The sequence below is a fragment of the Dipodomys merriami genome, unplaced genomic scaffold (genome assembly GCF_024711535.1).
Source record: "Dipodomys merriami isolate MVZ:Mamm:240054 unplaced genomic scaffold, mDipMer1.0.p SCAF_572, whole genome shotgun sequence".
Lineage (NCBI taxonomy): Eukaryota > Metazoa > Chordata > Mammalia > Rodentia > Heteromyidae > Dipodomys > Dipodomys merriami.
Genome location: NW_027206149.1, coordinates 155,689 through 299,867, shown reverse-complemented (window position 1 = coordinate 299,867; position 144,179 = coordinate 155,689). Strand labels below are relative to the sequence as shown.

At 38.4% G+C, this 144,179-nt stretch overlaps 1 protein-coding gene and 1 non-coding gene across 2 annotated transcripts; both read right to left on the bottom strand.

Annotated features, from left to right (window-relative positions):
• Nucleotides 1-39,501: 39,501 nt before the first annotated feature.
• Nucleotides 39,502-39,608, bottom strand: LOC138812965 (U6 spliceosomal RNA). The gene has a single exon (XR_011367668.1). It is a non-coding gene; the product is annotated as a U6 spliceosomal RNA (small nuclear RNA).
• Nucleotides 39,609-80,179: 40,571 nt separating this feature from the next.
• LOC138812963 (zinc finger protein 280D-like) lies at nt 80,180-116,356 on the bottom strand. Its single transcript, XM_070001217.1, is given in 8 exon segments — nt 80,180-81,152; nt 81,154-81,370; nt 81,373-81,495; nt 81,498-81,832; nt 111,180-111,472; nt 112,373-112,473; nt 114,051-114,338; nt 116,143-116,356. Coding segments are annotated over 8 exon segments (2,505 nt in total). The 3' UTR covers nt 80,180-80,218.
• Nucleotides 116,357-144,179: the final 27,823 nt, after the last annotated feature.

The window sequence follows — 144,179 nt, the reverse complement described above, 5'->3', positions numbered from 1 at the left end:
CCTCAGTGCTTCAAAACACTGATAGTTCAGTAAAACTAGGTTCTGTAGTGTAAAAATGTTGTCATTCTCAAACCAATGATAACCTACATTTTATCTCCCTAACGTATATTCATTTTCAAATAAACTATTTAAAATCAAATTTGCCAAAATAACCTTGACATGTAGATGATAGTGACTTTACAAGGTTTTCAAGTGTAGGGAGCAAGTTACAATAGAGTTGATTTACCTACCCAGCACTAATACCAAACAAGTTAAACCATTCATTAAAGTGTAGAAATAGGACCCCTCACCATTTGTGTTGTTTAGTAGGTGCCTTCCAGAAATGTGTTAAATAGATCAGCCTCCCATATTTCAAACACAAATATTAGCTAACAAAGTAAATTTCATCAAATAAGAAGGTACATTTTAAAAAGTCACTAATAGCTGCCTTATCATGTGTTGGTTTATGTTTTTCCTATCTGTCTAACATAGTAAGAAATATGATTTTAAGTCTTGAATATGGGTACTGATGAGAGATGTGATAAACAAAATCTGTCTTCTATTTCTGTCATATTCCTCTAAGAAGTAAATTTTAGTTTTCTTCTTTTTCCAAAACTTATAGGTAGTAGAAAAAATTATCCTATGTAAAATAAAATAATCACACTATTTATAAAAACTGGTAGTTAGGAATAAATTCTAAGCCTTTTTTAAACTTCCTTATTGATTAAAGATTAATCTTCCAAATGAATGAGAATAAAATCATGTCTAAGTGCTTAACATCTCCAGTCTTGCAAATTGTTATTGCAGATGAATGAATTATGGAAATATAAGCTGACAACAGGTCAAGTGTATGTGGGAGTGAAACTCCATGGAATGCATATAAACCTTTCAAAGTATTAACAGGCAGTTTAACAGAATGACTATCAGGAAATTGAAAGCAGAGAGGAACAATAGTCAAGAAATAGAACGAATGAAAAATAGAACAAGGGGCAAGTACAGCTAGAATACTCAATGTACATATGTAATAAAGGAAGTGCTAAATCTGAACTCAATCTTGGAGAAAGGGTTGGTTGAGGTTGATAGAAGGAGTGACTCTGATCCAGGAGCATTGGACAATTAGATGGACATATTTAATTGTAACACACTTGCACAACCTTTTGAAACTCACTTAAAAACAACAATAAAAACACACAAAAATCACAACCAAACAGCAATCTCTAGAGAGTATGAATATGACCTCTCAAAATTTTAAGCAGTTAATGAAGGGCGGTCTTTGGAAAAGCAAAGAAAGCTGTTCAAAGAGGGAAGCTTGGGGTAGGGGAGAATTTTGAACAGATTTAAAAAGATTGTCTAAGGTTATAAATCACCTATAGCTACTGCAAATATTTTCTTCTGCGAGTGCTCTTTGTCTGAACTGGATACTCCAGTCCTGAGGCACACTTGATAGCTTGTGAAGAAAGAATGGAAGAAGCAAGATCAAGAACCTATTACTCCACTGGAGAGAAAATAGTCCTCTATGTTTCCTCTCAATCTCTTCACTACTCCATTTTCATACTTTTAATAACGTCATGTGATTTTGAATTTTCTTTCCTTCTTTGTTCTCACAAAGTAATTGTTCAAAATAATTCATTAAATATTATTTGCCATTATTTTCTATCATGCTGTTCACTTGTTCAAGCGAGTCCATTAAACTTCCCCTTTTCATTTGGTTGCCACGAAAACCCAACAGCTATGTTAATGAGGATCAACACTACTGCAAAACTTTGTCTCCAAAAATCCAGTCGAAGAACCTATAATCACAACTATTTGGCTATAATTTTTTTTCATTTTTCTTTTACCTTGAAATTTTCTTGTGTCTAAAGTGCCCACAAAAATAAGTACTCAACCACTTTTTGGTTCAATCACTTCTAACCTCAATGATATATTTTGCTAAAAAGATATTTAGAGGAAACATAAGAATACTCCACTATTATCATCTCTCTTAAGACTTTTATCTTCTCTCTTAAGACTCTCCTTAGATACCATATCAGGAACAGTGAAGTTATTCTTTGCAAAATTATTAAAATAGATTATTTTCCTCTTGGTCTTGTATTTGCTCAACATGATATATGGAGAAGAATAGAGTTAAATCACCGATTCCTTGGATGACATTGTCTGTTACAAAGGACAATACTTCTATGTCCTACTTCTATGTCCTCCTCTTAGCTCTTGCTTGATTTCCAATTAATCACAACTTCTTGGCTTCAAGTCTAGTGAAGCTGAAGGACTATAAGACGTCCCCCACTGCTACATCTTCATGGTTTCTCTTTGAAAACTCTTTTACTTGGAGGTGGAATTTATTGTCATGTCTTCATTCAATTTGTTCTTCATTATACTGAGCCAAATAGGCTCTGTAAAATCTCTTTAGGTATCAAAAACATTAAGACAATCTATATCAAAAAGTTTTGGTCCCCTCCATTGCTGAAACCAAAATGCTTAGCTAGGGTTTCTAATAACGTGTTTTCTTACCTTTTCAATTTGCTCAATTCTTTTCTGATCCCCAAACTTTCTGGCTTATGTAAAAAAAGAAGTCTTCACTATCTCATGTTAATAAGGATATTATATTTTTTAAGCTACTATGAAATGTGAAATCACTGGTTTGAAGTATCCAATCAGATTTTTTTCTGTGTTTCAGTGCTTCACATGCAAAGACATTGTGGAAAGTATTAAAACAGAAAAGTGTAAACTCAATACGTTGTTTCATTGTGAAGGGCGCTTTCTCCCTAAATATTTTGACTCAAATTATCTTTTTAAGGGAATTACTGTTTAGTAATTAAAGGTCAATTCACAAATTATGATGTCTTATTTTTTAAAAAAAAAAGCTTTGAATTTAAATTCAATTACAACCTTGTTTCACGCAGTAAGAGTATATTTCCTGGGTAAGGACAATTCTCATGGGAACCTACAGGATTTACAGCAAGGTTTGTGAGGTTTGTTTGTTTACTGTGAAAATGAGCCAGCTTACCCACATTGCTCCTTCTCAGCTAAGTCTCCATGAATTTCTTTGCATGAAAGCCTATTTTCTCAGGCAATTTTAAATTTTCTTAATAGGCTAAGTTAAAATTTTGAACAATTAACATTTACCTGTCATAATTTTAAAACTCTTTTGAAATTCCTTTATCAGAATCGCGAATTTACCAATCCTAATTCCACCTTTACCATCAAAAACAGTTAACATGTTGTTTTCATGATATAATACCCATGAAAGTATTATTTTCCAGTGACTTTGTTATGCTTATATATGAACATGATGCTGAGCAAAATGAACTCTAAGATATGGAAAGAGATATTTATTTGCAGTTGTTTTTAATGTACTATGTGATTTCTATTTTCCTTGGGTTTTTCCCCTATGGTTTATCTCCTACTGTGTTTGATTTTGGTACCCTGTGTATTGTGTATACATTTACCTTAATTAGGGAAGGGAAGAGGAACAACAAAATGGCGAGATAAAGGAGAAAAGGAAAACCAATGCAATAGCAATACTCAGAAGACAATATGTTGGAAATGTACATTACAACTTGTGAGGGGTATTGGGGTGAAGTAAAACTGTGAGAAAAATGAGAGAGGAGATAATAAGTTTGAAAAGTTATGTATTCACTGACTTACAATTGCTAAACCACTGCACATCACTTTCACATTAAAATTAAATTAAAAAAAACAGCATGAAATAAAATTTCACTGTATTGGTATAGTAAATATTGTTCTTTATGTATTAACTTTTAAAAAATCAGTACTATTTGGCATCTAATTTGAATGAATTATCCCTTCTTTATGGGAGGGCCACCAACTTGAATGTTATCCAACTAGACAATTTTTTCACAATATACTTGCCAATATTTTCAAAAAAGAATTAACTAGTACTTTCTCATATTAAAACCGAAAACCGTTTAATTCTATGGAAACCCATAACTTTTAAAAGTAAATAAGTTTTTAAGAGGAAAGAATATGTATGTTCTTCAAAATTCCTATGACTAATAATTACTCACTTTAAAATTCTGAACATTCCATACCTGAGAGATTCAAAATAGTACCTGTTTCCATGTCATGTAATTCTGCAATAGATGCATTTTCCAATGGGGTGTTACAGATTGAGAAGTGAACAGAAAAATAGCCACATTCTGGTATAGGATAAAACTGTAAAGCGTCGGTTATAATTAATTCTTCAAGAGTAAGCAATTGTTTATCAGATTAAGCTATTATTTCTATGACCATCAATCCCATAATTTATGCCATAAAGTCATCCTAGACCAACAGTTTTCAACTTGTATGGTGCACCTCAAAATTCCCTTAATTCACATCACAAATATCTTATCTCTATTGGGAAAAATACTACACCTCTGCTAATGTGATGCCCTCCGTGTTCTGGACAGAACACCACAATAAACTGGGTTGCAACATTTTTCCTCACCTGGTATTCTTGCAAATATTATTTATATTTATATTTTTTAAGTACCATAGATATTCAGCATGCTAAGATCGGAAGATTAAAGTTCAAAGCCCATGAGGCAGGAAGGTTCCCTAGACTCTTATCTCCAATAAACTTCTCAGTAAAAGCCAGACACAAGTGGTACTGAGGTTGAAGTGTTAGGGCACAAGCCTTGAGCTTAACAGGCTCAGAGACAGTGTCCAGGTCCAGAGTTCAAGCCCCATGACAAAGCAATAAAACAAAAACAAAAATAAAAACAAACCCCAAACCTAGCATTTTTCTCACTGTATACAGAGGCACGTAATTAAGGAAATTGCTTCTTGTGTTACATACAGGTAGAAGAAAGAAGATGTCACACAATTATTCTCTTCATACCATGTTATATTAAAGTCTCAAAAAATTGCTTTTTCTAAATTTATAAATTAGTATCATCAATTTGTTGGCAACTCGGTCTACATTATTCATATTATCATTTTCTACATGAGCAGTTAGAATTATCTATTAACTGAGTTCTAATTATAACTCTCTTGAAACAATATGCTAGGCAAATAGAATGCAAGAAACATTTATAAATTTGTCAATTAAACCCTCTACCTAAAAAAAATGTAGTATCCTATAGAATATGAAATTACAAACGAAACCAAAGTATTTTTTGAAGTCTTAACTCTAATTTAGCAAGAGCTATAAAGACCTACATTAGATGAACTTTGCTATTCCTCCAGGCTTAAGCTTTTGTAATCCTTCATCCTTTCCTTGGAACCTAACAGAATGATGATTACTTACTTTTCAAATTTTGGATGGGAATCATGAACCATTTTGCATCTATGAATGTTCTGTAATGAAGAGAGTATTTAAAACACAACTGAGGGTTATATACCAGTTGCATTTCAATAGAAAACTTGGCTTTTCAAACCATAATGAAGAAATTAGCCCAAACTTCCAACAGTGCATTCCTATCTTGTTTGGTTTGTTTTATTAAGACAAAATTATACTACCTGCTTCAGGGAAGGTATCAGTAATAATTACAGTCTCTAATCTCCTGTCAGTCTGAGTGCTCGAATTAAAGGCTTGTATCACATTGCCCCACCATAGTTTCTTTCTTTATTTACTTATTTGTTTGTTTGTTTATTTTTGGGTCCGGTAATGGGGCCTGAACTCTGGGCCTGGGTGCTGTCCCTTAGCTCTTCAGCTCAAAGCTAGCGCTCTACCACTTAAGCCACAAAGCCACTTCCAGCTTTTTTCTTTTTGCTTATGTGGTGCTGAGGAATCAAACCCAGGGCTACATGAATGCAAGCCAAGCTCTCTACCACTGAGCCACATTCCCAGCCCCTTCTTGGTTTATTTAATCTAGATACAGATTAGCAATTCTGAACTTCTCCAGTGATATTACCCACTGGACTTCTCAGACTGTTCATGTACTATTTTCAAAGATGTTCTAACATTTGACACAGGGTATGAACATTTCCAATGCATCTGCCGGGTCTCTGATTCATTCCTCCATAGATCCAATCCCTTTAATATTGATTACTTGACTCTCTTAATATCTCTGGTCTTTACCTATGTAATATTCTCAAACTTTTTTGAAGAAAGTTCATTTGAGGATTTTCTCATTTTAAAAATTATTACTTGATTCTAGTTTTATTCAGGAAATCTTTTCTATTGTTTTCTAACTTTTCTACATATTCTGAGAGTTGCTTCAGAGGCACATATGGGCCTCTGTGTGTATTTGTATGTTTACATGTATGTTTGCAAAAGCCTCAAGCTCTTATTCATCATTCTTGCTCATGACTGTTATTCAATCACCTAAGCCATTCTTCCAATCCAGCTTTTGGCTGGTTAATTATAGATAGTGTCTCAAACACTGTTCTGCCCAGGCTGGATGCAAACTGAACTTCCAAGACTCCTTTACATTCTTAGGTTTCATTTATCTAGTAGAATCAACTTTTAAACTACAAACATTTTTTTAGTGTAAAGTCTAAGCTGTAGTCCAGATTGTTAACTCAAGATTTCATATAAAGATAGATGAATATACAAATTACATATGCTGAGTGTACACTGTTAGAAATGTGATCCTAAGCTGGGTGGTGTTGAGATCTGAGGATTGGAGTTCAAAGCCAGCCCCGGTAGGAAAGTCACGGAGACTCTTTTCTCCAATTTACTGCAAGAAAACTGGAAACGGCAATGTGGCTCAAGTGGTAAAGCATTAGCCTTGAGCTGAATAGCAGAGGGACAGTGCCCAGGCCCAGAGTTCAAGTGCCAAGACCACCACCATCAAAAATATATAAGTAAAGGAAAGAAAAAAATGTGATCTTATCCACCAGTTCATGGCTAGTATAATGTTGCTCCTAAAATCTCTCCACCAACCATTATATATTGTGCCATTTCAAGTCCTCTGTGGTGTATATTGGAGTATTCTGAAGAGTTCTTGTACCAGGGTCTGGTGTTTAATCATCATTATAGAGTGGCTTTGTAATGCCACCTCCTGGGCTATTCTGTAGGCCAGGGTACTGCCTTTACTCACAGCATCTTTAGGTTTTTGATGTCTAGGGCAATGAACAATGGCTAACTTAGGCAGCCAAAGAGCAGTAATTAAAGCCAAGATTCCATCTTTATTTTTGATGGTTTTTCCTTCAGATGTCAGTAATCATCTTTTTTTGTAAATAGCTCTGTGTACGTGAGCCGTTGCAAATGCATATGGACTGTCAGTGTACACAGTTAGCCTTTTGTCCTTTCCCAGTGTTAGAGCTTGGGTCAGGGCTATTAACTTGACTCTCTGTGTTGATATGGCTACTGGTAGAGGTTCAGCCCAGACCACATCAGTCTCAGTCACTACTGCCACTCCCGCATAATTCTCCCTGATGAATAAAGCTGCTTTCATCTGTAAACCACACGAGTTCAGCATCCAGCAATGGCTGGACCCTTAAGTCCTCTTGGATGTTATGGACTTATGCCAGGATTTCTGATCAGTTATGTAGTGGCATGTTTAGATCCTGATCTGGTAGGATGGAGAGCCGAGGGAGCCTGGAAATTGATTCTGAGAGGGTTGAGTAGCATTCCTTGGTAATGGGTTAGTTGGGTATTGCTGAGTCACCGATCTGGTGGTTGCTTTAACACACCCTCAATAGTGTGGGGGGTGGTCACATACAGTTCTTGTCCCATGGTTAATTTATCTGTGTATTTTACCATCAGGGCAGTAGCCGCTGTCATTCTCAGACATGGTGTCCATCCTACTGTTGCTGAGTCTAATTTCTTTAACAAGTAGGCTACTGGTTTTCTTCACGGGCCCAAATATTGGGTTAGGACTCCTTTTGCTATTCCATTATGTTCATCCACATATAAATAAAAGGATTTACTGGCATTAGGGAGTTCCAACACTGGGGCTTATAATAAGGCACTTTTTATCTGTTCAAAGGCTCATTCAGCTTCCTCTGTCCATTGAAACAGTTGCTTCTCCTCTTAAGAGGTTTAGCCAGCTCTGCAAACCCTTGGATTCACAGATGGCAAAAGGTGGCAGAACCCAAAAACACCCTTACTTGGTGCTGTGACCGTGGTGTTGGAATTTTGGACAGTTTATTTTCTGTCTTTGGTGAGACATCGCTGCCCCCATTTCAATAAATAGCCCAGGTAAGTTACCTCTGATTTGCAGGTTTGTGCTTTCTTGACCCATGCTCATTAACCAAGCTTTCCCAATATCTGGGGTAAATCTTCTGTTCCGTGGATGCATTCTCTTTCAGTTGCACCAGCAGTTAATAAGTCACCCACATATTGCAACAATGTCAGACCAGGGTGGCTTCCCCTAAACTCACCCAAGTCCTCATGCAAAGCTTTGTCAAAGAGTGTTGGTGAGTTTTTGAATCCTTGAATGAGTCTTGTCCAGATCCATTGACACCTCCTTTGACATCTGTCCGCTCAAAGGCAAAGGGAACTTGATTTTTGGGCACCAAGGGTAGGCTGAAACAGGCATCTTTCAAATCTAATACAATGTACCACTGCCTATATTGATGCAGGGTGTTCAGGAGAGTGTAGGTGTTCGGTATGGTTGGGTGATTGTCCATTACCATTTTATGGGCTCCCCTGAAGTCCTGTAATGGCTTACATTAATTAGATTTGGGCTTGCAGACTGGTAGCAGGGGAGTGTTCCACTCTGACTGGCAGGGTCGCAATACACCCAGGTCTAGCAGACGCCTAATGTGGGGTGTAATTCCCCATGTGCCTCCATGGACATAAGGTACTGTCAAACTCTAACTGGGTCCACCCGTGATTTTACTTTGATGAAGAGGGCTGGTATATGTTTCGCTAGTCCCACTCCACCAGTCTCTGCCCAAGCTTCTGGATACCTTTCCAGCCAATAGGTGATTTCTTGGTCAGGAGTCTAGGGTGGTTGGAGCAACCGGTCCTCATCTTCCAGGCCCTGAGTCAATACTTGTATTGGTCTTCCTTGAGCATCCTCCACCTGGGGACCTTCTGGATATAAGTGAATCTGTGCCCTGGCCTTGGTTAACAAGTCTCTTCCCAATAAGGGATAAGGGCTTTCTGGAATAACGAAGAATGAGTGGGACACTCATCCCATCCCCAGGTCCACTGTTCTTTCGGTGGTCCATGAGTATTGTTTAATTCCCATTACTTCTTGCACCCAAGAGGATTTTTGTTGTTATTTGGGTTTTTTAACTGTATTTTTTTGTCTTTTCTTTTTGGTACTGGGGATCGAACCCAGGACGTTGTACTTGCTAGGCAAGCGCTTTGCCACTGAGCTACATCCTAGCCCAACACCCAAGAGATTTTATCTGAGACTTTTCCTTAGGGCTTTATTAAAGCAGAGTACTGGATCCCAGTATCCACTAGAAATTTTACTGGAGTCTCATCCACTCTCAGTGCTACCCTGGGTTCAGGGAGGGGAATTGAACCTTGACATCTTTATTCATTATTAGCAGTACTGTTAGCCATTAGTGTCGAGGTTCTATGGGGCTGCCACTGCTTTGTTTAGTTTCCCTTTCTTAGCACATTCTTTGACCTAATGCAATATTTCTTGGCAGTAAGTGCACTAATGTATGTGTAGACCTCGACTATTTAGGCATCGTAGGGTTTCTTTCCCTGTAAGACCATGTATACTTTAGCCAAATTGTTATGTTTGCAGGCTACTTCCCTGAGATCCGCCATTAGAGTCTGGGGATAGACCCTTAATCTCCCCCTACGTTCTGCCGTGTTGTAGTCCCAACCATCATTTCGAGGCCTGGTTAATGGAAAAGATGCATTGGTGAAATCAGGTTTAGCAGTAGGCTACCCGTTATCCCCCAGAACCAGTTTCCTAGCCTCAGTTTGAATCCTTTCTCTTTCTTCCGTGTGGAACAAGACCCGAAGTAACTGCTGGCAATCATCCCTGGTCAGCTGGCACATGAACATTACACTATCTAGGAGATAAATCAAATCCTTGGGGTTATCTGAAAAATTTGCATTTTGTGTTTTCCTTTTCCTATTATATATGTCACTGGTGGAAAGGGCCAACACTGAAGTCGGGGGTCTCTGGTTTTTTTCTGGTGGCCCAATTTCTCTGAACAGCAACAACATGGTGGTGTCAGGGAGTCTCAGGCTGGCAGCCCTCTGAATGCTACCACGAGTTCTTCCTGCTGGCCCTTCCAAGTTGCTGCTGGCTCCTTGCTCCTCATCTCTTGATGCCTCCCCTTCCTCCATGAGGGGTGGAGGAGGCAGCAGTGAAGTGTATGGGAGGAGATCAGAGTCTAATGAGAGAAGATCTTCACTTTTTTCCTGTAAAATTGTATATAAGGAGGCTGAGGGGGTAGTTGACACAACCTTTTCTAATGCTAAAATGTTGTTTTTAGCGACAGAAAAGGGTGGAAAGGGCAACAGACACTTTGGAGGTTCCTGCACCAAATTCTGCCATACTAAAATATAGGAAATCTGATTAGGGTGTCCTGCACTTCCTGGGAGAAAAGCCCTACATTTAACCTCCCAAATGGTGTTTAGATTAAAAGTTGTTTGGGGGCAGGCATCCAACCTCAAAAGTAGGCCACTCTGACTTGCACAAAGTAATTTTTCTTTTTTAACTTTAACACCTAAATTGTTAGCTCCTTCCTTAACGTCTTTAAAAGTATCTGTCAGAAAGGTAAGAGGTGTACTTTGGTTCTGACTCATTTCAGCGTATATCAATCCACACACAAGACAAGAAAAAAGGAGGAAGGCAATTACAAATATCACAAAATTAAACAACTGGTGCTTTTGGGGATTTAGGATAAAACCACAACTCAGAGTGTCTCAAGGAGAAAAGTGTGGATTCGCTGGCCTGTTTAAGATCCCAAAGAGATAGATGGAGACACTTGGTGAAGTTTCAGCAGTGTCATCGGGTAAAAGACTACTCGACTCTAGCTTTGCTTCAAGTGGGCCAACTTTCTAAGCCAAATTTCACCCTTCGAGGGAGAAGACAAGAGAGTCTGAAAGAGAAAGTAATTATTGTTGGACAAGAAAATGAACAAAGAATAACAATTTTACATGGAGGCAAACAGGGTTTCCAGGCATCTGTGTCAGGATGAATATGAAAGAGGAAATGTTCAATGAAAGCCACAATACAGACAGACACATAGATTTTAAGAGAAGACACATTAACTGTATGCGGGTGATAGACTGGGTGGTAGACTGTCAGACAGAAAGTGCCGGACTAAAGACAGGAAACATTCCAAATGTCCGCACTACTGGACAGTCTACCCTGTAAACTATCAAGCAGACAGTTCAGGACTACAGATGGGCCCAAATGTCCGCACTAGTGAATAGTTTCCCTTCTCCGGGCATCTGGAGGACCTCTCCCACTGGTCCCGTTGGCTGCCTTATAGCACGTCCACAAGGTTTTCTTGCCAACTCCAAGACGCAACCTGAAAACTACACAAATATCACAGTTACAAAACTTACCGGCTGTTCTTTGCTACTCCCTAATCAGGTGTCTGGGTGAGCTTATGAGGGAGATCCCAGATGAGCCCCTCTTTGTTGTACCTGGACTCGAGACCCCCTGAAGACCACCAGAGACAACGACTAATGCAAATAACAAAGGAGTCATTTATTTGCAAGATCGAGGTTGATCCTCCACGCACTCAGTAACCGGTGATGCTAAGAAGCCCCGAGCATAAAATAAGCACAGTTTTTTTTTTTATAGTATTGAACAAACAACTTTAAGGAAGTTTTACATGAGAAATTACAGGATTGGTTAACATTTTAAGCAAACTATGCTATACATATGTGATTGGCTAATATTATTATGGATGTGATATTGATGAGAATTGTCTGGCCACTGGGTCACCTTGTCCTGCATGGCCACCCAGTGTTTGGTCAATGCATCTGGAGAAAATTCCTGTGGCTTTCCCAAGGATCATTTATGTCTCAGTTGTCCAGGAATTGTTTTTCTTTTTGTGTCATTTCTTGGTCAAACCCATGGTTCTTTTAATAATTCATACCTCACAAGATGGTTGTTAGCCTGTAATGGAGTTACTTAGGCCTTCATTGTACCTCTTTAAGCCTTAGGCTCTTCACATTTCATATTATTACTGTCTCTTCATACAAGCCTGGAATCACTATTTCAAAGTACCACAAATATAAAAACAAAAATAATCTGATACAATCATCACAAATCATAAATTATGTGAAAAAATCCACAATATAAATAAATAAACCTGAGGAAGAGGAAAAACAATGACAGAATAACAACAGAAAATTACCCTAGCTCTCTCTAATGAAACAGATATTGAGAGTCCTAGAAGATACTCCAATTCTAGAGGTTCACACCAAGTGAGCTATAATTATATATAGATATAAAATTCAGAGGAAGATTTTATACTGTCTTCACAAGGAAACAGAAATCTATGAAAAGTTACCCAGCCAGGCAGGTGACTGCTGTGACTGTGTTGGCCAACATATTCAAAAGCACAACTAAAGTTTGGAAACAAAGGGCCACATGGGAAATAAATCATGAACAGGGACAGTCACATCTAAACACAGACTCAATTCACCTTACCACTGGACAGTCCGAACTGTCCTTGTAACCACAAGTATTAACATGACAACATCTCACCACAACTGATCTCTTCTCCTACGCTTAATGGTCTAGACAAAAACCTAAATCCAGAAAAAGAAATCACAACAGAAGATCAAATCCACACCTGGCAAAAGATGGATTATTTATAAAAGTTATAGAGTCAGAATAAATACAGATTTCTTAGCTGATATGGTAAAAAGGAGAGCCTGGCATGATGTATGACAAACATTAAAGGCAAACAACTACCAACCGTGAATACGGTCCCAAGCCAAACTATCCTTTATATTAAAAGGATATATAAAAATATTTCATGACAAAAAAAGTTGAAACAATGTATCTCCACCAAATCAGCAGGATAGAAGTTAGTCAAATATATCCTACATAGAAAAGATCAAGAAGAACAGGAACTGGTTATATAGAATGCTCCCCACCAGAGAACAAGGTAAATATATTAAGAGTAGATGAGGCACAGCTCCTAACAACAGGTGCATAACACAGCAGGACTTATCAAATATTTCAAAGTCTTAACTCTCAATATCATTGAACTTAAATTTCCAAATAGAAGACATAGATTAGATACTAGTATCAAAAAACAAGATGCATCCATCTAGTATCTACAAGAGACACATTTTATTGACAAAAACAAACACATACTCAAACTGAAAGGCTGGAAGGAAAAATTTCAAGCAAATGGACACCATAAACAGTCCACAGTAGAATTACTAACATAAGATAAAATAGAATTCAAATTAAAAATAGGAGGAAGAGACATTATATATTGATAAAAGCAACTCTCCATTAGGAGGATATAAAAAAGTCTAAACATCAATGCCCTGAATCCTGGAGCACCCCCACTTCATCAACCAAATACTACTTAACCTAAAAACACATCTCAACACATCATTGTTATCCTTGGATAGGTCATCCAGGAAAAACTAAACCAAGAAACTGCAGGCCTAAATAACTACATTGACCGCCTAGCCCTAACAGACATCTACAGAATATACATCAATAGAAACATTCTTCTCAGCAGCTCTTGGAAGAGTCTTTAAAATAGAACATATCTTATGTTACATAGAAATTCTATCCAAAATGAAAGAAAAATAAATTGACTTGCCAAATCATGACAGACCACAACAGAATAAACTTAGAATTAAACAGCTAAAGCAAAAAAAAAAAAATTCTCAAACACATGAAGACTGAACAACACATTACTGAATGACCAGTGGGGCACTGAATACATTATAATGAAAATCTGAAAGTTTCAGAAATTTAACAAATTGAACACACAAAATAACAATTCCTCTGGGACACAGTAAATGCAGTACACAGAGGAAAATGTATACCTATGAGTGCCTACATCAAGCAATTGGGGAAATCTCAAGTCTGTATTTTAATTATATACCTCAAACTTCTTGAAAACAGGAACAAGCCCAAACCCAAAGCAGTAGACAGAAACAAAAAAAGAAGTAAATCAAAGTTGCGCACAGGTGGCGGCTCACGCCTGTAATCCTAGCTATTCAGGAAGTTGAGATATGAGGATGGAGGGTCAAATCCAGCCCTGGCAGGAAATTCCCTGAGACTCTTATCTCCAATAAAACAATAGAAACCCGGAAGTGGCACTGTGGCTCAAATGGTAACGCTTTCGTCTTGAGGTGAAGAGCACAGGGACAGTGCCCAAGACCAGAGTTCAAGCCCTACGACCTACCAAAAAAATTAAATCAGAAATACCTAAATAAAGACAAAATAAAACATAAAAAGATCAACAAAACTGAGTTGGTTCTTTCAATAAATTAACAGAATTGACCTACCCGTACCCAATCCGACTAAGAAGAGAATTTATATAGATAGAAAGATAAATAGAAAGCCCACAGATTGGGAGAAGATCGTTACATGCTCTGCAACAGACAATGGCCTCATATCTCAAATATATTTAGAGCCCCAAAAGTTAACCCCCCAAAAAAACAAATAATCAAAAACCAACAACCTTCTTAATAAGTGGGCTAAAGATTGAAAGAGAGACCTCTCTGAAGAAGAAATATGAATGGCCAATAGACACATGAAGAAATATGCATCATTTCTGGCCATAGAAATGCAAATCAAAGCAACATTGAGATTCCACCTCACCCCAGTTAGAATGACCATTATGAAGAAAATTAATAATAACAGATGCTGGGCTGGTGGGGATGTGGACAAAAAGGAACATTACTAAACTATTGGTGGAAATGTAAACTTGCACAAATATTCCATAAAGAAGTGTACAGGTTTCTCAGAAGAGCTCCCCTATGACCCAGCCATCCCACTCCTGGGCATTTACCCAAATGACCACAAACAAAGCCACACTAACGCTACTATCAAAACTATGTCCAATGTAGCATTATTTACCATAACTAAGATATGAAACCAAAACAGATGTCCCTCAGTAGATGAATCGGTCAAAAAAATGTCATATACATTCACAACAAAATTCTATGGTTCCTTTAGAAAGAATGACCTTGCCCCATTTGTAAGGAAAATTAAAGACTTGGAAAACATAATAAGTCAAAAGAGCCAGACCCAAAAACTCATAGGGTACATGTTTTCACTCATTTGGAAAAACTAGAATATACCTAGGATATTCTTAGAAAAGAGCACAATAGCTCAATAGCTATATGCATATCACCATAGAAAATTATGCTTATTGAAATGAGCTCCAAGAAATGGATACAAGATAATTGTATAGTGAACTGTTTTTGTTATTTCTATTTACGTTTTCCACTTTGGTTTATTCCCTGTAGTCACTGTTTTTGATTTCCATACCCTTTGTCTTATACCTAAGTTAATCTGATTTGGGGAACGAAGGGAAATCACAGAAATGGTGGGACAAAGATTAACCAAAGAAACAGTGAGATACACTAGACGCTATGTTAGAAATGAACTTTATAACTTTGTGGGGATGGGATATCAAGGTTGGGGGTAATGTACTCATTACTTATTTTAATGATACCCCCCCCCGTATAACACCTTCATAATAAAAAAAAACCCTGAAAATACAATAAGAGAACTCACCCAAATAGAGAAATTAGAGAAAAAATTAGACATAACAACATAAATAAGCAAAATTGAGAATGCTATAAGAAAGTACTTTGAAAACCGTATGCCAGTCACCTGGAGCATTCTAGAGAAATTTATGGTTTCCTATACTCGAACTGAACCAGGAAGTAATACATAAGAAATAATGAAAATAAAATGTCAATAAACAATTTCCCATACCAGAAAAATCTAGGACTCAATGGATTTACCATGAAATTAAGGCCTGCAAAGAGCTTGCAATACTCAGATCTAACTCTTCAATGGAATACAAAGGGAAATGAAATTATCAAACCCATTCTATGAAGCTAGAATTAGACTCTTCCCCAAATCAGATAGGGACTCATCAAAGAAAGAGAACTATGAACTGAGCTTTTGGTATGCATTGATACAGAAATTCTCAATAAAATTCTCACCAACCAATTTCAGCAACTAACAAAAAAAATCGTATACTATAATCAAACAGTATTCATTCTAGGATCCAATTGGATCCAATATACTTGTCAATAAACATAACATAAACCATCAGCAGAAGCAGAGACAAGAATCACATTATCATATATACATAGATGTAAAAATAGCTTTTAACAAACTCCAATACCCCTTTATGATGAAAGGTCTGAGAAGCTAGGAATGCATGGAACATTCCTCAATATAATACAGAGTATGTATATGACAAAGAAATAATAAACATGTACCAAATGGTGGAAGCATGAAGACATTAAAATCAGGAATGATAAAAGGATGTCCACTCTCTCTACTAATGTTCAATATAGTAGTGAAGTTCCTAGCAAGAGCAATAGGCAAGAGAAAAACATAATGGGGATCCAAATATGGAAGAAGGAAAAGTATCCCTTTTTACAGATGAAATGGTCCTGTATTTAAAGGAACCTATAGCTTGCTCCCTCAAGTTAGTAAAGGTGATGCTAACCTTCAGCAACGTAGCAGGGTATAAAACCCACAAGAATCAGTAGTTGTTCTGTGTTACCAACAATGGGAATATCCAGGCTGGAATCAAAAAAACAACATCATATATATTATTTCAAAATCAAATCAAAACTAAACAGAACAAAACAACAATGAAACTAGGAATTAATTTAGCTAAAAATGTGAAGGACCTCTACTGTAAAAAAGTTAAAACTCTAAAATGGGTAATTGAAGGAGATTCAAGGACATGGAAAGTCTTTCAATTCTCCTGGTTGGAAGAATTAACATTGTGAAAACTGCAATATTACCCCCAAACAATTGACAATGCAATACCCAGCAAAATTCCTACAATATTCTTCAATGCAGTAGGGAAAGCAATCCAAATTTAATATGAAATTACAAAATTACAGATGAAACACAAGGTTTAGAAATGAACTCATGGGCCTATAGTCATTTTACACACACACACAGACACACACAGACACACACACACACACACACACACACACACACACACACACACACAATGGAATTCTATTCACCCATCAGAAGGGATGACTTTTCACTAGTCTTAAGTAAAATGAAAGGCTTGGGGAAATTATACTAAGAGAAAGGAATGCACATTCAGAGCAATATAGGTTTCATGGATTCATTCATTTATGGTAGCTAGAAGGTGCCTATAAATCTACAATATCAAGACAGATTCTACCTTGTCCCAGTTAGGAGGGCCATTATCAAGAAAATTGACAATAGCAAATGCTGAGGTGGATGTAGCCAAATGGGAACTCTATTACACTGTTAGTAGGAAATTGAACTTGTTCAACCAGTCTGGAATGCAGTATGAACTTTCCTCAAAAGACTAAACATAGATCTCCCTATTACCCAGTAATTCCATTCAGGGGCAGTATTCCAAAAAATAACAAAGAAGTTCACATGAAAACTACCAGCATAACCATGTTCAAGGCCCAGACCCAGAGTTCAATACTGGAAAAAAGTTACATTGCTGGTATTTGTTTCCCCAAATATGAATCTTTTGACATAAGATTCCAAATCATTCTATTTGTAACAGCTACAATAGGATTTAAATGTAGTTGGTGATAAAATGGCTTCTTTATTGAATGTTAGGAAAAGCTGTAAGCAGTCCAAGAAATGGGAGATTATTTTGTTGTTGTTTTTGGTTGAGGGGCTTGATGTCTGGGCTTGGGCACTGGCCCTGAGCTCTTCAACTCAAGGTAAGGGCTCTATATCTTGAGCCACAGGGCCTGTTCTGGTTTTCTGGTGGTTAATTGGAGATAAGAGGCTCAGGGGCTTTCCTGCCCAGGCTGGCTTTGAACGGCAGTCCTCAGATCTCAGCTTCCTGAGTAGCTAGGATTACAACTATGAGCCTCTGGTTGCAGGCTAAAAATGGGGGGGTTTTATAAAAGAAAATCCACCTCTTCACCTGTGTCTAAATATCAGATATCACTATTAGGACACGGCACCCTCAACTCATTTCATCAGACATTTTAAATTTTCTCTTTTCCTTCATGTGGGAACACTGCAGTCAATATCAATTCAGCTGTGGGACTGGATCAATTGTATGTTAACTGCTAGCATGAAAATCAAGAACTTTTACATCAAAACAAATAAAACCCTCATTTGGAATAATTGTTTTCTCTTTTTATTACAAAGCTGTGTTTGATTACTTCCTAATGTGATATTGGACCTCCTAACAGAATGATGACATTTTCTTTCTCTTCAGCAATTGGCCTTCTCCCACATGTGGTCAAATATTTAAGAATTTAAAGATTTCCATTGATAATTCATTAAGCTGATCTCTAAGAAAATGTGTATTTCTGGAATTGGTCTTATGTCTTGTTCTTACATGCACAAGTGTTCTATGATTTATTTGTTCTACAAGGAATTCTATTATCCAATCTTTGTGTGATCAATTTTAGTCTCTCTGACCAGTCTTTCTGACCCTCTCTCGGGAATCTCATTTCAGTCTGCCTCATAAAAAATATATTAATTATTAGCTAAATGACTCTCAGCTTCTGTTTTTTGCCTGACTTCATGTAGGCTGTGATAGCAGCCCTGACTGGCTGTACTTACTGGAGTTTTCTGTTTGTTTGTGTGTTTTTTAGAGATCTAGGATTACTATTTAAGGTAGTAAATTCTCTGGGCCCGAGTGATCCCCGGGCCTAGAGTCAATGGCTTTTTTCCTAAAGATACAAAAACAGCTGACTAAATTCCTGTTTTAATTGTCTCAAAATGAGGCAATCTGGATCCTTGCAAAGCCATCAATGAGCCTCTGTTACCACTTACAGAAATGTTCTATCAAGATGGCTTTTCAAGGTTGACTGTGAAAAAGGTTCATTTCCAAGTGACCACCATAAAACAGATCACATCACTGGGAACAGACTTTTCTATGGAAGGTTGGCCTTTCTTCCTTGTTTTACGATAGATAAAAACATAATATTCTGCAGTTTTGGCCATCCTGGAGCACGTTTTCCCAAGAATATTCTGTAGTGTAAAAGAGGACCAATTATCAAAATAAAGGTGAAAATACTTGTCTACTACAGACTGATTTATCTGGCTTATATCTATTGTTATTTTCATTACTTCAAACACATGGATAATTTATATTGCAATTAGACAAGTGGCAAAAGATTAATGGAATAAACATTTATTTTACTTTCATATATCCAATATAATACACTTAACCCCTTATGGAATATTAATTCCAAGAGTAGAAACAACGTCAGGAATATAAAATGAACCTCAAGTTGTGTAATCTGGCACATATACACCATCATCTACTCAGAAATTCAGTCTCTCTATAAATACGTATTTGGTACAAAATAATAAAAATTTAACTAATGAATATGACTTTTAAGAATCATCTGAAATGCTACTCATGTATCTAATTGCATATTACTGTGTAGATGTCACCTAGAAAGGAATTTAACATGCATGAAGAAATTAAATTTCCACAATTTAAGCTAGATGATAGGAGTCATACCCTCATGTACTATGTGGTGTGTTACCACAGCGCTGAACCCTTCCACCTAATACCAAGAGTCATGTGCAATAATTTATTATTTGATGTCAAGATGAGAGCTAAGTGTAGAATACACTTTGAATTATTCCATTAATTCACATCAATTAAACAGTAATCATATATTATTTTTAAAATTCTAATTCTTGTCAATTTTACAATTCATGAAATGTATTATTAAAATTAGTTTCAATTTCTTCTTTTCTAAATTTTAAATTATATATTAAATTTAAATTTAATTTATATATTAAATTTAAATTATATGTTAAATATTTAATATTAAGAAATTAGGCATAAGTAACCTGTTATTAAAATGATCTACTATTAAACAGTGATTTGAATTATAGATCTAACAAATTGTGATGTAAAAAACATTTATTTTGGGTCTGGTTGTGGGGCCTGAACTCTGTGAATGGGCGCTGTCCCTCAGCTCTTCAGTTCAATGCTAGTGCTCTACCACTTGAGCCACAGCGCCACTTCTGGCTTTTTTCTTTCTGCTTATGTGGTGCAGAGGAATCAAACCCAGAGCCTCATGCATGCAAGGCAAGCGCTCTTCACTGAGCCACCTTCCCAACCCTGATGTAAAAAACTTTTAATAGAATTGTAGGTAATAATTTTTAAACTTACTAGCCTGTTATTTGTTTTCTAATTGTGTCATTTCTTATTCTTGGTCCAAGTCATCTCTTCACCTAAGTTGTTTAGTTTTCTATTTTATCTCTATTTGTTTGCTGATTGTGCATTTTGTTTTCCCTTTGTAGTGACTGACATGAGGCTGAAAATCTGTATGTTAGTTTATTACTTCCTATGTTAAAGTCAAACTACTGCTCCCAACAGCTTTTCTACTCTTCTTTGTATACTATTGTATTTCCCCCACTCCCATCTCCTGTATTGCTGCTCTCAAGTATTTTATTTCATTTTGTATTTACATTTTATTGTCAAGGTAATGTACAGAGGGGTTATACTTACATAAGTAAGGTAATGAATTCATTTCTTTTATAACTTTTTAACTTTCCCCCATTTTTCTCCCTCGTCCCTCCCAACATCCCCCCCAAGATTACTTCCAACATATTGTCTCGTGATTTTCACTTTTGCATAGGTTCCCCCTTTGTCCTTTGTCTCACCATTTTGTTTTTTTCTCTTACCCTTCCCTAGTTCCCTAGATGTGATAACCTGGGTATCAAAATCAAATACAGTGACTAGAGGGGATAAACCATATGTGGGGAAAACACAAAAGGATGAAAAGTACATAGTACATTAAGAACAACAACAATAAAAATGTGTCTTGGAGTTCATTTCACTTGGAATCACCTTTTATGGTCATATGTTCATAGCTATTGAGTAATTCTGCTCATCTACTAAGATTATCCGTAATGTGCACAATAATGCTCCCCTATTATTCAGTAAACCCACTTCTGGGCATTTAACCATGTGACCACAAACAAGGCCACACTGAAGCTACCAGCACAATTATGTTTTTTACAGTATTATTTACCATAGCTAAGGTATGGAATTAAGCCAGATGCCCCTCAGTAGATGAATAGATATAGAAAATGTGACACAGACACACAGACATACACACATACACATACATGGAATACTATGCTTCCGTCAGAAACAATGATACCACCTCATCCGTGAGAAAATGAAAGATCTTGAAAAAACATCATACTAAGTGAAGTAAGCCAGACTTAAAGGAACATAGGTCTCCAGGTTTTCCCTATTTGTAATAATTAGGTTACATCAAGGAAAATCTCATGTATTTTAATTTGAAATTTTGTTCTATGTTGAACATACAACATTATTACTATATTGTTTGTTATTCTTTCTTTTTTTGAGGAGGGCTAATATTTATTTAACCATTAAAATGAAGTTTGTAGCCACTGTATAAGGTTTAATATAATGTATCTTCTTAATAATTTTTATTGTAAAAATACCGTATGGAGGACTTAAAATTACATGGCAAGGTAATGAGTACATTTCTTATCAAACGTTGTTGCCTCCAACTTTGTTTCCCCTAACCATCAATTCCTATCCCTCCCCCAACTCTTGTGCAAAGGTTGTAAAGTTCGATTTTAGACTTAAAGTCCTGTACATCTCATTGTTGCAATGAGTCCACCTATTTAAACAATTTGTTGTTTTTTTTTTGCTTCACTTCCACAAATTATACCTACATCAAATACAGTGAAAACAGGGGTTATACCATGGGGGAGGGACACACAAAGCAACAAAGAAATAACTTATAAATATGTTAGAAACGATAGCAAGAAAGAAAATATAGAGTCCTTATCTTGAGGTTCATTTCACCTAAAATCAACTTATCTGACGGTTATTTCTTGTCTCAGACATATACTAGTTATTGTACATAAGGGAAGCCATGGGACGTATGTTTCTTTGCACCTGGCTTACTTCACTTAATATAATTTTTCCAAGTCTTTCCATTTCCTGACAAATGGGGCAAAAGTCAGATATACTTAAAGAATTATGTTCAGCTTATCCATTACTGAAGGAAGAACAACTAAAAGAGCAATCCCCATTAGGAAGAAGAACTCCTATTTACTTATCTTCATTCCTTTGTAAGGCCAGTGTTGCCCCCTGTATCCTCATGTTGTACATTACAACTTTATACTTGATCATCAAGTATATCTACTGTCTTCTACATTGTGACATAAATTCCCCAGAAATTCCACTTCGCTTTACTTTTTAAAAAAATTCTCTCTAGTGAAGTTGTTCTCCCAATCTGAGGGCTTTCTATTGATCTTGCTAGCTATGTCCTTTGCCATGCAGAAGCTCTGCAATTTCATGCAATCCCATTTGTCCAACGTTTCTTTGATTTGTTGTGTTTCTGTGTCTCTATTAAGAAAATCTGGTCTAGTCCAAGGAGACCCAAGGTTTCTCCTATTCCATCTTGTAATGTTTTTAGAGTGTCGGCTTTGACTCAGAGGTCTTTGAAGCATTTGGAGTTGATTCTGGTGTAGAGTGATATCTAAGGAACTAGCTTTAATTTTCTACAAGTAGTTAACCAATTTTGCCAGCACCATTTTCTGAAGAGGCTGTCTTTCTTCCATTCTATGTTTTTCAGCTCCTTTATTGATGACTAGACATACAATGGAGAAGTGTCTCATATCTAAAATATACCTGGAACTCAAAAAATTAAATCCCTCAAAAACAAATCTTCAAAGAAACAATGCCCAATAAGTAAGTGGGCTAAAGACTTGAAAAGAAACTTCTCTGAAGAGGAAAGAAGCAGGGCCAATAGACAAAGAAAGATATGCTCAATCTCCCTAGCCATAAAAGAAATGCAAATCAAAACAACAATGACATACCACGTCATCCCAGTTTGAATGGCTATAATGAAGAACTCTAATAACAACAGATGCTGGAAGGGATGTGGACAGAAGGGAACATTACTGCATTGGGAGTGTAAACTTGCTCAACCACTTTGGAAAGCAGTATGGAGGTTCCTCCAAAGACTCAACAAAGAGCTCCCCTATCACCCAGGAATACGATTTTTGGGTATCTACCTAAATGATCACAAACAAGACGACACTAAAGCTACCAGTACGACTATGTTTATTGCAGCATTATTTACCATAGCTAAGATGCCCCACAAGTGATGAATGGATCAAGTAAATGTGGTATATATACACAATAGAATTCTATGCCTCCCTCAGAAAGAATGACATTGCCCCATTTGTTAGGAGTTGGAAAGACTTGGAAAAAATTATATTAAGTGAAGTAAGCCAGGCCCAAAGAAATATAGGTCCCATGGTTTCCTTTATTTGCAATAACTAGTATATGTCTGAGTCAAGCAGAAAAGGTCAGATAAATTGATGTTAGGGAAATGAACCCTAAGATATGTATTCAAATGTTTATTTCTTTCATGCAATTGTATCTAAAGTATTTATAAGATTTTTTTGTTGCTTTATGTGTCCCTTCCCCATGGTATAATCCCCGCTTTCATGGTATTTGATGTTGGTATAATTTGTGGGTGGTAAGGGAAAAAACAAATCATTTAAATACGGTTACAGGTGGACCCATGGCAACAGTGAGATGTAAAAGTCGTTATTTTGAAAATGAACTTTACAACTTTGGGGGAGGAGGAGGATTGGGTGAGGGGGAGGATGGGAAGGAATGGGAATGGGAAACAAAGATGGAAGCTACAATGCTTGATAAGAATGAAAGGGTTAAAATAACTCCATTTTGAGGCAGTGACCATTTGTTTCTTGTTTATCTCAGCTAGCAGAGCAACACGTGGTGGTAATCCAAACACCTGGTTGTTTGCCTTCATAAGCTCTGCAAATCTTTAGCTCAGGGCTCTCATCCTAGGCTCCACTGTGTGAGAGTGTAGGATGAGGCCCGAGCTGCAGCCCGTCTAAATAAAACCTTGCTTTTGCATTTCGGAACATCTAACTCTAGTTGGTCTTCTTTGTGGGGGTCCTGCAAAATGGTTACTACATGTTAGTGAGGGCTCATCCAGGATACCTCAAGAGACCCACGAGACCTCAGACTCCGAAGGTAAAACCGTGCTGTCAAATTGTCTTGTCCTGTCGTTCCTCTCTTTATCTGTTTTATTTTCATTTTTGTTTGTGAGGACGGCCACTCCAATTTGTATTGTGTAAAGGGTTGTCATAGCGGACGCGCTTGCATGACAACCCTGGAGGAACTGGGAGACATCCCAGATCCTCTTGTAAGGGGGATGGTCCTTGGATCCCTGCCATGAAAATTGTGGTGCATAGGTTAGTTTGGTGTTGGGCCAGAACTGACCAAGAGGGCCTCCTAACTGAGGCCCAACTCACTCACTGGGGTCTGCTCCTTCTGCTTCCCTATTACAGGGGTCAGCGAACCAATTCAGGAGATCTCCACTTCGTAACCTTCTTTTTTTAACTCTTAGGGCTGTGTATGTTTTGTTTGTACTGTTTATTGTTTTTTGGACTGTACGACTAATGGGACTGGAAATCATGGGCAACATTCCATCAACCCCCCTAGACTAACAAAAATTAAAAACTAAGAAAGGGGAAAAGATGTACTCCCGGTTTTTCAGGGAGATAACGTGGAAAAAATATTTCCTACCCCATACTCAGCTTCCCAGGTTCCTTTTGCAGAGCCTGAGAATCACCAAGAGGAGGAGGTAGCTATAGAACCAGCAGCCGAACCCTCGGCACCTGCCCTTAAAGTTTCTGAGGGGCCAGTCACTAGAGGAAGCCATGGGATCAGCCCCTCTCCCCCTTCTAATGAAGCTGTTTTTTCCTTAAGCACAGTAGGTCCTGTGGATGCAAATGATCAACAGCAATTCTAATATTGGCCATTTTCTACCAGTGATCTATACAATTGAAGCACCCAAAATGCCTCCTTTTCTGAGAAACCCCAGGATTTAATTCGTTTGCTTGAAACCATTCTCATTACTCATCATCCACTTGAGATGATTGCAGTCAGCCTTTACAGGTCCTTTTTACCACCGAAGAGAGAGACCGTATCTGAGAGGCGGCCTGGAAACAAATCCCTGGCCACACAGGAGCGCCCATCACAGATCCTGCCATGAGCGCTGCCTATTTTCCTGAGATCTGACCAACAGGGGACTGCAATATGGTTGAAGGTAGGGAGCGACTCCTCATCTATCACCAGGCTCTGTTTGTAGGTCTCAAGGTGGTGGCTCACCGACCTACTAATATGGCCAGAGTCTATGATGTTAGATAGGGAGGAATTGAAAGTCGGGGAGGGTATCTTGAGCAGCTCATATAAGCTTTTAGTCAATATACCCCATCTGATCTTGAGACCCTGGAGTCAGCTCAGATGATTATGTTTTCCTATATAAATCAATCTGCATCAGACATAAAGCAAAAGTTGCAGGCTCTAGAAAGACTTGGTGAAAAGTCTATTAGGGATCTAATAGCCGTGGTGGAAAAGGTTTACAGTAAGAGAGAGACAGAGGAGCAAAGAAAGGAATGGAAGGGTAAAGAATGAAATTGAGCATGAAAAGAGAGACCAGGCCAAGGAAAAGACGCCAGACTTGTTGTACTTGTCACTGTCACACGCCGTGCATACCTGGTTCACAGATCGCAGCTATTTCATTCGAGATGGAAAAATGTATGTGGGCGCAGCAGTAACCATGGACACTGAGATAGTGTAGGCTGAAGCACTCCCCCAGAGAACATCTGCACAAAGAGCAGAACTAGTGGCACTAACAAAAGCCCTATGGATGGGGAAAGGGAAGGGATTAAACATTTACATCGACAATCAGTATGCTTTTGTTACCATGCATGTCCAGGGAGCCATTTACCAAGAGAGGGGGCTGCTGACAGCTGAAGGAAAGGCTATTAAAAACAAACAAGAAATTTTAAGCCTTGTCCAGGCCTAGGGGAACCAGCAAATATTGCCATTATGCACTGCCTTGGCCATCAAAAGGGAACTGATTCAACAACCAAAGGAAATAACTTGTACAATCAGGCAGCTAAGGAGGCGGCCCTCCATCCCAGAGGGGGAGTACTTACTCTAGTAGACGCAGGGCCTCGAGCTTTGCCTCCTGAGCCTCAGTACTCCCAAGAAGGCTTGGAGTGGATAAAGAAAATTCCCATGGCCTATAAATCCCCAGGCAGAGAAGAAAATAAAGACTGGTGGAAAACTGGTGAGGGGAAACTTATCTTGTCACAAAGATTGGGCAAGGGGATTCTTAAGAGAATCCATCAGGCCTCTCACATGGGAACCCGAAGAATGCAGGACTTGCTCCAACACTCAGAAGTAAAAATTAAGCAAGGAAATCAACTCATTGAGAACATTGTTAAAAATTGTAAAGCCTGTCAGCTCACCAATGCCCCCAATCAACCGGTTACAAAAGGAGCTCGCCTCCATGGAGATAGGCCAGATGTGTATTGGGAATTAGACTTCACAGAAATTTAAAGTGGAAAAGTTGGAAATAAATATTTGCTAGTTTTTGTAGACACCTTTTCAGGATGAGTTGAAGCCTACCCAACAAAGCATGAGATCGCGAACTTCGCGGCTAAGAAGATCCTGGAAGAAATCCTACCCATCTATGGCTTCTCATCCACCATCAGGTCGGAAAATGGACCGGCCTTGGTCTCAAAAGTAAGTCAGGGGATAACTGTGGCACTGGGGACAGATTGGAAATTGCACCATGCTTATAGACTCGAGAGTTCAGGGCAGGTAGAAAGAATGAATCAGACTCTAAAAGAGACCTTAACTAAATTGGCTTTGGAGACTGGCACAGACTGGGTATCACTCCTTCTGTTTAGAATAAGAAATTCACCCTATCACCTTGGGTGTACTCCTTTTGAAATAATGTATGGACATCCTCCACCTATTATCCCTAGCCTTCAGACTGGATTGCTTGCTCATTTGAGTGACACTGAATTTCTATGTAAACTTGACTATCTATAGCTTGTCCACAAAAGTGGGTGGCCCCAGCTTAGAGCATTATATGATTCTGCTTCTATTCCTACCCCCCATTTGTTTAAACCAGGGGACTGTGTGTTTGTTCGAAGGTACAACTTGAGATTTTTGGAACCACAGTTGAAGGGACCTTACATGGTACCTTTGGCTACACCCACTGCCCTTAAGGTGGACAGCATTGCTGCTTAGATCCACTGCACCCATGAAAGACTGGCTGACCCTATTGCCCTGGATGACCATGGGGAAACATGGGAAGTCATTAAGCATCCTACCCAACCACTCCATATATAACTCAAGAAAAGAAAAATGGACTGATTGTTATTGGTATTGTTTCAATTATCATTTCCAGAACTCCTGGGAGGCAGTCAGTACAACAAGGGGAACTTTGTGCTGTCCAAGGAGAAGAGTGTTGTTTTCACATTGACCATTTAAGAATAGCAAAAGACAACATGGCTATGGTCATAGAGGGAATAGTCAAGATCGAGAGCTGTTGAAGTGAAGTTTGGGGCCGGAGCCACAATATTGTGTCTCAGGACCATAAGTCAAGGGGGGAGGAACGGTTAAAGTAACTCCATTTTTGAGGCAGTGATCATTTGTTGCTTGTTTATCTCAGCTAGCAGAGCAACACATGGTGGTAATCCAAACACCTGGTTGTTTGCCTTTATAAGCCCTGCCAATCTTTATTTATCTCAGGGCTCTCCACCTAGGCTCCACTGTGTGGGAGTGTAGGACAAGGCCCAAGCTGCAGCCCATCTAAAAAAAACCTTGCTTTTGCATTTCAGAACGTCTGACTCTTGTTGGTCTTCTTGGTGGGGGTGCAGCAACGTGGGCACTACAATAAATGTACTCATTATGTTGTCCATGTAATTGTAACCCCTCTGTACAGTACTTTCACAATATGAAAAATTCTTGGGAACAAAAAAAATCATTTCCCTCTAAATCGTTCAGGTTGCGGGGTGTGTGTGTGTGTGTGTGTGTGTGTGTGTGTGTGTGTGTGTGTGTGTGTGTGTGTGTGTGTGTGTGTGTGTGGTTTTACAAAGATCAGAAGACATTTTTCTTCATTTAGAATACATCTTTCAGGTTATTGTAAATTGTGGCTACTGGGAGAAGACTCTTGCTATATTAAAGATGAAACAAAAATATATTGTGCATACAACACAGTGCTTTATTAGTCTGTAGTTCAACCCTTAACTTGAATTTATATCTTGGCCGTTATTGTGAATAATGTGAATAGCAATGAACTATAGATATATTTATCAGTTTCCCAAAGAGAAATAAACACATAATCGGTGGGTCAGATGATATTTCAACTTTACATTTCTCTAGAAAACTGCATACTACTTTCTACAACGAGAATATTAACCTGTATTTTGAGTAAGAGTGTGGAAAATTTCTTCTTTTTACTTATGTGGTGCTTAGGAATCAAACCCAGGGCCTCAGGCATGCAAGGCAAGCGCTCTACCACTGAGCCACATTCCCAGCCCTAGAAAATTTCTTTTATCCACATTCTCACCAACATTATTACCTTTTTTTTAAGGGCAGGTTTGTACTATGTGCAGTAAACCAGACTGGCCTTAGAATAAAATCCTATTACTCCAACCTGCTAAATGCTTGGAATTACAAACCTTTACCACCACACCAGGTTCCTTTGATTTTTTTGATAAGTGTTATAATAGTTATGAAGTAGTATCATAGTAATTTTGAATTGCATTTCTCTAATGACTTCTGTTCCAAAAGCATTAAGCCAACATAGAAGTTGTATTAAACACAACATTGTAAACCCACTGGCAACTTTCATGGCTATTTGGAAAACAGGTCTATTCCGAGCTTTTGTCCAATTTTAATCATTTCTGTTTTTTAATGTGAAAATACTGTAGAGAGGGGTTACAATTACATGCGAAAGATAAGTAAATTCCTTATCAAGCATTGTAACCTGCTCCTTTGTTTCCCATTCCAATCCCTTCCCATTCTCCCCGTGCCACCCAGCCAATCTTCCTCCCCCTCTTCTCCCTTCATAAAAGTTTAAAGTTAGTTTTTCAGCATAATAACTTGTACCTCTCATTGTTTCAATGGGTCCACCTGAATTCCTATTTAAACGATTTGTTTCTTCCTTCCCCTCGACAAATTATACCAACATCAAATGCAATGAAAGCAGGGGTTATGCCGTGGAGGAGGGACATAGAAAGCAACAAAAAATCTTATATATACTTTAGGAACAATTGCATGAAACAAAAAAAAACATTTGAATACATATCTTAGGGTTCATTTCCCTACCATCACCTGATCTGACCTTTTCTGCTTGACTCAGACATATACTAGTTATTGCTTATAAGGGAAACCATGGGACCTATGTTTCTTTGGGCCTGGCTTACTTCACTTAAAATAATTTTTTTTCAAGTCTTTCCAATTCCTAACAAATGGGGCAATGTCATTCCTTCTGATGGAGGCATAAAATTCCATTGTTTATATATACCATATTTTCTTGATCCATTCATCACTTGAGGGGCATCTGGGTTGGTTCCATATCTTTGCCAAGGTAAATAATGCTTCAATAAACATAGTCGTGCCGGTAGCCTTAGTGTAGTCTTGTTTGGAGTCATTTGAGTAAATGCCCAAAAGTAGGATTGCTGGGTCATAGGGGAGCTCTATGTGGAGCCTTTGGAGGAATCTCCATACTGCTTTTGAAAGTGGTTGAACAAATTTACACTCCCACTAACAATGCAGCAAGCCTCCCTTCTGTCCACATCCCCTCCATCATCTGTTGCTATTAGAGTTCTTGATTATTGCCATTCTAACTGGGATGAGGTGGTATCTCAATGTTGTTTTGATTTACATTTCTTTTATGGCTAGGGAGGTTGAGCATTTCTTCATTCATGTGTCTATTGGCCATGCTTCTTTCCTCTTCAGAGAATTTTCTCCTTTTCTTTAGCCCACTTTCTTATTGGGCTGTTGTTTCTTTGAAGATTTGTTCTTGGGGGAATTAATATTTTTGAGTTGCAGGTATATTTTAGATATGAGACCCTTGTCTGTTGTATGGCTAGTGAAGATCTTCTCCCAATCAGTGGGCTTTCGATTGATGTTGCTAGCTATGTCCTTTGCCATGCCCAAGCCCTACAATTTCATGCAATCCCATTTATCCAATCTTTCTTTGATTTGTTGTGTTTCTGGGTCTCTATTAAGGAAATTTAGGCCTCTGCCAAGGAGACCTAGGGTTTCTCCTATTCCATTCTGTAATGTTTTCAGAATATCTGCTTTGACTCCAAGGTCTTTCATCCATTTGGAGTTGATTCTGGTGCAGAGTGATATCTAACGATCTACCCTTAGTTCTCTTCAAGTAGTTAACCAATTTTGCCAGGACCATTTACAGAAAAGGTTGTCTTTTGTCCATTCTATATTTTAGCTCCCTTATCAAAAATTAGATGGCTAGAGGTCTGTAGGTTCATTTCTGGGTTTCCAATTCTATTCCATTGGTCCTGAGGTCTGTCCTTGTGCCAGTTCCAAGCTGTTTTGATTATTATGGCTTTGTAGTAGAGTTTGAAATTTGGTATTGACATTCCTTTAGCCCTGCGCTTTCTGTTAGGGATCATTTTCGCTATTTGGCATCTTTTATTGTTTCATATGAAATTTTCGATTGCCGCTTCTATTTTCTTGAAGAAGGAGGTTGGAATATTGATAAATATCGCATTGAATTTGTAGATAGTCTTGGGACGTATTGCCATTTTTACGATGATGATCTTTCCAATCCAAGACCATGGGAGTTTTTACCACTTTCTAAGTTCTGTGTTGATTTCCTTTTTCAGGTTTTTAAAATTTTCATCATGGAGGTCCTTCACTTTTTGGTAAATTAAATTCCTAGTTATTTTTTTTTGGAGGCTTATTATGAATGGAGTTGCTTTCCTAATTTCAGCCACACTTTTCTCATTGTTGGTAAACAGAAAAGCCATTGATTTTTGAGGGTTAATTTTATACCGTGCTACTTTGCCAAAATTTTGAATCAACTTGAGAAATTTGGGAGTGGAATCTGTGATATTCTTTAAGAACAATAACATATCATCTGCAAAGAGGGAGAGTTTGACTTTTTCATTCCCTATTTGGATCCCCTTTATGTTTATATCTTATGGCTGTAGCTAGGCATTGTAATACTAGATTGAAGAGAAGTGGAGAGAGTGAACATTCTTGGCTCATTCCTGAGTTAAGAGGGAATGGCTTCAGTTTTTCACAATTAAGTATAATTCTGGCTGTAGGTTTGTCATATACAGCCTTTATTGTATTGAGGAATGTTCCCTGGATTCCTAATTTTTTCAGAACCTTCATTATAAAGGGGTTTTGGATCTTGTCATACGCTTTTTCCACATCTATTGAGATAACCATGCAGTTCTTATCCTTGCTTCAGTTGATGTTATGAATTATATTAATTGATTTGTATATATTGAGCTAGCTTTGCAGTCCTGAAATGATTCCTGTTTGATCATGATGCATGATTTTTTGGATAAATTGTTGAAATCTATTGGCCAAAATTTTGTTGAAAAGTTTTGCATCAATGTTCATCAAACAAAAGGGTCTACAGTACTCTTTCTTTGATAAGTCCCTGCCTGGTTTTGGGATGAGGGTTATGATGCCTTCATAGAATGAGCTTGGTAGTGAACTCTCTCTTCAAATTTCATTGATGAGCTAAAGGATTATTGGTGTGAGCTCTGCTTTGAAAGCCTTGTAGAATTCCACTGTAAAACCACCTGGTCTTGGACTTTTCTTGGATGGGAGGTCTCTTATTGCTCTTTCTATTTCAATGCTTGAAATGGGCCTCTTCAGATGGTTTAACTCATTTTGGTTTACGTACAACATGTCAATATTTGGCAGGAAAAGTTCTGTCTCTGCCAAGTTCTCAAACTTATTAGCATAAAGTTTTGAGGATTATTCCCTGATAATGTTCTGAATCTTGGTTGTTCCTGTGGTGATGTTAAAATTCTCATCTCTGAGTTTATTTGTATGTATTCTCTTCTTTTTTCTGATAAGATTTGCTAAGGGGCTATCAATTTTTTTAATTTTTTCGAATAACCCACTCTTTGTTTTGTTGATTCTTTCCATGTTTTTTTGGATTCCACTTCATTTATTTCTGATTTAATTTTGTCATTTCTTTCCATCTACTGGATTGGGGTTTATCTTGCTGCTCTTTTTCAAGGAGGCTCAGATGTCTCATTAAATTGTTGGTTTCAGATCTCTCCAATTTGTTGATATAGCATCTCAGAGCTATAAACTTGCCTCGAAGTACTGCCTTTGCTGTTTCCCAGAGGACCTGGTAATATGTGTGTTCTTTTTTGTTGAATAACATGAACATTTGAATTTCCTTTCTAATTTCTTCCAACTCCCACTCGTGAGTGAGCAGTGTGTTGTTTAGCCTCCATTAGTTACAGGACTTTCTTTGGTAGCTTTTGGTTTTTAGTTCTAATTTTATTCCCTTGTGGTCTGAGAGAATGCAAGGTATTACTGCAATGTTTCTGAATTTGGGCAAGTTAGCTTTGTCACCTAAAAAGTGGTCTATTTTGGAAAATGTTCCATGTGCTGATGAGAAGAATGTGTATTCTGGTGCTGCTGAGTGAAATATTCGGTAGATGTCTGTGAAACCTTGTTGATGTATGCAGTTGTTTAGATCTGCAGTTTCTCAGTTTAATTTTTGCCGAGTTCATCTATCTAGTGGGGAGAGTAGTGTGTCAAGTTCCCAACAATCAATGTCATTGTATCTATGTGGCACTTGAGGGAAAGTAGTTTTTCTTGGATACATTTGGGTACTCCGTTGTTTGGAAAATAGATATTTAGAATTGTAATATCCTCCTGAAGGAAGGATCCCTTAAATAATATATAGCGAGCTTCCTTATCTCTTCTCATTGATTTTAATTTGAAGTCTATTTTATCTGATATGAGGCTTGCAACACCTGCCTGTTTATGGGGGCCGTTTGCTTGGTAGATTTTGTTCCAGCATTTCATATTCAAAATGTGTTTGTTTTTATGGGCAAGATGTGACTCCTGAAGGCAGCAGATAGAAGGATCTTGCTTTTTAATCCAACTAGGGAGTCTATGTTGCTTAATTGGAGAGTTCATTCCGTTAATGTTGAGAGATAGGACTGAAAGGTATTTGGGAGTTCCTGCCATTTTATCCACCTTCTTGCGAGCTGTACCAACTGGGTTCTTCCTATGTTCTTGGATTCTCAATTTGGGTGCAGTTTCTTGGACTTTATTGTGGTCTTGTTGGTTTTCTATGTGTAGGATATGTTTAAGAATCTTTTGTAGGCCTGGTTTGGCAGAGATATATTGTTTCAAATTTTCTTTGCTATGGTAGGTTTTTATTTGACCTTCAGTTATGAAGGAAAGTTTAGCTGTGTATAGTATTCTTGGTTTATAATTGTTTGTCTTTAGGGCATGGCATACCTTATCCCGGGCTCTTCTTGCTTTGGTTGTCTCTGCTGAGAAATCTGAGGTGATTCTAATTGGTTTCCCTTAATAGTTATTGATCTTTTCTCCTTGAGAGCTTTAAGGATCTTTTTCTTGGTCTAAATTGATCCTGTGTGGATTATAATGTGAAGGAGGGAAGTCCTGTTCTATTCTGGTATAGTTGGAGTTCCAAAAGCTTCTTGTATTTGAATAGGCCTATCTTTTTGCATGTTTGGGAAGTTCTCTGCTAGGATCCTGTTAAACACATTTCCTAGACCATTGACTTCTCTCTCTAAGTGCCCCATTACACTCATTATCCTCAGATTAGTCCTTCTGATGGTGTCTTCTAACTGTTGAATAGATCTGTCATATTTCTTGGATTTGTCTTGATGTTTGTACGTTCTTTCTCTATAATATCTAAGCTGTCTTCAATCCCCAAGATTTGATCTTCTGCATGGTCTAACCTACTGTCAAGACTTTCTATTTTGTTAATATTTCTTTTCTTTCTAATTGGTCGGTTTGATTGCTTCAAACTCTTTGTTGGAGCTTTGTTACAGATCTTCTATGAACTTCTTTGCTTCCTTAATTTGGTGTTCAGTGTTTATTCTCAAATCACTTAGTTGATTGGTTATGGTTTCCTTGGACTCCCATTCCTTCTGTTGGGTTCCATTCCGCATTCCCTTTGTGGTCTTCCTGATTTCTTTCAGCTCTCTCTTTATGGATTCCATAAATGCCTCTAAAGATCTTTGTCTATCTCATCCCTCTCTCTCAATTCCTGTATTACTCTTTGATTAGCTTCCTCACGTTTATGCATTTCCTGACTTTCTCTTTGTCTATTCTCAGCCAGCTCACGCAATTCATGTCTATCTCTTTGACTGAACTCAGCCTGCTCTTGCCATCCCTCTATTTCTCTTTGAGTGTTTTCAATCTGCTCAAACAATTCCTGTGTCAATCTTTGAGTAATTGTCTCAAGATCATGATCCTTTGGTTTGCTCCTCTCTCTCCCTATCATGCTCACACTGAGTCCTTTGCAGGTTTTCAATTTTTTCATTTACCATGTTTACCAGTAGTGTTTGTATAGCTTTTGGGGAGCTCTCCCCTGGATTATTATTATCTGTTCTGTCCCCTGATTATTATGAGTGGGAGTTGAGATACCCGGACTTGCCATTTTTCTTGTGTTTTTCTGCTTGTTCTGCCGATTTGGGATGAAAGTAACACCAGTTTTGTGCTAGAACACTATCTTAAGACAAGCATCATCCAAAGTCTGTAGTTGCACAATCAAAAATCTGCAGATACAATCTAGTTCAACAGATCTTTTTATTCAATATCAAACATCTATGTACTAATGGGCTATGAACAGCAAAGAATAATTTGACATACCAGAAATTATAAGGTTTAGTGAGAAATGTGGGTAAAAATAGATATAGAGGGATGTGGAAAGGTAAAAGGAGAGTTAAATTATCTAAGTCCTAATCTCAATAAAGGAAATAGTTTGGTTAGAATGATAGTAGAGAAAGAAAAAAAGAAGAAAAAATAAGAAAAAGAAAAAAGAGACAAGAAAGAATAGAAAAATAAATATTAAAAACTATTAATTGAAACACTTAAAATTTATGCAAATTTAAGAACGTAATATTCACAGAAGAACAGGGATAGGATGAGAGAAGGCGAGGGATAGAAAGGAGATGCGAAAAAGTAAAAAAGAGTTGAAAATATTATACAGGTATAAAGAGGCAGTACTGCTATTAAGCAACTTGTCAAAGATGATTTGAATTGAGTAATAAATTTCTGGATTGTGTACACAATGGGGGATAAGGTCTAATAATCAACTATTGGTATATCTGAGGATGAGCAGAAAAGCAATTAAGTCACGCAAAAAAGAATGAAAGAAGAAAAAAGTGAAAAGAAAAAGTTAAGTAGAGCTAAAACACACACACACACACACACACACACACACACACACACACACACACACACACACACAAACACACACACCCGCACAGATATTCCCCCAAAATAAAAATTATAACAGGACGAAAAAAACGTTAACAGCAAACAATTTTTTAAAATTAAAAATGAAAACAAAAAATTTAAACAAATTTTAAAAGGTACAAAAAATGAGTTCTTTGATTTTTGGAGGGTGTGGGAAGATCTTGTATCTCCCTTGTGTCTGTAACCAGTCTTTTGTTGGAGTCTCTGGTCTGCTTGTGGTGTTTGATTTTCTTGTGGCTTGATTGGTTTCTTAAGTTAGTTTGTTTGAGCAGGCAGAAAAATGTTCTGCTTTACCCAGAATTTTGTGATCCTCCTCCCAGGCTAATTCAATGGGAGGGAGATCTGCTTTGAGTCTCACAAAAGAGGGAGATGGATTTTTCCTCTAGTTTGGAGATGCTTTGTTGAGGCTTGGTTCTGGGTAGAGTGGAGGCCTTTGAGCAAGCAGTAGAGTTTCCCTGAGGGGCTAGCTTCTGAGACACTTACAGAGCCTATCCTGGAGATATACTCAGGGTTTATGTTTACTGAATTTCAGTTGATTGTCAAGACTGTTGTAGGGAGGGGCAGCCTCTGGCTCTGTTTAGCCTGTGAAGAAATCAACACTTGAGGAGGACAGAACTTTCTCTGCTTGGGCGGGATGACTTTTCCCTGGGTGGAGCTGAGCCTGGCAGGTGAGGTCGGGTTCCTGTGATCTGGTAAATGACTCTTGTTTTCTTCCAAGGCCTGAGTTGGAGCTAGCTGCTCAGCCAGGCCTTTATCACTATAAAAGATGGAGATCTCCAGTAGTGGGGAGGGGAAGTGTTGCCTTTCCTCCTCTGCTCCCTTAGAAGGAGTGAGGATGTCAGGCTTCTACTCATGCCAGAGTCTTGGTTCCTGGGTCATCGCTGGTCTGCGATTTGCAGGATGAAGATGCCTGTTCCTTGTCAGTTCTTGCTGGTGTTGTGTAGAATCCCCTAGCCCGCTTATCTGGGGCTTTGGTCCCAGACTCTCTGTGTTTCGTTTTTGATGGCCTACAGCTGCCACAGCCACCGCCACAACCACAGCGGAGCCTGCTGGCAAGTGCACGGACCTGTCCCCTTGCCTGGATTTTCCCTCTCTGGCTAAACTCTCTGGTGATGGCACCCTTGGTGTGATTCTTTTACTTAGGACTGTTCACTGGAATACTTAAACTGCTTTCTATGAGAGAGCCTGTTTAGACTCCACCTTCTCCCCTACCATCTTCCCTGAACTCTTTTGAATTTTAATTATTTCTTGTTAATCTCATCTTTAATCTCTTTATACAAAATCAATAATTAATTCAAGGGAGGAGAAAGGAAAATTTAAGCAACTCTTTACATTTTCCAATTTTCAATAACATGATATTGCTTATATCATTTTCTGTTTAATCTTTAGACTATATAATTCAATTTAGTTAGACCTTTCATAAAGCTATATGTATTTTATTTATTTTATGTTAATTGTTTTTTCCAAAGCCTGCGTGTCTAATTTCCCTTGGTTTCATTCAGTGTCAAGTAGTTCAGATTTCAAATTGAAGAATAAATTGAAGGAAGCAAACAAAAAATACAGTTCTTCTCATCTGATAATGCCTCAACAAGAATGAAGAAAGAGTTCATCCTGCTAAGGACCTACGATAGGATATCAAAAAGAGAATTCATTTTTCTAAGTATTCCCTTTCTTTGAATGGAACTTAAATGATATAAAACACAATATACTGCTCAGGTACTTTTACGTTTTATCAGTTTTGCACATTATCATAAGGACATTACCTCAGTCTACAACATTCCTTCATTATTCTGTCCTTGATACTTTTACACTACCAAGACATAAGATAACCAGTATGATTTAAAGCATGAGACGTTGTACACATGGCTTCCTTGGAAGCAGAGCATGGTCAATAGATCACATTCCTTCTGGTTGCTCACTACCTGTAATGTTTTCTGTAATATTATTGCATACTATTTAGTATTAAAAAATTTTGGCTAAACTCAAAGCTCATTCACAATATTTTATGTTAAGTATTTTGCATGTTTTATTTCTCTCAATTCTTAAGATAACAATTGCTATAATGCTCATGTTATTACCATTTTAGCGTTGGGAAAAATTGTAATTTAAGGCACGAAGTGCATGGCCCAAAGACACATAGTGAGGAAGGAAATGAGTCACGGTCTCCAAAAGCCTTTTAGCAATACAAAAAATGTAGGTAAAAATCTCTCCATTCTCTTACACTCTCATTTCAATATTCATATTGTCCTATAAATAATAACATACCAAATATTGCCCATGGTGATTGTCTTCTGTTACATTTTGTCTCCAACACAGACTGTGTTGGTGACATTGGGTTATCATGCACAGAGCTGAGCTTATAAATTGAGGTCCAAAGATAGTCAAATTTCTTTTGTCCCATAGCTCCTGTATCCTTTTTTAAAAAGTACTAAAACTTTTAAATACCAAAACTTACTATCTTTTAAGAATCCAAAAACGAAGTGAATTCACATATAATCACTCCAAAATGATTTAAAAGTAGGAGATGATAAAACAGGCCCCCATCAAGTAAACTTTCTTCTACTTTTAAAATTATTCTGAAAGCCTTGTCCTGGCTGGTAACACCTTTAATCCTTTCTACTCGGGATATCTACTCAGGAGCCTGAGATCTATGGAAAACTGTTGGAAGCCACTCAGGGCAGAATAAATTCATGAGATTATTTTTCAGAAATTATAATGAACTAGCAAAGAGCCAGGAATGGAGATGTAGCTCATATATTAGCTCATCAATCTAGAGAGGAAAGGCCTAGCAAGACCTTGAAGCCCTGATTTCAAACTCTGAGCATGCCAATGCACAAGCATGTGCATGTGTGCATTTGTGCATGCGTGTGTGTACACACACCCACACCCACACATTTATTCAAAATACCTTCAAATCAGCATATCAGTGTTCTGCATTAATTTCTTTGTTAACGATATTATCTGGGTAAAATAGAGGAAATAAACTCTTCTATATCAGAACATTTTTATACTTTTTTTTTTTACTGTGAAAATACTGTACAGAGGGGTTACAATTACATGGGCAAGATAATGAGTACATTTCTTATCAAGCATTGTAGCCTCCTCCTTTGTTTCCCCTTCCCATCCCTTCCCATCCTCGTAGCCCTCCCACCCAATCCTCCCCGCTCCCCCCACCAAAGTTGTAAAGTTCGTTTTCAACATAACGACTTGTACTTCTCATTGTTGCCAATGGGTCCACCTGTAAAAATAGCTGTACAGAGGTGTCATATTTATATGAGCAAATAATGAGTACATTTCCTAACAAGCATTGTTACCTCTACCTTTCTTTTTCTTCCACCATCCTTTCCCTCCCACCTCCAGAAATACACTCCCCTCCCCCTTCCCCTGCCTAAAGTGTAAAGTTCATTTTTCAACATAGTGTCTTGTGCATCTCAACCTGTATCCATATTTAAGAATTTTGTATTTCCCTTTCCCCTCCCCAAATTAGAGAAACATATACACAGGATGTAGGCGCACCAACTTCAAGTACAGTGAAAACAGGGGTTAGAGCATAGGGAAGGAACATATAAAGGAACAAAAAAAATCACATCACACATTATAAGTATCTTAGAAACAATAGCAAGAAACAAAAAAAACACTTGTCTGGTTCATTTCCTGTAATATCATCTTATCTGATATGCACATAGCTTCTGATCTATTCCGCTTATCCCAGACATATATTAGCTGTTGAAAATAAGGGAAACCATTGGACCTACGTTTCTTTGGACTTGGCTTACTTCACTTAATAAATTTTTTTCCAAGTCTTTCCAATTCTTAACAAATTGGGCGATGTCATTCTTTCTCATGGAGGCATAGAATTTAATTGTTTATATATACCACATTTTCATGATCCATTCATCTTCTGTGGGCCATCGGGGTGGGCTCCATATCTTAGCTATTGTAAATAATGCTGCAGTAAACATAGTTGTTCTGGGAGTTTTAGTATGGTCTTCTTTGTGATCATTTGGGTAAATCCCCAAAAGTGTGATTGCTGGGTCATAGGGGAGCTTTATATGGAGTCTTTTGATGAGCCTCCATACTGCTTTCCAAAGTGGTTGAACAAGTTAACACTCCCACCAAGAATCTAGTAAGGTTCCCTTGTGGCCACATCCTTTCCAGCATCTTTATTGTAAAAATATGGAATGATTCAAGAATTTGCATATCAACCTCGCACAGGAGCCATGTTAATCTACTCTGTACTGCTCCAATGTTAGTGTATGTGCTGCTGAATTGAGCACAGAGCATTTTTTATATATAAAGTGTAATTGATTTTCTTGAACTAGACAATTCAAAGAAAAGTAAGATTTGAAGAATTCTCGTGAAATTTTAAAACCATGTACTTCTTACATAAGCACACATTTAAGAATAGCCAAGATTGACATGTCAAAAACAAAATAATCCCAGATATTGTTGTTCAAGAGATGTGTAGGATCGGGGGAGGGGGGTGGAATTGGTTGGGGGGGCGGAGGAAGGCTGGGAAGGGATGTGAAGGGTAAACAAAGGAGGAGGCTGCAATGCTTCATAAGAAATGTACTTACTCATTATCTTGCCCATGTAAATGTAACCCCTCTGTACAGTATGTTCACAAAAAATAAAAATAAAAAAGAGATGTGTAGGAGGACGAATTCAATTATTCTGTATAAGGCACCTGTCATAATGAACACTGCGGCAAGTGTTAAGGTTTTTTAAAAGTTTTAATGTTTTAAATATATTTAATTTTGGGAATTTGCTTATATAGGCCAAAATTAGGACTGTTTTTCAGGTCATACAACTTTTCTATAAATATTTAAGATTTATGGTAGCAGACATATGCTACTAAAAAGTACATTTCAGAGTTTATAAAAACATTACTAATGAGATGTTACAAAGTCTTAGTGTAAAGAAGCAGTGTGAAGAGTTAAGACTTTGTTAACTGCACAATTTCTCTTAAAACTTTAGGGCTTCCTTACTTTATATATTAGTGAGGAACAAATGATGATATAAACCATATACATATACATATACAAATGATGAGATGAGTCATAAAAAGCAATCTTAGTGGGTAACTTTAAAAACTACACATAGCCTATAAAACTTCTGTTGAACATCATAATCTTATTCAGTGTTATATGTACAGGAATGTGAGAATAGTAAAATCAAATATGTAAGTACACTTCAAATACTGAAAACACTGGTAATTCTTTGGTATTTTATTTTATTAATCATTAATATTTAGTTATTGTGTTTCTTTATTTGTAGTATTGTTTCCCTTGTAATATAGTAAAACCTTTTGTTATTCATCATCAGGAGGTACTTTGAGAAGGTTACTGGGATGGCCAAACCATTTTTTATAGTTGCATGTGAATTTACCAAAAGCAAAATTAAGAACAAAATATTGATTAAAAATTATCAAGTACAGTCAGAATCAGGAGGGATGATAAATGTCCACACTTAAAATCTTAGCCCTGGGCTGAAGCAGTGATATTACAGAGTTGAGGTCACAAAAGTGAGAGACTGGGTTTTGTTTTGTTTTTTACTTTGATTTTGTTGGCCATGGGGTTGAACTATGGGGCCTGGTTGCTGTACCTCAGCTCAAGGCTAGTGCCACCACTTGAGCCACAGAAACACTTCCGTCTTTTTCTACTTATGTGATGCTGAGGAATCAAACCTAGGGCCTCATGCATGCAAGGCAGGCACTCTACAACAGCCACCGTCCCAGCTCCTGATAGACTGGGTTTTAAAGATTCATCTAAACAATATTTTCTTTCTGCTTTGGGTTATATAATGAAATATATGAATATCTTTTTATATTTTTGTGTATTGTTATACTTCTAAATTTATACTAACCCCAGCCACTTTATTCTTTTCAAAGTCATGAAATATCTCTGAGAGTTTGCTAATGTGAAATTGTGTTAGCATTTTTAATTACTTCTGAGTCATTTTTAATTTTTATTAAAATCATTTTATATTTTGCGTTCAGGGATTATCATACATCAAATACCTTCAAATGTACATGTAGAGTCTAAAGATAACAGTATGAATATTCTTATACAGCTCTTTTTTATCTGTTATACACTTTCAGTATCATGATATTTCTCCCTCTTTCACACTCTCTCATTTCCTCTCTTTCTCTTTCATGCTCTATGTCTGCTACATAGAATTCCTGCTGGTCTACTATTATCTTTGAGGATCCACTCTTTGTGGGAACATGATGGGGACTAACATTTTCCCTTGCATTCTTTAAGAATTATGAGTGACGTGATATTATTCTTTGACATTCTAAATGGCAAAACAACAGGTCTAGGAATTCCTTTTCAAGTTTACTACTATTACAAATTTCATCTCATAAGAATCATTTGGATGGATATGATATTTTAACTTGGGCTGGGAAAGTGGCTCAGTGGTAGAGCGCTTGCCTTGCATGCATGAGGCCCTGGGTTCGATTCCTCAGCAGCACATAAGCAAAAAGAAAAAATCCAGATGTGGTGCTGTGGCTCAAGTGGTAGAGCACTAGCCTTGAGATGAAGAGCTGAGGGACAGTTCCCAGGCCCAGACTTCAGGCACCAAGACTGGACCCCTCCCCCCCAAAAAGGTATTTTAACCTGTGAACTAAAAGTTCTTTTTCTTTCACAAACAACCTTTGTCTTTGATTATCTGTTTGTAACTACATGTAATGAAAATAAAGCTCTCCTATGGAAAATAGACCGAAGTTGTTCACAGGGATGAAAAAGAAGGTAATGGTGGAAGTGAGTACAATAGAGCACAGGTCCTCAGAGCAGTTTATCATGAACACTTTGTGAGAATGCCAATGTTCTGGGAACTATAGATTAAGTCACTGAACAAAGATATATATGCATATATATTTGTATATGTATATTTATTTATATATGCATATATGTGTATATGCCCTTATATTGTACACATATATGTTACTATACACACAAATTCACATATACATATGCACATGTATACATGCACACATGGAGAAAGAAACATAATTACAGCCAACGCAAGTTTCATTAGTTGCTGAAAATGCCTTAGATGGAATGCTTGGAACAAAATATGTTCAAGATGTATTTGTCTCTAAGAGTTCTTTTACCACTCCTCTTATCTCTTAAAACTGGTAGGTTTTGACAGATTGGACTTGCAAAATGCAGTATACGTGATAGCAAGTTACTCGGAAATATCAGTATGTAAAGATCATATGGTGTCTCCCTGATCCCCAAGGAATGCTTGCTCTTATACACACTCTCAACAACCAAAGTAGCAGGAGAATATCATGGTAAAGAATAAAATTATAAGCCTTTAACTGGCATCCTTCTTTGAGCTCTTTTCCAACAGCCAGCATCAAATCCTAAGCAGATTAGTGAGTCCAGATAAAACTGGACCTCAGGTCAACAGGTAACCAACTCATGTGAAAATTCCTATGAGAGAAATGCTGACTGAGGTCTTGCTGATTTTCTGGCCAAGAAAATAAGAAACGAAGAGATTATTTTTAATATATTAAAGTTTGAGAATAATTTGTAACCTGTCAATAAATGTGTAGAACACAACTAAACCAACTGACAAAAAAGGTGTCCATTTCATTTATATGGTCTTGGACTTGGTGACTGATTTTACTTGTGTCTACACAAGTATAATCAGCATAAATCAAGCCAGCATTTCTTCATTTAATATAAAAAGATAGGATTCAGGTTGACCCATTGTAATAATGAGAATAATAATGTAGTAATAAGACACTTTATCAGAGAGTGGGTGGAGGGATGAGTTGAGGAGGTGTGAAGAGAAGGGATGGTAGGGGAAAAAAAGGATGAGGTAAAAATGCTCAATAAGAAATGGACTCATGCCAGGTGCCGGTGGCTCATGCCTGTAATCCTAACTACTCAGGAGGCTGAGGTGTGAGGATTGTGGTTCAAAGCCAGCCAGGGAAGGAAAGTCCGTAAACTCTTATCTCCTATAAACCACCAGAGAATCGGAATTGGCACTGTAGCTCAAGTGGTAGAGCAAGAGCCTTGAGCTGAAGAGTTGAGGGACCGTGCTCAGGCCTAGAGTTCAAGCCCATGACCAATAGTAAAAAAAATTGGTACTCATTACCTTACTTATGTAATTGTAACCACTCTGTACAGTATCTTTACAATATAAATATCTATCTATCTATATATGTATATATATTATAAAGATGCAAGGAAAACTTTTGTACTTATAGGAAGTTGTATTTGTCACTCAATATCAGTAAGGTATTGGTTTTAGGACCACAGGCATATTAAAACATCAACTCAACTACTCTACATGAACACAGTATATTGTTTACATTAGAATCTGCCCACAACCTAGTGCAGTGTAATTGCTATGAAAATTTGTACTACATTCTATGTTTGTAATAAAAAATAAAAGTATATGCACTGTCAACAGATACAAATTTTTTCAGATAATTTTTGTCTGCATTTTGTGGATGGAATTGGAAGCACAAATTTCATCAGCAAGACTGGTCTGCAAAATATAACAAAAAGCAGACACAGCATCACTGAATAGTACTGAACTCCAAGGAGAAGTACTTGAATTGAGACATTATCAGAAAGTGTAAGCATGCAAGTACTTTTTAGAAATAGAGCTGCTAGATTTCTCATGGAGAGCTTTCATAACACTTTGTGAAACACAAGCCACAACCTCACTGAAGAGTAAAAGGTTTTCCCGCACCTTTCTGTCATGTCTATATACACAATGGAATTCTATACCTCCATCAGAAAGAATGACATTTCCCCATTTGTTAGGAAATGGAAACGCTTGGAAAAAATTATATTAAGTGAAGTAAGCCAAGCCCAAATACACAAAGGTCCCATGGTTCCCCTTATTTGCAATATCTAGTATATGTATAAGTCAAGCAGGAAAAGTCAGATAATGTGATGTTAGGAAAAAGAATCCCTAGATAAGTATTTAATTGTTTTTCTTTCATTTATAAGATTATTTCTTTGTAGCTTTGTATGTCCCTCCCCCACAGTATAACCCCTTCTTTCACTATATTTAATGTCGGTATAATTTGTGGAGGAGATGGGGAAAAACAAGTCGTGGATGGGGATCAAGGAAGATGGCGGAGGCGAAGCTGGAGGCATAACAGGGACGAAAGAGCCAGACGTGGAGGGCGAGCGGATTCTACTCAACACCAGCAAGAACCGACAAGGAGTACACATTTTCATCCTGCAGTTCACAGACCAGAGACGACCCAGGAACCAAGACTCAGCGTGAGTAGAAGCCTGACTTCCTCACTCCTTCTCAGGGAGCAGAGGAGGGAAGGCCACCCCTCCCCCCCAGTACCGGAGATCTCCATCTTGGATACCGACAAAGCTCAGCAGAGCTGCTAGCTCCAACTCAGGCCTTAGAAGAAAACTAGGGTCATTTAATAGGTCACAATAACTTAATGGCTGCGTGACCTGCCAGACTCAGCTCTACTCAGGGAAAAGGCACCCAGTTCGGGCGCCAGACCTAGGAGTGGCTTTCTTCATCGGGTAATCAGAGCCAGAGGCTGCCCCTCCATTTAGCAGCCTCAACAATCAACTGAAATTCACTAAACAGAAACCCTGAGAGTGGCTCTAGGCCGGGATCTGTGAGTTTCTCACAAACTAGGCCCCGGAAAAACCTACTGTTTGCTGAAAGGTCTCAACCCTACCCAGAACATAGCCTCATGACAGCATCTCCAAACTTGAGGAAAAAGCCATCTCCCTCTTTTGTGATACTCAAAGCCCACCCACCTCCCCTTGAACTAACTTGGGAGGAGGATCGAAAAATCCTGGGTAAAGCAGAGCATTTTTCTGCCTGTCCAAACAAACTGACTTAAGAAACCAACCAAGCCCCAGGACCACAAGCAGACCAGAGACTACAATCAGAGGCTGATTACAGGCACAAGGGAGATACAGGATTTTTCCGAACCCTCCTCCAAAAAATCAAAGAACTTTTTTTTTTTCCTCTTCTTTTTTTTTATATAACTTTTACAAAAAAATTTTTTCTTTTCTAAATTTTTTTTAATTTTAAAATTTGACCTTTTTTGAAAAAAATTGTTTTCTCGTAACTTTTTTCCCCTTATAATCTTTATTTTAGGGATACATGTATGTGTGCATTTTTCTTTGTTTTTTTTTTCCTTCTTTTAAAAAAATATTCTTTTTGTTTTTGCTTAGCTAGACTGAACTTCTGATCTTTTTTTTTCTTTCTTCCTTATCCTTCTCACCTTTTCATCTTTTTTGTTCTTCTTTATGGGACTTAATTGTTGTTCTGCACATCCTCAGATAAACCCATATTTGACTATTAGACCCTATCCCCCATTGTGTACACACTTAATCCACAAATTGATTACTCAATACAAAACTTCTGAGACTTAAATTCCTTAATAGCAGTACTACCTCTTTTTACCTATATAATATTTTAAGTATTTTTATTTTTAACTTTTTCACATCACCTATATATCCCTCCCCTTCTCTCAATATATTCACGTTCTTTGAATAGATTGTTCTTGAATCTGCATATTATTAACTTTTATTTTTCTATTTTTTCTGGGGTCCTTTTTCCCCTTTCCGTTCTTCTTGTTTTCTCTCTCTCTACTTTCATCCTATCTAACCTATTTCCTGCTTTGAGACTAGGACTTAGTTAACTCTCCCTGTACCTTCACACATCACTCTATTCCTATTTTTTACCCACATCTCCCCCTAACCTAATAATTTCTGGTTTACCAAATTATTCTTTGCGGTTCGTAGACCATTAATATATAGCTGTTTTATGTTGAATAGAGGTATCTGTTGAATTAGATTTTATCTGCAGACTATTGATTGTGCAATTTCAGACTTTGGATGATGCTTGCCTTAAGTTAGTGTTCTAGCACAAAACTGGTGTTACTTTCATCCCAAATGGGCAGAGTAAGCTGGAAAACCACAAGAAAAATGGTAAGTCAGGGTAACTCCACTCCCATTCATGATAATCAGGGGACAGAACAGATAATGAATAATCCAGAGGAGAGTTCCCAAATAGCTCTACAAACACTTCTGGCAAACATGATAAATGAAAAGATTGAAAATATACAATGAATTTTGTATGAGCGTGATAGGGAGAGAGAGGAGACAATCCAAAGCTTTATACAGGAATATCATGAGCGTGAGGAAGCTACTCAAAAACTGATACAGGATTTGCATGAGCAGCTTGAGAATACTCAAAGAGAAAGGCAGGAATGGACTGAAGAGCATGAGAACACTCAAAGAGAACTACAAGAATGGCATGAACGGGAGGAAGCTAAGCAAAGAGTAATACAGGAATTGAGAGAGCAAGATGAGAATACACAAAGATCACTAAAGGCATTCATGGAATCCATTAACAAAGAGCTGAAGGAAGTCAGAGAAACCACAAAGGGAATCCTGAATGGAAACCAACGGAAGGAATGGGAGTCCAAGGAAACCATAACCAATCAACTAAGTGATTTGAGAATAAACACTGAACACCAAATTAAAGAAGTAAAGAAGTCCATAAAAGATATAAAACAAAGCTTCAACAAAGAATTTGAAGCCATCAAAGCTGACCAATTAGAAAGAAAAGAAATAAAAAACGAAGTAGAAAGTCTTGACAGCAGGTTAGACCATGCAGAAGATTGAATCTCGGGGATGAAAGATAACCTAGATATTATAGAGAAAGAACATACAACCATCCAAGACGAGTCAAAGAAATATGATAGATCTATCCAACATTTGGAAGACACCATCAGAAGGCCTAATCTAAGGATAATGGGTGTAGAGGAGCACCTAGAAACAGAAGTAAATGGTCTAGGAAATTTGTTTAACAGAATCCTAGCAGAGAACTTCCCAAACATACAAAAACATTGTCCAGTAACACATGGAGGCTGAACAACACACTGCTGAATCACGAGTGGGTCATGGAAGAGATTAGAAAGGAAATTCAAATGTTCATGCTATTCAACAAAAATGAACACACAAATTACCAGCTCCTCTGGGACACAGCAAAGGCAGTACTCAGAGGCAAGTTTATACCTCTGATCTCCTACATCAACAAATTGGAGAGATCTGCAACCAACAATTTAATGAGACATCTGAACCTCCTTGAAAAAGAGCAGCAAGATAAACCCCAATCCTGTAGACAGAAAGAAATAATTAAAACTAAATCAGAATTAAATGAATTAGAATCCAAAATAACTATGGAAACAATCAACAAAACAAAGAGTTGGTTCTTCGAAATAATTAACAAAATTGAAAGACCCTTAGCAAATCTTATCAGAAAAAGAGAGAACACACCCAAATTAATAAACTCAGAGATGAGAATGGAAACATAACTGCAGAAAAAACCATGATTCAGAACATTATAAGGGAATATTTCTCAAAACTTTATGCTAATAAGTTTGAGAACTTGACAGAAATGGACCTTTTCCTAGCAAATATTGACATGCCAAAACTACACCAAGATGAGTTAAACCATCTTAACAGGCCCAAATCAAGCATTGAAATAGAAAGAGCAATAAGAGACCTCCCAGCTAAGAAAAGTCCAGGACCAGATGGTTTTACAGAATTCTACAAGGCCTTCGAAGCAGAGCTCACACCAATACACCTCCAACTCTTCAATGAAATTGAAAGAGAAAGTTCAATACCAAACACATTCTATGAAGCCATCATAACGCTCAACCCAATACCAGGCAGGGACTCATCAAAAAAAGAGAACTATAGACCCATTTCTTTGATGAACATTGATGCAAAACTTCTCAAAAAAATTTTGACCAATCGACTTCAAAAATTCATCCAAAAAATCATACACCATTATCAAACAGGATTCATGTCAGGGATGCAAAGCTGGTTCAATATACACAAATCAATTAATATTATCCATCACATCAACAGTAGCAAGGAGAAGAACCACATGGATATCTCAATAGATGCAGAAAAAGCATTCGACAAGATCCAACACCCCTTTATGATGAAGGTTTTGGAAAAATTAGGAATCCATGGAACATTTCTCAATACAATAAAGGCTGTATATGACAAACCTACAGCCAGCATTATACATGATGGTCAAAAACTAAAGCCATTTCCTCTTAACTCAGGAACAAGACAAGCATGTCCACTCTGTCTACTTCTCTTTAATCTAGTATTAGAATGCCTAGCTACAGCAATAAAACAAGATCAAAAACATAAACAGATCCAAATAGGGACAGAAGAAATAAAACTCTCCCTCTTTGCAGATGACATGATATTGTATTTAAAGAATCCCACGGACTCCACTCACAAATTACTCAAGCTGATTCAAAACTTTGGCAAAGTAACAGGGTATAAAATTAACCCCCCAAAATCAATGGCTTTTCTGTATGCCAACAATGAGAAAAGTGTGGCTGAAATTAGGAAAGTCACTCCATTTTTAATAGCCCCTCAAAAAATAAAATAACTATTAATTAACTAAACCAAAGAAGTGAAGGACCTCTATGATGAAAACTTTAAAATCTTGAAATAGGAAATCCAAACAGAACTTAGAAAATGGCAAAACCTCCCATGCTCCTGAATTGGAAAGATTAACATTGTGAAAATTGCAATAGTTCCAAAGGATATCTACAAATTCAATGCAATACCTATCAAAATTCCAACTTCATTCTTCAAGGAAATAGAAAAGGCAACCCAAAAATTCATATGGAACAATAAAAGACCCAGAATAACGAAAACGCTCCTCAATGGAAATAACAGTGCTGCTGGAATATCAATACCAAATTTCAAACCCTATTATAAAGCCATAGTAACCAAAAAAGCTTGGTACTGGCATAAGAACAGACCTCAGGACCAATGGAATAGAATTGAAAACCGATAAATGAACCTAAAGACCTATAGCCAGCTCATCTTCGATAAGGGAGCCAAAATATAATAGAATGGAAGAAAGACAGGCTCTTCAGTAAATGGTGCTGGCAAAATTGGTTAACTACTTGCAGAACACAAAAACTAGATCCTTATATATCACCCTGCACCACAATCAACTCCAAATGGATCAAAGACCTCGGAGTCAAAGCAGACACTCTGAAAACATTACAGGATGCAATAGGAGAAACCCTAGGCCTCCTTGGCTCAGGCCGAAATTTTCTTAATAGAGACCCAGAAACACAACAAATCAAAGAAAGGTAGGACAAATGGGATTGCATGAAGTTGCAGAGCTTCTGTATGGCAAGGGACATAGCTAGAAAGATGAAAAGAAAGCCCACAGATTGGGAAAAGATCTTCACTAGCCATACAGCGGACAATGGTCTCATATCTAAAATATACTTAGAGCACAAAAAATTAAATCCCCCAACAACAAATCGTCAAAGAAACAACTGCCCAATAAATAAGTGGGCTAAAGACTTGAAGAGAAACTTCTCTGAAGAAGAAGGATGGCCAACAGACACATGAAGAAATGCTCAACCTCCCTAGCCACAAAAGAAATGCAAATCAAAACAACATTGTGATACCACCTCACCCCAGCTAGAATGTCTATAAATAAGGACTCTAACAGCAACAGATGCTGGAGTGGATGTGGACAGAAGGGAACCTTACTTCATTTTTGGTGGGAGTGTAAACTTGTTCAACCGCTTTGGAAAGCAGTATGGAGGTTCCTCAAAAGACTTCACATAGAGCTCCCCTATGACCCAGCAATCCCACGTTTGGGCATTTACCCAAATGTTTACAAACAAGACCACACTAATGCTACTAGCACAACTATGTTTATTGCAGCATTACTTACCATAGCTAAGATATGGAACCAACCCAGATGCCCCTCAGTAGATGAATGGATCAAGAGAATGTGATATATATACACAATGGAATTCTATGCCTCCATCAGAAAGAATGACATTGCCCCATTTGTTAGGAAATGGAAAGGCTTGGAAAAAATTACATTAAATGGAATAAGCCAGTTCCAAAGAAACATAGGTCCCATGGTTTCCCTTATGTGCAGTATATAGTATATGTCTGAGTCAAGCAGAACAGATCAGATCAGGTGATATTAGGGAACTGAACCCTAAAATATGTATTCAAATGATTGTTTTCTTTCCTGTGACTTTTTCTAACATATATAGAAGATTATTTCTTTGAAGCTTTGTATGTCGCTCCCCCACAGTACAACCCCTGATTTCACTATATTTGATGTCTGTATAATTTGTGGAGGAGATGGGGAAAAGCAAGTCGTTTCAGGATACAGGTGGATCCGATGCAACTATGAGAAGTACAAGTCGTCATGTCAAAAATGAATTTTACAACTTTGGGGGGGCGGGATTGAGTGGGGGGCAAGGTGAGGCTGGGAAGGGATGTGAAGAGGCTGAAATTCTTGATAAGAAATGTACTCATTATCTTGCCCTTGTAATTGTAACCCCTCTGTACAGTATGTTCACAAAAAATAAAAATTAAAAAAAAAGAAAATATTGATGGAGTGTATATATTCAGAGAATCTCGAAGGCTAAATTTTTCCAATTAGGATAGACAGTATTCTATGATCCAGCAGAGAGAAAACTAGGTAAGCATCCATTTACAACCATCTGAATAATTCTCATTCTGCCCATATCAGTTATCTATCCATACCTGTGCCCGAGGGAGAGGATTTTAAAAGACTTTAGTGTTTTAAAATTAAAATTTGAATTTGAAATGAAATTAGTTCCAATGCATTACCTTAAGATATTTAGAAACAACTAAAGGTCTATAAGATTTTTTTATTTGAAGTGATGTGATATTGGATTTTGGTTCTCTATAGTTTAAGCAATTTGCAAAAAGAATTGGCACAGTAAAATTTACATTTGCAGCAGACTTGACACTTATTAAATTTTTTTTCTTTTTTTTTTTTAATTGTATTTTATTTTATTTGAGAACATACTGTACAGGGGGGCTACAATTACATGGGCAGGATAATGCATACATTTCTTACCAAGCATTGCAGCCTCCTCCTTTGTTTACCCTTCACTTCCCTTCCCCGCCTCCCCCCTCCCCCCACCCAATTTTACCCCCCTCCCCCCACCCAATTATACCCCCCTCCCCCCCCCCACACCGACATTGTAAAGCTGGTTTTGACATGACATTTTGTACTTCTCATTGTTGCAACAGGTCCACCTGAATCCTTAAACGACTTGTTTGTCCCCATTGCCTCCACATGTTATACTGACATCAAATATAGTGAAAGCGGGGCTTACACTGTGGGGGAGGGACATACAAAGCAACAAAGAAATAATCTTATAAATGCGTTAGAAACACATGCATGAAAGAAACGAAAACATTAAAATACATATTTAAGGGTTCGTTTTCCTAACATCACATTATCTGACCTTTTCCGCTTGACTCATACCTATACTAGATATTGCAAATAAGGGAAACCATGGGACCTATGTTTCTTTGGGCCTGGCTTACTTCACTTAATATAATTTTTTCCAAACCTTTCCATTTCCTAACAAATGGGGAAATGTCATTCTTTCTGATGGAGGCATAGAATTCCATTGTGTATATATACCACATTTTCTTGATCCATTCATCTACTGAGGGGCATCTGGGTTGGTTCCATATCTTAGCTATGGTAAATAATGCTGCAATAAACATAGTTGTGCTGGTAGCTTTAGTGTGGTCTTGTTTGTAAACATTTGGGTAAATGCCCAAAAGTGGGATTGCTGGATCATAGGGGAGATCTATGTGAAGTCTTCTGAGGAACCTCCATACTGCTTTCCAAAGTGGTTGAACAAGTTTACATTCCCACCAACAATGAAGTAAGGTTCCTTTCTGTCCACATCCCCTCCAGCATCTGTTGTTGTTAGAGTTCTTGATTTTTGCTGTTCTAACTGGAGTGAGGTGATATCTCAATGTTGTTTTGATTTGCATTTCTTTTATGGCTAGGGATGTTGAACATTTCTTCATGTGTCTATTGGCCATCCTTGTTTCTTCTTCAGAGAAGCTTCTCTTTAAGTCTTTCGCCCACTTATTTATTGGGCAGTTGATTCTTTGAGGATTTGTTGTTGGGTGGTTTAATTTTTTGAGTTCCAAGTATATTTTAGATATGAGACCCTTGTCCGTTGTATGGCTAGTAAAGATCTTCTCCCAATCGGTGGGCTTTCTATTGATCTTGCCAGCTATGTCATTTGCCCTGCAGAAGCTCTGCAATCTTATGCAATCCCATTTGTCCAACCTTTCTTTGATTTGTTGTGCTTCCGGGTCTCTATTCAGAAAATTTCGACCTGAGCCAAGGAGACCTAGGGTTTCTCCTAATCCATCCTGTAATGTTTTCAGAGTGTCTGCTTTGAGTTCAAGGTCTTTGATCCATTTGCAGTTGATTCTGGTACAGGGTGATATATAAGGATCTAGCTTTAGTTTTCTACATGTAGTTAACCAATTTTGCCAGCACCATTTACGGGATACTTCTCAAAACTTTATGCTAATAAGTTTGAGAACTTGACAGAAATGGACCTTTTCCTAGCAAATATTGACATGCCAAAACTAAACCAAGATGAGTTAAACCAGCTTAACAGGCCCATATCAAGCATTGAAATAGAAACAGCAATAAGAGACCTCCCAGCTAAGAAAAGTCCAGGACCAGATGGTTTTACAGCGGAATTTTACAAGGCCTTCAAAGCAGAGCTCACACCAATACTCCTCCAACTCTTCAATGAAATTGAAAGAGAAAGCTCACTACCGAACACATTCTATGAAGCCATCATAACCCTCATCCCAAAACCAGGCAGGGACTCATCAAAGAAAGAGAACTATAGACCCATTACTTTGATGAACATTGATGCAAAACTTCTCAACAAAATTTTGGCCAATCGACTTCAACAATTCATCCAAAAAATCATACACCATGATCAAACAGGATTCATTTCAGGGATGCAAAGCTGGTTCAATATACGCAAATCAAATAATATTATTCATCACATCAACAGGAGCAAGAATAAGAACCACTTATTAAATTTTGTATATTGAAAAGAGCATAAGTGTCAACAATATGTCAATGCTATCCTGTTATTTATCTCTAAATGTTTATGCTTCTGGTCTCTTAATATTAAAACAATTTTCTAAAAGTCTTTAGCTAGTTGTGCAAAGGGGTTTCACTCCATCATGTCAGTGTGGAATAGAGTGTATGTACATTTCATTGTACAATACATCTGGATCATTGTAAATCTTTCCACTTTTTTTTCCTTCCCTTTTCCCATCCCCACGTATCTCTTCAAGTTTCCTACTTATATTCTCACATATGTATGTTGAGTGATCTGACTGTATTAGTCCAACATTTCCCCCTCCATTCTTCTGTCCTACTCCCTTTAAGCCCAGCTCCTTATTTAAGACTTATTTCAACTTCATGGTATTTTGTAAAATATCTCTTCCTTTGGCATTTGACTTTGGGCTTGCCACATCCTCACTTCCATGTTTGACCTACATAAATGAGGCTATTTCTCCACATTTTCAATCTGTGAATGGCTGAGATAGGTCTCCTTTACTACTCACCTTCTGTCCTAAATTTAGAATTGGACCTTCAGGGCCATCAAATAGAGCTTTTTCACTTTCTACACACTGAGGATGGAAGGAAAATAATTTCCATGTTCTCAATATTATGCTATCCATCATGAATGTCCATCACTTATCACTTAAACAATCTAAATTTAAAGTTACATTCTGCATTATATTCACACATTTTAAGTGAATATCGAGGACAATTTACCTAGTATTGGAAGTTTAGGGACGATTTTCAATTTCTGATGATAGAAACAGGAGTCAGTTTTAATTATGCAGAATCCACTATGTAGTGAGTGCTGTAGTCTTCTAAATTTTCAATAAATTTCGAGTTACTTTTTATTAATAATTGAAAAAGTTTTATTTCAATATTTGAAATGCTGTCCCAATTATTTTAAAACTTTCACATTAAGTTAGAATGAAATCCCCCCCCCCCCATTTCCCCTACTAGTTCAGGTTCAGTGTCCTTTGGCTTTATTGTTTGAGGGGATGAGGATAAACAGATGAGGGTAAACAGAAAGATGATCATTGCTCAGATATCCCCTTCCTCTTCTGTTTCTGCTATTATTTTTTTAATTTTTATTTATTTTTATTGTGAAAATACTGTACAGAGGGGTTACAATTACATGGGCAAGATAATGAGTACATTTCTTATCAAGCATTGTAGCCTCCTTCTTTGTTTCCCCTTCCCATCCCTTCCCAGCATCCCTGTTTCTGCTATCCTTGTAGAAAGGAAGACTGGAGCAGGAAATAAGAGTAATACTTGGGCAAGGGAGCATTTCTGGCATATCAATGATTGTTTCTCAGAATCACTTAAACTGCTTACTCTTGCCTTGTCTCTAACAGTAACCTAACTGTGGCTTCCTTCCTGCACGAGTAAGCACACTAACAGGTTTTACATGTAAATTTGTATTTTATATCTCAGCTTACTACTACCAAATATAGAAAGCTTTGGTTACATAAATGCAAAGGCACTGATTGTTCAACAATTCCTTGGTGAGGAATAGACAATTATACTCAGCTCCCCCTCCTCTTTTATCCTTCCTTTCCCTCCCATCCCATCACTTCCCTCCCTTCCCTTCTTCTTTCTTCTCTGTTTTTTTCTCCCAGTAGCAAGTGATTTCGTTTATCTGGCAAGACATACGTAATTGAACAAATATGTTTTCTCCTCTTTTTGTGAATATTTATTATTAAGAAGTGAGTTCTAGCAGAGCACTAGTAGCTTACAGCTCCATACTAGGTGGGTTCAAATTTGGCAATTGTAATTCAAAGCTAGATTCAAAGTAGATAAACCTAAGAGATTCTTTTATCCACTTGTGGTAAAAGGAAGAAGTGAAACTGTGTTTCAGGAGGTATAGAGTAAGCATTGATTATTAAAGCCCAGATTGTTAGGTTTTTAAAGAGTGGTTGAGTAAGAACCACACAAACACAAGGTATTCAGGAAAGGGGTAAGTTTATTCATCATTCCCGCTGGCACCAGGCCATGTTGGCCCTCCATGTGGCTGGGAAAGTCCTGGGAAAGACCTGGAAAAGACCTGAGAAAGAGAGCATCTAGGGCTGGGCTAGGCCTTATCTAGGGTATGGGTGGAGAAAGGAGTGGCCACATCACTTTCAGATATGACCTCAGCAGATGCAGATGTGATATCTTCCAGGAGTGCCAGTTGCCTAGGTGACACAGGTACTGGGAGGAGACTTTGCTTGGAGCAGGGTGGAATCTGCTCGCTATCAAGAAGCAGACCTTATATTCCAGCCTTTTAATAATCATGAAATAGGGTATGGATCCTCTCTGGCTAATTCCTGCTGACGAGGTGTGTCGAAATTAGGGGTAAAAGGCTGGAATTTGGTCCCATCCCAGAGAAGGCAATGAGCTGCAGCTGTCCCTTGGTGAGTGTGAGTCCTTTGTTAAAGTCAGGCAGAGGCAAGTCTCTTGGATGAAGTCTAGAGAAAATCTCATGAGGCATTGAGGGGCTGAAAAAAATTATTTAGAGAGCAAATAAATGGAAAGTGGAAGGATTTGGGGCTGAAAAATGTTGGTAGAAATGTCCCTATCTGGTGATTAGGTAGAGGAGAATTCAGGTAACAAAGGCAAGAATGTGAATTCCCATCCAGTTAAAAGGTAAACAGGTATGAACATTAAATGGTAGGCTTCTTACTTATATTCCTCCTGGCTCTGGTTAGTTTTGAAAGGGCAGGCACAAAATGGCTGATATGACATCATCTCCTCTTACTCCTCTCCATGGTCCCTTGTTCCCCAGACTGGCTGAGTCTAGGTGCTCGTTTCTGGGATGACTTGTCTCAGTGAGTATTCATGGAGATTTGAACTCAAGGCCTGGGCACTGTGCCTGAGCACTTCTGCTCAAGGCTAGTGCTCTACTATTTTGAGTTACAGTACCACTTCCACTGTTTGGTTGGTTAGAGTTAAGAATCTTCAGCCATACTTCCAGCATAACTCTTTGCAGGTTAGTTGAGAGATGGAGTCTTAGGGATTTTTTTAGCCCCGGTTGGCTTTGAATTGCAATCTTTGTCACGAAAACTCTTTATTATTTCCAATTAAATAAAATGGAGATCAAATAGAATAAGTAGAGTTTACCTGGTCCTTACCAAGAATTGACCAAGTAATATCCTGCAATGACAAAACTCGTTAGATGTGAGAATCTTAGCACAGATATACCCAATATTTTAGAATCATGTAGTCAGTACTAGAATACATAACACAAAACCAAAAAGGCAAAACTCAAAATCTAAAATTTTTTACATTAATATTTAGACATCTTTGCTAACAAAGCACATCAGATATTTGGGCCTCAGTTACCAGTGTCTGAGAAAAGAGCAACTTGTTAGCAAGATACAATAGAATAGATGGATGGAGGAGTAGTAAACTTGGTGGAAAGGTATGGGTCAGATAGGAACAAACCCTGAACCCACCATGTGGCCAAGAACCCACCCTGTGGCCAAGATGGCAAACTCACGATGGTGAATTTCTGAAAAAATGCAAAGAAAGCCTGAACAGATAGATGAAGCCTAGATTAGCTAGTCTTTGATAGGGAAGCTAGAGGAGGTACCCGGGACCCAACTCTCATTCCACACTTCAGGGCACAATCCAAAAAGTTGTAGAAAAGAAAGGGAGAGATACACGAAGTTGGACATTATTAGCAGAGAGCAAAGAGATCCTGAAAGTGAACAGACTTCTGACCATTTACCATTGCAGAGGCAAAAATTGTCTAAATCTGAGAAGAGACTAAAAAATTAGGTGCTCTGGCTATCCAGGGAGTGCAGGAGGCATTTCAGAGGGGTTTCAAGGCACTGGAGTTACATATCTCCCCATTAAGGGTGTAGGAGAGAAAAGTAATCAGTGAGTGAAGGTGGGCTTATCGGATGGAAGTAGCCCCACAACTTACCACTGAGCCCTCTAGGGGGGAGTGGCGAAGCATCCAGAGTCAAGTGCCCTCAGCTCCAGACATGACTGGGCTTTCAGTTAAAGGCCTAGCAGGTTCTTCGGCGTGGAACCACATTTGGAGGAAGACTGAGCAACAGAGAACCCTTAGAGAGTAGTTCACTCACCAAAATGTACAAGCATGGAGGTGGATGCAGAGGCCAGCAAGGAATTGATTCACTTTGTCCACATTAGACAGACCGGTTTCCAAAAGCCCTTCAGAACTATAGTATTCCTCAGAGCAAAAAAGGGAAAAACAAGCAAAAGAAAGAAAAAAAAATGAGAGGAATCCCACTTCCTATCCTGACTTTAAGCCTTTCCCGGGTTCAAATGGCACCATTTATGTTATGTTTTTAAAAAGAGGTTGCTGAGTAAGAACCACACCACACATGTGGTATTAAGGTAAAGAGTAGGTTTATTCATCAATCCCACTGGCACCAGGCCATGTTGGTCCTCCACGCGGCTGGGAAAGGCCTGGGAAAGACTTAGGAAAGACCTGGGAAAGAGCACGTCTGGGCATGGGCTAGGCCTTGTCTAGGAATGGGTGAAGATAGGTGTGGCCACATCAAATTCAGATGTGACCTCAGCAGATGCAGATGTGACATCTTCCAGGTGTGCCAGTTGCCTAAGTAACAAAGTTATTGGGCAGAGACTTTACTGCAAGTAGGATAGAGTCTGCTCTCCATCCACGAGCAGACCTTACACAGGTAGTGCGCAAGGCCGGGAGTTCAAACCCAAGTACCAGCACAATATAAAAAAAAATGAGTCCTTTATCTTTGAAAAGGGATATTTCTACAAAAATTCATACCCAGGAAAATTTTCAAGGACAAAGACTGTTTGAAAGGCTCTTTCACATCTTAAACTGATTTCTCTGTTTGATTCCATAATGTGAATCACACTTCACATTAAAAAGTATGCACATTGTTGAACATTTTTAATGTTCAACAAAATGTAAAAATTGTTTGTATTTTTAATGTAAAGGAAGCATGGGAAAGGAATTCACCTCATTGGGTGAATTAGGTTTGACTCACTGACAGACTTTTGTAAGTAAATGAGGGTCTGTTTACATGTAAAGAAGTCTACACAGATGGATTTCTAGGAGGGAGAACAAGCTAGCTGCTGTCCAGGTTTGAATGAAAGTAAGTTTATTCCTAAGAATTGACAAGGAGTAGCTCATCTCATAGAATTCTATGCAAACAGCAATTTCAAATGGTTTAAAAGACTCATGTCTATGTTGTAAGCAACCAAGTTTTCACAAACAAAAAAGAGTTTCCTGAGCCAAAAAAAATATGTTAGAGCAAAAGAAACTTTGTTAAATATAGTTAATGGCTGAGGGACAGGTGTAAAAGAGTTCTGTAATAACAACTAAACTATAAAGTTTTCATCAAGTCCCTAACAAGAATCTCCAAGATAGGCCTTGCTAAATCTGTCATAGAGGACTGGGTTTATGCAATTGTCAGTTTTGTTTAGGGTCCAATATCTTCTACGGTAGCTTTGTTTGCAAAACGCTCATACCACATGCAGTGTCTGGAAAAACGTGCTGTCTTGCTAGGCACCTAAGGGATTTTTGTGCCACTGTGAATATTTGTCGTTTTACTTCTTGTAATTATACCTGTCAATGTGAAGTCCTTTCGTGATAAGAATAATAGCTTCTGGAAGTGGTACCGTGGCTCAAGTGGTAGAGCACTAGCCTTGAGCTGTGGAGCTGAGGGACAGCGCCCAGGCCCAGAGTTCAAGCCCCGCGACCGACACACACACACACACACACACACACACACACACACACACACACACACACACACACACACACACACACACATACACTAATATTTACCACTTTGACTCATGTTAGGTTCCTGACATTGGATATCACACAATTATCTAATAATCAAACTTTCCTCCCCAGACATAAAATACATTCATACTTCCACACAAACAAAAACACCAGATCCTTCAAAATAATGAGAATAATGAGCCATATACTCCATGATTTCATTCATTCATGACAATGCATTTTTCATATCATAATTAAAAATCTTTTTGAGTCTCTCCGATTAGTATACAAAAATATGTTATCATATAATAGAAACTGTAGGTAAAATTACTTTTCCCTAGTTAATCTTTAATATATCATATCAAAGACTTCTCTTTCCTTCTTGCTGAGTCTGGTTCTGGCATTTTTCCCTAATGTCTAATATTAAATTACAGAGGATATGCCATATTCCTTAATTCATTTTTCCTAAAGGTTATGCTATTGAGTTGAATATGATTTGTTTACTGATTCTAAATTAACTTTACTCAACAACTTGTATTATTGTTTATATTGCTCCTAAACCATTTGAAATGTCAAAAAGAACTGGATATTCACCTTAGCAATGATTGTGAATGGCAGCAATGTTTGTGGGGAGATGAAGGACTTGACTTATCTGGAGTGCCTAAAAGATGGCAATGCTATTTAAAGGGCTGATCGTTTAGTAATATTTTAAAGTGTGGTCTTCTTATTTCATCTAAGAAGATAAAAGTATGCTTTTCATCACATTCAGGCCTGTAAAACACTGGAATCATTTCCTTTGTACGTCATATGCCCTGCTGCTTCTGTAGTGAAACCCACAAACAACTGCACAGCTGTTAGCTGCTCTAGATTTTGAAATTTTCTTCCACTAGCCCTCCCTAGTGATTCAAGACCAGACTCATGAGATAGTAATATAATCCACAATTACAAAGCACCACAATATAAAAGACGACATGCAAAATGAGGTTCATTTTTTTCTTTGTTATTTCCTTTTTTTTATTGATTGTCTTTTAAGGAGCATGGGGCTGTTTATTTCTCATTATTGTTGGTATGACTTAAATAAATTTACCAGATTTTTGAAATAAAATACATATAAAAAGCCATATTTAGTCACAAAATAAAAGTGAACATTTGAGTGATTCTTTTCATTCTACTCCTGTTCACAGTTATTTTAAAATAACTTTGAGATGAAACAAGCGTATGTGTAAATTGCCATGCATCAAGCACACAGGACTCTCTAATCTTTGGGCTTTGATTTCTATATCAACTCCACCTAGAAAAGAAAATTATCACTTGCTTCATGTCTTAAGTAATCTACTTAAAACAAGTTTAATTTTATCAATACATCTCATAATCTATGGAATTGATGCATTGCATAAGTATTTGATTTCTTATTTCCACTACATTAATATTACACTTATTGTAGTTTTTTGCACATGAAATAATGACATTCTTGAGGATAAAACATTCATGGTTTTCATTTTGGTTGCCGAAATGGAACTATTAGAATTTTTGAAAATATAACTTTAAATCAAAACTTTCAAATTTCATAGGAGTTCAATTTTGTTACTTACATCTTTAATGTTAGAATAAAAAGCATTATTAAATAGAAAGCAAAATTTTGTTATCACTCCTCAATTTCTGAATTGATTTTATAATAAAAATAATTATATTTATATAATATATATATACTGAAACAAAGTATGTGATATGGAAACAAAAAACTCCTTTTTGTTTTTGTGTTCATTATTGTTGTTTATAGTTTGTGATGATTCTATAGGCTTTACCTCATGCCTGGTATATTCATTGTATGTCTTCAGGAAGGTAGGGGTGGGCACAGAGCTTTAGGGAAAAATTGCAGCAGTGGAGTTCATTGAACATTGATAAAAGTGAACTATTTAAAACACGGGTAGGGACAGGAGGGTAGGACTGGGAACAAGTGAGGGAAATGAAGACATTTTATAAAAGGAAATGTACTCATTACCTGACTCATGTAATTGTAATCCCTCTATAAATCACCTTAATAATACCAGACTAAATTTATTTAAAGGCCAACAAAATGTCGTTTCTTAGAATCCTAATAGTTTGCTTTGTTCACTGGTTTGGGCTGGTTGAGTCTATCTCTGAAAATAGATACATTGACATTCATTGGGAGAAGTTGTGAGCTCATTGGGAGAAGTTGTCAGCTACTAGAAGATAAGTCAATTATGATTGTCTGTATGGTTTTTGAGACTCTGATTCATTTATTTCTTTATTCTAATTTGTATTATTTCTGTCTACTGGTTTTTGGTTTGGCTTGTTCCTGTTTTTCAAGTTCCTATTGCTGATTCAACATTGTTCTGATTTGTTGATGTACACACTCAAAGATATAAATTTTCCTTGAGTATTGCCTGTGCTGTTGTATCCCAGAGGAGGTAGCATTTTGTCTGTTTCACTTCCACTGAATTTTATAAACGTTGGAACTTCCCTCCATATCTCATCAGTAATTCACTGATGATTTAGCAATGTGTTATTCAGTCTCTGTGTTTCAGAATTTTCTGTGATGTCTTTTGATGTCGAGATTTCATTTGGTCCCATCATGGGCTGACAGAGTACAAGGAGTAATTTCATTTTTTTTGAATTTTCACAGATTTTCCTTGTGATCTAAGATATGATCTATTTTGGAGAACGTTCTGTGGGCTGCTGAAAGGAATATATATTGTGACACTGCTAGATGAAATATTCTGTAGATATGTGTTAGGTATGGTTTGCCAATACAGTTATTTAGCACTGAAGTCTTTTTGCTAAGTTTTTACCTGGCAGGCCTGTCCAGAGGTAAGAATGATGTGTTCAAGCAACCAACAATGTGTTTGGAGGTATACATGTTTTTAGGGTAAGTAGTATTTGTCTGATAAATTTGGGAGCTCTAGGATTCATGGCCTTGATATTTAGAATTGTTATATCCTCCTAATGGATAGTTTTCTTTACCAATATGTAATGTCTTTCTTTGTCTCTTTTTACCTTCATACCACTTTTAATTTAAAGCCTATTTTATACTTTCATACCACTTTTAATTTAAAGCCTATTTTATCTATTATTAGTATAGCTACTCTGGCCTGTTTATGAGGTCCATTTTTAATTTTTAAAGATGATGTACTGAAGGGTTAGAATTACATAAGTCAGATAATGAGCACATTTCTTTTTGAAGTGTCACCTCTTCCTTAATGTTCTCCCAGCTTTTCCCTTTCAACCTCCTTCCCCTATAAGTTGTATAGTTCATTTTTAATAAAGTGTCTATTGAGTAGCACTGCTGCATTTGTTCACCCTTTGTCCCACCATTTCTGCTCCCCCTTGCCCTTTGAAAACTTACATATAAGACCAAAGGTGCAGAAAGAAAAATCAGCATCAGAAGAAAGAAGGAAAAAGCAAACCAATAAAAAATCTTTCATTATCATTCATTAATTGGAGATCATTTTGATGAACATTATTTTATATGATAATATTCATATAACTATTGAGCTTTTGTGTTTAAAATCCCATATAATTTATCATGTCCAAGTGTAATGTTTTCTCTTTTACCATCCAAGTGTGTTTACTTGTAGAATTAGAGGCACATTGTAATAAAAAAAAGTGAGGGAAATCAGGCAACCTATATTTCTTTGAGTGTGTCTTTCTTTACTTAATATGTTGTTCTAAGTCTTTCCATTTCCTTATGAATGGCGTAATATTATTCTATCTGAATCAATAGAATTGCATCAAACTGAAGTGTTTCTTCATGGCAAAGGAAAAGTTAGCAGGATATACAGAAAGAGAACAGAATGGAAGAAGAATTTTACTAGCTAATCATCAGACAAGGGTTTTCATAACTAACCCATATTTAGAAATGAAAAAGTTAAACCCAACAACAATAAACCCACAAATAAAGAAGAACCCAATTAATATATGGTTAATTACTTAAAGATAACTTCTAAGAAGAAGTAAGAATAACAAATAGACACATCTCTCTCCATAAAAGAAATGCAAAAACAAACAACACTGAGACTCATCTCAACCCTGTTACAATTTCATTATGAAAAAATGAACAATCACAGATACTGATATGGCTGTGGCCCAAAGGAAACTCTATTTCACTGTTGGTGAGACTGTAATCTTGTTCAATCACTTTGGAAAAAAACTATGGAAGTTGCTCACAAAACTGAATAGAGAGCTACCTATTATCCAGCAATTCCACTTACGGGATGCAAGGAGGTACAAATGAATTATCTGAAATGTCATAGTCCATGGAGAGTGAAAATACTATAATTCTCTTAAAAGACTGTCAAAGCCCAGCAAAATAAATAGCAGTAAATGTGTACTGCAAGAGAGGACAGTGGGGGGCAATGTGAGAGGGGTAGGAAATTGAAGGGGAAAAGGATAGAATACAGACAACAATCCATTGTATAATTCCCAGAATTGAAATATACAAAGGAAAGAGTAATGTGAAATGGGGGTGGAGATGTTGAAGTCGTAACACAACTCCAGGTGCCTTGTACATATAAACTGCTTTGTTTAATGGGAAGTAATTCCACAACAAAATATTGACATGCGTAAGAATTGGGCTTGATTGGGAGGGGTGGATGAGAATGTTGAAAGGGGTGATATTGATCAAGATACACTGTATCCCATATACTGTTTCAGTATATGGCAACTCCTTTGTACAACTACTTAAAGATAAAAATTTTTGAAACTTAATTATGATAGTTGAATAGAGTTGAACCTCAATTCAATTACAATTTAAAAATATTTCTAACCTGGAGACTTGGAGAATAAAATTCAAATAATAAAATATTATAAATATTTTTATCAAAATTTGTGATATTTAACTACAAACTACTTTGCTTTTTGTTAGCCATTGGGCTTTTATAAGAGAATTCTTCAAAGTAAGTGGCATAAAATAAAAAGCAGTATATTACCCATACTCTAGAAGCTTGAACATTGATTATAAAAATGGTTGTTCCAAGCAATTCCTTTTCTCATGGGGGTTCACTTTCTGGTTCATTATAATTATTTGCTGGACTTTCATAAGGCAGTGTAATTATATTGGGCTTCCTTAATCAGGATCATTATTGCAGGGCCATCTCTAAAAGGTTGATTCTAATGTCACCAGACAGGGGAATAGAATTTCAACATGTGTATCTGAAAGGAGTTACATCGTCCAATACACTTTGCAACTTTTGCTTTAACTTAGGGTAGTATATCATGTGGATATTATTTCATAGAAGATAATAACAAGGACAAGCTTATAACATTTGCCTTATGTGGATGATTCTTCTTAAAATGGGAATAATTATAGTGATGGCAAAGTGAAGTATGATAGTTTAATGGCTCTTGGATCACATCATAGGTAACTATCTAAACATTGTACAGCCTTTCTAAGGCCCTTCTGATGTATTTGAAGAATCTCTGATGAGTTAATTGCTTTCAGAAATATTTGATTGAGCCAACAAATACAGATATCGTTTGATTTTAATTACTTTCTGCTATTAGGATTTTCACAGACACCAAAATCAGAGGATATTAATTTCTCTGATAAAATACATAATAAATTTTTTGTAATTAATATAACATGAAGAGTGTAACGTTAATAGCACTAAAATACTAATATTCACATTATATAATACATTGACATTCGTTGGTTACATCAATTTTTAGATTATTTATAATTTTTAGAATATTTATAAGTGTAAATTGTTTGTAATGTATAGACAATGAGAGAACGATTTGCATGCATATTACTACAGATGCAAACAGATTCACTTGGTTATTCATGATCCTCTATTCGTTAGTTTCATTCATGCATGGAGAACATGCAAAGAAGTGAAAATTGCAAACTTGAATTTACTAAAGGGTTAATTACATGGAGTTTCTGTTGGACTAATAGCAGATTTTAGAAATTAGTTTTGCCTCTTCCTTTCACCCTCCTTTCCTTCCTTTGTTCCTTCATTTCTTCCTTCCTTCCTTTTTTCTTCCTTCCTTCTTTACTTCTTTCCTTTCTCCCTCCTTCCTTCCATCCCTACTCTCTCTTTTTCTTTCCTTCCTTCCTTCCTTCCTTCCTTCCTTCCTTCCTTCATTCCTTCCTTCCTTCCTTCCTTCCTTCCTTCCTCCCTTCCTTCCTTCCTTCCTTTCTTTCTTTCTTTCTTACTTCCTTTCTTCCTTTGTTTGTTTCTTTCTTTCTTTCTTTTTTCTTTCTTCCTTTCTTTCTTTCTTTGTTTCTTTCTTTGTTTCTTTCTTTCTTTCTATCTTCCTTTCTTTCTTTTACTGAAAATATTTCTTATGGCTATAGACAATATACCAAATGTTGTACTCCAAGCTATTATGAGTAATTATAAATATAACTAGATTAATATTAATTTAAATATCCTGTTATATTTTGACAAATTATACTAAAAACAATTTCACAACCGTTGCAAGATATGCAACAAATATTACATTTCATGATATTGTTTATTTCTTCAAACAAAAATAAGAATTTAGACATAATATTGTGTATGTGTGTGTTGTTCTTGTGATTTTAACTCAAGACCTCTAACTTATTTTCTTTTTTCCCTCAAAGATATTTCTCTGTCATTTGACCCAGAATTCCGTTTTTGGCTTTGTGTGTGTGTGTGTGTGTGTGTGTGTGTGTGTGTGTGTGTGTGTCTGTGTCTGTGTGTGTCTGTGTGTGTTATGATTTGCGTGTGATATTTGTCTGTGTTGTGATGTGTTTGGGCTTTGAACCACAGCTTCCTGAGTAGCAAGGATTACAAACTTGAGACAGCTACACTTAGCACAGATTTAATATGTGTAAGAATAAATTAAATTCCATATTATATGAATTTTAGAGGCTCCATTTAACAAATTATGGTTTAGATATTTATTTAGTTATTAAACTTGAACGTGCACTGTGAAAACTAGTTTTCATTTTTATGAAAAAAATATACACTCAAAGGTTTAGATGACAGAATCTTTGGACAAATTGAAATATTCTATTATTCAAAAGTGAAAAAGAATCATTAATCAAATTTCTCAGGTATACTAAAAGTAACATGCTCTGTCAGGCTGAATGAAGCAATTTTACATTACATTAAATATTGTATACTTTGGTCACATAATTTTCTCTTCCTTTAAACATAAGCTATATTTGACAGAAAAAAGTAGATTCATAATTTTTGGGGTATATAAAAATCTCAGTTATTTGTTATGTATTTCTCAGGTTTGAATAACAAGTCATTTCAGAGAAACACTGAATTTCATGTATTTTATGTCAATAGTGATTTTAGAAATGAATCAATCTCAATGAGATAACTAAAGAACGATATTCCATCAGTTATCCAATTATTCCAACAGACTTTAATAGAACTTATTTTTGAATAGCTACTCTCTATAGAATAACTAAAAAATAAATGATCATGATAATATTTATTGTTACTTCAAATAGAAAGAAAGAACCTCACTATAGATGACACATACTTGAATGGAAATGCCATAAAATTATGAAAAATTCAAGTCATTATTAGTTAGATGAAATAGTCATTTTTGAAGGTCAAAATGAAATCTCTTGAAGAAGTGAGAAGATGGCAGAGGAGAAGCTGGAATCTGAACAAGCTCTCACATAGAAAGCAGTTTTAGAGTTCCAGTGAACAGTCCTAAGCCAGAGAATAACACCAAGTGTGCCATCACAGGACAGAGAGTTAGACAAGAGAGGGGAAGCCAAGGCAAAAAGACATATTTTAGCGCCTTCCAGCAGCCACCACCGTGGCGGCGGAAGGGTCGCGGCGGAGAATGCAGCCGGGGTCATAACTGAGCGCTCACACAGAGAGTCCAGGACGAAGGAACCAGACGCAGTGGGCGAGCGGATTCTACTCAACACCAGCAAGAACCGACAAGGAGCGAACATCTTCATCCTGCAGTGTGCAGACCAGAGACGACCCAGGATCCAAGACTCGATGTGAGTAGAAGCCCGACGACCTCACTCCTTCTCAGGGAGCAGAGGAGGGAAGGCCACCCCTCCTCCCCCAGCACCGGTGATCTCCATCTTGGATACCAACAAAGCTCGAAGGAGCTGCCAGCTCCAACCCAGGCCTTGGAATAAAACGAGTCATTTAGCAGGTCACAAGAACTTAACGGCGGCAAAGTGACCTGCCAGACTCGGCTCCATCCAGGGAAAAGTCACCCAGCTCAGGCACCAGCCATTGGAGTGGCTTTCCCCACTGGGTAACCAGAGCCAGAGGCTGCCCCTCCCTCTAGCAGCCTCAACAATCAATTGAAAAACAGAATCCCTGAGAGTGACTCCAGGCTGGGCTCTGTGAGTTTTTTTTCACAAAAAGCCCCAGGAAAAAGCTACTGATTGTTGAAAGGCCTCAACTCTACCCAGAATCTAGCCTCACCACTGCATCCCCCTTTTTTGTGATTCTCAAAGCAGATCACCCTCCCAGTAAACTAATCTGGAAGGGGATCTCAAAATCTTGGGTAAAGCAGAGCATTTTTCTGCCTGTTCAAACAAACTGACTTAAGAAACCAATCAAGCCACAGGACCTCAAGCTGAACAGAGACTCCAACAAGAGGCTGTTTACAAACAAAAGGGAGATACAGGATTTTTCCCACCCCTCCCAAAAAAATTTAAAAAAAAATCAAGGAACTTTTTTTTCTTTCTTCCTCTTCTTTTCTTTTCTTTTTTTTTTTTTTTTTGGTACCTTATATATATATATATATATATATATATATATATATATATATATATATATATATATAATTTTTTTTCCTTTTCGAAAAATTTTATTAATCTTTAATTTTTGCCTTTTTTGAAAAAAATAATTGTTTTCCAGTAACTTTTTTTCCTCTTATAATTTTTATTTTAGGAATACATGAATGTGCGTTTTCCTTTCTTTTCTTGTCTTCTTTCTCTTTCTCTTTCTTTCTTAACTATCTTTTTGTTTTTTTGTCTAGCTCTACTTAATTTCTGATGTTTTTTCCCCCTTTCTAATCCTTTTCACCTTTTCCTCTCATTTGATCTTCTTTATGTGACTTAACCCTTGTCCTGCACATCCTCAGATAAACCCGTAGTTAACTAGTAGACCCTATCCAACATTGTGTACACACTTAATCCACAAATTTATTACTCAATTCAAAACCTCTGTGATTTAAATTCCTTAATAGCAGCACTACCTCTTTATACCCATATAATATTTTAAGCATTTTCTTAAGTTTTACACTTCTCCTCTATGTCCCTACCCTTCTATTAATATACTCACATTCCTCTCTAAATAGATGGTCTTTTAATCTCCATAATAATATTAATTTTTATGTTTCTATTTTTTTCTGGTCTCTTTTCATTTCCCTTTCCCTTTCTTCTTTTTCTCTCTCTCTCTACTTGCATCCTACCCAACCTATTTCCTGCATTGACATTAGGATATATTTAACTCTCCCTGTGCCTCCCCACACCAATCTATTCCTATTTTTTCCCACATCTCTCCCTAACCCTAAAAATTTCTGTTTTTCCAAATTCTTCTCTGCGGTTCGAAGCCCATTAACGTATAGTTGTTTGATGTTGAATAGATGTATCTGTTGAACTAGATTGTATCTGTAGACTATTGATTGTATAAATGCAAATGTTGATTGATGGTTGCCTTAAGATAGTGTTCTAGCACAAACTGGTGCTATTTTCATCTCAAATGGGCAGAGTAAGCCGGAAAAACAAACAAAAAAAGGCAAATCCGGGTATTTCAATTCCCAATCTTGATAATCAGGGGTCAGATCAGATAATGAACAACCCAGAGGAGAGTTCCCAAATAGCTCTTCAAACACTGGTGCCAAACATGACAAATGAGAAGTTTGACAACTTACAAAGGACTCTGTATGAGCGTGATAGGGAGAGAGAGGAGGCATCCCAAAAGTTTATACAGGAATATCATAAGCATAAGGAAGCTGCTCAAACACTGATACAGGATTTGTGTGAACAACTTGAGAATACTCAAAGAGAAAGGAGGAATGGCGTGAGCAGGCTAACACTCAAAGAGAACTGCAGGAATCCCACGAACGTGAAGAAAGAGAACTGCAGGAATCCCACAAACGGGAGGAATCTAATCAAAGAGTAATTCAGGAATTGAGAGAGCAGGTAGAGAATACACAAAGATCACTAAAGGCATTCATGGAATCCATTAACAAAGAGCTGAAGGAAGTCAGGGAGACCACAAAGGGAATGCTGAATGGAACCCAACAGAAGGAATGGGAGTCCAAAGAAACCATAACCAATCAACTAAGTGATTTGAGAACAAACACTGAACACCAAATTAAGGAAGTAAAGAAATTCATACAAGACCTAAAACAGAGCTTCAACAAAGAACTTGAAGCCATCCAAGCTGACCAATTAGAAGGAAAAGTGACAAGATACAAAGTAGAGAGTCTTGACAGCAGGTTAGACCATGCAGAAGATCGAATCTCAGGGATTGAAGACAGCCTAGATATTACAGAGAAAGAACATACAACCATCCAAGACAAGTCCAAGAAATATGATAGATCTATCCAACACCTGGAAGACAACATCAGAAGGCCTAATCTAAGGATAATTGTTGTAGAGGGGCACCTAGAAACAGAAGTTAATGGTCTAGGAAATTTTTTTAACAGGATCCTAGCAGAGAACTACCAAACATAAAAAAGATAGGCCTATTCAGATACAGAAAGCTTTTAGAACCCCAAAAAGACCAGACCAGAATAGGACATCCCACCTTCACATTATAATCCACACAGGATCAACTCAAACCAAGGAAAAGATCGTTATAGTTGTCAAGGAGAAAAGGTTAATCACCTACAAAGGGAAACCAATTAGAATCACCTCAGATTTCTCAGCAGAGACAATCAAAGCACGAAGAGCCTGGAATGACGTATGCCATGCACTAAAATCAAACAACTATCAACCAAGAATACTGTACCCAGCTAAACTCACCTTCATAACTGAAGGTCAAATAAAAACCTTCCATAGCAAAGAAAAATTGAAACAATACATCTCCACCATACCAGCCCTACAAAAGGTTCTTAAAGATGTCCTACACATAGAAAACCAACAAGACCACAACAAAGGCCAAGAAACTGCACCCAAACTGAGAATCCAAGAACCATAGTCTGAACCCACATTTCGCAGCCCCCAAAAAGGTGGATAAAATGGCAGGAACTCCCAAATACCTCTCAGTCCTATCTCTTAACGTTAACGGCCTGAACTCTCCAATTAAGCGACATAGACTGTCTAGTTGGATTAAAAAACAAGACCCTTCTATCTGCTGCCTGCAGAAGTCACATCTTGCCCGTAAAAACAAACACGTTTTCAATGTTAAAGGCTGGAACAAAATCTACCAAGCAAATGGCCCCCATAAACAGGCGGGAGTTGCAATCTTAATATCAGATAAAATAGACGTCAAATTAAAATTCGTGAGAAAAGATAAAGAAGGTCGCTACATACTACTTAAAGGATCTCTCCTTCAGGAGGATATTACAATTCTAAATATCTATTCGCCAAAAAATGGAGCACCCAAATTTATCAAAGAAACACTACTTTCCCTCAAATCCCATATAGATCCAAAGACATAAATTGTTGGGGATTTTAACACACCACTCTCCCCACTAGATAGATCAACTCGGCAAAAACTCAACAGAGAAACCGCAGATCTAAACAGCTGCATAGATCAACTAGACTTAACAGACATCTACCGAAGATTTCACCCAGCAGAATCAGAATACACGTTTTTCTCAGTAGCACATGGAATGTTTTCTAAAATAGACCACATTTTAGGCAACAAAGCAAACTTGTCCAAATTCAGAAACATTGAAGCTATACCTTGCATTCTCTCTGACCACAAGGGAATAAAATTAGAACTCAACAACAAAAGCCACCAAAGAAAGTCTGATATCACATGGAGGCTGAAAAACACACTGCTGAATCAAGAGTGGGTCATGGAAGAGATCAGAAAGGAAATTCAAATGTTCATGCTATTCCACAAAAATGAACACACAAATTACCAGCTCCTCTGGGACACAGCAAAGGCAGTACTCAGAGGCAAGTTTAGAGCTCTGAGCCCCTACATCAACAAATTGGAGAGATCTGAAACTAGCAAATTAATGACACATCTAAACCTCCTTGAAAAAGAGCAGCAATATAAAACCCAATCCATTAGACCGAAAGAAATAATCAAAATTAAATCAGAATTAAATGAATTAGAATCCAAAAAAAAAAAACTATAGAAAGGATCAACAAAACAAAGAGTTGGTTCTTCAAAAAACTTAACAAAATTGACAGACCCTTAGCAAATCTTATCAGAAAAAGGAGAGTACACACCCAAATTAATAAACTCAGACATGAAAATGGAAACATCACCACGGAAACAACCAAGATTCAGAATATTATAAGGGAATACTTATCAAAATTTTAGGCTAATAAGTTTGAAAACTTGACAGAAATGGACCTTTTCCTAGCAAATATTGCCATGCCAAAACTAAACCAAGATGAGCTGAACCAGCTCAACAGGCCCATATCAAGCATTGAAATAGAAACAGCAATAAGAGACTTCCCAGCTAAGAAAAGTCCAGGACCAGATGGTTTTTCAGTGGAATTCTACAAGGCCTTCAAAGCAGAGCTCACACCAATACTCCTCTAATTCTTCAATGAAATTGAAAGAGAAAGCTCACTACCGAACACTTCTATGAAGGCATCATAACCCTCATCCCAAAACCAGGCAGGGACTCATCAAAGAAAGAGTACTATAGACCCATTTCTTTGATGAACATTGATGCAAAATTTCTCAACAAAATTTTGCCCAATCGACTTCAATAATTCATCCAAAAAATCAGACACCATGATCAAACAGGATTCATTTCAGGGATGCAAAGCTGGTTCAATATACGCAAATCAATTAATATTATTCATCACATCAACAGGAGAAAGAATAAGAACCACATGGTTATCTCAATAGATGCAGAAAAAGCATTCAACAAGATCCAACACCCCTTTATGATGAAGGTTTTGATAAAACCTTCCTCAAAACATTCCTCAATACAATAAAGGCTGTATATGACAAACCTACAGTCAGCATTATACTCAATGGTTAAAAACTAAAGCCATTTCCTCTTAACTCAGGAACAAGCAAGGATGCCCACTCTCTTCACTTCTCTTCAATCAAGTATTAGAATGCCTAGCTACAGCAATAAGACAAGATGCAGACATAAAGGGGATCCAAATAGGGAAAGAAGAAATAAAACTCTCCCTCTTTGCAGATGATATGATCTTGTATTTAAAGAATCCCATATACTCCACTCACAAATTACTCAAGCTGATTCAAAACATTGGCAACGTAGCAGGTTATAAAATTAACCCCCAAAAATCAATGGCTTTTCTATATGCCAACAATGAGAAAAGTGTGCCTGAAATTAGGAAAGCAACTCCATTTGTAATAGCCCCACAAAAAATAAAATACCTAGGAATTAACTTAACCGAAGGAGTGAAGGACCTCTATGATGAAAACTTTAAAATCTTAAAAAAGGAAATCAACACAGAACTTAAAAAATGGCAAAACCTCCCATGATCCTGGATTGGAAAGATTAACATTGTGAAAATGGCAATTCTTCCCAAGGCTATGTACAAATTCAACGCAATACCTATCAAAATTCCAAGCTCATTCTTCAAGGAAATAGAAGAGGCAAACCACAAATTCATATGGAACAATAAAAGACCCCAAATAGCAAAAACGCTCCTCCATGGAAAGAACACTGCTGGAGGAATATCAATACCAAACTTCAAACTCTACTATAAAGCCATAGTTATCAAAACAGCTTGGTATTGGCATAAGAACAGACCTGAGGACCAATGGAATAGAATTGAAAACCCAGAAATGAACCTATAGACCTATAGCCATCTAATATTCGATAAGGGAGCTAAAACAATAGAATGGAAGAAAGACAACCTCTTCAGTAAATGGTGCTGGCAAAATTGGTTAACTACATGTAGAAAACTTAAGCTAGAACCTTATATATCACCCTGCACCTGAATCAACTCAAAATGGATCAAAGACCTTGAACTCAAAGCAGACACTCTGAAAACATTACAGGATGGAATAGGAGAAACCCTAGGTCTCCTTGGCTCAGGCCGAAATTTTCTGAATAGAGACACGGAAACACAACAAATCAAAGAAAGGTTGGAAAAATGGGATTGCATAAAGATGCAGAGCTTTTGCAGGGCAAATGACATAGCTAGCAAGATCAATAGAAAGCCCAAGGATTGGGAGAAGATCTTTACTAGCCATACAACGGCCAAGGGTCTCATATCTAAAATATACTTGGAACTCAAAAAAATTAAATCCCCCAACAACAAATCCTCAAAGAAACAACTGCACAATAAGTAAGTGGGCTAAAGATTTAAAGAGAAACTTCTCTGAATAAGAAAGAAGGATGGCCAATAGACACTTGAAGAAATGTTCAACATCCCTAGCCATAAAAGAAATGCAAATCAAAACAACATTGAGATATCACCTCACTCCAGTTAGAATGGCAAAAATCAAGAACTCTAACAACAACAGATGCTGGAGGGGATGTGGACAGAAAGGAACCTTACTTCATTGTTGGTGGGAATGTAAACTTGTTCAACCACTTTGGAAAGCAGTATGGAGGTTTCTTAAAAGACTTCACATAGAACTCCCCTATGACCCAGCAATCCCACTTTTGGGCATTTACCCAAATGTTTACAAACAAGACCACACTAAAGCTACCAGCACAACTATGTTTATTGCAGCAGTATTTACCATAGCTAAGATATGGAACCAACCCAGATGCCGCTCAGTAGATGAATGGGTCATGAAAATGTGGTGTATATACACAATGGAATTCTATGCCTCCATCAGAAAGAATGACATTGCCCCATTTGTTAGGAAACGGAAAAATTTGTAAAAAATTATATTAAGTGAATTAAGCCAGGCCCAAAGAAACATAGGTCCCATGGTTTCCCTTATTTGTAATATCTAGTATATGTATGAGTCAAGCGGAAAAGGTCAGATAATGTGATGTCAGGGAAATGAACCCTTAGATGTGTATTTTAATGTTTTTTTCTTTTATGCATGTGTTTCTAAAGCATTTATAAGATTATCTCTTTGTTGCTTTGTATGTCCCTCCCCCACAGTACAACCCCTGCTTTCACTATATTTGATGTCAGTATAACTGGAGGAGATGGGGAAAAACCAGTTGTTTAAGGATACAGGTGAACCTGTTGCAACAATGAGAAGTACAAGTTGTCATGTCCAAAACGAGCTTTACAACGTCAGTGCGGGAGGGGGATGGGGGAGGGGGGGAAGGTGAAGGTTTGGGATGGGGGGAGGGGGAAGCCTGGGAAGGGATGTGAAGGGTAAACAAAGGAGGAGGCTGCAATGCTTGGTAAGAAATGTACGCATTATCCTGCCCATGTAATTGTAACTCCTCTGTACAGTATGTTCACAATTAAATAAAATTAAATTTAAAAAAATGAAATCTCTTGAAACTTCCTTATCTGTCAAATTAAAAGCATTTGTACTCTAAATATTTCATTCATTTCTCCAGCAATTGTATAACCCAACCACCTTTATGCCAAATAGCTTCTCTGATTAAGTCATGTAAACATTTAGGAACAGAAGTTATCACAATTGTATAGATGTATCTATCCACCACGCAATAAATGAAATCTGAAAACAAAAAGGATTGGGATTAATAATTAGCTTTCACTATGTTGCCGTAAAAAGGTGAACCCTTTCAAGTGGGCATAGTCATAAAGATTTGGTCACTGAGAACTTGTGATCAAAGAGGATGTTAACATCAAAGTCCTTTCTTCCTCTTCCTTCTTTTAATTCTCTTTCTCCTTCTCTTTTTCCTTCTCCCTCTCCCTCTTCCCCTGCTCCTCTTTCTCCCTTCCCCCACTCCTATTCCACCTCTTCTTTACTTCCTCGCTTCCATGAATACAAATAATCCATCACATGTTCCTGACATGGGGTACTGTGCCACCAGCAATCCAAAGCAATGAGGATGAGAAACATACAATGAAATGTATAAAATCAGAAGTCAAGATTTATCTTTCCTCCTTTTAAGTTAATTTTATAATGTATTTTGTTATATTAATAGGATACTGAAATAACATGTTCTCATTTAGTGTAAGCGATAAGATGTACTGGAAAAAAAATCAGACCACCATCACCCTAATGAAATGATTGATTAAATTAATATTATATTAGGACAAATCTACTTTAAAATATTAGATATAATTGAATAAGAGGCAAAAAATCACCTGTATGATTTCTTATGAAAAGACAGCAGAATACGATTTGTTAACAAAAATGGGTCCCATGGAACAATGGGAAACAAAATCTACACCTACAGATTGTGATATAGCTAGAAATTAGTTTTCACTATCCTAAGTCTTTGACAGTTTAGGTTTGTTTACACAGCTACTGTCATCTCTTAGGAAATGATTTTATTAATACTCAAGGGTTTGTAGCTTATAACCCAGCAACAAATAATGCTTCTAAATGTAAAAAGGCAGGGAGGTCTAGTTCAAAGCCTTGGCTTGGTGCCAGCTTAGTAAGGTATACCTGCACCAGGGAAGAGGGGTAAAACAGGTGTGGTTATAAAAAAAAAAAAAGCACTGGTCTGAAGCCTCAAAATAAGGACCCCATTCTTTGTGGACCAAACAGTCTCTAACATGAGGTTTTTTTAAATTAACAAGCACGATTTTAGATTTTTGCAGAGTGAGATAATGCCTAGTTACAGGTAATCCAGTCTGCTCTTTCACATGTTACCTAATAGCCATGTTTCAACACATATGACTACAATGAGATTGTCCAAATTATACTGTTACTTTTACCTCTCATGAATCAAAATTCTGTCTAATAATTTCTGTCTTCCAGATGTTTTCACAACATTTCTCATGATCTTTTCTACTATTTTGTCTTCATTACTGATGCTCATACTATTTTTTTGTTGTTGTCTTTTGTGTATATTCCATTTTTAGTGCTTGAACACAATGTTTAATGGTCTCCCTTGTATTTTTTGCTCAGGGCTGATGACACGCTATTCCTTGAGCCACATCCTCACCTTCTGCCTCCTGCTGGCTAATTGGAGTTAAATTTTCACATTTTTTTCTGTTTGGACTGATATTGAGCTAAAATATTCAGGTGTTAGCTTCCTGAGTTTCTATGATTCTACACATGAACAACTGACACCAAGCTTTGCTATACTATTATTTTAATTATGTCTTAGAAGAAAGTGAAGTATATTTGTGTTAAGTGTGTAATTTTCAAATACAATTTGAATCTACTTGATATAATGTAACTGTTATCAATTTTAACAGTTAAATCAATGAATGCTACACATTCCCAAAGAAATATAATTGAAAAAATGCATAATTATTTTCTTTAAACAAGCAAAGGAACTATGAATTTCTTTCACTTTACAATTCATGTTTTATATAACTTTAATTAGCAAACTTCCATGATTAAAAGTAAATATATTAATTTTATACTACAAGAAGCAAAGTGATTATACTTAAGAATAGATATTTCATCACAGTCAGAAGATAACTTTTTGAGCATTCTCCCCATAAAGAAATGTTACATGCAGAAATTAATGGATATGATGTGGCTTGATCATTAAACAACATATAAATGAATGGGAATATCACTCCATATTTCATAAATGTGTAAAAAATAATTATGTTGCTAGGCTCCAATGGCTCATACTTGTAACGCTATTTACTAAGGAGGCTGAGAGCTGAGAATCATGGTTCAAAGCCAGCCTAGGCAGGAAAGACCATGAGACCCTTACCTCCAATGACCCACCAGAAAACTGGCTGTTGCTCAAGTGGTAGATAACTAGTCTTGAACTGAAGACCTGACCGACATCGTCCAGGTCAAGATTTCAAGCTCCATGACCGACAAAAATTAAAAGTAAACAGTTACAAATAAACTAATATTTTGGTATAAACGTTAAAATATGTATTATAAAAACCTTTAAATCCTCACTAGATATACTAGTATATATAAACGTAGAGAAGTGAACTCTGGTTTTAAATGTCATTGAATCAATTGTGTAAATCACACATTTCTCACTCAATTCATATTTGTATGTTTATATACTTATATGTCATAAATATAATTAACTAATATGTGATAGGCAGTGTTGTTTTAGGAATCTCCCTTGGCTTTCTAAGATTACCCCTTCTACCCTAAAATAAATATGCCCTCCAACCTTGTAAGAGGTTTCATCTCATTGAAGCAGAAAAATATAAACCATACTCATTTTTTGGAACAACTGTAACATTTTACATTCATTTGAATTATTTTAAGAACCAAAACATTCAAGTCATCTTAACTGTACAAGTAATAACACAATGTCTTCTGAGCTTTTCAGTCTCTTAAGAGATGAAAACCTTTAATTATATATCTGTTTTTTTCTGCCTAACATCCTATTCCTTAGGAAGCTCTTTTGTGTAACCTTGTGTTCCTGATTAGAAGACAGGAACAAAGGGAATAATGAAAATAGCCAAGGAAAATATTTGAAACAATTATAAAACAATCGCCTACACTCCTGTATTCACTGGTTTCAATGAGAATATACGTTAAAGTATCACGTTTTTGTTATCATTTAAAGGGCAATAATTAAACTTCAATTAACAGTGAAGAAGGGAACAGAAAACTGAAGACAGCTAGACTTTGAACAATCCAACATAAGTAAAATGGATTTATCTTTTTTTCTATGTAGTTGTCAAAATAATAGAGAGCAACAACCAAAGGAAAGAAAACGCCTAAGCCAAAGCAGTAAACGTTTGTCTATAAAATATGGTGAGGGTCTGACTGGTTCAAAGTCAGGCTTGCAAAGAGGAAAAGTGTATTTGCTTTAATGTGAACGATAAAAAGTATAAAAATCTTTTATTGAAATTTTACATATCTAGACTAGGACTTCTTGTGTTGGAGAAGAAGAAAGGTATAAAAAAGTTCAAGATTGCTTGACTATTCCCCAAGATCATTCTACTTTATCAGCTATAGCAATGCAAGTAGCCTTGGTTACTCTTAGTATCATGCTTGTTTACATTTAGAAGCATTATTTGTTGCTGGGTTATAAGCTGCAAACCCTTGAGTATTAATAAAGTCATTTCCTAAGGGATGAAAGTAGCTAAAATGTCAAAGACTTAGCATAGGGCAAACTATTTTCTAGCTATATCACAATCTGTAGGTGTAGATATTTTTTCCCATTGTTCCATGGAACCCATTTTTGTTAACTTCTTTTTCACCATCCGGTGATCCTATAACATCCTATACTATCCTGGGATTGCTTATCTTTACTGGATTCTCTAATTTCTGTTGGAAAGTTAGGAAGGAGAAAAGATTGAGTTACCATTTCGGTTTTACCTTATTTTTTATTATCTTAGAAACTGTAAATCAAAATAACATAATTTATCTTTATGATGACAGGAGACATATTTCATTTCTATATTCTTACCCTAGCCTTCCACATAACTTTGGTACTTAGTGATCCCCAAATATGAAAATGAAGATAGGGAGCTTCTTGTTTAAATATTATTTAGGAATTCAAGACTTCATTAATGCAAGGCCCTTAGTAGTATGTACATCTTACATGTGTATAAAGCTGGTGGCAACTTTTTCTTATTCTCAGAAACTAGGATTCATGGTATCCTTGTAGTTGCATCAGGAAAAGGCTGTAGTTGATTTAGCTTACTACACCAAATCTGCTGTAAAATATTTTTACAAGATAATTGTGTTGAATAATCCGTATTTATCATTTACATTTCTAAAGGACAGAAATCCAAAATAAGTCTCACTAGATTAAAATAGAGCCTCCTACAGAGCTAAAATATTTTTCAGGTGAATCTAGTGGAAAAGCCATATACTTCCTGTTCCGCTTCCCAGAAACTTCAGTATGTTTGTTCTTGTCTTTTTCTTAATCTTCTAATGTAGCATCTTTACATCTTTCTGATGTTTCTTACCTAATGATGTCCCTTTCGAAGTACAACTGGGACTTTTGAGTATACTTTGCCCATCTGATAATTATTCAAATTTGTGTACTATAGATATTTTGGGAAGGTATTTAATGCCTACCACAATGAGTGTGTAAGCATTCTTTCTACAGGTTATAACCTGTTACCCTTTCATTAATTTTGAACAACATATTCCTTCAATAAAATATAACTAGAAAAAATTTGGTTCCTGAAAGCATTTAATCCCGATTAAAAATTGTCATTTACTAGAAATCTTAAATATCAGACAGCAGCTCCTGAAGCAGTGCTGGCACTATCACTTTTTGTATATTCTGCTTACAATCTTCTCTTTTCAAAAGCATTTGATTAGTATTTTGGAATTATGGTTAATAGTTATTTGACTGCTATTTTTAAAGAATGCACCACCAATACTGGTTCTCATCTTTTAACTTGTTTATGTGTAATCTATTTCTGAAAGAAACACAGCTATTTGAATTACATGAACTGCTTATTGAAGTGTGGAGAGGAAAAGAAGAAAAAAGATGTCCCTGTGTGTATGTCATGTTGAAAATATACCTAAAAGCTATTTTCTTAAAATCATATATTTTTCATTTTGTTTGGATTCTGATAAAATTTAGCCTCTCAACTCACACAATGTTAATGCAGTCTTATTTCATGCCTACTAAAAGCAAACAGCAAATTACTACATATTTTAAATTTTTTAATTGTTAAAATTATTATTTATTAAAAAACAATATTTTTAAAAAATTAGCTAAGGAAAATTGTTTATTAGATGTTTAGAGTCGTGTTCAGTCTCTATTGTTGAAGCCAGAAAGGGAAACATCTTGCTTTTCTTCTTCCTTGGGCCACTCTGATTTATTTCATCTATTTCTGAAACAATAAAACTCAGGCTTTGGAGCCTTTTGCTTGATATCCACAATGTGTCATTCTTTCTTTATTAATAGGAGAATTTGGAGAAAGGCTGAGAATTCTCACTAGAAAAAGGAGAAGAGGAAAAGAGAAGCGAGAAATCTAGATATTTCTTTCTCATCTCAATCACAAGTTCTTGATAATGATTATGGATGTTTGATACAGTACTCTAGAGTGATTAAACACATTTATAGAAAGAGTTAACCCCTCAAGTGATCACGTAGAGAATGCTTATTTATTTAAAAAATGTAATAGCATCAAATAGGAAGTGTTTTCTCCTTGCAGGTCAAAAATTGCAGTCTGCATTTTGTACAACGATGTATTCCTTTTTTCTGATGCTTCATATAATGATGCTTATAGGGTGTTGCAATTTTGATAACTTTGAGGCAAAATGGACAAGGTAAATTCTTAGTGTTTTCATGAGATGTTCGAAAATGAGTTTCTACATCAGAAAATGATGATGATCTATAATTGCAAACCTGGCAGATATATGGCATCTCACCGGGTTTATGATTGTCCTTCATATGTTGTAAAAGAACATGTTCTGTTTCAAATGATGATTCACAGATTTTACAAATGGTAGAAAAGTCGTGAGGAGTGTGTGTACTCTCGATGTGGCACTGCAGCTGGAAGGGTGTGGGAAATTGCCGGTAGCAGTGCTTGCAGGTGGTGTGGTTTTCCCAGCTCTCACTGCTCTGCTTCTCAAGTTCCAAGTGGTGTTTCATGTGGTTCATAAACCTAATATTATTTTTGAGAACTTTCAAGCAACTGAAGCATTTAAAGGTTGTATGAGTCTTCTGTTCTTCCTGGATATCTCCTTCATGTTTTCCATAATAAAAGTCATGAACTAACATGATCAATTTTCCTTTCTCTGAATCAGCAGTCATAGCTTTATTTGCTGTATTTGAGTTTTCTGTTTTATCTGGTCCCAAAAAGTCATTTATCATGTCTGGACAACAATACTGCATGTGATTTTTCATAGGATCCAGAAGATTGAAATCAATATTGCACTTTGGACAAGCTCGTGGAAAAGGCGTTCCATCTTTAGATTAATTTGATGAAGTATTTTCACCTTTTGATGGCATAGCTTGGGGAGAAATCAGTGAAGGAGTTTTAACTACAGGGAATACAGCTGAGGAATCTGTTACAGAAACACTTTCACCAGGCTTGGGATTTTTTGGATTTACACTGTTCAGAAGCAGAAGGACGTTTTGATAAAAACAAATTTTCATTCAGACCTGCTACAGAAATTGTTGGTATCCCTTGGTACTGTGGTAATTCTGTATTCTGGGTCAAGTCAAACAGTAACTCAGAAGAATTACTAGATACAACTCGGGATGACTTTGTTAAATAGCCAGGTTTAGAAAAAGGCTCTACAATAACAGAGCTATCTGAAGATCTAGATTCAGATGAAAATTTACTGGCGAGGCAGCAACTTGATTTGATGGGTTCGTATTGTGTTGACTTGTAGACTTGAATGCAGCAGAAATACCTCGACTGAGCGCACCATTCTTTATTCCCCTTGAATATGAGCTGGGTTAACTCTGTTCAAAATATTTGAAATTGCTGGTTTTGAACTTGCTATCTCTCCAACAAAGATTGGCTCATCATTGTCATCATCCTCAACTTCTTTTATTTTCTTCTGCCATGGCTCTAGCTCTTCTTCACATTCCATAAAAAGTTCTGCCATGTCTGAATTTTCGTGAGCAGAGCCGGCTCGGCCTGACTGGAGCCCTAAAAGAGGAGGAGAAAGAGGAGGAGGCAGAAGAGGAGGAGAAAAAGGAGGAGCGCGAAAAACTATCAAGCTGCAGCGGCAGCAGCGGGGGCGGTGGCGGCTCCCATTGTGGAGCCAGCAGACTGACCCATGGGAACTGGGAGAAGGGGAGGGGAGACATGGGAGGAAGTGGGGGGGAGGGAAGCTGGTGCAGCGCCCCAACACCTGATTATCATGAAGGTTTTGGAAAAATTATGAATCCATGGAACATTACTCAATATAATAAAGGCTCTGTATGACAAACCTACAGCCAGCATTATACTTAATGGTCAAAAACTAAACCCATTTCCTCTTAACTCAGGAACAAGACAAGGATGTCCACTCTCTCCAATTCTCTTCAATCTAGTATTAGAATGCCTAGCTACAGCAATAAGACAAGATCAAAAACATAAAGGGGATCCAAATAGTGAAAGAAGAAATAAAACTCTCGCTCTTTGAAGATGACATGATCTTGTATTTAAAGAATCCCATGGACTCCACTCCCAAATTACTCAAGCTGATTCAAAATTTTGGCAAGATAGTAGGGCATAAATTTAACCCCCCAAAATCAATGTCTTTTCTGAATGCCAACAATGAGAAAAGTGTGGATAAAATTAGGAAAGTAACTCCATTTGTAATAGCACCTCAAAAAATAAAATACCTAGGAATTAACTTAACCAAAGAAGTGAAGGAACTATATGATGAAAACTTTAAAATCTTGAAGAAGGAAATCAAAACAGAACTTAGAAAATGGCAATATCTCCCATGCTCCTGGATTGGAAAGATTAACATCATGAAAATGGCAATACTTCCCAAGGGTATCTACAAATTCAATGCGATACCGATCAAAATTCCAACCTCATTCTTCAAGGAAATAAAAGAGGCAATCCAAAAATTCATATGGAACAATAAAAGACCACAAATAGCAAAAACACTCCTCAACGGAAAGAACACTGCTGGTGGAATATCAATAACAAATTTCAAACTCTACTATAAAGCCATAGTAACCAAAAGAGCTTGTTACTGGCATAAGAACAGTCCTCAGGACCAATGGAATAGAATTGAAAACTCAGAAATGAACCTATAGACCTATAGCCAATTAATCTTCGATAAGGGTACTAAAATAATAGGATTGAAGAAAGACAGTCTCTTCCGTAAATGGTGCTGGCAAAATTGGTTAACTACTTGTAGAAAACTAAAACTAGATCCTTATATAACACCCTACACCAGAATAAACTCCAAATGGATCAAAGACCTCGGAGTCAAAGCAGACACTCTGAAAACGTTACAGGATGGAATAGGAGAAATCCTAGGCCTCCTTGGCTCAGGCCGAAATTTTCTTAATAGAGACCAGGAAACACAACAAATCAAAGAAAGGTTGGACAAATGTGATTGCATGAAGTTGCAGAGCTTCTGCCTCGCAAAGGACCTAGCTAACAAGATTAATATAAAGCCCATGGATTGTGAGAAGATCTTCACTAGCCATACAATGGACAAGGGTCTCATATCTCAAATATACTTGGAACTCAAAAAGTTAAATCCCCCAACAACATATCCTCAAAGAAACAACTGCCCAATAAATAAGTGGCCTAAAGATTTAAAAAGAAATTTCTCTGAAGAAGAAAGAAGGATGGCCAATAGGCACATGAGGAAATGCTCAACCTCCCTAGCCATAAAAGAAATGCAAATCAAAACAACATTGAGATACCACCTCACACCAGTTAGAATGGCTATAATCAAGAACTCCAACAACAACAGATGCTGGAGGGGATGTGGACAGAAGGGAACCTTACTTCATTGTTGGTGGGAGTGTAAACTTGTTCAACCACTTTGTAAAGCAGTATGGAGGTTCCTGAAGACTTCACATAGAGCTCTGCTATGACCCAGCAATCCCACTTTTGGGCATTTACCCAAATGTTCACAAACAAGACCACACTAAAGCTAACAGTACAACTATGTTTATTGTAGCATTATTTACTATAGCTAAGATATGGAACCAACCCAGATGCCCCTCAGTAGATGAATGGATCAAGAAAATGTGTTATATATACACAATGGAATTCTATTCCTCCATCAGAAAGAATGACATTGTCCCATTTGTTAGGAAATGGAAAGGCTTGGAAAAAATTGTATTAAGTGAAGTAAGCCAAGCCCAAAAAAACATAGGTCCCATGGGTTCCCTTATTTGCAATATCAAATATATGTATGAGTCAAGCAGTAAAGGTCAGATAATGTGATCTTAGGAAAATGAACCCTTGATATGTATTTAAATGTTTTTTTCATGCATTTGTTTCTAACTGACTTATAAGTTTATCTTTGTTGCTTTGTATGTCCCTCCCCAACAGTACAACCACTGCTTTCATTATATTTGATGTCGTTATAATTTGTGGAGGAGATGTGGAAAAACAAGTCATTTAAGGATACAGCTGGACCCGATGCAACTATGAGAAGTACAAGTTTTCATGACAAAAACGAACTTTACAACTTTGGTGCGGAGTGGAGGAGTTCGGGTTCGGGGTTGGGGAGAGGATGGGAAGGGATGTGAAAGGTCAACAATGGAGGAGGCTGCAATGATTGATAAATGTACTCATTATCTTGTCCAGTTATTGTAACCCCTCTGTACAGTATGTTCACAAAAAATTAAAATTAAAATTAAAAAAATAAAAAAATTTAAAAAAGAAGAAAGAGGAAAAAAGGCACAGAAGTAAAAAAAAAAAAAAGGAGAAACATTTATCACGCAGAGATTAAGAACTAGCCTAAGAGATTTAGAATGATAAAGGCAATGAGCAAAAACCTAGTTGACAACTAGTTCTTCAATAACCAAAAATGGTTCTCTAGACCAGTTTCTGGTATACCTTATTTACTATCATTTTTTCCTTACATCTGGAGTTACTCCTTATTTTCTGTCACAACTATTAATTACCCTCTGCATTTTTGATGCCAAAACTGATCAAAAAGATTTCAAAATCACACTTAGACTACTTTTCACTTTGTGATTAGCAGTGATGACCCAAAATCCTTGAATCCTTGAATTTCCAGAATCAATCTTCAGCTGACATCTAAGCACATTCCTGGCATTAATTGCTGTGACTTAATGAACAAAACTTTTTTCAACACAGTATCCTAAGTAAAATACATGAATTAGAGGCTATTATCAGGTGTCAGTATGGAAGTAGCAATTATATATTTCAAGTATGGGTTCTTTATTTTCCATTTACTAATTGTTTTGCCGGTCCTGGGGCTTAAACTCAGGGTTAGGGAATTATTCCTGAGCTTTTTTTTTTCTCAAGGCTAGCACTCTTCCACTTGAGGCACAGCATTCCTTCTAGTGTTTTTCTTTTTTCTGTGTTACTGTGGAATTGAACCCAGGGTTTCATGCATGCTAGGGAATCACCATACCATGAAGCCACATTCCCAGAGCCCTAAATGACTTTCTTAAGAAGGCATTACATTTTCACTCCGTAACTCTGTATCATAAGTTTGGTCAGGTGATAGAAAATGATGTAGAAAGCAATACAATTCAATAAGTCCAGTAAGGCTGGATGGACAATGAATTTCATGGTCTAGCTAGGGAATAGTGGGGCTTACCTCAGGGAGCTGTTTCAACAGGCTGAGCGGGACAGCTCCTGACCCACAGCCCACCTCCAGAATGAGAGGGTCACCTTGGATTCCAGCCACATGGGGATGCTGGACCCCCTCCTCCAGCACCTATTCAACCAGTTTTTGTAAAAGAGAGAGAGAGAAGTCAGAATTAAAATTAAGTTGTGTCGGTGGCTCAGAACTCTAATCCTAACTACACTGGAGGCTGACATATGAGGATCATGGTTCATAGCCAGCCCCCGCAGGAACGTCTTTGAGACTTTTATTTCCAAAGAACCACCAGAAAACCAGAGGTGGTGCTGTGGGCTCAAGTGATAGAGCACTAGCCTTTTGCTGAGGAGCTTAAGATCAGTGCCCATGCTTAGGGTTCAAACCCCACAACTGACAAGAAGTAGACTTCCTACTACAAGAAGTGGTATTGAATAGCACCCATTGTCCTAGGGAGCATGGTAGTGAAGTCAGGCCGAGCGTCCTGTGAAGTTGAAATCATAAGGAGGTCACCTGACTTCTCTGTGCTTCGGTTTCCCCAGATGCAAAATTCAACACAGTGAAGGATCCCCTTCCTCATGGGGATAGCGTAATGATTAAAAAGAGCCATGTTTTTTTTCAAAATCCTCAGCTGTTGCATGATTAATAACTGGCCCCACCTGAGCTCTTTGTGGGTATCTTCCTGTCATTTGCTCACAGAATTGCAGAGAACCTTCTCTGAATGCCACTCCCTCCATGCCAAGCCATGCTCCAGAGATTCCCTCTCTATAAATCCCTTTTTTCCTCAAAACTGTCCTGTGAGGAAAATGAGGTCTGATGGTTGTGGCCCTACCCAGAGCTTCACCTGTGGTCAAGAATCGGCTGCTGTGGACTAAAAGTTTGGGATAATCCATCTAAATCGATGACTGAGTATGGGGCTACATGTTTACCATCCCAACTACAGAGGACCAGGCCTGGTGGAGCATACCTGTCCCAGATAGGAGGACCTCGATCCAGTCCAACTAAAGCATATATTGAGTTTCTATTTCAGAAATGCCCAAGACAGAAAGGTGGCTCCGCAGAGCCAGGATGAGGAAACAAGCATGGGATCATGGTGCCCCCAGAGGGGTGTCTGAGCCCAGGTAGTGGTGATTTGGGGGCAGCCACTCACCTGTGCTGCTGAGAAAAGCTGCTGGGGGCTGCTCCAGGTGGGGCAAGCAGCAATGGCAGCGGCATTGCAAACACATGGGCCAAGAGCAGAGAACCAAGATCAGGGACCAGGCAAGGGCTTTAGGCAGGCTGGCAGTGCACCATTGCCTGAGGTTTGAAATCCTGCAACTTGGAAAGGTGAGGAGGGAGCGAGGGTGCGGGCAGGCATCTCAATTTCCTACTATAGTCCAAAGTTGCTTGAGTCTCTTCCTCACCACTCAGCCACCTCTACTTTCCTCAACTGCTGGTAGTGTTGTAAACTAACAGAGGGAATCCCGGGTGCTACTAGGCAGCATGGAATGTGGGCGTGATCACCATTCTTGTATCCCATTGGTCAGAAATAACCATGAAAGAATGGGGGTGTGGCCAGAATTCTGTGATGCGAGCAGCATGGGCGGAGTCAAGAAGATAGCAGCTCCCCCAGATCTTTTCCCAAGGAACAATGTCTAATTCAGTTGGAGATGAGATGGTGACCTGCTTTAGCTGGATGGCTGCACAGATTGTTCTGTATGACTTTTTGTTGCCAGACCCGGACCTTGAACTCAGGATCTGGGCACAGTCTGTACACTGCTTTTGCTCAAGGCTCGCCCTCCACACTGGAGCCCTGGACTTCTGGCTTTGTTGGCACTGAAGTTGGACAGAGGTCTCAAGGACTTTCCTGACTAGGATGACTTTGACCATGATCCTCCCATCACAGCCTTGTAAGTATCAAGGAGGACTGCTGAGAGCCACTGGTGCCTGTCTAATCATTGGTCTTGCTGATATTCTTGGACAGACTGGTGAGTACCCTATCCCCAGGTTGAAGTGGTGGGAGCTGGAGCTCACAGTTGGAATCCTGGTCCTGCCACCTCCAAATGGCTGGAGATCCTAAGGAACTCATTTCTATCCATAGGAATACCAATGGAATGTGATATATGTCATGTTGGGCTGTTCTTGAATGATTCTAGGATAAAATTATACACAATTATATTATAGAATACTGATCGATTTTTGTTAATTCTTTATTAAGCAGTTAAACAATCACATTCATAAAATTGAGGCATAATGAAATGCTTAAGAATTGGGCATCACATACTGCAAAGGTACCATTTTTCTGCCAGGACTGGGATTGAAACTCAATGTCTTGGTAACTCTGTTGCACTGTGTGGGAATGGGAAGCTGGCCTACTTAAAGTCAAGAAATTCAGGTCTGTTCCTTATGCCTAAAATAGATCTCCAACACTAGAAAACATCCTATCTATTCCTGTACAATTTACATATATGATTTATATTTATATACATATGTTGACTCTATATTGCATTCAGTGTAGTTATTTTATTTTGTTGTTTTATTCATGTATTGACCATTTATTTTATTGACTATTATGGAACATAAAACATTGATCACATTGATTACACAGGATATAGGTCTGCATATGTATTCCATTTCATACCTGACACCCAGGACTTTCACTGAACAGGAAAACTTGTCACATCATCTTCTTACTACATGATTCATTTTTGGGAGTGCTGGCATCTGAACTCAAGACCTCCAAGCCTACAAGGCCCAATTCATGAATGTGTGAGTGTTAGCATGCCATCCTGGGGCAAATTGAGCTGACAGGTTGTTCCCAGGACTTCAGATCAAGCCCCAGGGGTGACCAAAATAAGAGAAGATTGACATGCAGATGGCAGTACGCTAATAAATATATATCTTTATAGAGTGTCAGAGAAGTTTATACAGTATTCAGTTATATAGACTACATTCCTTCTAATCCCTGGGTATTAATTATGCCTCCATGTAATTAATGTAATGTAATTAATTGTTTTCATCCTTAAACTATTAATGAAATCAGTGTCCTGAAATTATTGCTTCCTTTACGTAATAATATTCTTTCAATGCTTCATAAATATTAAATAAAATGCATGAACCTCCTGAAATGATGCTGTCTAATTTTATAGGAGAATCATTCATGATCAATTCATTCAACCGTGACATTGACAACATTCCATTGTTAATCCTATGGATGGGAACCATTTTCTTAGTAGCTCCTGCCATTGGTTGGTGTCAGGACAGGGATTCGAAATCAGAGCCTATGTTGCCACGTGGGCCTATGGCATCCCTGATAGTCTGGCAGCCTTCAGCAATGCAAGATGAAGTACCCTTTGCAACAGTGTCATTCAGACCCATGAGGGTCACCATGCAAAGGAAGAAAACATAAAATGGCCATATTTTTTCTGTGCATTGCTTTCCTTGCAAGGCCTGAGGGTCTAGTTTCCCAGGAGGAGCTGTAGATCTAGTGGCTGCAACCCAGCCTAGGGTGATCAAAGCTGAGGCAGAGTTGCCACGACCTGAGATCAGCAGCCATATTGAGAAAAGTAAAATAAAAAAATTTAGCTCCCTGGCTTGCAATTCACGCTGTTTATTCTTCCAGGATTTGGATTTGAACTCAGGATCTGGGTAAATCTGGAGCAATGTGGATGAAGGGGAAGATCACCATATTTGAAGATAAGAAAGTTAGGCCTGTTCACTAGTCCTGTATTCAAGCCCTAGCTCTGGAAACATACTATTTATATACCTTGTAAAGATAGGATGTGGTTGTTCTTGTATTTTTTATTTTATTCATTTATTTACCATTGATTGTACTAAGATGAAACACCTTAAATTTATTACATTGATGACATCCTATCACAGAGCATCTAGATTTATAGAAATGTTCTCCATCATGCCAGGATTCTCAGGATCACCCAGGATATTCAGAGAAAAGGAAAATAAGTTTCACACTTGGCTTCTTACTCCATGATCCACTTGTTGGTAGTGCTGAGATCTTAACTCAGGTCCTAGTAGGACCAAGTGGCCAATAAGTCAAGGTGAACACACTAACCTGTGAGCAACTAACGAGCTAGGCCATTCCCAGGATCTTACATTGATTGCCAGGGTGGTCCACTATAGTCATGAATTCATAATTTAAACATACGATCTATATTGACATACATGTTTGTTCAGCATCTTGTGTTCGGTGAACTTCTTCTTATTTTATCTCTATTCATGGAGGTATTCTGTATTTTACTAAATATGGTGACAGGTATAACTTTGCTGACATGGATGACAACCTGTTCCTATGGTTATAGGGTTGCTTATGAATTCCTCTTCTTGGTTGAGACTCAGGACTTTCACAGGAGAGGAAAAGGTGTGCAACAACTGGCTTCTGACATCAGGATGGATCATTTGTGAGCGCTGGGATATGAATTCAGGTTTGGATAGCTCTGTTGCACTGAGGGGGAAGGGGAAGATCACGATCCTTGAAGACTAGAATGTCAGGCCTGGTTTAGGGCCTGATTTGAAGCCCCAGCACTAGACAAAATAGCAAGCCCACCTTTTTTAAACATAGGATCTCTCTTTACCTACAGGTGTGGTATGCATCTTGCATTCAGTGTAGTTACACTTTTTATTCATTTTTTATTTATCTTATTCATGGATGTATTGTGCATTTTATTGAATATGGTGACAGATATAACTGTGTTTACATGGATGACAACCTATTCCCATGGCTACTGATTTGCTTATATAGCATTTTCCATCCTCAATGAGAGTCAAGACATTCACAGAACAGGAAAACATCAGCAACCATAGGCTTTTCACATTAGAATGAATCTTTTGGCAATGCTGGAATTTGAATTCAAGGCCTAGCAGGCCCAACTGGTGAATGGGTCATGGTGAGCACACCAGCCTGTGAACCACTAAGGAGGTAGGCCATTCCTGGGACCTGTGATGTAGTCCTGGTGGGGGCAAATATAGTCATAAATTCATAATTAAACAAAGGATCTATATTTCCAAACAGGAGAGGGCGACATCTTGCATTTGGTGTACTCATTCTCTTTATTTTGTGTCTTAGACATTGATGTATTGTATATTTTCTTAAGTATAGGTTGACAGATATAACTGTGGTGAACTGGATGACAACCTATTCCCATGAATGTAGAGTTGCCTATACCTTCTCTATCCTAGCTGAGACCCAGAATTTGCACAGCACATGAAAACAAGTGCAATGACTGGCTTCTCACATCAGGGTGAATTTGGGCAGTGCTGGGATTTGAACTCGAGTCCTAGGAAGCCCTACTGCCCATTGGGTCCAAGTGATCACACCAGACTGTGAGCTAGTAAGGAGCTGGGCTGTTCCCAGGAACTGAAATTGAGCCCCTGGGAGGCCAAAATAGTCCTCAATGCATCATTGAAACATGGGATATATATTCACATCCGTGTGTGGACTGCATCGTATATTAAGTGTAGTTGTGGTTTTTATTTTGTATGCTATTCATGGATGTATTGTGTATTTTCTTGAGTGTATGATGACATGTATAACTCGGCTGACATGTATAACAACTTATTCCCATGACCACAGGGTGGCCCATGCATTCTCCATCCTAACTGAAACCCAGCAGTTGCACAGGAAAGGAAAACAGGGCAACGATTTGCTTCTGACATCAAGATGAATCTTTTGGCAGGGCTGGGATCTGAACTCGGGGCATAGCAGGCATAATTGGTGAATGGGTCCACATGAGCACAATAGCCTGTGAGCCATGAAGAAGCTAGGCATTCCCAGTACAAAGAAATAATCTTATAAATATGTTAGAAACAATTGTAAGCAAGAAAATAAAACATTTCAATACTTATTCTTGGGTTCATTTCACCTATCATATTGATCTGGTTTAATCAATTCTCTGCCTTCACTAAAAGATTATTTGAAGAATACATAAGATAATTGCACTGAGAAGTGATTTAGAGAATTAATTCATATTATTTATTTTTAATATTTTGAGGTAAGTACTTGGATTCAAATTCAGAGCCTTGGATTTGCCAGGCAGGCATCTGATCACTTGAACCATGCCACATCCAGCAATTTTTGCTTTGTGTGTGTTTGAGATAGAATCTTGTATTTGTTTATTCCTAGGCTACCTGGATAGTGAACTTCCTAGTTTTATGTCCAACATATGTAGGATGACAGCCACACATTGTCACACCCAGCTTTTATTGATTGAGCTGGAGGTCTCTTGTAGCTTGACCTTGAACTGCAACTGTCGACATTTCCATTTTCAGAGTAGCTAGGATTATAGGTATAAAACACCTCATTTGACTTATTATGTATGTTTACAAAAATTCTGAAAGTATGAGAAAATCCTCTAGAGTTACTAACCATATCCAGATTCTAGGTGATACACTAATGATTATTCTGTCAAAACCTTTTTGACATTATTCTGCCAAACGTTTTTTAAATTTTTTTTCGCAAAATGCCATACAGAGGGGTTACAATTACATGGGTAAGGTAATGAGTAAATTTCTTATCAAGCGTTGTTGCCTCCTCCTGTTTCCACTTCTCATCCTTTCCAATCTCCCCTCTCCAAGCCCCCAACACCCTGCCCCTGGCAAAAGTTGTAAAGTTCGTTATTGGACATAATGACTTGTATAGCTCATTGTTGCAATGGGTCTGACGTATCCCTATTTAAAGGTTGGTTTTGCCCATTCCCTTCACAAATTATTCCAATATCAAATAAAATGGAAGCAGGGGTTATACCATGGGGGAGGGACATACAAAGTAACAAAGAAATAATCTTATAAATATGTTAGAAACAATTGCAAGAAAGAAAAAAAAAACATTTCAATACTTATCTTGGGGTTCATTTCACCTAACATGAACTTATCTTACCTTTTCTGCTTGTCTCAAAAATACACTAGTTATTGCAAATAAGGAAAATCATGGGACCTATATTTTGGGGCCTGGCTTACTTCACTTAATTTTTTCCAAGTCTTTCCATTTCCTAACAAATGGGGCAATTACATTATTTCTGATAGAGGCATAGAATTGCATTGGGTATATATACCACATTTTCTACATCCATTCATATAATGAGGGGTATTTTAGTTGGTTCCATAACTTATCTATGGTAAATAATGTTGCAATAAAAATAGTTGTGCTGGTAGCTTTAGTATGATCTTGTTTGTGATCATTTGGGTAAATGCCCCAAAGTGGGATTGCTGGGAAACAGGGGAGCTCTATCTGGAGTCTTTTTGAGGAACCTCCCACCAACTATGCAGTAAGATTCCCTTGTGACCCCATCTCCTCCAGTATCTGTTGTTATTAGAGTTCTTGATTATAGCTATTCTAACTGGGCTGAGGTGGTATCTCAATGTTGTATGGATTTGCATTTCTTTTATGGCTAGGGAGGTTGAGCATTTCTTCATGTGTCTATTGGCCATCCTTCTTTCTTCTTTAGAGAAGTTTCTCTTTAAGTCTTTAGGCCACTTATTTATTTAGCAGTTGTTTCTCTGAGGATTTGTTGTTGGGGGATTTAATTTTTTGAGTTCCAGGTATATTTTAGATATGAGACCTTTGTCCATTGTATGGCTACTGAAGATCATCTCCCAATTCTTGGGCTTTCTATGGATCTTGATAGCTATGTTCTTTGCCTTGCAGAAGTTCTGCAATTTCATGCAATCCCATTTGTCCAAATTTTCTTTGATTTGTTGTGTTTCTGGGTCTCTATTTAAGAAAATTTTCGCCTGTGCCAAGGAGACCTGTGATGTTTCCAGAGTGTCTGCTTTGACTCCGGGGTCTTTCATCCATTTGGAGTTGATTCTTGTGCAGGGTGATTTATAAGAGTCTAGCTTTAGTTTTCTACAAGTGATTAACCAATTTTGCCAGCACCATTTACTGAAGAGGCTGTCCTTCTTCCATTCTAATTATTTAGCTTCCTTATCGAAGATTAGATAGATATATATCTGTAGGTTCAATTCTATTCCATTGGTCCTGAGGTCTGTTCTTGTCCCATTACCAAGTTGTTTTGATTAATATGGTGTTGTAGTAGAGTTTGAAATTTGGTATTGATATTCCTCCAGCACATTTCTTTCTGTTAATGATCTTTTATGCTATCCTTGGTCTTTTATTGTTCCATATGAATTTTTGGATTGTCTCTTCTATTCTTTGAAGAATGAATTTGGGCTATTGATAGGTATTGCATTGAATTTGTAGATAGCCTTGGGAAGTATTGCCATTTTCATGATGTTGATCTTTCCAATGCAGGAGCATGGGAGGTTTTGCCACTTTGTGTGTTCTATTTTGATTTTCTTTTTCAGGTTTTTAAAGTTTTCATCATAGAGGTCCTTCACTTCTTTGGTTAAGTTAATTCCTAGGTAGTTTAATTTTGTGGAGCTCTTATGAATGGAGTTGCTTTCCTGATTTCAGCCACACTTTTCTCATTGTTGGCATACCGAAAAGCCATTGATTGTTGAGGGTTAACTTTATACCCTGTTACTTTGTCCAAGTCTGAATAAGCTTGAATAATTTGGGAGTGGAGTCAGTGGGATTCTTGAAATACAAGATCATTCCATCTGCAAAGAGGGAGAGTTTTTCATCATCTTGCCCTATTTGGATCAATTTTATGTTTGCATCTTGTCTTATTGCTGTAGATAGGCATTCTAATACTAGATTGAAGAGGAGTGGTGAGAATGGTCATCCTTGTCTCGTTCCTGATTTAAGAGGAAATGGCGTTAGCTTTTCATCATTAAGTATAATGCTGGCTGTAGGATTGTCATATACAGCCTTTTTGTATTGAGGAATGTTCCCTGGATTCCTAGTTTTTCCAGAGTTTTCATTATCAATGGGTGTTGAATCTTGCCAAATGCCTTTTCTGCATCTATTGAGATAAACATGTGGTTCTTATCCTTGGTCTTGTTGATGTGATGAATTTTATTAATTGATTTGCATATATTGACCCAGCTTTGCATCTCGGAAATGAATACTGTTTGATCGTGGTGTTTGATTTTTTTTGCATGAATTGTTCAAGTTGATTGGCCAAAATTTAGTATCGATGTTCATCAAAGAAAAGGGTCTACAGTTCTCTTTTTTTGATGAGTCCCTGACTGGTTTTGGGTTAAGGGTTATGATGTCTTCATAGAATGAGTTCAGTAGTGAACTTTCCCTTTCAATTTCATTGAAGAGCTACTGGTGTGAGGTCTGCTTTAAAGGCCTTGTAGAATTCTGCTGCAAATCTTTCTGGTCCTGGGCTTTTCTTAGATTGGACTTCTCTTATTGCTGTTTCTATCTCAATGTTTGATATGGTCCTGTTAAAATGTTTTAACCCATCTTGGTTTAGTTTTGGCATGTCAATATTTGCTATTAAAAAGTCCATTTCAGCCAATTTCTCAATCTTATTAGCATATTTTTGATAAGTATTCTCTTTTAATGTTCTGAATCTTGGTTGTTTCTCTGGTGATGTTTCCATTTTCATCTCTGAGTTTATTTATTTGGGTGAGTTTTCTTCTTTTCTTGATAAGATTTGCTAAGGGTCTGTCAATTTTGTTGAAGAACCAACTCTTTCTTTTGTTGGTTCTTTCTATGGTTTTCTTCCATTCTAATTAGTTTAATTCTGATTTAATTTTAATTATTTATTTCCATCTCCTGGATTAGGGTTTATCTTGCTGCTCTTTTTCAAGGAGGTTCAGATGTCTCATTAAATTGTTGGTTTTAGATATCTCCAATTAGTAACTCAAAGCTATAAACTCACCTCTAACGACTGCCTTTGCTTTGTCCTAGAAGGGCTGGTAATTTGTGTGCTCATTTTTGTTGAATATCATGAACATTTGAATTTCCATTCTAATCTCTTCCCTGACCCATTGGTGATTCAACAGTGTCTTGTTCAGCCTCCATATGTTACAGGACTTTCTTTGGTGGTTTTTGGTGTTGAGTTCTAATTTTATTACCTTGTGGTGTGAGCAAATGCATGGTATAATTTCAATGTTTCTGAGTTTGCACAAGTTTGCTTTGTGACATAAATGTGGTCTATTTTGGAAAATGTTCTATGTGCTGCAGAGAAAAACGTGTGTTCTGATGCTACTGAGTGAAATATTCAATAGATGTCTGTTAAATCTAGTTGATATATGCAGCTGTTTAGATCAGCGGTTTTAGACTTGAGCTGAAGAGCTGAGGGAAAATGCCCAGTCCCAGAGTTCAGGCCCCACAACTGACGAAAAAAATGCCTCTGCCACATCTGCCTTGCTTGCTTTGACTCCCTGCATGTTGGCATACTAGGAGGCCAGCGTAAGATGAAGCTCCAGAAACCTTTTTGGATAGCAAAAGAAACCACTGTTTGGGAAGTGAGGGGTGTTGTAGAAGAGATTTGGAGCTGAACGCAGGCAGGAGTCCTCATGGCTTCAGACTCAGGTGTCTTTTGAATCATTGCCCAGTTACCAGCTATAAGGTTTTGCTCCAAAATCAATGTGGCAAAGTCTGCAATTCTTATTGACTCATCCACATACACAGACCTAGTTAGGCATCCAGAATGACTTAAAATGTAGATTTCCTAAATCAGAGAAATCTGTACCAGAGTAAATGGGAAGAAAGTACTTCATTTAATCAGGTTCAATTGATTTTTACTTGCTTATAATTTAAATGAGAGAATAATATCAAACTAACCAAGATTTCTCAAAATCAAAATATCCAAGCAACTACATTTTACTGGAAATAAATACTCACAGCACAAATCAGAATTTCTGAGTAGGTGGTGCTTTCAGAAAATAAAGAATTAGGGTTCAGGACACATGTCAGATACATTTCACAACAGCATCAAAATGAAATTCATTACCACAGGTGGCAAAAGTTGCTTACTCAGCAAGTGAGCACATTATCATTGTTTTCTGGTCCTTAGTAAAAAAGATAGAAGAGTTTGATTTCCCTTCTCAATTTCAATCTTCAAATTCACATTTTCTTCTAAGGAAGTCATTTATCTCACACACCTGACAATACAGAATATGTCTTCAAACCAAGGTCTCCTGGGCATCTGGGAGCAAAACAGGAAGAGTGAAACAGTCTACAGGAAGCTTGATTATTCAGGAATAAATCATGTTTGTACTTCTGCTGTTTCTTTTTAATTGTGAAAATACCATACAGAGAGGTTACAATTACCTGAGAAAGGTAATGAATACATTTCTTATTAAACATTGTTGCCATGGAAAGACTTGATGGTACAGCTAAGATAGTTTGGGAGTGCTTGTCCTTTCCAGTACCCAGGAGGGAAGATGGTTAGTTGGGAGGGGAGAAATGTCTTAGAATTTCAGAAAAAGGCAAAAGAATTGTGCATGGTTTTTCTTTTCAGAAAATAACCTTTTAATAAGATATGTTTTCCTCTTCACAAAACAATTATACAGTAGTCCCCTTCACTGTAATTTCCCCTTCTGTAATTAGTTACGCAGAGCACCTTGGTAGCAAAGATGATGCTGAGAGGGAGTTGTGTTGGCAGAGCACAATTTACCTTACTTTCAGTGCTTAACCAGCCAGTGAAAGCTTAAGTGCATGATAGGGTGTGACCTTGACAGTGATTGGTTCCTCTTCCTCCCCTGCCATGCCACCCGCTTTTTTTGGCTTTAAAAAGGGCTGCTCTCTGTTAATGAATGAGTTTTCTTGCTACTTGACTTGGCTCCTCGCTGTGTCTGATTGTCTCCTCGGCTGAGGGAGGCTGGAGAATGGGCAAGCACCGCACTTAACTTTCATCAGACCCCTCTCTTTCTTGTTTTTTGGGATGGACAAAGACCCAAAAATTTACCTGTGCTCAACTGTGCTCTGAAAAGATTAATGGAAAAACATCTCATAATTTGAAAGAGACCACATTCACAAAATACCTTTATTTTGTTTTTTTGGTTCTTTTGGAGCTAAAGTTTCACTGTAGATATCTTTGATTATTTTCCTGCCTAGGCATCTGTTTCCTGGAATTACAGGTATGCATTTCCACATCCATTTCACATTACTTTTTTTTTACAGTATATTGTTACATTTTTTCTATTTTTATTAGTTACTGTTATAATTGTCTTACTGTACCTAATTTATAACTGAAGCTTTATTGTAATTATATTTGTTTGGATAAAAGCATATAATGGTCATCTCGGTATTTACAGTGTTGCTTCCAGAACTGATTGAGTACACTAAAATCAGCATAGGCTCCAGTCCCATATAGAAAATAGCATAGTATGTCGTACAAAGTAAGTTACACTTTAAATTACATCAAGGTTATATAACAGTATGCAATTAGTTACTATATTGAATGTTTTGGGAACATTTTTTCCTGAATATTTTAAATTTCTGGGTGATTGAACACCTAGATGTGGAAATTCTGGATACTGAGGGTTAACTCTATAAAGTACTTCATGGATTTCAGGAATCCTCTTGAAATGTATATCCAGAGGCTAAATAGGAACCACTGTAAAGATCAAAATGAAACTTGAACCTGTTATTTTGCCATAAATAGTCATTAAATAAAATGTGGGTAAATTTGATTCTCTACCTCTTCCTCCTCCTCCTCCTCCACCTCCTCCTCTTTTTCTCCTTCTTCTTTTTTTTTTTTTGGTCTGGTCATGGGGCCTGAACTCTGGGCCTGGGTGCTGTCCCTCAGCTCAAGTCTCAAGGATAGCGCTCTACCACTTGAGCCACAGCACCACTTCTGGCTAATTTATTTTTGCTTATGTGGTGCTGAGGAATCGAACCCAGGGCCTCGAGCATGCAAGGCAAGTGCTCTACCACTGAGCCAGCTTCCCAGCCCTCCTCCTCCTCCTTCTTCTTCTTCTTCTTCTTCTTCTTCTTCTTCTTCTTCTTCTTCTTCTTCTTCTTCTTCTTCTTCTTCTTCTTCTTCTTCTTCTTCTTCTTCTTCTTCTTCTCCTTCTCCTTCTCCTTCTCCTCCTCCTCCTCCTCCTCCTCCTCCTCCTCCTCCTCCTCCTCCTCCTCCTCCTCCTCCTCCTCCTCCTCCTCCTCCTCCTTTTCCTCCTCCTCCTCCTCCTCCTCTTCTTCTTCTTCTTCTTCTTCTTCTTCTTCTTCTTCTTCTTCTTCTTCTTCTTCTTCTTCTTCTTCTTCTTCTTCTTCTTCTTCTTCTTCTTCTTCTTCTTCTTCTTCTCCTTCTCCTTCTCCTTTTCTTCTTCTCCTTCTTCTTCTCCTTCTTCTTCTTCTCCTTCTTCTTCTTCTTCTTCTTCTTCTTCTTCTTCTTCTTCTTCTTCTTCTTCTTCTTCTTCTTCTTCTTCTTCTTCTTCTTCTTCCTCCTCCTCCTCCTCCTCCTCCTCCTCCTCCTCCTCCTCCTCTTTTCTCAGTGCTGAAGATCCAGCGCAGGGCCTTGAATATAAAACGCTTGGTCTCTAACACAGTTCTACATCCCAACCCTCTACAACTTCTGAAAAGGGAGTTTGCGAATTTCACAATGTTTAATAATCAACACAAATTTTCCTTTTCCTTTCTAGGCTCCAGAACCGGGAAAAGTGGGGTGGGGGAATAAATGGGCCAGTCACCTAGGGAAAATTTTGCTGATTATCATATTTTTTGTTCATATGGCATTTAAAAATATATTACCATATTTTAAATCCTATTTTTAAAATTTCATCATAGGAACAAAGGCCAACTAAAAGTTTTTTCGTTTTTATGTATAAAGTTCACAATTCTGTCTCTATAAGAATCTTTTAAAACATTCTTTTGACAATCTCCATAGAGGCAAAATCGAAGTCTATATATTAAATATTCTAATCATCATATGAAATAATTAGGAAGGGCAAATCAATAGAAACAATGAAAATTATGTTAACCACAATGAACAGGACAATTACCCATCGAACAGATGCTTATCATGTTTGAGAACAGCAATCGGAGAATTTGCACAATTACTGATAGGACAATGTTTGAATTCAAAGGAAAGAAGAAAACCCTTAAATATTGAAAGACAAACATGCACCAATAGGTTATTCCTGTAATCCTACATGCTCAGGATGCTCATTAGTGGCTAAAGAAAAGCAAGAATAAGTCGGATAATATCAAATGATAACCTTTCATAATTCAAAGGACACTATAACAAGTGAAAATATATGCAACAGATAAAGGGGATGTATTTGTTAATGCTACAATGTTAATGCTACATTGATCCTGAGTCTTATGTATTTTTGAATCTTATAATTCTCTCTATATATATCTTTTGGGGCTCATGGGGCTTGAACTCTTGGCCTGGGCGCTGTCCTCAGCTCTTCAGCTCAAGGCTAGTGCTCTACCACTTGAGCCACAGCGCCACTTGCTGATTTTTTTCTTTTTGCTTATGTGGTGCCGAGGAATTGGACCCAGGGCCTCAAGCATGCAAGGCAAGTGCTCTACAAATGAGCCATCTTCCCAGCCCCTAATTCTATATATTTTTTCCTGAATAGTATATTTCTTTTTTTTTAATTGTGAAAATACTGTACAGAGGGGTTACAATTACATAAGCAAAGTAATGAGTACATTTCTTATCAAGCATTGTTGCCTCCTCCTCTGTTTCCCTTTCACATCCATTTTCATCCCCCCACCATGTGTCCCCCTACTTCCCCCCCAGGCCAAAGTTGTAAAGTTCATTTTTCAACATAACGACTTGTATAGCTCATTGTTGCAATGGGTCCATCTGTATCCCTATTTAAACTATTTGTTTTTTTTTTCCCTTCCCCTCCACAAATAATACCAACATCAAATACAGTGAAAACAGGGTTATACTGTCGGAGAGGGACGAACAAAGCAACAAAGAAATCATCTTATAAACTTTAGAAACAATCACAAGAAAGAAAAAAATTGAATACTTATATTTGTGTTCATTTCACCTCACATCAATTTATCTGACCGTTTCTGCTTGTCTCACAAATATACATAATTGCAAATAAGGGAAACCATGGGACCTATGTTTCATTGGGGATGGCTTACTTCACTTAATTAAATTTTTTCCAAGTCTTTCTATTTCCTAAGAAATTGGGCAATGTCATTCTTTCCGATAGAGGCATAGAATTCCATTGTGCATATATACCACAGTTCCTTAATCCATTCATCTACTGAAGGGCATCTGGGTTGGTTCTATATCTTACCTATGGTAAATAATGCTGCAATAAACACAGTCGTGCTGGTATCATTTGGGTAAATGCTCAAAAGTGGTATTGCTGGGAAATAGGGCAGCTCTATGTGGAGTCTTTTGAGGAATCTCCATATTACATTCCAAAGTGGTTGAGCAAGTTTACACGCCCAACAACAATGAAGTAGGGTTCCCTTCTGTCCACATACCATCCAGAATCTGTTGTTAGGGTTATTGATTATAGCCATACTAACAGGGGTGAGGTGGAATCTAAATGTTGTTTTGATTTGCATTTATTTTATAGCTAGGGAGGTTGAGCATTCCTTCATGTATCTACTGGCCATCCTTATTTCCTCTTCAGAGAAGTTTCTCTTTAAGGCTTTAGCCCACTTATTTATTGGGCAGTTGTTTGTGTGAAGATTTGTGGTTAGGGGATTTAATTTTTTGATTTCCAGGTATATTTTAGATATGGCTAGAGATCTTCTCCCAATCCGTGGGCTTTCTATTGATCTTGCTGGCTATGTCCTTTGCCATGCAGAATCTCTGCAACTTCATGCCATCCCATTTGTCCAACCTTTCTTTGATTGCTTTTATTTCTGTGTCTCTATTAAGAAAATTTCGGCCTACGCCAAGGAGACCTAGGGTTTCTCCTACTCCATCCTGTAATGTTTTCAGTGTTTCTGCTTTGACTCCGAGGTATTTGATCCATTTGGAGTTGATTCTGGTACAGGGTGATATATAAGGTTGTAGCTTTGGTTTTCTACAAGTGATTAATCAATTTTGCCAGCACCATTTACTGAAGAGGCTGTGTTTCTTCCATTCTAATTTTTAGCTCCATTATCGAATATTAGATGGCTGTAGGTCTGTAGGTTCATTTTTGGATTTTCAATTATATTCCATTGGTCCTGAAGTCTGTTCCTGTGTCAGTATCAAGGTGTTTTGATTACAATGGTGTTGTAGTAGAGTTTGAAATTTGGTATTGATAATCCTCCAGCAATTTTCTTTCTGTTTTTGATCATTTTTGCTATTCGGGGTCTTTCATTATTCTGTATGAATTTTTGGATTGCCTCTTCTACTTCCTTGAAGAATAAGGTTGGAATATTGATAGGTATTGCATTGAATTTGTATATAGCCTTGGCAAGTATTGCCATTTTCACAATGTGGATCCTTCCAATCCAGGAGCATGGGAGGTTTTTCCACTTTCTAGGTACTGTTTTGATTTTTTTTCAGGTTTTTAAAGTTTTCATCAGCCGGGCACTGGTGGCTCATGCCTGTAATCCTAGCTACTCAGGAGGCTGAGATCTGACGATCATGGTTCAAAGCTAGCCAGGGAAGTTAAGTCCGTGAGATTCTAATCTCCAATAAACCACTAGAAAACCAGAAGTGGTGCTGTGCCTCAAGTGATAGAGAGCTCGCCTTGAGCTGAAGACCTGTGGGACAGCACCCAGGCCCAGATTTCAAGACCCATGACTGACAAAAATCAAAATGTTTCCATCAAAAAGGTCCTTCATTTTTTATTAATTCCTAGGTGTTTTATTTTTTTTTGTGGGGGGGCTATTATAGATGGAATTGTTTTCCTGGTTTAAGCCACACTTTTCTCATTGTTGGATTAGAGAAAAGCTGTTGTCTTTGAGTTGTAATTTTATAACCGGCAACTTTGCCAAAGTTTTGAATCACTATGAGTAATTTGGGAGTGGATTTCATGGGATTCTTTACATACAAGATCATGTCATCTACAAAGAGGGCTAGTTTTACTTAATCTTTCCCTATTTGGATCCATTGTATGTTTGCACCTTGTCTTATTGTTGTAGCTTGGCATTCTAATACTAAATTGAAAAAAACTGGAGAGAGTGGACATCCTTGTCCCTTTCTTTTTTTATTGTAAAAATATTTACAGATGGGTTACAATTACATGGGCAAGATAATGAATACATTTCTTATCAAGTATTGTAATCTCCTCCTTTGTTTCCCCTTCCCATCCCTTCCCATCCTCCCCCCGGCCCCCACCCTATCCCCCCCCTCACCAAAGTTATAACGTTCTTTTTCGACATAACGACTTTTACAGCTCATTGTTGCAATGGGTCCACATGTATCCGTATTTAAACGATTTGTTTTCCCTTCCCCTATACAAATTATACCGACATCAAATACAGTGAAAGCAGGGATTATACTGTGAGGGAGGGACATACAAAGCAACAAAGAAATAATTTTACAATTGTGTTAGAAACAATCGCATGAAGGAAAAAATAACATTTGAATAAATATCTTAGGGTTCATTTCCCTAACATCAAATTATCTGACCTTTTCTGCTTGACTCAGACATATACACGATACTGGGACGTATGTTTCTTTGGGCCTGGCTTACTTCATTTAATATAATTTTTTCCAAGCCTTTCCATTTCCTAACAAATGGGGCAATGTCATTCTTTCCCATGGAGGCTTAGAATTCAATTGAGTATATATACCACATTTTCTTGATCCATTCATCTACTGAGGGGCATCTGGGTTGGTTCCTTATCTTCGCTATAGTAAATAATGCTGCAATAAACATAGTCCTGCTGGTAGCTTTAGAGTGGTCTTCTTTGTGAACATTTGGGTAAATGACACACAGGCCGAAATTTTCTTAATGGAGACCCAGAAACACGACAAATCAAAGAAAGTTTGGACAAATGGGATTGCATGAAATTGCAGAGCTTGTGCATGGCAAAGGTCATAGATAGTAAGATCAATAGAAAGCCCACGGATTGGGAGAAGATCTTCACTAGCCATACAATGGACAAGGGTCTCATATCTAAAATATACTTGGAAATCAAAAAATTAAATCCCCCAACAACAAATCTTCAAAGAAACAACTGCCCAATAAATAAGTGGCCTAAAGCATTAAAGAGAAACTTCTCTGAAGAGGAAAGAAGGATGGCCAATAGTTACATTAAGAAATGCTCAACCTCCCTAGCCATAAAAAAATGCAAATCAAAACAACATTGAGATACCACCTCACTCCAGTTAGAATGGCTGATATCAAGAACTCTAATAACAACAGATGCTGGAGGGGATGTGGACAGAAGGGAACCTTACTTCATTGTTGGTAGGAGTGTAAATTTGTTCAACCACTTAGGAAAGTAGTATGGAGTTTCCTCAAAAGCCTCCACATAGAGCTTTCCCATGACCCAGCAATCCGTTGTCCCCTTCTTGATTTAAGAGGTTTTTTAAAGAAGTTTTTCTCCATTAAGTATAATGCTGGCTGTAGGTTTGCATTATACAGCCTTTATTCTATTGAGGAATGTTCCCTGGATTCTTAATTTTTCCAGAACCTTCATCATAAAGGGATTGTTGGATGTTGTCAAATGCTTTTTCTCAAGGAATTGAGATAACCATGTGGTTCTTATACTTGCTCTTGTTGCAATGTATTATATTAATTGATTTGCGTATATTGACCCAACTTTGCATCCCTGAAATGAATTTTGTTTAATCGTGGTGTATTATTTTTTGTATGAATTGTTGAAGTCAATTGACCAAAATTATTTTGAGAAGTTTTGCATCAATGTTCATCAAAGAAATGTGTTTAAACTTCTCTTTTTTGATGAGTCCCTGCCTGGTTTGGGGATGAGGGTTTTGATGCCCTCATTGAGTAAGTTCTGTAGTGAACTTTCTCTTTCAATTTCATTGAAGAGTTGGAGTAGTATTGGTGTGAGCTCTGTGTTGAAGGCCTTGTAGAATTCTGATGTAAATCTATCTGGTCTTGGGCTTTTTTTAGATAGGACTTCTCTTATTGCTGTTTCTATCTTAATGCTTGATATGGGCCTGTTAAAATCGTTTAACTCATCTTGGTTTAGTTTCAGCTGCATGTCGATATTTGCTATGAAAAGGTTCATTTTTGCCTTGTTCTCAAACTTATTAACATAGTTTTTAGAAATATTCCCTTATAAAGTTCTGAATCTTGGTTGTTTCTCTGGTGATGTTTCCATTCTCATCTCTGAGTTTATTTATTTGGGTGAGTTTTCTTTTTCTGATAAGATTTGTTAAGGATCTGTCAATTTTGTTAATGTTTTCGAAGAACCAACTCTTTGTTTTGTTGATTCTTTCTATGTTTTTTTTTTTGGAATCTAATTCATTTAATTCTCATTTAATTTTAATTATTTCTTTCCATCTACTGGGTTGGTGTTTATCTTGCTGCTCTTTTTCAAGGAGGTGCAGATATCTCATTAAATTGTTGGTTTCATATATCTCCAACTTGCCTCTGAGTACTGACTTTTCTGTGTCCCAGGGGAACTGGTAATTTGTGTACTTGTTTTTGTTGAATATCATGAACACTTTAATTTCCTTTCTAATCTGTTACATGACTTACTCCTTATTCAACAGTGTGTTTTTCAGCATCCATGTGTTACAGGATTTCTTTGGTGGCTTTTGGCGCTGAATTCTAATTTTATTTCCTGTGGTCTGAGAGAATGCAAGGTATAACGTCAATGTTTCTGAATTTGGACTTTTGTTTTGTGACCTAAAGTGTGTTCAGTTTTTGAAAATGTTCTATATGCTACTGAGACAAAGGTGTATTCTGATACTGCTGGGTGAAATATTTGTTAGATGTCTATTAAATCTAGTTGATCCTTGCAGTTGTTTAGATCTGCAGTTTACTGAGTTTTTGCCGAGTTGATATATCTACTGGGGATAGTGGTGTGTTAGAGTCCCCAACAATTAATTTCTTTGGATCTATGTGAGCTTTGAGGGAAAGTAGTGTTTCTTGGATAAATTTGCATGCTCCATTGTTTGACAAATAGATATTTAGAATTGTAATATTTTCCTGAAGGACCGATCCCTTAATTAGTATGTAGCGACCTTCTTTTTCTCTTCTCACGAATTTTAATTTGAAGTCTATTTTATCTGATATTAGCATTGCAAATCCCACGTGTTTATGGGGGTCATTTACTTGGTCGATTATGTTCCAGTCTTTCACTTTCAAAATGTGTTTTTTTTTTTATGGGCAAGATGTGACTCCTGAAGGCTGCAGATAGAAGGATTTTGCTTTTATTCCAACTAGACAGTCTATGTCTCTTAATTGGAGAGTTAAATCCTGTGATGTTGAGAGATAGGACAGAGAGGTATTTTTTTTATTGTGAAAATGCAGTACAGTTGGTTTACAATTACATAGACAAGATAATGAGTACATTTCTTATCAAGCATTGTTGACTCCTCCTTTGTTTCCGCCTCCCATCACTTCCCAGACTCCCATTACCCAATCCTCTCCCCCCCCAAAGTTGTAAAGTTCATTTTTCAACATAACGACTTATACATTTCATTGTTGCAATGGTTCCACCTGTATTCCTATTAAAACAATTTGTTTATTCCCTAACCCTCTACAAATTATACCAATATAAAATACAGTGAAAACTGAAGTTATTTTTTGTTATGTCGAAAAACGAATGTTACAACTTTGGCCTGGGAATGGGGGAGGGAGGGAGTGGGGATCAGTGTGGGGGGGAGGTGAAAGGGATGGGAAGAGGAAACAAAGGAGGAGACAACAATGCTTGAAAAGAAATATACTCATTACCTTGCCCATGTAATCATAACCCCTTGGTACAGTATTTTCACAATTAAAAAAAACTTCAAAAAATGTTTATCATTTATTATAATTCAAATACCAAGCAAGAGTAATTTTATATAATCATTAGAGGTATCATTTTATCACTATCATAAAACAGAATAAAAGACCAGTCCCATTTATTCCCTATCATTATACTTAATTCCAATCATTACCTAAATATCTTAAACAATCTAAATAGTCATGTGTTTAACATAGACATAAATATTCTATACTTTTTAGTTAAAAATTTCCAAGGGCATATATTCATGTTTCTAAGAAATGATCACAGCAGTTAAAAAATGCTTTTGTGAAATTAATGTGAGACATGTTGTTGTTGTTGTTGTTTACAAGTCCTGGGCATTGTCCCTAAGCTTTTTTTGTGCTCAAGGCCAGCACTGTACAACTTGAAGCACAGGGATAATTTCTGTTTTTGAATGGTTAATTGGAGAATAAGAATCTAACATGTACTTTTCTGTTTGGGCTAGATGTGAAAACAATTGTTAGATCTCAGCCACCAAAGGAGCTAGAATTATAGGCGTGAGTTACCGGCACTTGGTTTGATGATTTTTTTTTATTTTAATTACATTTTAAGATGTTTGTTTCACTACAATGCACATAATTCTATACATAAATTTATATATATATACATATATATATATGACGACAAATTCCCTCTAAAAATGTATGACTTTCTACATACAAAATTTATACACACACACATATATATTTCTGAATATATACACTCCCTCTAAAACTTTTATGCTACTATTTTTTACCCTTTTCATTTCAAAGATATAGTCTATTTTTCCAAATGTTTCCTAGAGTAAAATGACTAATATTTCAATAGAAAGTAGGATATATTATTTTCAAAGTAATTTTAGACATACACATGATGCAGTAGTAATATTTATAGTATATTACTTGAAAAAAATCTGTTCAAACCCTTAAGTATTTGTGTGTAATGACAGGGAGAAGGGAAGTTAATTCATATTGGTTAGAAATGGGCAATGCTTCAAAAATCTGTTCAATAATTTGTTATAATCACATAATCAAGCTACCTGTTATGGTTTAGTTTTGTTTTTGATTCTTTATTCATTCAAAAATTTAACATGGATGCATGAACAGTCGTAATATTAAAATTATTAAAATACAAATAATACAAAATCATAGACACATACCAGACTTTCAATAATTAGCACTTATGATGCTAATAATAATTGGTTGAAGATGATGATGACCAGAGTGACCTTGATAATGGCAATGTTATGATTGAAAAAGAAAAATTTTTAGACATCTTTGAATTTAGATTTCCCACATTGAATACATAATAATAAACAGTGTTGGATTACATACAATAAGAATAACAAGAGGAGAGTTTCAATATCAAGAAATAATAATCACATAATCAGGTGAGACAGTAAATCCCTAAGGTTGTTCTTGCAGTCTCTCTAATGTATACTCACTTTTCTTGGTGGTATTGTTTTCTTATAAATAAAATCGTTTATTTTCACATGTTTATTATCTCACATAGATAAAATATAATAAGGTGTGTGCTTTGTTATCAAATGATCTTGTTTGATCTAGTCTTGGGAACATAGGAGAAAGCCTTTCACCACACACATAGCCAGTAGCTTAGATATATATCCCTAGAAGATAACAACACAAGCCTCAAGAATGCTTCACTCATTAGGCAGAAATCCTTAGTCAGTTTTAGTTTCTATCCAGTTCACTGAAGAAAATCTATGTGTAAATTTATGAAGAACACTTGGCAGCACATAAAGCAATAAGAAAATTTTGATGGAATAAGATTAGTTTTCAATTTAGTGTCATTAGTTCAAGTAACGTTCTCATATAAATACTATTCTATAACCAATGTTTTCCAATGATATGTTGAGTATGTTCTTCAATACAAATGTGGACACATGACCCAATTTACATAATACCACTTACATATCTGTAGTTGCCTTAAAAGGACACAACCCTTAGAGCCAGGAGGTAAACTTTATTTTTATTTCTGCATGAAGCAATTTGTGACTTTATACCAACAAACTGAATTTGACTCTTTCCTTATTTGTAAGCTAAGGTGGAAAATGTAAGGACTCCACTTTTCTTTTTAATTGCTCTAGGAGTAAGCAAAGTATTCTTCAATATTTCTGGTAGATTACATCCATTTATATATGAGAAATGTAAGGCCAAAAGTCAATGTAGTGAGTAAATAATGATACTAGAACTTGTGTCAGAGCTCTTCCCTCTGCACACTTACAAGGAACAGTAATTTGTTGATGGAGAGGACCAATATGAAAACACTATGGGGGAAAAAACATACTTTGTAAAAAGTTGTTTAAGACTAGGTGACCAGTGATGAGTACATGAAACAGACTTGTGCCAGGCACATAAAAAGGAGTACATAGAAATCATATTAGTACTGGGCGCCAGTGGCTCATGCCTGTAATCCTATCTACTCGTGAGGCTGAGATCTGAGGATCTCTGTTCAAAGCCAGCCCAGGCAGGGCTCGATCTCAGATCCCGGAATAAACCTAACCTTCTTTTGGCCCACAGGCTGGTGTACTCACCATGACCCATTCATCACATGGGTTTGCTAGGCCTTGAGTTCAAATACCAGCACTGTCAAAAGATGAATACTGATGTGAGAAGCCAAGTGATCCTCCTCTTTTCCTGTACTGTGAAAGTCCTGCTTCTCAGCTAGGAATGGTACATACTATATAGTCAACTCTATAGCCATGGGAACAGGTTGACATCCATGTCAACACAGTTATACCTGTCACCATATTCAGTAAAATACACAATATCTTCATGAATTAGACACAAATTAAGGAAAAGTGCACCAAATGCAAGATGCTGTCCACACATATATATCAATAGATATCCTATGTTTAAACTATGAATTTATGCCCATCCGGGCCCTCCCTGGTGCTCAGTGTCAAGTACTCGAAACGGTCTAGCTCCTCAGTTGCTCACAGGCCAGTGTCCTCACCTTGACCCTTTCACCAATTGGGCCTGCTAGGTTCTGAGTTCAAATCACAACACTGTCAAAACATGAATCCTGATGTGAGCAGTACAGCAGTTCACCTGATTTCCAGTCCTGTGAAAGTCCTGGGTGTCATTTAAGATGGACAAGGCATAGGCAACTCTATAGACATAGGAATAGGTTGTCATGCATGTCAGCACATTTATATCTATCATCATACTCAATAAAATACAAAATGCATCTCTGACTAAGATACAATAAAATAAATAACTAAACTGAAAGCATGACGAATTCCACATATGTATGTAAATAGAGATCCTATGTGTAAAATAGGTGGGCATCTGATTTTTGCCAGTGTTGGGCTTCAATTCAGGCATTGGGAGCAGGCCTGAACGTGTAGTCTTCAAGGATGGTGATCTTCCCCTTCTCCCACAGTGCAACAGAGTTACCCAGACCTGAGTTCAAATCCCAGCTCTAGCAGTAAAATGGGGCGTATTTGGAGTTAGGCTAATTCCTTCATAATTTTTTTTTTCAACAGAGTCAGAGGTCATGGAATTTCTTCCTTTTTTATTTTTTAATTGAAGCTCATGAATGTCTTGGTGCACAGAAGAGACAAATCTAAAGATCATCCGGAAAATGACTGGAAATATAAGAATAAGAATTGGGAGAATTGATCTGACAATGGCAATTATAATTATTACATGAATCCAATCCAGAGGATTGAGGGCCTCCAGGTTTTGCTTAAATAATGCTGCCAAAGATTGTAATTTTTTTACATCTAAATGAGATTTACTAACTGCTGTAATTTTGTCCTATAAAGCCTCCATAACATGACAGATATCTTTATCTCTCCAAACTCCTAACAAATGTTTTTTGGTGGCATTCCAATTAAAAGAAAAGTTATATTTTAGAGCAGTAACACAGATATATTTAAAACTAGCATGACATTTAACTGAGAGTTGTGTTTTTAAATTTTGAACTTCCTGACCTATAACCAGAACCACTTCCTCCAGAGCATTTATTTTCATTTCTAACATTTTATCTATAATTTATTTTTTTGCTAGGGCTAATGAAATATTTTTGCTTAAATCAGTAACAAAATGAGCAGTGTTTACTTCATTTACTAAGGTTGCTGTAGAAATCGCTAAAGAGCTAATTATTGTTATTTAAACACTTATTCCTAAAATCAAGGCCGCAACAAAGCGTTTGGGCTGCAACATAATATCCAGAGTTTTCAGCATTTGTAAAGCGGAATTTTTAAACCAAGGGTCATTTCATAGATCTACACATAACATTACATACAAAGGTCTTTTTAAAATTAAAATTACAGAATATGTTTTATCCAGAGAAGAAGTAAGAAAATTAGTAAAAATACAATCCTTACAACTAATATAATAAGATTTTCCTTGATTAATAATGATTAAATTATCTAGTTTTCCAGCTAAAATTCCCATAGGATAACCCACACATTCTCTTACCTCAATTGCAGTACTCTTAGTTTCTTTGGGCTTTTTCGGTAAAATCATGATTGTTGCTGCAAAAAGTATGAACAAATCCAGCTGAATGCCAGTTTTATTGTGAAAGGGAGAGTGACTCGCCAAAATGGAAGCCACCCACCCTGGAGTGAGCCATCTTTTCAGGGGTTCCCCATGAGTATCAGGAGCATAGCCATTAAACTTTCATGAATTATGTTTTAAGTAGGAGGCATAATCTTAATAAGGGTTAGCAATGGAAAAAATAAAAAATACTATCTGGTGCCCCATAGGGTTGTAAAAAAGAGGCCTTTTGAAATCCACATTCCCAGCATTTTGGTGAGGTAATTAATGCATCCCCAAACTGATTCTTTTCATGATATTTTTGTAGGCAGTTATCTAAATGTATATTCCTCTTGGAATGAAAAAAGATTCATTATAAGTATGAAAGCCTAATGTCATCATGCCAATTTTCCATATCAATCTTTTTTTTGAACTTTTTATCATTGTATTGATCAAGGGCATCAGTCAAAAAAGTTCTATAGTTTATTGGCAAACACTCAGGGAGATTTTCTACTGATAGCGTTATGCAAATTGGAGTGGTATCTGTCATTCATTCATAATTAATTGTTTGAGAAGTCATATGAGAATTAGAATAGTCCTCCAAACCCCCTAGCAGGTTACTATTGTTTGACATTACTTGTATTATATCATCATCCCCACCCCATCCCACGGGATGTAGAAGAGGAGGATTAGGAACATATGCCCAGTATTGTTCTCCTGAAACAGACACTGCCTGCACAGCAATAATGGAAAGCATAGCAAGAAACAAATTTTCAACAGTGATAGTGTTTCCTGTAGAAACCACAACCTCCTCTGTAGAATGGGTGAGCTTCTTAATTTGTTCCCACATTGGTGGTTGGGCTTCTTTTGTTGTCTTGCCTGTTGAGGAGAAAGGTGAAGACATTTGTGCTTTTCCATCGCTTTCTTCATTTGCATCTTTTGGTTTTTTTCCCCCTGGGTTTCTCTTATTTTTGTAGGGGCACACGAGTCGGTTGAGATTCCAGATGGGTGACTCGGCATCCTGTGGAAACATACATGTATACCCTCATCCCGAGGTGATTAAATTCATCAGGCCCTTTGCAGGTGCCTGTGAGCAAATCTTTCCTTTTAAATTTTGGCTGAACTTTAAATCCAATTTCGCTCCAATGTTTTTGCATAAGTGTAAGATTTTGTTCATTAGTATTAAGGTGATTAATTACAAATAAAGCATGATGGTTTCTCGTAGTTAATAAGTCAGCCATCATATTTCCAAATGAAAGAGGTGGGAAACCACCATATATTCCCTATAATGTAAGCTGGACCAAACTTAGTCATAACTGTTGTGGGAATCTTTCTTTTCATTTTATTATCAGAGATCCCTTTTTCTATAACTTTCTGTACTTTTGGTATAACTCCTTCTGGTTTAGTTTAATTCATTAATTCTTCCTATTGTAACATATCTGGAAATTTTAAATTTCTATATTTACTATGAGGGAGCCGCAAAACTGCTTTTGAAGATGCAGGAGTTTCTGGAGGCAACGTCTCATCAGATGATATATTGATTGGGGAATTGACCACATCTAAACTTTGGTCCTAGTCTTTATTATTTAGAGAAGCCGTCTCTATTGGACTGGAAAGAAACAACATGCTCTGTTCGTGGATCAATAAAAAAATAGCCAAAACAAGAATAAAGACAACAAATGTACAGCCAAGAAGAATATAGTAAGAATAAAGGTAGAGGCAATTAAGGTGCAGCCAAGTGTATAAGAAGCCTTGAACCAACACCCCCTTCCTGCATGCATGTTTCCATGAAGCTTATGCTTTGCCTGGCATGATCTCTCAGGGAGACTCAGCAGGAGGTGATGTGGCAGATGGCGTCCGCTCCTAATCATGCAATAGGTGTGGGATAATGAAACAAAACATGGTTCTTTTTCATCATTACCCTATCTCCATGGGCAGGAACTGGTTGAATGGGTGCTGGAGGAGGTGGTCCAGCATCCCTATCTGGCTGGAACCCAAGCTGGCCCTCATTCTGGATGTGAGCTGTGTGTCAGGAGGTGTGTCGGTTAGCCTGTTGAAGCAGATTCATGAGGTAAGGCCCTCTGTGCCCTGGCTAGACCGTGATGGTTGTTCATTGTCCATCCCATGAGTCCTTCCCCAAATCACTCTGATAGACCATTGAAAGAAATTAGATGAGGAGGCATTGTTCCCCTGCTCAGCACGATCCCGGGCCTCTAACCCTCACCCTCACCTATCTGGCCAGACCCTGGTATAAAACAAGACCCTGGTATAAAACAATGAAAACATTCAGTGTCTACTATTCTTTGCAAGGGTGTGTCATTTCGGTTAGGGAAACGGAGTGTAGAGGAAAGACCCTAGACCTGAAACATCCCAGGGGACATTTGTTCTTGTGACAGAGCCAAGTCATTGCTGTGGATAAGGAGGAAGCCACCATCAGACTGACCCGGAACAATGCTCAAAGATAGGAAGGCTGTTAAAGTATCAAACCCATTCATGTCTGCTTCCCACTCCCAACAATGCGGTGTAGTGTGGATGGCTCATTCCTGGGCCTAAGGGATTATAAATGGATGGTGGTGGTCAGGAGCTGGTGGCTTCTGACCATCATCCTGGCTATTGGGAAGCTAAGGTCTGATGGTCGTGACTCAGAGCCAGCCCGGGCAGGAGAGTCCGTGAGATTCTTATCTCCCATGAACCACCTCCCCCTCCAAACCCACACACAAAAAAGCCAGATTTGTTGCTGTGGCTCAAGTAGTAGAGCCTCAGTCTTGAACAAAAGAAGCTCAGAGATAACCTGAATCCAAGCCCTAGGACTCACAAAATAATAATAAAATAAATGAACAGTGTACACCTTTTATCTGACGACCAAGACAGATGGATTCAGTCTTCTCGCTGGTACTTGTAGCCAAAGGTAAGGGGCTTCCCTTGATATTTCTCAAAACTTCTCTTTCTCTCCTTTATCTGTCCAGGATCGGTTAGAGGACATAAGTGGGATCATCCCCCTGAATGTGACCTTAGGTAACCTCCCCCATTCTTCTTCCTTGGGGTGACTATCCTGGATGCACTCCCTGCTGGAAAGATGAGGTACCAGAGAGATGGGGGTAGGTATCCCAGACACACTCCCACACACCCACACCAACACACCCCCACCAGGACTAGGCCTACTCAGACTAGCCTTTTCCAAAGACACTTTATCTCCTTGGATTAACTGACCTAGGAGAGGATCTTGATCCCCTGTAACTGATTGTTTTAACTTTGGCTTGCTAGTTGAAACGGGAGCAAAAAAAAAAAGCCTTTGGTGCCCGTCACCCGGGGCTAAGGCTCACACCTGTCATCCTATCTACTCGGGAGGCTGAGATCTGAGGATCACAGTTTGAAGCCAGCCATAAGCTGGAAAGACTGTGAGACTCTACTCTCTATGGAACCACCAAAAAGCCTGAAATGGAGCTGTGGCTCAAGTGGTAGAGCACCAGCCTTGAGCCCAAAAAGTCAGAGACAGCTCCCAGACTCTGAGCTCAACCCCACACAAAGAAATGGCCCTGTCTTGTTGCCCACAGACTGCCCAAGCTTAGAGGGCCCTATCTTGGAGTGTGGTACAACACCTGTCCCTGGGTGGTGTATCAGTTCCTTCAGAAATCCGGTGGTGGAAGCCAGGCCTTCCCCTTTGTGCATTCTCAACCCACACTGGACAGAAGGCAGGGCGTGATAAGGCCGGAAGCCTGCAGAGCAGAGAGGTTCCAGCTCTGCCAAGGTGATCAGAACGGGCTTCTTAGAGGCATCACTTGAAAAGGGGGACTTATTTAACACGGAGGAGCTGACAGGAAGCACAGAGAGCAAAGTTGCCGCAGATGATGGAAAACATAGCAGAGCGTGTTCATTTCCAGCCAGGACTGTTGGTGAGAAACTCGGTAGAGATGTGCAAGACTGTCTGGAGACAGGCCTGATGGGTCACAGAAGAACAGCTATGTAGGGCTTGGATTGTGTTTTAGAGGTAGACAACTTGGCTAGCATGCAGGAAACCCCGGGTTTGATTCCTAGGTCCTGCATACAGAGAAAATGTCAGAAGTGGCACCGTGGCTCAGGTGGAAGTGCTTACATGGAGCCAAAGAAACTCGGAGATACCACCCAGGCCCCAAGGCCAAGCCCAAGGACTGTCAACATAAAACAGCTCTCCAAGGGACCTTGGTGACCGGTGGATGGCTATGCCCTGTAGTTCTTAATAGATCATCTATGCTTTGTGTTTCCTTCTTTGACAGAAGGGAGATGGACACTCCTTCTGCCCTGGACACTCGTAGACCCATTATCAGCAACCCTCCCAACGTCTTCCACTGGGACATGGAACAGCTGGCCCCAGAAATTGTCAGGTACTGGTTGGGTAGCGCAGGGGGATACAGGGAAGGCCCCAGAACTCCTAGTGGGTCTGATCTGCCCTGGATGACCAGGCCATCCATAGGAGGCAAATGGGAGCTTAGAGAATGTTAGTGATGTGGAGGGGAGCCTTTAATGCCCATGGTCCCACCCAGATTCTGAGCCTCCCTTTGTTGTCCCTGAGGGAGGTAGAGGGGTGTTTAGGTGGTAGCGTCTAGAGGAGGAATAGCTGGAAATTCTGAAGGATGAGACACCTTAAGCAGTGTGCAGGTGGCTCACACCTGTCATCCCACGCCTGTCATCCTGGCCACTCGGGAGGCTGAGATCCAGAGGACCTCATTTCCCAGACCAGACAGGAAAGTCCCAGGAGAGCCTCAACTCCAATCTGCAACTGGCAGTGGTACTGTGGTTCAAGTGGTAGACCACTGGCTTTAAGGAAAATTAGAATTCAAGGACAGTACCCAAGCCCTGAGTTCATGCCCCACAACCAAAAATCAAAGAAAGGAAGGAAGAAAGAAAGACACCCCTTCCTTGTTTGCAAGAGATGTTGAGGTAGTGGGGTTGCTATGTTTGGGAGACCAGCTGCTGGCCTCACTGTACAGACATTTCTAGGAACTCCCCAGATTTGCCCCAGTGTGAAACCACAGTAGGGTGGGTTGTGTCTTACCAAGAACTCCATAGGTCGTGGCCTGTGGCAGGCAGGGAGTGGGTGAATGGGAGTAGGGGTGGGATGTTAGTGTCAATTATATGCTCTCCATCCATGGAAGAATGGTTTTGCATGCTGGTGTCAAAGTCTGAAGTGAAGGATTGCATGTGGTTTGTGGCCTGACGAGTTGGGTTTCCCCTGGGTCTAAGAAGGTGGCTGAAGCCAGGCGACACTGGTGGCTCACACTGTGTCATCCTAGATACTCAGGAGGCTGAGATCTGAGATCAAAGCCAGCTTGGGAAGGAAAACCTGTGAGACTTTATCTCCAGTGAACCACCAGAAAGCCAGAAGTGGCACTGTGGCTCCAGTGGTAGAGTGTCCACCTTCAGCTGAAGAGCTGAGGGATTGTGCACAGGCCCAGAGTTCAAACTCCATGACAGACAACCAAAAATAAGGTAGATGAGTTTTCTGCATAGTGGTGTGTACTTTTAGGAAATTCCAACCTCTGTTATGAGCCATTCCAGATGTGTGAGAGGCCATGAGTTTTGTCTACAGTTGGTCTGAGGATAGTAGTGACATCTTCTTGGGTGTGGGATGTTCAGAGTGCTCAGGGACTGCTGAGGCATTGGCTACTTACGTGTGTGTGTATGTGGGTGTGTGTGTGTTTTCCCTCTTCTTACTCTGTGCACTTCCTGGGTGCCTGTTTGACTCTTTCTGCCTTGGACAGTGCTCCTCCTCCATGCCAAACTTGTACTTTAGCCCCCTATCAAGGTCAACAATGAGTCCTAAATTGGCAGAGGCCTGCATTTCAGCTTTATTTTGGGACCAAAGTCTGGCCTGTCCAAATCTTTGGGCACCTCCAGGGGATTCTGGGCCAGCAGGGCCGACTGGCATAGGGTCTCCCCTGCCTCTGGGGGTCCTTAGTCATGCGATATCTTGATTTTTTCTCAGTTGGGCCTCTGGCTGCACATCCCTCCCTTCAAGCTGGCAGTGAAGTGGAGGAAAGGGGGTTTCTGGTGGCTCTGGCCAACTTGAAATTGATAGCTGACTGAAGGCTTCCCAAGCAAGGAGGGTCCGGGGCTACATGGGAGATGAGACCAAAGTGGTTTGGAGTATCCATTGGTGTCTAGGAAATGTCAGCGTAACTTGTCGCAGGAAAGTCTATCTTCCTGCCCCAGCTTGGCCTCTCAGGTCCTTCTAGACAATTCTGGATGTCCAGAACACAGAGACACAGACTTTAGATTCTAAGTCCAGGGAACTGGGGCATGAGAGACTGGTATGGCCAATACCTCAATGTTCTGGGGCATTAGCCTTGACCTGGCTATGCCCCTCTTGTTGAAAGTTCTCTTAATCCAGTGTGGCCACACACTGGTCACTTGTGGCAGTGCTATGAAAGTGGCAGAAGTGGAAGTGACCAAAATCTGGATTTATGGCCTGATTGGGGATGGGGTGGAGGCAAAGGGTGTCTAAAAAAAAATCTTAGAGCTGGAACTCAGGGCCTACGCACTGTCCCTGAGCTTCCTTTGCTCAAAGCTAACACTCTACCACTTGAACCACGGCTCACCTTTCATCTTTTTAGTAGTTCACTGGAGTGAAGAGTCTTACATACTTTCCTGCCTGGGCTGGCTTCAAGCTGCCATCCCATGAGCTCAGCATCTTAAGTAGCTAAGATTGCTGGGATGAGCCATTGGGAACTGCTAAGGATGTTGTGTGTGCTTTTTTGTGCATGAGTGTGTGTATGTGTGTGCATGTGTGTGTGTATTTGCGTGTGTGTTTGCATGTGTGTGTTTGTTGTTTACCGAGGCTTGAACTCAGAGCCTATGTGGTATCCTTTAGCTTGTTTGCACAAGGTTTGTGCTCTACCACTTGAAATACAGTACACATCAGCTCCCAGCAGCCCCTGACTGTGTCTGGGCCATGGCAGTAAGTTCCATAGAACCTGCTCCTCCATCCGTGCACAGGGCCACAGGACCAAGGGAAAGGACATTATGGATGCTCTTTTGTAGTCAGCCCACGACTGAAGGCCTTCACTGGACCCCAAGCACTGGTGAGCCCTGTAACTCCAGGGATAGTGAATGCTACAAGCACCAGGCAGCCGGCTGTGGATTCCTGAACCCACAAGACTTTCATGAGCCCAACTCAACACCCACCGGAAGTGTGCTGACAGATTTGCACTCTTGTGATACCTACGTGAATAGGCTTTACCTGCCATGCGATCTTCTGCCCCTCCTGGCCCAGAGACATTGATTTACTGCTCAGACCCACACTGTACCCATGACAGATTCCATTCTGATGAGCCAGACGATGACCTCCATGCCCCAAGGCTGGACACTTCTCTGACAATGTGGCTCGATCTGTAGGCAAAGGCCTCCAAATGGGCTGCTCTCAAGACTTGTAGGATACCTAGACATTGGGAGAAACTCAGGGGTCCACTGGAAAATACTCTGCTTAGAGGCACAAAGTGAGATCCAAGCAGGCCAGGTGTTGGTCATAGGGCTTGAACTGTGGGCCAGGGCGTTGTCACCTAGCTTCAGCTTACCACTTGAGCCAGAGGGCCACTTCCAGTTTTCTGGAGTTTCAGAATTCCCCGGACTATCCTCCTTGGCTGGCTTTGAACGGTGATCGTCACATGTCAGCCTCCTGAGGAGCTAGGAGGACAAGCATGAGCCATCAATACCTGGTGATCTGGCCTTTCACAACAGTGGACAGGGAGCTCCTGAAAGATTTTCTTTATTTTTTCTGTGCCAGTACTGGCCTTGAACTCAGGCCTGGGCTCTGGTCTCCTAACTTTTTCCCTCAAGGTTGGCACTCTACCACTTGAGTCATAGCACAATTTCTGGGTTTGGGTATAGTTCACTGGCAAGAAGAGTCTCACTAAGTCTCACTAAGCTGGTTTTGATCCATGATCTCTGAACCCAGTCTCCTGAGTAGCTAGGATTTACAGGTGTTGAGCCACTGTTGGCATTGGGCCAGAAGCTTTTCTTAAGCAAGAGTTCTTCCCTGCATTTGCCCTTACTCCTCAATGCAAAGGATGCCTGAATGTCAGGAGCTGTGAAAAATAGGCTTCTAGCCACAAGAAATGGCTGGGGTCCATGGTGAAAAGTCAAGCTAATCTTCCTCCTGGGCCTCATTCTTGGACCCCATCCTCTTCCCTTCCTGTGACTCAAATACAAACCTTGACCCAGACTCGAATGTCCTGCCAGATTTGTCTGAAGCCACAGAACATTCATTCCACCCACACCACTTGCTCTACACCACACCTCATGACCTTTACCCATGTTGTACCTTCTGCCTGAGGCTCTCTATCCTGTTCCACGCCTTAGAACTCCTGTGGAATTTTGGCACTGGTTATATCACCTCCTGGAGCAAGTCTTTCCTTCCTTTTTCCCTATAGAGATGGAAATTGTGCAGGCTAACAAATGCTCTATCTTGGTGTGTGTGTGTGTGTGTGTGTGTGTGTGTGTGTGTGTGTGTGTGTGTGTGTGTGTTTGTCTGTGTCTGTGTCTGTGTTTGTGTCTGTGTGTCGGTCCTGGGGTTTGAATTCATGGCCTGGACACTATCCCTGAGCTTTTGTGCTCAAGGCTAGCACTCTATTCCTTGAATCCCAACTCTATTTCTGGCTTTTGCGGTGTTTAATTAGACAAAAGTGTTTCATATAGACTTTCCTGCTTGTAATTGTGATCAGAACTCAGAACTCAGCCTCCTGAGTAGCTGAAATTACTGGGGTGAGGCACAATCACCTGCCCTCTACCTCTTTCCTCTAACCTTGGCCCTCCTGTGTACCAGAAGAATATATCTCACCAGGCTCCCTTTTATTTTTTGCCAGTGTTGGGGCATGAACTCAGGCTCTGGGCATGTTCCTTAGCTTCTTTTGCTTAAGGCTAGTCACAGTGCCACTTTTGTTTTTTTCTATTACTGTGGTACTGAGAAATTGAACCCAGGGCTTCGTGCATAGTAGGTAAGCACTCTACTGCTAAGCCACATTCACAGCCCAAGGCTGACTTGTAACAGGAGTTATGAGGGTGGGATTTATTGGCTTACCATTTGGCATAGAAATCGCTGACTATATCATAACTTTGCCAAGATTTGGGACCAGTCTATGACTCGGCAATGAGGAATGATTAATGTGTGAGAGCCACCAGGCCCCAGAGGCCTAGGCTCACATCCTTCAGAGGGATAGAGAATATAGATCCAGAATCTTCGACCACTCCTGGAGGCAGTGGCTGGCTGCTAGGTGTCCCAATGGGACACCTCAGCTAGAACATAATGCATCCGTTGCACATACCAGCCCAGGAGAAGCTTTCGGGGCTTCAGTTATTAAATGGCAGAGGGATGTTTTGTTCAAGCTGCCGGCTCAGACTTAGTACTCTCTGAGGGTTTTCCCCAGCTGGCCCAGTTTAGGGCAGCTGGGCATGGGCAACCTGCTGAATGCCCATCATCCATACATCATCCATCCATACACAGAGACATGGAGTTACTGCTGCCTTTTTTTGGGGGGGGGTGCAAGTGTTGGGTTTAACTATGAGCCTAGGCCTTGTCCCTTAGCTCCTTTCGTCAAGGGATGCACTCTGCAACTTGAGCTAAAGCGCCATTCATGGTGTGGTTTTTTTTCCTGTGATCTCATAGAAATAAGAGTGTTGCCGACTTTCCTGCCATGGCTGAATTGAAATTGGCATTCTCTACATCTCAGCCTCCTGAGGTAGGATTACAGGCAGGAGCCGCTGATACATGGATTTCTTTTCTTCTTGTTGTTCTTTTTTTAATCGTGACAATCTGAAATCTTCAAGGTGTCATTCCAATGGTTTGAATTTAAAGTAAACTACCCAGTCCTGGAGTTCACATGCTAAGACTGCTACCCACAAATGGAGGGAGATCCTGACAAACTCATTCCTATTTTTGTGAAAGCTAATGGAATGTTATAAAATAAATAATTAAATTTGCAGTTAGTTCATGATTCTATTTTAGAATGCCACGCAAATATTATTGGATTCATGTCTTCCATTCTAGCACCATGGTATGATTCCCGTAATGAAAAGATATTAGCTAATTTTTAATTAATGCTTTTATAAGTATTCTACCATGATACTTCATTAAATAGTGGCATAATGTAATAACTAATTATTGGTAATAAGATACATAATTGAATATCCTCACATTCCCTCTTTTTCTGTATATATATATATACACACACACACACATATACCTATCTATACATATCTATCAATGTATATATTGGGCACTACTGTGGCTTGATCAAAGGTCCTCAGAATTTCCTCGCAGCTCAGTTTGCTGGAGGCTGGTGTGCTAAGACTGAGACCCCATTTATGAATTTGGCATTCTAGGCTGTGAGTTAAATTCCCAGTAAGGCCAAAAATTTATCCATGAAGTAAGAAGCCAATTTGACAGAGTTTTTTCTTTTCTCTAAAAGTCCTGGGTCTCAGTACAATGTATAATCCATATGCAAATATAATCTAGGTGATATGATGTAATAAATGAAGTGTTGCATGTATAATGCTAAATAAATAAGTGTAATAAACCTTATATGCATTAAACCCATGTATGTAAATACAACTCATATATGAATATTATGCTGAGGCTTTAATTCAGATCCTGGGAACTGGTCTGAATTTCTTGTCTTTAAGGTCAGTGAGCTTCTCCTTCACCCACAATGCTACAGAGTTACCCAGACCTTGAGTTCAAATCCCAGGCCTGCCAGTACAATGATGCAAATTCCCAGCCAGGGCTTTATTTATTTATTTATTTATTTACTTATTTGCTAAGCATGGAGCTTGAGCTTGGGTCTTGTCACCTCTGCCATACCAACCCTGGTTTCCTATTACCCGAGTTCAAATCTTGAGGCTGGCAAAAATAATAAGGAAAAGGATAAAACTGAGAAGTTCAAGAAGGTAGTTTTACTTTTTTTCCTTTGTATTGTGACCATCTTCGGTCTAAACGACAAGGCCCAGAAAGTTCACATGACCTTGCCTTGCTGATGTTTGGTAGGCTATTAGGGAAGCGATAGCCAAAACCTGCAACTTAGGCCTGGAGGTCGAATCCTGGGACTGCCACTAATGAATGGTGGGATGGTCTAAGAAAGGCATTCTGAAATTATATTCGTACAAATGGAATGCTATAAAAGTAACACTTAAATTAGTAGTTAGTGCATGATATTCATATTATAAAATTATACACAATTATACTTCGTTGACCAATTTCAATTAATACTTTATTATTTATTCAGTCATCATACTTAAAAAAGAAGGAATAATTTAGTTGCTAATAATTGGTAATAATATCATATATGCAATTTCATAATATACAGTCATCTCTCTTGTTTTATACATATACATTTATTTATCTATCGATTTATCAAACTATGGATGTATCTGTTTATACACTTGTCACTCCTGGAGCTCAGTGGTAGAGTGCTCCCCTAGTATGTACAAAGCCCTAGGTTCGATTCTTCACTACCACATGCACAGAAAAATCTGGAAGTTGAGCAGTCCCTTATATAATTGAGCTCTAGCTTTGAGCATAAAAGCTTATAATTAGACTCTTACTCAAGACCCAAGACTGGCACCAAAAATAAGTATATAATGTTCTGAACGCAACCATATAAGGATAAGACTGCAAATACCTCATCAGAGAGCAAGCTGGGAGTCTGATGCTGACAGCTGCTATCTAACCTGACTTAGCCAGAGGTAAACCGCTGCAACCCAGCTCCATGGAACCAGATGCTGCTGGCTCACTCACCCCTGTCATCCAAGATACACGGGGGCTGAATCTGACACTGGTGGGTTTAAAACCCAGCCTTGGCAAGAAGTTTGCAAAACTCTGAGCTGTGACTCAAAGTGGTAGAGCTCTAGCCTTGAGCTAAAGATCTTAGGACAGTAGCCTCAACCTTTCTGTGCAATCCCCGTGGCTAACTCTCCCCCACAAAAAACCCCATTCCTCTAAACAATTAGATGTGAACTTTATGCAGTTTGTGATGTGTTTCTGAAAGAATGGTGAAACTGATGAAAACATCCTAATTCTAATGATAGCTTGTGGGATACAGCTATGTGATGAGTCCTTCATGAGGTGTTGTGTGCTGCGTCCTTCACAAGGTGCATTCTTTCATCTGGTCCTTGTAAGAGCTCCACAACTAAGATGATTCTGCAGATGAGAAAGTTGAGACTCAGATATGTCCCCATGTTAACGCTAAAATTATGTATGTATTGAACTCTAATGAGTTCTCTCCTGCAGACAATTGTTTTGGTTTATTTTTCTCTGCCGTAAATGTTGAACTCAGGGCCTAGGCACAGATACTTCTCTGTTAGGCTCATGGCTAGTGCCCTATGAGGTGTAGCCAAGGACCCTAGGCATCTGTAGCTGAGGTCTGTCATCCTGCCTACTCAGGAAGCTCAGATCAGACAATCTTGGTTCAAAACTATCCCAGACACAAAAGGTCCTGAGACTCTTATATCCTTCTCACTATTTAGCAACTTGAAGTGGAAGCAGGGCGTCACTGACTCGGGCCTGTCATCCTAGCTACTCAGGAGCCTGAGAGCTGGGGATAATGGTCCAAAGCTAGCCTGGGCAGGAAATTCCTTGAGATGGTTATCTCCAGTGAACCACCAGATAGCCTGAAGGGGCGCTGTAGCTCAAGTGGTAGAGCTTGAGCTCAAGAACTCAGAGACAGCAACCAGGCTCAGACTTCAACTCCTCCAACTTACAAGAAACGAAAGCAAGAAACCTGAAGTAGAATGCAGGGAATGGATCTTAGGGGAAGCGTGCTTTGCATATAAGAAACACTGGGTTTGAATCCAAAGTATCACATCACTAGAAAAAAAGCCTGAAGTGGTTCTGTGGCTCAAGTAGTAGAGTGTTATCCTTGTACAGGTGAAACTGGAACAGTGCTCAGGTCCTGAGTTCAAGCTCCAGGACGGGTGCATGGGTGCATGCATGCGTGTGCACATGTGCACACACAAATACAACACACACACACACACACACACAGAGACCAGAAGTGAAGCTGTGACACCAAATGGTAAAGCAAAGAGCTTCTGCTCTGAGCTCAGGGTCAGCACTCTGGTCCTGTTTTCAATCACGAAACCTAGCCACCTAGGCCCTAACTAGGAGAGGTCAAAGGTTTCAAAACCTGATGAGCTTCACCAACCCTACATGACAGGAAGCACTCTGATATTACAATAAGCTTATATTTAGCAAGCTTCCGGAAACCTAGGGAAATACCATTGCCAATAATGAATCATTTCATTAGGTTCAGCTCTCAGTTGTCTGCCAGAAGGACTCTTGAATTAATTGTAGCAGTTTGTTTCAACACTGGGACATAGTCTAACAAAGACAGGATAAGTACAGGGAACTTGGCCTGACCTGAGAGGCAGCACAAATGAGAGCTTCTTGTCAAAAAGAGCACTGGGGAAAGAGCTTGGGGTACAAAGTGGCCTTTTTCTCCTGGCATTCAGAGTCTGCCCACACTAATTGCCCCAGATGAATTGTTTGTTACACAGTTGTACAGGAGTGAGGTTTTATGTCTGCCTGTTCCAACAATGAGGCAGACTTCCTCCAGCAGCCTGGGGTGTAGGGAAATGCTCAGGCTACACTGGGAACAGTGAGGGGGAGCCCCAGAACCAGCATTGACTTGAATGAATTCTCTATGCAATGAAATAATTCTATTCAAACAAATTTCCTATCTGGGTGCCTTTCAACATAGCAACTCTGGATGTTCACCGGTAGAAATACATGCATACATACACAGACACATGTAGTTACTGGCTTTTTTGTGTGGCAGGTCCTGAGGCTTGAACTGTTAGCTTAGACATTTTCCCTGAGCTCTTTTTGCTCAAGGAAGCATTTTATTGTGTCTTAAACCATGATTACCCTAGGCTGGGGTGCAGCTTTTACTCCCACAGATGATCCAGGGATCCTAGGACCGAATTCAACTCCTGGCACTGGCGAGAAAACAAAACAAAACACATCAAACCAAGACAAATGGAGGAGGGAAATAAACAGCAAGTTGTACACAACCGTTTTACCTTTGTTTCCTTTGCAATTGACCATCCTGGGTCTCAATGACTCCTCTTGAAAATTGAATGTGACCTAGCATGGCTGAAGGCTGGTAGGCTGTCAGTGAAGCCTGAGCCTAACCCACACACCTAGGCCCTGAGTTGGATACTGGGACTGGCACCTAAACACTGCTGAAGATCCTATGTTCCTATGTGTAGGAACACTAATAGAATGTTTGAATTGTACTAATTGAATTAATAATTAGCTAGTCATTCTAGTATAAGATTGTATGCAATAAATTCAAGTCACTAATTAATTTAGTACTTTATTAAGTCTTCTACTGTGATCAATTAATGAAGGCATAATTTTAGATCAAATAATTGGTAGTAATAGAATATATGAAAATCAGATATAGATATCACTTTATATAGTTATGTACTAGAATCTACATAAATGTCTGTCTCTGTATACATTTATAGCTGCATATACATATGTAAATACACACACACACTGCATCTACACATCTATTTGTTTATATGTTGGCTAATCCTAGGGCTTGATCTCAGGTCCACAAATTTGTCCAACAACTTCACTTGCATCAGACTGGTGTGCTAACATTGACCCATTCATGAAGTGGGCCTTCTAGGCACGGAGTTCAAATCACAGAACTGCCAAAAACTTAATTCTGGTGAAAGAAGCCAATTGTCCCACTTGTTTTCCTAATTGGTGAAAATCCGGGGTTTCAGGAATGATGTCTAATACACAGGCAAATCTATGTCCTATGTAATCTGATGTAAAAAACGTTATAGGCATAATCATACTCACTAATATACATAATAAATAAAACACAAAATGAATATCTACACTAATCGCAATATACAGTAAACATGTGTATGTAAATTTAAATCATGTACTTAAAATATATGAGTGCTAAGACTTGAGTTCAGCCCCTGGGAACAGATCTGACTTTCTTGTCTTCCAGCACGGTGAGCTCCCCCTTCCTCCACACTGCTGCAGATTTACCCATTGGGTGCTGGGTGCTGATTTTTTCACGTATTGCTGTGTGCTGAGTCCTTCAGAGTGCCATTTGCTGTGTCCTTCACAGGGTGCATTCATTCATCTGGTCCTTGTAAGAGCTCCACAACTGAGATGATTATGCAGACAAGAATATTGAGGCTCAAATAACCTGAAATGGCTCTGTGGCTAAAGTGTTAGGTCACAAGACTTGAGCTAAAGAACTCAGGGAGAGCACCCAGGGCCCAGACTTCAACTCCTGCAACTGACAAGAACAAAAACAAAAAGACAGAAACATACTAACAAACCTGAAGTAAAGGGCTGTGAATGTGCCTTAGGTGTAGAGTGCTTTGCATATATGTAACCTTGGGCCTGATTACTCAGTACAACATTCCAAGAATAAAGCCTGAATTGGCTCTGTGGCTCAAGTGGGAAAGGGCTATATTTTTATAAGAGAAATTAAGTACAATGCTCATGTTATGAGTTCAAGCTCCAGGACTAGTGTATGCACACACACACACGCGCGCGCGCACACACACACACACACACACACACACACACACACACACACCAGAGAAAGAGAGAAGGGGAGAGAGAGAGAGAGAGAGAGAGAGAGAGAGAGAGAGAGAGAGAGAGAGAGAGAGAGAGAGAGAGAGAGAGAGAGAGAGAGAGAGAGAGAGAGAGAGAGAGAGAGAAAGCAGAAGTGAAGCTGTAATACAAAATGGTCAAGCAATAGAGTTCTGTTCTGAGCTCATGGCCAGAACCCAGGCCTTGTGTTCACAATCAAAACCTAACCAATCAGGATCCAACAAGGAGAGGTCAAAGATTTCAAAACCTGATGATCTTCACCAGCCCTATATGACAGGATGTATTGTGATATATGCTTGGATTTCCCAAGCTTCAGGAAACCAAGGAGAGGCATCATAGCCCCATCATCATCTGCAATGAAACATTTTATTAGGTTCAGCGCCATAATTGTGTTCCAGGAGGACTCCTGAATTACAATTAGCACTGTATCGAACATGGGAACATAGTCTCCCTAAGGCAGAGTAAGTGCAGGAAACTTGGCTTGTCAAGGGAGGTGGCACACATGAAGGTTTCCTGTCAAAACAGAGCACTGGGGAGAGAGATAGCTTGAGGTACAAAGAGGCCTTTTTCTCCTGGCATTCAGAGCCTGCCCACACTCATCCTCACTAATTGGCCTGGATGGAGTTGTTCATTACACAGCTGTACAGGACTGAGGCCTTTGGTCTGCCTGTCCAGACAATGAGAGAGACTTCTTCCAGCAGGCCTGGGGTGCAGAGAATCTCTTAGGCTACACTAGGACCACTCATGGGATCCCCAGAACATGCACTGTCATGAAAGCTGTCTCTGTGCTATGAAATCACTGAATTGAGAACAAATTTCCGAGCTTGGTGCAATTCATAATAGCTACTCTGGTGTTTCACCAATGGGAATGCATCCATACACAAAGACATGGAGGTAAAGGCTCCTTTAGGGGGGCAGGTCCTGGAGTTCAACTATGAGTCTATGGGTTGTCCCTGATCTCCTTTTGCTCCAGGGTAGTGCATTAGCCTTGAATCACAGTCCCACTTCTGGGCTTTTCTGTTGTCATTTAGAAAAAGCATTTCAAGGACTCTCCTAACTGGGCTGGATTCAAACTGAGAATCTCTACATCTCATCCACCTGAGGAGCTGGGATTATAGTCAGCAGACACTGGCACCTGACTTTCTTTGCTTCTTCATGTTTTAATCTGGACAACCTAATTTCTTCACAGGGTCGTTCCAATAGTTTGAATTTATAAGTAAACTACCCAATGTTGTTTATAGCTGCTTTCTCTGAGAAGGATTTTCTCTCCTCATTTTCCCCTGTGGTCACAGTTTAGAAGCCAAAAGTGGGAAATGATTGTCATAGGATTTGGGAGCTAAGGCCCACAGTTCATGCTAGCTCTGTCACTTAGCTTTGAGCTACAGTGAATTTACTGTCTCGGATTCGAGGACTGAAAGCTGGAGTGATCCTAGTATTGTCTGCATTGCTCCTTTCGCCTATAAAATAATCTAATAGTTATGAGTGTATTTGTCTCTAACCTTAAGTATCTAGAACACACTAGAAGCATCTTCATGTTTCTGATTTGCTAGTACCTCCCAAGATTTAGACTAAGGTTTTGTGTGTAGTGGCTTCTCATTGAATCCATGAGGAAAGCCTCTTGAAGACTCCTCAGGAGATCGCCATCCAAAGCCAGCCGGAGCAGGAAAGTCTGTGAGACTCTTATGTCCAATAAACTACCAGAAAAACAGAAGAGGATCAGTGGTCCTGAAGGCAGAACTCCAACTTTGAGAGAGCCGAGCAGGAGATACAGGACAGACCAGGCATGCCTGGGTTGACTTTATATCCACTTAATGACCAGATGGCTGGAAGTGGATCTGTGGCGGAGGTAGAGCCTCAGCCTTGAGCAAAACAACTGAGGAATGCATGGGGCCCTGAGTTTAAGCCCTGGGATGGCCACACAAATTCAAAAAGAGAAGGCCAAGTTATGTGCCAGTACCCTACCTATTTATGTGTGTATATTACCTCCCTGAGTGCACACAGATCATATGTATTGCTTTTGCTTTTATTTACTGATTTATTTTTCAGATATGCTTGTTGCACATACCACATCATTTTCTTCATTTCTGGCCATGGCTTTTCTCTTCCATGGTTCCAGACCTGTGTCCTTATATGATTCATCCTTAAACTCTCAGCAGCCCTTATTTAAATTTTATTATGAGGCCAAGATAAAAACAGTCACAAATCAGGCAGGAGAAGAGAAGATCAGGGTTCATAGAAATAACCAGCATTCAGAAAATTAATCTTGGGGACATAAATTGGTAGCATACTTACATAAAAACTACCATTAAGAAAAAGATGAGGAGGCTGGGAATGTGGATTAGTGAGAGAGTGCTTGCCTAGCATGCAAGAAGCCCTGGTTTCGATTCTTTAGTAGCACATACACAGAAAAAGCCAGAATTGGTGCTATGGCTAAAGTAGTAGAGTGCTAGAGACAGTGCCCAGGCCTTGAGTTCAACCCATGGACTGACAAAGAGATAGCTAGCTCACTCGGTAGGTAGGTAGGTAGGTAGGTAGGTAGGTAGGTAGGTAGGTAGGTAAGTAGGTAGGTAGGTAGGTAGGTAGGTAGGTAGGTAGGTAGGTAGGTAGGTAGGTAGGTAGATAGATGATAGATAGATAGATAGATAGATAGATAGATAGATAGATAGATAGATAGATAGATAGATAGATAGATAGATAGATAGATAGATAGATAGATGATAGGTGAATCTGGTCTTAGACTTCAAGAGGAAAGAAGGGAAAAATTCCCAATCATGAGGTTTTCTGCAGTGCTCTAGGCCACCAGCTTCGCCATCACACACCACAGAACAGGAAGACTGTCTCTCTCCCACTTCTCAGGCAGCAGAAGAGCCAAGAGGGCAGAGCCAGATTCTAACTCGGGTGCTTGGAGATAGTAGAGAAAGGGCTCTGCCTCTCCTTTGACTGGGGATTTGCATTAATTATGTGGAGAATGAAGGAAGGAGAATGGACTGGCAGAGGTAGAAGAAGGGCCTTCAAATCTGACTGAGTCAAAAACCTACTCCCTAAGACCAGAGAGTAGGGTTTTTCTACTCTGTTCCTCCCTTCTCCCCATTAAACCGACTCTCCATTATTACCGTAAAGATAGCCTGAGGATCCCTTCACCTGAGGGAAGATTAATTAGTCATCGTTTGAAGAGGCTGAGAAAAGCCTGACCCTGGTGTAACTCTAACAAATGTTTGAAGTTGCCCCCCCCATTGCTGGTTTTGCCTGAATGAATGAAGTGGTTTTGCAGCTCACTTTCCTGTTGAGTGTGTACATTCTGCCTCCTAATCCTACAGGCCTTGGTCTCTTCATATAGCACGGCTTTTGCAACTATTTTCTGTCCTTCAAATACAGTGTTACAATGGAGTAGTTCTTGATAACACGGCTAGGGCTTGGATCCTGAGAACTTCATTTGAATCCAGGATGGGTCAATAATGTTTCTTTCCTGCTTCTATAGCTTGAGAACTCTAAGAACATGTAGTGTGCAAGTAACCGCGCATCACCAAGGGAAACCCAGAAAGCTCTTGAATATCTGACCTTTCAGAAGTGAAAGTTAGAGTGTCATAGACTTTCCTGTCCTGGCTGGCTTCACCCTGTGATCCTGAGACCTCAGTCTCCTGAGCTAGGGTGACAGGCCTGAGCTACTTGTGCAGTGCTAGGTTCAGAACTGTAATGACATTGACAATAGAAGTCAAGTGCTTATCACAAAGGGTTTGGGGAGCATATTATGCCTTTCAATATTGGACCTTTCAGAACTCTGTAGGACACAAGGTTATAATGTTAGAGTCTGAGAGGCTGGTCATATGGATCTGCTATACTTGGACCTTGAGCCCTGACTCCAACTCTGGTGTACATCAATGTTCATTTTCCCAAAAATATTCTCATAATTAGCAAATAGGAAAAGTACTTTGATTATCCCTCACTCAGGAAAAGTACTTTGACTATCCCTCACTCTTTTTTCCAGATGTTTTTCTCAGACTGAAGCCTGGGCGCTGTCCCTGCACCATTCAGCTCAAGGCTAACACTCTACCACTTGAGCCACAGCACCATCTGAGGTCTTTTGGTGATTCATTGGAGATAAGAGTCTAACAGGCTTTCCTTGTGTAAGCTGTCTTTGAACTGTGTCTTCAGATCTCAGTCTCCTGAGAAGCTAGGGTTCCAAGAGTGAGCCACCAGCATCTGGCCCATTGTTTTTGCCAGTCCTGGGGCTTGATCTAAGGACATGGGTACTGTCTTTGAGCTTCTTTTTCTCAATTCTAGCGCTCTACCACTTGAGCCACTCCACAGCTTATGGGTTTTTCTGAGTATGTGGCACTGAGGATTCAAACCCTGGCATTCATGTATGCTGAGCAAGCTCTATACCACTAAGCCACATTCATTCCCACCCCCACCTTACAATTTTATCCCACAACTTGCTTATCCTCAAAAAAATCTTCTGAGTATAAATCATCTAAAGAAATCCTTATAGTAAGTTGTCAAAAGATAACTAAGAAAAAGCTCATACTTGGGAGAGACTCTAAACATGTGATGACTGTGACTAATGCCTCCATTTAATTATGTATCATGTTTCAACACATAATAATGTATTAATGAAAAACAAGTCAATGACCTGATTTATTGTGTATAATTTTATAATAGATGTACAAAACACAATAAATATTATGTGTATAATAATACTAAATACAATAAACTATGAAATAAATGAAATAAACACAAAAGCAATAATTATAATAATCAATATATAATAAACATGCATATGTACATATATATCATATATTACACATGTATTGAAATATTTTTTTACATTGCAGGCCCTCAATGCAGGCCCTGGGAACTCTAGCTTGAATTTCTTTTCCTCAAGGATAGTGAGCTTCCCCTTCACCAATGGTGTAAAAGAGTTACCGGGACAATGAGCTCAAATCCCTTCAATGGCAGAAATACTGGCCCCAGTTCCAAGACAGTGACTTAATATTTTTAATGGAAGCACTTATGTTTATTCAGTTCCATATGGAACATTTAATAAAAAGCAATGTAGAATTTTGTACAGCTATTTAGATATCCTTCCCTTACCCCCAAAGTGCTTCTTTGAGCACTACATTATTTTTTGTATGTTTTTTTTATTGTAAAAATGTTGTACAGAGGGGTTACAGTTACATGAACAAAGTAATGAGTACATTTCTTATTGAGCATTGTTGCTTCCTCCTTTGTTCTCCCCCTACATGTTGGATCTTCATCTGTCCCGCAGAAGGTGGACGGGGTCCGAGGAAAGGTAACTGTGCTGCTAGCTCATTCGCCAGCCTCCCGTAGCCCCAGAGACAGTCAGATGCAGCAGGGAGTCAAGTCAAGCAGGAACTCGTTTATCACCACGCAGCAAGCAATTTTTAAAGCAAAAGACCGAGTGGCATGGAAGGGGAGGAAAAGGAACCAACCAATCACTCTAGAGGTCATCCTATCATTCACCTAAACTTTCTATACTTTCCCTTCTGTCTTTGAGCTATTCAAGTACAGATGTCACTTTGCCTGGTTGTGGTACACAGTCAGATTTTAACATAAACAACTCGGACTCTGCCCACTAAACTGCCTCTCAGCCCCAACTTTGCTGTCCATGTGCCCAACAGATTCCCCCTTTTTATTTTAATGGCAGACCCACCTCTTTGCTGAAGTTCAGGTCAGGGCACCTCTTATGAGGTTAGTCCGATTGGCACCTCCTCTTTCCATGGTTCACCTAAAGTATGGTGTAATCTTCAGCACTGAGCTTATCATAATAGACACGGAGAGCCATGCATTGGCTCTCTTGGGCTCTATCCTTTTCGATATAACCGCAACCCCCACATCCTGCCCATCTCCCAGTTAATTATCCTTTTTCCCTCCTCAGTAAAGTTAATAAACATTAGCCTCACCACAGGTAGAAATGTCCGAAGCAGTTCGATTACTACTGGGACATATATAATAGTCAGTATCTTATAAGATTGACCTCTTTAAAGCATGGGAGCAGCCTGGGTATTGGGGGTACCATACATGAGGCACAGTGCATCCTCGTGGGCCCCCACACTCAGGCCGTCCTTGGTAAAGGGGGACTCAATCTCCAACATCCCAGGATCCTCTAGCCAGGTCAAAGGGACACCAGGTCAAAGGGACAGCTTCTCTTTTGGTGCTGTTGATGATTTCTCCATTGCCAGTGCTGATCACTGCCCAGGTCACCCATTGAGGTTGATGTGGATTCTGTAGGGACAATGCCAGGACTGGGAGGTTCAGGACAGCTAACAGCTGGAATATCACCATCTGCAATTGTTAGAGAACGCAAGAGCTTCTCAAGGGCTGATTGCCCTTGGGGATGGTTAGTAATTATCCTTTCAGCTTTCCCTCTTTTAAACACAAGCATGGACCAGCATAGCTGTTTTACTTTCCTTGTTGGTTAGTTTATCCTTGGGCTTCTTCCTCTATAGAGGAAATGAGTAAAAACTTAAAGTTCCTGGCCGGGACCAAATGGGGGCTGTCTCCCTTATGGGAAAAACATATCTGAATCCCCTGCCCATGATAACTAGGGGGTCAGGTCCGCTCCATTGTTGTGTCAGGGGGTCCGTCCACCTGACTTTCACTTGGGGCTTAGGATTTAGTTGTCTGCAGTGCTTCTGAAATCTGGATTCAATTGTCCCTTTTGAAAAATTTAAAATGTTAATGGTAAACAAAGCTATCTGTAACCATATATGGGGGTTAACTCCCCTTTTTGTTTTACTAATTGCTCATTAAGACATTGTTGATTTCTTTCTATAATTGCTTGGCCTTGGGGATTATAGGGATTTCCTGTAGTATGAGTAATATGCCATCTGTCAAAGAACTCTGACATTGCTTTATTAACAAAACAAGGTCCATTATCGGATTTAACTTGTGTTAGTAGACCCAAGGTGCCAAAACATTGAAGAAAATGTGCTTCTGAATGATTAGTTATTTCTCCTGTATGTGCTGTGGCCCAACATGCTCCTGAATAGGTATCTATAGAAACAAAAATATATTGAAGCTTACCAAAGTCTGGGAAATGAGTCACATCAGTTTGCCAAAGGACATTGGGTTTGAGGCCTCTGGTTGTAGCAGGGGTACTTTTAAGAAGGGCTGGCATGAGCATTATTTACCATAGCTAAGATATGGAACTAGCCCAGATGCCCCTCAGTAGATGAAGGGATCAAGAAAATGTGGTATATATACACAATGGAATTCTATGCCTCCATCAGAAAGAATGACATTGCCCCATTTGTTAGGAAATGGAAAAACTTGGAAAAAATTATAATAAGTGAAGTAAGCCAGGCCCAAAGAAACATAGGTCCCATGGTTTCCCTTATTTGCAATATCTAGTATATGTATGAATCAAGCGGAGAAGGTCAGTTAATGTGATGTTAGGAAAATGAATCCTTAGATATGTATTTTAATTTTTTTTTCCTTTCAGGCATTTGTTTCTAACGCATTTATAAGATTATCTCTTTGTAGTTTTGTATGTCCCTCCCCTACAGTATAACCCTTGCTTTCACTATATTTTATGTGAGTATAACTTGTAGAGGAGATGGGGAAAAACAATTCGTTTAAGGATACAGGTGGACCCGTTGCAACAATGAGAAGTACAAGTTGCCATGTCGAAAATGAGCTCTACAATGTTGGTGGGAGTGGGGAAAGCAGGGAGGATTGGGTGGGGGGTGGGGTGGAGGCTGGGAAGGGATGTGAAGGGTAAACAAAGGAGGAGGCTGCAATGCTTGATAAGAAATGTACGCATTAACCTGCCCATGTAATTGTAACCCCTCTGTACAGTGTGTTCACAAAAAATAAAAATAAAAATAATTTTAAAAATTAAAAAAAAGAAGGTTGGCATGTTTTACAGGTATGTCTATCCTTTTGAAGTCCTTTACAGGAATCTGAGGAAATCTGTGTTGAAAACCTCTCCAATTATTGTGGGTTAAATCATCTAAACGGGTGGCCTCTTGTAACATTAAAGCTTGTGGGCCAGTAGCTAACTGGTCAGCCCAATTATTGTCCATGGATAAAAACCCAGTAAGTTTTGAATGCCCTTTCAAATGTTGAATATGAATAGGGGCTCTCCATACATCTAATAGGCCCTTACGGGTGTCCATAAGGGGGAAAATAGGGTTTCCATCCAGTTTAATATGTGCCTAGGGAATATGAGGGACCAAGTTAATCATATATAAACTATCAGAATACAAATTAAAGGTTTTTTTTAATGTCTTGAAGGGCCATAATTACTGCAAACATTTCTTTTTATTCTGCTGATCCTTGACAAAGTTGAAATCTTTGTTGGCTTGGGGTCTTTTGTTGCTCCTCAAAGGCTGCATGTGCAGAGCCTGTTTTACCTCCATCAGTAAAATCATGTAGGGCGCCAGGAATAGGTGTAGGAGAAAATAGAGAAGTCATTATGAGGGGAATTCGCCATACCATGACTGTCCATTTAGATGACCCATAATGGCAGTCAATTTGAACTAGAAATCCTTCCAGGGAGAGAGCAGATTGAGCATTGGCTCAAGTGAGTACTCAACGTCTGCCATCAGAAAAGAAAAAACAATGGAGTGAGGATCAAGGCCATAATGCCTTTGGGCTTGGGTCCTTCCCATGACAATAGCATTGGCAAGTTGTTCTGCCTGAGAGTACATCCGAGGTGTGCCCCCCAGGGGAGTGTGAAGCCACTCTAATGGCTCCCCCCCCCTTTGACTTAAAACTGCAGATATCAATGTAACACCTGCAAACAACGAGAGGGAAATGGGCTTAAGAATAGAATACCTCTTAAGGGAAAGTTCATCCAGGGCTCTTTAGAACTGTAAAAAATATTGTCCGATGGTTGTTTGTAATTGTAATAACTTCTTGGGGTGTCCTGTCTTTTAGTCGGTTGAATAAGGGCACAAGACTATCTTTAGGGATGAGAACCCATGGCAACAGCCAATTGATTTCACCTAAAAGACTTTCAAGTTGGGTTAGGGACAGAGATGCTGCAATATCCAGCAAAGGCTTAAGGGGGCTGGCCTGAGTCAAGTTAAGTTGGGATCCGAGCTCCTTAACAGGAGATACTTTTTGAATTTTATTTAGAGATATTGGAAAACCCTCCTTTTTTAATATGGTGAGAACATGGGTAGAAGGCCCTCCAGGCGTCCCAGGTCTTGGTGCCTCAGAATTATGTCATCCATGTAGGCATAGGCAAGAGAGGTGTCTGAACCCAGCACAGGCCCTAAAAGTGTGACCAAGTATTGTTAGCAAAAGGCCAGGCTGTTGGCCATACCCTGTGACAGCACCCTCCATTCAAACCCCTGATCAGGATGGGAAAATATTCAGAGAAGGGATGGAGAAGGCAAATTTCTTGCAGTAATCCAGATGTAAGAGGATCAAAAAAAACTATCTTTAATATCAATTACAACCAAGGTATATTCTGAAGCAGGAGTCCAGGGCATACCTCTTAGGGCATTCCTACTAGCTTCATCCTTTCAGTTATCTTACATAGATCTTGGAGCATGAACCAAGCCCCAGATGCCTTTTGGATAACAAATACAAGGACTCACAGAAGGGAGTATGTGCCCAAGTTTTATCTGTTCCTCCACCAAAAGGTGGAGCACTACAAGTTTAGGTTTGGTCAATGGCCACTGCTCCACCCAAATAGGGCTTCTTGGTTTCCACCTAATGGGAGGCATTTGGGGGACAATTGCCTTTAGGATTAGGGGTGCACCCAAGTGGGTCCCTTAGGTTCTTCTCTGTACTTATGAAAGTTAAAAAAAATCCTTTTTCTTAACTCCCTCTAGATCATGTTTAAGCCATTGTGCTTCTTCGCCATCCAGGATATCATCATAGGATGCTCGATGGTCTGTAGTGACCACAGCATCCATGTGTCTTGCCCTAGTAAATTGGCGGTGAGGTTTTTTGCCACTAAAGCGCATATCTTTCCCTGCTTTCCATCTAGGCTAGTCCATTTCATAAGGGCAATCGACTCTTTGTTCAATCTGCCCTCATGTCAATTAGGCAGTAAAACTGCTTTACACCTAGGAAAATACTCATTTTAGGGCGGAGGCCTTCCCCGGGGGATGGTCCAATGGGCCTGGGTCATCCTGCCATGAGGCTGCCTGGGCCTTACAGCAGAGGGGGTTCCACCTTGAGCTAATAGGGTTGGAGGATGCCCCTCCCCTAGTTTAAAGGCTTCCCATCTAAATCAAATTTGGATTGACAATCCTTTTTCCAATGGTACCCCTTCCTGCACCTGGGGCAGGGTGTAGGGGGTGGTTTGGACCCCCCGGGCCAGTTGGCAGAGGGGCAGGGGGGGATTGGTGTGAACAGTCCCTCTTAAAAGGGCCCTCCTGTCTGCATTTAAAACATGTCCCTCTCCCTGATGGCCTTGGGGTTCCTTGGCCCTGGGCTGACAGAGCCTGGGTAATAGCCTCAGACATTGCAGATGTCTGAGCCTGTAAAGGTAAAGATAGTGATTGGGACTGGGGCTGTTGCATTCCACATCCTGCGAGGCCACCACCCATGTGCTCAGGGAACACTCTCTCAATCCCACGCAGGCTGTATGGTCTGCATTCATCCCTTCCCAAACCAGTAGCTTTACAAACTGATCTTGGAGGTCCCTTGCCAGTGACTTGTGAACACTCAGTTGGACTCAGTCTATAAAATCAGGTAGAGGCTCACCCAATTTTTGTCTCACTCCTGCTATGGGGAACTCAGTGAGCCCTTCATCCAATTAGTACCACTAGGCAAGTCCTACCTGCCTCACCTGGTCACGGTATGAGCCTGGTATTGTGGCCTATTGGATGCCAGTGGAGTACCCTTCTCTTGTCCTGGTTAACATGGCATAAGCAGTCGGTATTGTGGGTTGAGCTTCCCAGGTATTCTCCTCCTGCCCTCTGCATTCCTCCTTAAAGAAGACACACAATTTAATAAACTGAGAACTGGTGAGGACAGCTTTGGCCACATCTAGCCAGTCTTTAGGGACACACTGAAAATAAGCAATGTCCTGTAATAGGGTCTAGGCCCAAGGAGAGTTTGGACCATCCTCTACCACTGCCTTGCAGAGCTGTTAATATCCTTGGCTTCCCATGGATACCATTCCAAGCGTCTGTTAGCTCCTGGTGCCAGATTGACTGAATACGCTTGGGGAAGTGAATCCTTTGGCCCAGGGTCCAGGTTCCCTGGTGGCCATTCCTTAACAGGTTAAGACTCAGCATAGGTTACTTCCCTGGCCCTCGGCTTCTCCGTGGAAGGTCTGTAGGGGTCCATATCTCCCAGGTCCCTCTGTAGGGCTGCATAGGGCACTGTACCTCCCCCCAATTGGGGGAATAGGGTGAGGGCCTAGGATCGTCTGGGGCACCCAAGTCTTCTTTTACTTCCACTAGGCCTAATGTTGCCCCCTCCTCCTCCTTCTCTGAGATAGAATTACACATATTAAGGATTTCACTTACCCTTAGAGACCTCTTAACCTCGGCTAGAATATTTTCCTTTCGTGCCCCATGTTGGGTGCCAGATGTTGGGTCTTGGTCCATCCCATGGAAGACGGACCCGGTCCAAGGAAAGGTAAGTGCGCCACTTGCCCATTCCCCAGCTTCCCCTAGCCCTGGAGACAGTCAGAGGCATCAGGGAGTAAAGTCAAGCAGGAACTCTTTTATTACCATGCTGTGATTTTTTTTATCTATCTTCTATTTTCTTCCTCCATGGTATAACCTGTTTTCACTGTATTTGATGTTGGTGACTTGCATCTTGCATATACATTTTTCTACTATGGGATTGGAAGGGAAATAAAATTCCGAAACAAAGACACAGTATGACCCATTGTAACAATGAGATGATCAAGACTCTATGTTGAAAACGAACTTTACAATTTGGGGATGGGAGGGGAGATTTGGGACAGTTGGCAGAAAAGGGATGGCAGGGGAAAAACAAATGAGGAGGTAACAATGCTTGTTAGATAATGTACTCATTAACTTACTTATGTAACTCTAACCTCTCTGTACACCATTTTCACAATAAAAAACGAAAAAAAAGTTATCCTGGAGTACATTAACTTCAAATTTCCTACGTGCTCTGTAAATTAAGACCAATTTTAAGTGGGAAGAAGGTTCTCAGAAACATTTTTTTGTGAGTGTGTGTGTTGTGCATTATTTCCCAAGTTTACATATGTTAATAGAAGGAGAAACAATAGGAATAGAAGAAAGAGAAGTTCTATGTTTATGTATAATGGTTCAATGCACTATAGAAGACTCTGCAAATAAGACAACTTTGAAACAATAAAGCCAAGGCCAGTATTTAGATCTATGGGAATGATATAGAGAAAGCATTATTCCTAAGTGGAACATGAAGGAAGAGACCACTCTCTTTTTTCTACTAGCTCTAAATATGCTAGCTAATCATGTAAATTTGTAAAAAAGTAGAATGGAAGAATAATTCTGGTTCCAAGCAAGTCAGATATAAGAGCATGGATTTAACTTGAAAAAAAGGCCATGTTGAGAGAGCAGGAATTATACTAGCAATGAACTGGTGGCTAAGATCACATTTATTTTTCTCTTTTACTTTGTTTTTCTTTTTTTTTTTTGAAGGTACTGGGGCCTGAACTCCAGGCCTGGGCACTGTCCCTCTTCTCTTCAGCTCAAAGCTTGTGCTTTACCTCTTGAGCCACAGCACCACTTCCAATTTTCTGGTGCTTCATTGGAGATAAGTGCCTCAGAAACTTTCCTATCCATGCTGGATTTGAACTGCAATCCTCACTCTCAGCCTCCTGGGTAGCTAGGACTATAAGCATGAGCCACTGGAACCTTGCTTAGGATCATATTTCTAACAGTGTACACTCAGCATATGTAATGTGAATGTCCATCTATCTTTATATGAACTCGAGTAAAAATCTGGGCTACAGCTTAGATTTTACACTGACAGAAATGTTTGTAGTTTAAGAGTTGATACTCCTGGAGAAATAAAACCTAATAATGTAAAGGAGTCTGGTAAGTTCAGTTTGCATCCAGCCTGGGCAGAACAGTCTTTAAGACACTATCTATAATTAGCTAGTCAAATGCTACATTGGAAGAATGGCTCAAGTGATGGAATTCAGCAAGATTGCTGAATAAATGGTTGAGGTTTTTGCATATATAGATACAAATATGCACATACAAAGGCACATATATGTTCAAACACACATAAGAAACAACTCTCAGAATGTGTAAAAAAGTTAGAAAATAATAGAAAATATTTCCTGAGTAAGACTAGGATCAAGTGATAATTTTTAATATTAGAAGTCCTTAAGGGAACTTTCCCCAAAAAAGCTTGAGAATATTATATAGGTAGGGGCCAGAGATAGAAAATCAAGTCATCATTAATAAAGGGATCATATCCATGGAGGAAGGAATCAGAGACCCCTTCAGGTGCATCTGAAAATGTTCATAACCTGTGTCAAATATTAGAATAGCTTTTAACATAGTACATGAACAGTCTGAGCCATCAGTCTAGTAGAAATGTTATTGGAGTCTGTATCTAAATAAACCAACAAAAAATGGTAGGACAATGTGATACAAGCCAGGAATTCTAGCACTCAGAATAAGACAGGAGATTAGAAAGTGGAATAACATAGTGATACATTCCCTGGACTAGGTAGTATAATTTTGTCTCAATAAAACAAAGCAAGAAAGTAATAAAAAAGAAACAAGGAAGGCATACACAGTTGGAAGTTTGGGTTAATTTTGTCATTATGTTTTGAGAAGTCAAGTTTCCTATTGAAGTGTAACTAATATATAATCCTCAGTTGTGTTTTAAAGGTTGTCTTCATTACAGAACATTCCTAGATGCTAAAGAGCTCATGATTCCCAACCAAAAATTGGAAAAAGTAAGCATCATTCTGTTAGATTCCAAAGAAATGATGAAGGATTACAAAAGTTTAAGCCTGGAGAAATAGGAAAGTTCATTTAATGTAGGACTTTGTAGAGCTGGCTAAATTAGAATTTAGATTTAAAATAAATATTTTTGTTTGTAATTTACTATTCGATAGGATACTACAAAATTCTTTTCAAGTAGAAGATTTAATTTAGAAATTCATAAATGATTCTGGCATTCTATTTGCCTAGAATATTCTTTCAAGTGAGATATAGTTAGAACTTAGTTAATCGACAATTCCAACAGTTCATGTGTAACATGATACTGTGAATAATCTAGACAAAGTTGCCAACAAATTGATATTAATTTATAAATTTAGAAATCGAGCAATCTTTTGAGATTTTGGTGTAACATAGTATGAAGAGAGTAATTGTGTGACATCTTTTTTCTTCTACCTATACAAAGCACAGGAAGAAATTTCCTTAATTATTTACCCATGTATAAAATGAGAAAATGCAAGGTTTGGCGTTTGGTTTTATTTTGTTTTTGTTGTTTGTTTTGTCCTAGGGCTTGACCTCTGGGTCTGGGCACTGTACCTGAGCCTGTTTTGCTCAAGACTACTGCTCTAACATTTGAACCTCAGTGCCACGTGTATCTAGATTTTCATGAGCAGTTTAATTGGAGATAAGAATTTAAGGAACCTTCTTTCTTGGGTGGGCTTTGAACCATAATCTTCAGATCTTAATATTCAGATAATCAGATCTCCTGAATAACTATGATGGATAATATATATAAATATATAATAAACTAAATATAAAATAAAAATAAAAATAATATTTGCAAGTGTTCTGATCTCAAGAATACCACTGGGGGGAAACGATGCAGCAAAGTTTACTATAGTGTTCTTTCTGCAAGACGAAGGGCACCATATTAGCAGAAGTGTAGTATTTTTTCACAATAGTGATAAGCTAGTCATGATGTGAATTTAGGAAATTTTAAGATGCACCTTACAAATTGCAAACTGTTGGTCTAGGATGACTTTATGGAATAAAAATTGGGATTGATTGTCATAGAAATAATAGCTTACTCTGATTAACAAATGTTTACTTTTGAGAAATTAAATATTATAGCTACTTCATAGTTTTATCTTCTACCAGAATGTGTCTACTTTTTCTGTTGACTTTTAAATATGTAACGCCTCATTGGAAACTGCATCTATTGCCGCTTTAAATAAAACGCAAACAGGTACTGTTTTGAATGTCTCTGGTATGGCATGTTCAGAATTTGAAAATGAGTAGATAGTAGTCATAGGAATGTTGAAGACCATACATATTCTGTCATCTTAACAATTAGTAAGTTTTGAAAGTTAGAATTGAACTGTTTTCTAAGTTAGTATGAGAAAAGATTAAAAAATGTTTTTTTTTCAAAATAATGGCAAGCATATACTGAAAACATTTTATAGTTTGATAACATTCCAGTTGATGTCCCTCTGATAAAGAAAGGGGTAATTAATTCAAATTAGCAGCCATAATGTTCATTTTTTTAAAAAGGTAATACACATAGAATAATATTTACTATAACAATACAGTGAAATTATATTTTATGCAACTCATTTTTAAATTTAATTTTATTGTCAAGGTGATATATAGAAGGGGTTGTAGTAATTTTAAAGTAGTGAATACATAACATGCCGAACTTTTTACACCCTCCCTTATTTTTCTCAGAATTTTCCTTCACCCCAATACTCCTGACAAGTTGTAATGTAAATTTCCAACATGTTGTCTTGTGAGTATTGCTATTGCATTGGTTTGCCCTTTGTCCTTTGTTTCACCATTTTGTTGTGCCTTTTCCCTTGCCAAATTAAGATAAATGTATAGGGCTGGGAAGGTGGCTCAGTGGAAGAGCGCTTGCCTTGCATGCCTGAGGCCCTGAGTTCGATTCCTCAGCACCATATAAGCAAAAAGAAGAAAGCCGGAAGTGGGGCTGTGGCTCAAGTGGTAGAGTGCTAGCCTTGAGCTGAAGAGCTGAGGGACAGCACCCAGGCCCAGAGTTCAGGCCGGATGAACGGACCCAAAAAAAGAAAAAAAAAAAAGATAAATGTATATACAATGCACAGGATACTGAAATAAAATACAGCAGGGGATAAACCATAAGGGAAAACACAAAAGAAAAAAGAAATCACATAGTACATTAAAAACAACAACCACAAAGAAAAACCTCTATTTCAATATCCAGGAGTTCATTTTGCTCAGCGTCATCTTATATGTTCATATATACATAGCTGTTGAGAAATTCTGTTCATCAGCTAGGACTATCCTAGACATTTCTTACTTGTTACAAATGAGGAAAACCATGGAATCTGTTTCTTTATGACTTGTTTATTTTACTTAGTAGGATTTTCCCAAGTCTTTCCATTTCCTTATGAATTGGAAGCATAGAATTCCACCGTACATATATAAATCACATTTTGTCAATTCGTTCATCTACTGAGTGGCATATTGGTTTAAACATGATTGCATGTAAGTATCATTTAGGGTCATTCAAAAATGACAGATGCCACCGCACCAGATATACTAAAATCATCATTTCTAAGCAAGAAAGTGTTTTATGATGGTACAATTGTTGAGATATCTGGATGAGTCTAATGTATATCTTGGACTGAATTAGGCAAGAAGATATCCAATATCATATAGGACAAAAATCTTAGTGACAAAATATTTCCCGTGAGAAAGATATAGGAGACTGCCAGAAGTATGATATAGTTCAGATAATTTTGAAGAATTTAGAAATTCAAGCTCAAGCATGTCTTTTTAAATAATAATTATGTAAGTGGAAGGGCAAAAGAGAGGAAAAGAAGAAAATAACTGACAGTAGATCATTGTCCCAAATTAGAGTATAAAAAGACATAATCTATAACTTCCAATATAATACATCCCACTTAATTTATGTACATGCAGAATATTTACTTGGCTTTTTCCTACTTTAATGCTCCAAAATAAATGAACACATAAGAAAAGTTATGTGATTGCCATTGCTTCAACCTGAACACTAACTGTGATGAGCCTTCTTTTTCTCACTTTGCACTTGGAAAAGTGTTCCTAAGTTGATGATGTTGTGGCTGATTAGAGTCAGAGTTAGGGGCTTCTACTTGTACAATTATCCCAGAATAGTTTAAAGCAGTTTTTTCCCCAAGATATCCAACTACATTGTTTGAAGCTGTACTTTGAACACACCCTCAAACCTGAGCACAGTATTTGAAATTATACTTCAGCATTTCTTGGCACATTCTACTTTGTGCCTATGTCTTCTTTGCACATTCCTTTTGAGTTCATAGTTGGTCTATTTCCATTTCATCTGTACAAACATACATATATACATACATTGAACATATTTAAAATATTATGAGGCTCCTTGACTTGTAATTCAGGCCATTTTCTCTGCCAGGCCTGCGATTTGAACTCAGGGTTTGGGTAAATCTGCCGCACTGTGGGCAATGGGGAAGATTACCATGCTGGAAGACAAGAAAGTCAGGCCTGTTCCTAGGGCCTGAATTCAAGTCCAAGCACTCGAAAAAATAATATTCATATACATTTTAAATAAATGATTTATATTTACATACACATATTTACTGCATATTGCAGTTAATTTATTCATTTTCTTTGGTGTTTTATTTATTTCTTATGCATTTTAGTGAGTATGATTTCACATATATCATTTTTTTGCATCATATTACATAAGAAATAGCTTTTCCTATGTATTGTACATCATTCCTGAGACCCAGGACTTTCATTGATAAGGAAAACAAGCAGGACACTTGTATTTCCACCAGGATTAAGTTTTTGGCAGTTCTGTGACTTGAACTCCTCAGGACCTAGTAGACCCACTTCATGAATGGGTAAAAGTTAACACACCAGTCTGATGCAAGTAAAGTTGGCGGGCAAATTTGAGGACCTGAGATCGAGCCCTAGGAATGGCCAATATATAAACAGATAGATGTTTAGAGTGCAGTGTGTGTGTGTGTGTGCACACGCGTGTGTGTATATTTACATATGTATATGCATCTATAAATGTATACAGAGAGAGAGACACAGATAGACATTTATGTAGATTCTAGTGAATAACCATATATAAAGAGTGATGTCTATATCTTATTTTTATAATTATATTATTACCAATTATTTGGTATAAAATTATGCCTCCAGGAATTAATCACAGGAGGAGACTTAGTAAAGTATTAATTAATCAATTACCTAAATTTATT